The sequence below is a fragment of the Hypanus sabinus genome, chromosome 10 (genome assembly GCF_030144855.1).
Source record: "Hypanus sabinus isolate sHypSab1 chromosome 10, sHypSab1.hap1, whole genome shotgun sequence".
In the NCBI taxonomy this organism is placed as follows: domain Eukaryota; kingdom Metazoa; phylum Chordata; class Chondrichthyes; order Myliobatiformes; family Dasyatidae; genus Hypanus; species Hypanus sabinus.
Genome location: NC_082715.1, coordinates 36,963,152 through 37,090,901, shown reverse-complemented (window position 1 = coordinate 37,090,901; position 127,750 = coordinate 36,963,152). Strand labels below are relative to the sequence as shown.

The 127,750-nt window shown below is 39.0% G+C and overlaps 2 protein-coding genes and 1 non-coding gene across 5 annotated transcripts in view; 2 read left to right on the top strand and 1 right to left on the bottom strand.

Moving 5' to 3' along the window:
- Positions 1-7,165: 7,165 nt before the first annotated feature.
- cad (carbamoyl-phosphate synthetase 2, aspartate transcarbamylase, and dihydroorotase) lies at positions 7,166-114,176 on the bottom strand. Of its 2 annotated transcripts, XM_059981680.1 has the most exons (44): positions 113,827-114,176; positions 106,814-106,953; positions 105,873-106,002; positions 103,599-103,741; positions 101,942-102,083; positions 99,763-99,934; positions 96,168-96,353; positions 90,774-90,886; positions 90,203-90,357; positions 89,751-89,882; positions 82,320-82,553; positions 81,825-82,046; positions 81,522-81,710; positions 80,880-81,004; positions 80,240-80,373; positions 79,181-79,293; positions 73,696-73,940; positions 72,918-73,164; positions 72,312-72,410; positions 70,257-70,481; positions 69,909-70,091; positions 68,459-68,677; positions 59,720-59,887; positions 58,711-58,893; positions 51,405-51,509; positions 46,253-46,498; positions 46,066-46,147; positions 45,715-45,881; positions 44,654-44,818; positions 43,834-43,965; positions 41,865-42,066; positions 36,770-36,960; positions 35,211-35,351; positions 27,701-27,796; positions 25,550-25,703; positions 24,871-24,918; positions 24,108-24,268; positions 23,400-23,474; positions 21,209-21,421; positions 17,294-17,419; positions 12,732-12,887; positions 12,415-12,516; positions 11,045-11,139; positions 7,166-8,702 (listed from the first exon to the last, which is right to left on the bottom strand). In XM_059981680.1, exons 1-44 carry the CDS (start codon positions 113,930-113,932, stop codon positions 8,600-8,602), a joined length of 6,765 nt encoding a protein of 2,254 aa, XP_059837663.1. In that variant the 5' UTR covers positions 113,933-114,176; the 3' UTR covers positions 7,166-8,599. The 2 variants fall into 2 exon arrangements, with proteins under 2 accessions (XP_059837663.1, XP_059837664.1); XM_059981681.1 differs by lacking the exon at positions 24,871-24,918.
- A 12,328-nt stretch (positions 114,177-126,504) lies between these two features.
- Positions 126,505-126,576, top strand: trnaa-ugc (transfer RNA alanine (anticodon UGC)). Its single transcript has one exon. It is a non-coding gene; the product is annotated as a tRNA-Ala (tRNA).
- A 268-nt stretch (positions 126,577-126,844) lies between these two features.
- The window catches only part of ift172 (intraflagellar transport 172), a 180,867-nt gene continuing 179,961 nt past the window's right edge, over positions 126,845-127,750 (top strand). For both annotated transcript variants that reach the window (XM_059981671.1, XM_059981669.1), the window contains exon 1: positions 126,845-127,088. In XM_059981671.1, coding sequence (XP_059837654.1) covers positions 127,050-127,088 — 39 coding nt within the window. In that variant the 5' untranslated portion in view covers positions 126,845-127,049. The remainder of the gene's footprint in view (positions 127,089-127,750) is intronic.

Sequence of the window (127,750 nt, the reverse complement as noted above, 5' to 3'; positions counted from 1 at the left end):
GTTCCACCACCATCAATTACCTATCTATACAAACAAGAGAAAATTTGTTATTTCAGATTTATTTTACTGAATCTTCCTGCAAAAAAATCAACTTAGTCTTCTTCTAGGTAGCAGAGTTCATATGTTTGGAAGGCATTGCAGTACATTTTAGAAATGGCACACCCTGCAGTCAATGGTGGAACTGGAAAGAATGAATATACAGAGTGGGGAAAATCAGAGGAGTTGCCTTGTCCTGTGATGCGAGTGAGGTGTGAAGGTCTCTGCCAGTCAGAGTTGACTATGTACTGCATCCTAGCTATCCAAATGCACAAGCCTGGGCGGTATGATATGGAGAGCAAGACCCCACTCCCCATGCATCTGATGAAACCAAAGGAACAGCAGTGTCACGGGAGTTGTCAGTCAGCATTGAACTCAATGTAGGACTGCCTTAGAGACTCCAGCTCTAAATTTTTCCCTTGGGGTTTACTCCCAGATCCTTCCCCATGAGTTGATATAGCTGCAAGGCAATGGAGGTTGGAGATCAAAGTTTTCATTCTCTTAGATGACCTGCCAACTATGGCTGCCAAGCCCCATCTGCCCGAAGGAACTGGTATTAAGGTGCTGTACGGTGTTGAGACCTTAGATGTTGGAGCTATGGTCATCCTAGCAGGCAGACTATTCCTTTGTACTATGATTTGTACCTTGTATATGATGGACTAGCCTTTGGATACTAAGTGGATAGGTTGACACGGGACAGACAACCCCAGATTCTATCTTGAGCTGAAATTATTGCATCTTTGGTGCAGCTGAGTCTTTGGCCGTTATCATTGCACCAAGCCATTGCTGGTGGAGATCATGATTATCTGGCACTCTTATACTGTGAATGCCACTTCATCAGCCCACGAAAGAACATTGTCCCAGTCTTGCTGCACCCAGGTATGGACAGTTTCAGTTGCTGATAACTAAACGTCAGGTAACCATCATGTAAGCCAGGTTAACTAAACCCAAAAATGTAATGTTAGAAAGCTCCACCTGTGAAGGGATGTAAAAGAAAATTTGGAAAAAAAATGTTATGCAAGAACGAGGTATGGTTGACACAGGGTGAACAAGGAGAGAAACACAGCAACAATTAGAAGCTGAAGACATGATCTGCTAAGAATGGAATTAGTATCTTTACCCTACTAACTTGAAAACCTCAGGGTGAAACCCCCTAGAGGGGAGACAACAGCAGTCAGATTTATTGAAGCTATGGCTATAATATGCAGCAGCTATAACGAGACAGTATTGGCAGAGACCAGTGTCCAAAATCTCTACAGTGTAGTCAGGAATCAGTTCTGTAAAATCATACCAAGGCATTTGGACAAGTTTTTTTGTACAAGTCTGTGAATTGCCTTGGCATGGATGATAAACTATTTCAATCCAATGAACTAAGAAAAGAAATGGCGAGCTACTCAAGATTCGATGAACCAGCATGGGAATGGAAGGTGTAATGATGCAAAGGAATTAATATGGTTGTATGTACAAGTTTATTTTCATCTGAAGAATCAGAATTTGATTTTCGGCAAGAACTGATTATTTTTGCAAAGACTTCCGTAAGTTACTTAATGAGATTTACTTTGTTTAAAAGTTTTGATGTTAGAGAATTGTGAAGGGAGTTAAACTGTTTATATACAATTTCTGAATTTGAATTTAAACTTGTAGATGTACTGTCTGGAACTGAAAATGAGGTTAACTATAATATTTAAGAATTTGGTTTTCTATCTAGGGATAAGCAAACAATTTAATCTGTAAACTTTTAAATAGGGAATAACTCTAGATCTAATTAGTTAGATTAGAGTAATAAAGGAATCTCACTGATTCTAATTAAAAAGGAATTTAACCGTCATTCTGTCCATTATCTCTGATGACCAAACAGGCTTTATTAAAAACCGTTTCCCTGTTTCCCTTTTTTTAACATTCGGCGTCTATTTAATATCTTATACTCACCTCCAACTGGGATTCCTGAATGTGTTATTTCCCTCGATGCGGAGAAAGCATTTGATCGTATAGAGTGGAACTACCTTTTTGCAGTTTTAGAAAAATTTGACCTTGGCCAAAGTTTCATCTCTTGGATCCAATTGCTGTACCTGTGTCCTACTGCCTCTGTTTTAACCAATTTTCAGAAATCCCAAGTATTTAATCTCAAACATGGCACCCGCCAGGGATGCCCCTTAAGTCCCTTTCTCTTTGATTTAGCTATGGGACCTCTGACGATAGCATTTCGAAACTGCCCTGAATTGACTGGGATTTGGAGAGGGGGTGTTGAGCATAAAGTTTCTCTCTATGCTGATGACTTATTACTCTTTCTTTCAAATCTGTCTACATCCTTACCTCTAATGTTTTCACTTCTTGACCAGTTTAGCCAGATCTCTGGCTATAAACTTAATTTACATATGAATGAACCTCCCAATTAATAAAGAAGCACAAGAACTAACATTTCATGATCTCCCTTTTAAAGTAGTCCATAATCAATTTACTTATCTTGGAATTACAGTCACAAGGAAGTTTAAAGATCTCTTTTGTGAAAACTGCCAATCTTTCATATGCTATAAAACAGAGTCTGGTACAATGGTCACCTCTATCTATGTCTTTGGTAGGTCGTATTAATGTTGTTAAAATGTATGTTCTCCCCAAATTTTTATACCTATTTCAAACTATCCCAATTTTTATTCCTAAATCTTTTTTTGATTCCTTAGACTATTATTTTGTCATATCTGTGGCAGAATAAGCGCTCTAGAATTAATAAAATCCATCTCCAAAAATCTAAAAAAGAGGGTGGCATGGCTTTACCTAACTTTCATTTATATTATTGGGCAGCTAATATACATTGTGTTACCTTCTGGTCTTTCTTCCATGGCCAACCCGAGTGTCCTAACTGGGTGGCGATGGAGCTGAGCTCCACTAAAGAATTATCTATCTCTGCACTTCTTGGCTCTGCACTCCCTAGTAGTCTGCCCAGATCAATAGCTAATCCTCTTCTTAGACACACTTTGCGTATATGGGCTCAGATCAGGAAATGCTATGGTTTCTAGGGGTTTTCCGTTTCCAGCCCTATTGCTCATAATCACCTTTTTTTACCTACTACATACGATTCAGCATTCCAGGTTTGGTATAGGAAGGGCATTGGACATTTTGAAGATCTTTTCATTGATAATTGCTTCGCTTCTTTTCAGCAGCTCTCTGTTAAGTTCAATCTGCCCAATGCTCATTTTTTCAGATATCTCCAAATCCGACACTTTATTGCTCCTTCAATTCCTAACTTTCCTGAAATGCCTGCGAAAAATGCTATGGACCTATTTCTTTCCATGAATCCACTAGGTAAAGGCTTAATATCAATCATCCGAGATAAACTAGCAGCCTTACGACGGGCCCCCATGGATAAAATCAAAATGGCCTGGGAGCAGGATTTAAATATCTCCTTATCTGAGGAGAGCTGGGATTCAGTTCTCAAATCGGTTAACTCAACCTCTCTTTGTGCTCGCCACTGCCTTTTACAGTTTAAGATTGTTCATAGAGCCCATTTGTCTAAATCTAAACTATCTCGATTCTACCCTAGCGTTAGTCCGCTCTGTGATAAATGCAAGAGGGGCGTGGCCTCTCTCATCCATATGTACTGGTTCTGTCCTAGCTTGGAGAAATTCTGGAAAGATGTCTTCACTACGTTATCGTGTATTCTGAATCAGCACCTAGAACCAAACCCCTTATTTGCTCTGTTTTGGGGCGAGACAGATTTATGTCTGGGTCCGACCAAATGCCGAATATTATCCTTTGCCTCTCTCCTGGCTAGACGCTTGATCCTCTCAGATGGAGAGATGTTGCCCCACCCACTCATGCTCAATGGCTTAACGACATCATGGCCTGTTTGGACCTCGAAAAAATTCATTATTCAGTTTTCAATTCGGATCTAAAGTTCCATAAGGTCTGGGGACCTTTTATCGAGTACTTTCATAACCTTCCTCTTGACTAGGGTTTTTTTTTCTTTTCGGTCCCTTGCTTTCAGCTTTTTTTTCTGGTAGAAGGCATTATTACCCTCCATTGCTGAGTGTATTCACAGTCTGGGAGTTTGGCTGTCCTGACTTATACTCTCTATATTGTGTTGTGGTTGGTCTGGAGTTGCTGTTGTTTTTTTCTTGTGTTGTGGGGCTTGGGGAGGAACACTAAGCTTACTTGTCTTTAATTCAGGTGCTTTTTTTTGCTAAATTCTTTTCCTTTGTAGCATATTGTTATTGTATGCTTAATTTTGCACTGTTTTAATGTTCCTCATTGGGATTTGGAGTTTTTAATTTGTAAAATGTTTTGAAAAACTAATAAAAAAAATTTAAAAAAAAGGAATTTGTTGTGGTTTTATATCTAAGATGTGGAACCTAAACAGAATGTTGGAATTTTGAATTGTTCTTGCTCACTCAAATATTTTGTACATTTTTTTCTTATAAACAACCCTTATTTCCAGAAGTGTGTAGTTTCTATTCACTGCCTCCTTCCAATACCTAGAATCTTCTGATGGCCTACTAGCGCTTAGTATAATTTGATTTTCACAAAGAGCGTGGCGACTAGTCACACATAATAAGACCGATGCTAGACAGGTGTTACAATCAGCACAAAACACCTCTGCTGAATTTACAGAGAAAGGATGGTTTTTGATTAAACAGTGAAGGTGGTGGAGCCACAGGATTTCCTGTGATGTCCTCGGCTCAGTTGACAGCTTTCTGACAAGCACAAGCATTCTTCTTTATGCAAGTACGACTCAAAAGTGGAGCACCTCAAACAAGAGTTGACCTTAGTATCAAATATAATCACACTCTGCTCACCTCTGATCAACATTCAACCCTGATGAGGGTTGTAGCCATGTGATCATCAAAAGGATCAAAAGCAATGTGGCTAATGATGTGGGACTCAAGGTAGTTGACAACCCAATAATTTCTCGAATGCTTAAAAAAACCCCCACTATTTTCTTACAGCTTCCCATTGCCACTTCCTCAGCACCTTGCCATTGACAAGGGAACCCAATTAGAAACATTGCAGGCTATGCCCAATGTATCTTTGGGTTATGTTGGCTGTTAATGCAAACACTACAATTCACTGTTTTGATGTGCATGTGATAAATAAATGACACTCAATCTGTGCCTTACTAAATGTCTTTAGAGCCAAACTATAGTGGGGGCCACATTAGGAATTCAAGTCAGCAGCAAACACTTGCACATTAGAACTTGTTCTTTTCAGATTCTCATTATTATTGAGGTATGTATACATTATACAGCCTTGAGATCTGTCTCCTTACAGGCAGCCACAAAGAAACCCAAAAGAACTCATGTAAAAAACTGTCAAACGCCCATCGCACAGAGAGAGCAAAAAAAAAAATCCAAATCGTGCAAGCAATAAAAAGTAAGCAAATAGCTTCAGAACTGAAGTTTTATGAAAGACATGGAGCCAGGCATCACAGCAGCTGGAGAAGGCCTTAGCCTCGGTTCAGCATGGGGCTGAATAAACGTCAGGGAGCAGCAAGCAGAACTGGCCCTTGCTCCTGGTCCCAAATCCCTGACCTTTTCCTTCTCGCCCGGCACTTAAAATGTCAGACCGCAATGGGGACTGATCCCTACCACCACATACCCAGCCTTTCCAATTCAGCCCAGTGCTCAAGTTGATAAGAGATCGGGACTTTCGTCATTCTCAACCCTGCCTCTGCTTGCCTCTCCAGTTAGCATTGATTATTAATAAAGTGTTTAGTAGTTTTGTTTTTGCCAAGTAGATGCTCAGCATTTTAAACTGGATTCTGCTTGTACTACTAAATGCTTGTAGCCTTTTTAAAAAAAAAGCTACAAAACACACTAAACCAGATTATAAACACAAGGGATTGTGCAGGTGTTGGAAATCCAGAGTAAACCGGACTGGAGTGTGAAACATTCTAAAAGCCAAAGGGTACATAGCTTCATTTTAAAAAAAAGATTGAAAACATCAATCCTCAGATGGTGCAGAACTATTCAATAAATTTTAAACAAAGCAAACTGACTACTAGTCAGACCAGTTTGCTATAGATGCAAAAGCCGTACTAGATCCACATTCATGGGCCGGTGACTCAGATTTCTCTTTTAATTGTTATTGTTCCCCCTCATTCTCCCTTTGTTCCTTAGGTTTAAGGCTACGTCCACACTAGACTGGATAATTTTGAAAACGCCGGTTTCGGGTAAAAACGATAGGTGTCCACACCAAGCGTTTTTGAAAATACCTCCATCCACATTAAAACGGGTATTTGGGTGAATCTCCACCTACTGGGCATGCGCAGGACACATCTACAGAAAACAAGTAACATGTCTGGTGTCGATTCTTGCGGTGAAAGTGCACGTTTTGCAGTTACAGACTAGAAAAACTTTAAAGGAAATTGCCAAACAACGGATAGCTGTTGGTTCTTGCACAGGACTTAAAACAAGTATTGAAGTGTATGGAGGCAACTGATGGAGTTCACAGACAATATGACCTGGCTGATGACGAACATTGAAAAACTAACTTTGTTGCATTAATAAAGCATCTTGTTAAATGTATAAACATGTCTGCATCAGTGTTATCTTGTATTTCCATACAATGTTACAGTAAACTGTTACACATCTACTGTCAGAGAAGTACTTGCATAAATTGGTAAACCACCTTCATACAAGCAAGGACAGAAAACAGTGCAAAGTGAGTATACTTATTTATTCAGTAAGTTATGGGTCAAAGTATTTGGTGAGTACATTTCTAACTCTTCTGGCTTTAGTCTCGTTGCCGTCTGTTCTGAAATTGTTGGGTTGTGTGGGGGGTTGCATTCAAGAAAACAATGAAATGCTGCGCTGCTGCCACCATCCGTTCCAGCACATCATGACAGCATTTCTAGAAATCGCCGGTCACCCCGTCCACACTATGCACAATCGGCATTTTTAAATTTACACAGTCTGGAGGGCGTTTTCGAAAAGCTCCTTCTTCGGGGAAGGAAAACACTGATTCAGTGTGGATGGAGGGTGAAAACAAAGAGGAAAAGCTTCAGTTAGATTTTTCCTGTCTCGTGTGGATGTAGCCTAAGTCCCAGTTTTCTGAAGGTGGGAAAAACTACCTTGAAGAAAGAAAGCCCTTAGTTTGAAGAGATTTCCAGAAAACTTAAATCAAACTGGACACTAGATTTAGTACAATAAACTTTATTGGAGACAATTCAGTTAAAAAAATAAGCTGTTAACAATTATCAGAATGTTTTCTGCGAATAAAACGTTCACAACAGATAGCAAAAAAAGGTAATCCTACAAAAAAAATGTTTTCTTTTAAAAGCAAGTCCCGCAATCAATAACAATTGGCTACATAATGTTTCAGCAGATTAACATTTTATACGTCCAGATGATCTTTTCAGATAGAATGTCAATAAAACCATGAATTTGTCTCAAGTAAATCAGTCAGTTGTATTTCTACTGGTGGAAGAGTCATGTTTTTTTAAAACCATGAATCTGTAGGTTTGTAACTGACCGATTTACCTGAAACAAAACTCTTGTTATTGGTCTAGCAGCCACGTTATTACAGTAAGATGCTGCACTTTAAAGTTTATCAGAAGATGCAGTTAGCTGCCAAACCATCCTGTTTCCAGTTAATACAAGACAGTAGTATTGTAAATTAATTTACACATTCCCAGCTTATTAATAGATTAAGAAATAGTTATGTAGTTGTATGAGAGTAGTAATATGAATCAGTGTTTCTTGGGTAACTTTGCAGTACATTAAAACTCAAAAGCAAATCTGAAGTTTCAAGCTTCACAAGGTAAAGTAATTGTGCTTTGTAACCATATTGTGAATATAGGCATTTTTGCAGGTCGACAATTAAGTAATCTCCAGAACTGGTCTCCATTTTAAATAAGGGAGATCTTCATAAAGGATATTTTTCTTGGTTTGACAGCTTTAAACTCAGCGACCTTAAAAGTACAGTACAACATGGTGTATATACCATATTCCAATTTGTTTTATCTTTCACCAAGTACAACCAGGTACATTACTCCAATAAAGTAACAGAAAAATGATACAAGTTTACAATCTTGAATATTTACAGTCATAAATAGCAAGTTCACTACATTAGCTTTACTGTCAAGCAGTTTTGTTTTAATTTTAAACAGCTGCAATTTTAAGGATGTGTGTAACATTAAAAGCCAGTTGCTTTGATATATGGAGAATGCTCTAAAAAAAAGACCCAAAGTATCCACTACCTTAGGGACTACAGCACTTGTGCCTCTGCAAGTCACAAAATTTCACATTTTTGGAGAAGTGAAAATTACCCTAGCCCACTAAACAATAGCAGCAGTAAAACAGAATACTTGAAACCATATAAATTTGTCTCAGTGGACTTTTTTTCCCAGGAAGTCAGATACATAGGTAAAAATGCTGAGTTACTATAAGGCAGCAAATCCATGGTTTGAAATTCGTCCTGTACGTTTGGACATTTCAAGTCGATAGCCAAGAGCTCAAAAATAACATTTGACCTATGGTCACCCAGGAAACATCGCATCTTATAATCAATACGCTTTTGGTTTTTCTCTTATACATAACCTTTTCCTTGCTATCTCAGTTGGTCGACGGTTTCAAAATTTGCCAAGAACTGTTGCAAGTAGAGCCATCCTTACATACATGCCATTTTCAGCCTGACGGAAGTAAGCTGCCCGTGGGTCAGAATCAACTTCCACACTGAAAGAAGCACAGCGACATTACACATCTTAACAAAAATTATGAATATATGCACATTTATTTATTGTTTAAAAAAAAGAACAAGTTTAAATCCCACTCTTCTCATGTCTGTGTCAATCTGATCGAGAAGGATCAACAAAGGGCAAAGGAGAAATTCCTTCCAATGCAATAGAGGTATCATTATCAACTAGTGCTATCTTATACTATTTTTTAAAAGAAAAAATGGAAACTTATGTGGATTAAACTTAGACAGTTGGTATTTGCAATGTACAATACCGCACTCCCAAATTTACCCTTATCAAATGCAATTGTTTTTCTAACAGAAGTGATCTAGAAAAAAAAAACTATACTGAAATTTGGATGCAAAACCAAACAGCGTTTGTATATGTTAATATGCTAAATGAAATTAAAAACTACAGATCATGGAAATACGAAACAAAACAAAATGCTGAAAGTACTCAGCAAATCAGACAAAATTGGAAAAGAAAAGCAAATTCAATGTTTCAGGTCAAAGATACTTCAGAACTGGAAACAAGTAGTAAAAAGTGATCAGGAAAGTGTAAAGAGAGATTGATAGGACAGTAAATCTGAGAAAGATTGAGCTACCAAGCAAAGTTTTATTTTTGCTTCTTCAAGACAATAAATACCAAGCAATTTGTTAGCCATTCTCAGTAATTATTAGGTTGAAAACCTCTTGCATCTCGTGTTGGAAAGTTTAGCAGGGTGTTCAGTTTGCCTAACCACTCGTCCCATCACAAAACTGGTTTAGTTCCAGGTATAATCCCAGGAACAAGTTAAATCTTTGTCACATCAGCCCAGGAGCTTCTGAAATACATTTCCTTTGCTATTTTTGTCTTCACATTCAATTAGTTCCCAGAGCACACACACTTCTCCCTCTGCTTTAGTCAGTTCTTCAATTTTCTCTGTTATTTCTCTGTTCCACTTACCCACTGTGCTGAGTCTCTGCATCCACATTTAATCAGGAACCTATGATTTTCTCTAGGTTATTTCCAACCTCCAATTTCCTTGATCTAACTTCCATTACAGCTTTGCCCCTCTGTTCCCCCAGTCCTCCATAAAACTCATGTTTGACCTCATTCTCTCATTTTTCAAATCCATGTCCATACTCATGCCCAATCAGGTTTTTGGCTTTGTACAGGACAAAAACAAACAAATCTGATGATAGCAGACTACAGCACATTATCCTCACTCATTTCCTGTACTAACCAACCCATCACATCATCTTCCTCAAATGCCTTTCTCATCCATGCCCCAACATGGACAGAATAAATCCCACCTGTGATAAAATTATGGAGAGATGGAATAAGTTATTGTCTGTCTCAAGGTAACTAAGAAGTATCACGGATCAGGAGATTAAGGCATGTCATTTAGGGACTAAGTACATCACTGTTCTTTCACATACTGTGTTTTAATTCAGCAGTGCAAGAAGATGATATTCACTACTTTGACACAGTAATCTATTTTATTTTTGCTCTATGACTAATATACACCTTCCAATTAAATTAAATTTAGTCCAATTTTATTTGGGGGGGAGGGGGCAGTAGAGATTCTTATCTTCAAAATTCATCATTCCTTCACTGAATGTACAGTCTCAACACAACATCTAATGTGATATCAGCTTCCACATATGTAGCAGAGTCTTGCTTCTTTTAATAGCCCAATACTTCCACCATCCAATCCTGCTCTTGTTTAAGATGCTGGATAATAAATGTAGTTCATGAGCAGAGAGAAGCAATGAAATATTGGTAGCTTGGGTTGGCTATTTGGACGGTTGGTTGGTCACCAAGCTTGGCAAAACATCTGCAGACATTTCAGCTGCAATCAAGAAGCCATCATTAGTGTGCAATTGAGGGTGTTGATATCCATTTGGACACCGGAGGAGACCACAAGTCAACATTCTGCGGAGACAACACCCTCAACTGCACACTGACAGCTTCTCAATCGGAGCCGAAGCATTTGCTAAATTTCTACCAAGTTTGGCAACCAATCAAATTTCCAAGTAATGAAGTATGTTCAGATGGATGTTTTAAGCACACCTTTGGTTTCTGACTCTTTATGTGAGAGATGTGGATAGAACAGTAGTGCAGGGGAAAAGTTAGAAATGACAGATCCTGAGTGGCTCTGCAGGGTACCCTACTCCATGATGCATGCATCAGTTACATTAACATACAAAAGATTATACAATTATTTTACCATGGAAATACTGACAAATTCCAATGTGACTCAATGTTACCAAAAATTACATAATAACTTTGATTTGAGAGCAGATGGTCAATATAACCACACATAAACACACAAATAAAATTATTGCAAGGTCTTACCTAATTTCATTCACTCGCGGCAGAGGATGCATAACTACCATCTTTTTCTTGGCTCTGGTCATAATGTGAGGAGTGAGGATAAATTGTCCAAAACACTAGAAAAGAAATTAATTTACAAATAACTAAAATCATTTAGAGGTAAAAGAATCTGAGTATATTTAATTAAAGATTGCTGTGGACAATCATAGCAATTTAATGCTAGAGAAAAACACTTCAACTGAAAGTGATTTTTAAAATAAATGCTCAAGAAATCTGATTCTGTATAATAAAAACATAACCTTTATGAATTATTAGAAATAAGATTCTAAATTGCAGAATATCAAGTATTTAAATAATTACCAAGTGTTACTTTAACACCCTCACTTTTTAACAATCATTGTTTAATCTTAGGTGATATAAGGAACAACATTATTGACTCATTAGCTCGGAGTGCTGTTGATATGAATAAAAAAAACCCAAAGCTTAACCAATTTAATTGTCTTTGCTTAAATGCAGCAAATGGGGGCCCTGGGTGAGATTAGGCTCAGGTTTGGCTGAAGTACCTTCTTTAAATCAGAAGGTTGCCAACAGCATTTTGATACTCACAAAATGAGGCAATGAATTTAGGTAAAGTAGCAATACAATATCTTTACGGGTATAAGAAAAATTGACAAGTAATCTGTTGTTTAAGGATCACTGATTTCTGTGGACAGTTAATCAAATCTTACAAAGAGACAATGTTTTAATTAACAGTGTAGAAAATAGTTTTTTAAAAAAATCAATTTCTGCTCTCCAATTGTGCAGAATTGTGCACCTAGCTCATCTGGTTCTGTTTTCCATGCTCCTTTCAAATTCCTTGGGGCCTCTTTCTTGTGATCTCTTAAACTCACTGGGGCCCTTTGCCTATTGCCTACCTCTGGGGAAAGTATTTTTCAAATCATTATTGAAAATTGTTTTCAGGCCTGGAAGGTAAATGGCTTACTGCCTAGTTTCCCATCCCTAGCCAGAAATGTTCTGCAGGCTTCTTGGGACAATCACAAAGTGACTTCAGGTTCTCATGTGTACTCATTCAGCTGTGATTACTGAAGTTAGTTCCTTAGTAATAAAGCGCTGCACCTTGTAACCAAAAACAAAAAAAAACACAGTAAAAGAAAAAAATCAACAGAATTACATAGAACAGTGAGAAAAGTCACAAACACATCAAGGAATATTGCAATGGGAAAGTTATTATATTTCTATAGAAGATAACTGAAACATACATCTTAAATCCAAAATACTTAAATTGATTCAAATAAGCCTAAATGTAATAGTCAACTTAATTTTTAGAACTTTAAACAAAGGGGCATTGCTGGACAGAGTCCTGATTTCATTTAGTACACATTTTTCATTACCGCTTCGTATTCTTCTTCGGAGGCAAATCTTTCTTTCTGAATCCTAGTCATGTATAATACATCAGTGTCTGGTAGGGCCTCTTCCAAACTGTCAAATTCCTCCTGTACATACAAACAGGTGTTATATGCAAAAAGATGTTAAGAAAACAACAAAAATTGCTGATCTGTCGAAGAATATAGAAGTATCACAGTATTCTACATCTGTAAACAAACAGCATAACTCCCATTTCCTCAAACACGCCTATATTATGAATTTGCAGGTTTTGCAATGTTTATAGTAATTATCTTCAAATTAAGTGCAGATTACTTGTGCTCACCTGCTTAATTCCTCTGGATTCAAGAAAATGAACAATATTTTGGGGCATCCGGAGATTTTTGGGAGTAACATATCGGAGATTCACGCGATATAATGTGAGAAGGTAGGCTAGAGAATGTACGGTCCGTCCATGCTTCAGGTCTCCAACCATTGTAATCTACAGATATATTACAATGACAATTGGTGAAAACTTAGTTTAACCATACTTGGCATAAGCAGAAATATACAACATACATACAAGATCTGGTACGTGACGATGACTGGCACTGTGTATTATATATTGAAAATAACTCAATTCCAGTAACTATCACAAATCTAGTTGTGAAGAGCCAGAGATGCTTTGAAGTTAGAGATAGGCTAGACAAGTACTATATTACACCAGGGATTTTGATCAATTTAACTGAGAAATTTTGTGAATCACATGCTTCTTTTTTTCACAATAGAACCCAAAAAACATGGAGAATTGTAAAGCATGAAAAGCTGAAAATTCAAGAACTGAAATGTTAGGCAGTTCAAAAGTATTCATCCCCGTTTTCTCAGTACTTAGTTGAACCACCCCCCGTGTAGCTATTACAGCCAGTGGTCAGTGGTGGAAAAAGCTGTCCTGGAGCCTGTTGGTCCTGGTTTTTATGCTGCAGTACCGTTTCCCAGATGGTAGTGGCTGGATCAATTTGTGGTTGGGGTGACTTGGGTCCCCAATGATCCTTCGGACTCTTTTTACATACCTGTCTCTGTAAATGTCCTGAATAGTGGGAAGATCACATCTACAGATGTGCTGGGCTGTCTGTGGCTCTCTGCAGAGACCTGCAATTGAGGGAGGTACAGTTCTCACACCAGGCAGTGAGGCAGCCAGACAGGATGCTCTCAATTGTGCCCCTGTAGAAAGTTCTTCGGATTTTGGGACCTGTACCAAACTCCTTCAACTGTCTGAGGTGAAGGAGGTGCTGTTGTGTTTTTTTCACCACACAGACAGTATGTACAGACCACATGAGATCCTCAGTGATGTGTATGCCGAGGAACTAAAAGCTGTTCTCCCTCTCAACCCCTGATCCATTGATGTTAATAGGGGTTAGCCTATCTCCAGTCCTCCTGTAATCCACAACCAGCTCCTTTGTTTTAGCGACATTGAGGGAGAGGTTGTTTCCTTGACACCACTGTGAAAGGGTGATGACTTCCTCTCTGTAACTGCCTTGTTATTATTTGAGATTATGCCAATCAATGTAGTGTCGTCAGCAAATTTAATTAGCAGATTGGAGCTGTGCGTGGTGAGACAATCATGAATATACAGAGAATAAAGGAGGGGGCTTAGGACACAGCCCTGAGGGGCACCTGTGTTGAGGGTCAGGTGAGGGAGCCCACTCTTAGCAGCTGCCGCTGATCTGACAGGAAGTCCAAGATCCAGCTACACAAGGCAGGGTCAAGGCCAAGGTCTCAGAACTTCTGTCAAGCCTGGATGGAATTATGGTGTTGAATGCTGAAATGTAGTCCAAGAACAGTATTCTCACATAAGCGTCTTTCTTTTCCAGATGTGTAAGGACGGTGTGTAGAGCTGTGGCAATTATGTCCTCTGTTGATCAGTTGTGAACTGTAGGGGGTCCAGTGTGGGTGGTAGCATGCTGCAGATGTAGTCCTTAACCAACCTCTCAAAGCATTTGGTTATTATTGAGGTGAGTGTGACTGGATCGCGTCGTTCAGACATGTTACCTTGGACTTTTCAGGTACAGGAACAATGGTGGATGTTTTGAAGCAAGAGGGCACTCTACACTGGGAGACGGAGAGATTAAAAATGTCTGTAACCACACCTGCCAGTTGTGCCGCATACACCCTGAGTACCCGCCCTGAAGCCATGAACTTCATCTCTTCTTGTAGCCACCAACTTCTGCAGCTCACTCAGCTCTCCTCCAAATGCCATTCTTCTCTGGGGTGGTCTGACTGAGGCAATGTGGCTGTGGTTTCATTCCCCCCAACCCTCCACTTTCTCATGTTCGACTGCACTGAGCCCTGAGGTATTTTCAGTGTCTCTGAGATGTGCCCCTGTATAAGACTCTGCCTTAGGTTTGTGCTTCTCCATTATCATTTCCCCTGACGTGCCTTGAATGTTCTTCTGTCTTCATTTTGGTCTAATCTGTTGCTAAGCTAAAGGACCTTACAGAGAAAGGGAGTATCTATTCCTATGTATTCATTGAAAACAATGGTCCTATTTTTTTTTACATCAACAAATATTGATTAACATTACACATCAACAAATAGCTCCTGGAGGAAAGTTAGTATAGTAATTACAAAGGGAAGGGGTGAATACTTCTTTAGCCTTTCAATTTTGATTTTTAATTTTTTAGTAAATTGTTGACAGGTCTTCTATTTCTTTTAATATGATTTGACATGATGAACGTTAGCTCAAAAAATCCTACTTAAATATTCTACATTTAGAAAATGAGACACTTAAAATGCGAAAATAACTGTGGGGGCTGAATACTTTTTCCAAGGCATTGTATATGACAAATGGACTACAACGTGGGGAAAATGGGCAAAACATACACTTTGGTAAAAAAGAAAAACAATATTTTGTTTGACAGTCACAGGGTTCCAGGTATCCTTGTACACGAATCTAAAGTATTATGCAGTTACCGCATAATAATTAGGAAATATGCTGTAATTAGGAAGGCAAATAGTACACTGACTTTTTTTTTTGCAAAATTAAGTCAGTGCAAGAGTAAATGCATCGTAAAGCAACTACCTATAACCCAAGTGACACTGCACCTGGAAAAGTGCACACAGGTTTGACTTTCACACCAAGGATAAAAGGCAATGTTTACCAGACTGATTCCTAGAATAAGGGAAAATTAAAAAGAATGAGCTGTGAATCAATGCCCAAACCTTACAGGGTTTCAGATGATAGATGGAAGAACAATAATGATTTTTCTGGCTTGTCAAGAACCAGGGTTCAGTATTCCTAAGGAGTCAGCATTCTTAGAGATGAGAAGAAATTTCTTCACTGAAAGGAGATGAATCTTTAGAATTCTCTATCCAAAAACACTACAAAGTCTCTATTGCTAAGCACAAACACAACAAGAGTTACTAGGCTTTTGGCTAGCAAGGGAAAAACCACATTGAAGTAACAGATCAGCCACAATCTTTGCTGATTGGCAGAGCTGACTTGAGGATCTGATTGTTAAGAGTCCTGCTTCTATTTATGTTCAAATTTGCAATAGTAATAGTAAGACCCAATGTTCAAACCTCTACTTAAGCCATCATAAATAGTATGCAATTATGAATCAAATACAGGAATTCGGGACTCACTGGATTTAAGGGGGTTCACGTTTGTAAATTTAGTGAAATCCACTGGTTATTATACTACAGCATCATTTACTATAAAACTAAAGGATTCCTGTGCTGTGAGGTTTTGACACTAAATCTGCTCACAGTAATTCTGCTTTAATCCACACATCCTGCAGTAAGCAACAACTGAATATGGAATACAAGGAAATCAGATAAATTGACATGAATTACAGGTCATTTGCAAAGGTTTTGACAGAAAACATCAAAAATGGTCAGATGGTCAAAGCATCAGGCTACTCGGCCCGTCTAGACCATGCCAAACCATTTAAACTGCCTAGTCCTATCGACCTGCACCAGGATCATAGTCCTTCGTACTTCTGCCATCCACCTACCTATCTAAATTTCTCTTAAGTGTTAAAATTGAGTTTGCATGCACCACTTGCACTGGCAACTCATTCCGCGCTCTCACCAATCTCTGAGTGAATTTCCCCCTCACGTTCCCTTTAAACTTTTCACCTTTCACCCCTAACCCATAGCCCAACCTCAGTGGAAAAAGCCTGCTTGCATTAATTTTGTACCCCTCCATCAAACCTCCTCTGAATCTTATACATTTTAGGGAATGAAGTCCTAGCCTATTCAATCTTTCCTTATAAACTCAGGTCCTCCAGACCCAGCAATATCTTTGTAAATTTGCAATACTCCACAAGATGTAACTGTAAGAAGATAATTTCTAAAATTGTGCTTTTTAGGTACATTTAAATATTGTAAAATAAAAAGAATTTTAGAATGTCTATATTATGTTACAAAGTTGAGCATTCTTTAATGAGACTGGCAGCTTAGATAATAATAGCTGAGTGCCAGAGATCCAATTTCGACTATTGTAAACTACTGCAGTTACCATTGGAAAATTGCCAGAAAAACAACTGCTTTGAAGACCATTTTCACTAAGGTCCATGATGACCACAAACAGCAGGGTGACATCTTAGATCGGTAGCAAATCAATAAAAAGAGGTTTTTTGTTACAAAAATACAGCAAGAATGACTTGAAAAGTTAACTTCCCTTCTCCACGTCGTTATTGCCTTACCTGCTGAATATTTCCATTGAGTTCTCACTTATAAATAGTTAATTCTTAATGTAGATTTAGTATTTTTGAAGATTAGGGTGGAAATGGTACAAACTGAAGCAGAGCCAATGTATCAGATTAAAAACAATAGTTTGCTCAGAGCATGCAGCATACCATGCTGAAAAATTATTATAGAAACCAACTAAAAGAATATCCATCTCACCGTCATTCCATTGACAGTCCCCAGCTCCTCACGAATAGTGAAAATATCAAGCAGAGCCTGAGTTGGATGCTCACCCACTCCATCTCCAGCATTAATAATAGGCTTTCGGCAATTTTTAGCAGCAAGCTGAAAAATAAAGTAACTGGATTCAAGTTTTTCAGTATTGGACTTCCAACTTGAAGCTAAATACATGTATAATCATAACAACATAAAACTAATGTAATATGAATTAACAGACCAGCTTACTATAACCAAGAATATTGTTTAAAGTTTCTTCAAATGGAAGTTAAAAGAATCTGCTTCAAACCTTTTTATTAGAAAATTTTTAAATTGGTAGCAAAGCCCAAAACAATTTTTATTTTGTAACATAGAAATTAAAATCTTAAGCAGCCCCTTCAATTCTCACTTAACAATCATGATTGTAAGTTTTCACTAAAACTGCTGGCAACTAGCTATTAAGATCAGCTTTTCAATAGTGCAGATTCCACTGTATAAATAGGGTGACACAGATGTAGTAGTTCAACAAAATTGAACACAAGTTTTGTTTTCTACTAGGATGACAATGATACTACAAGTGATGGTGTATAAAATGGTAAATTGGTTTATTATTGCCACACGCACTGAAGTACAGTTTAAAAAAAACTTTGATTTGCATGCCAACCATTTCATTGCATCAGTGCTTCAAAGTGGTACAATTGAAAGTCAGTATCAAAATGTAGTACAATAGACACAGAGGAAGTGTAATGTAGACATACAATACGGTGCATGGCCATGAGGTTCAGAGTCCATTCATTGTACAAGAGGTCTGTTTATTAGTCTTATAACAGCAGGATAAAAGCTCGCCTTGAGCATGGTATGTGGTTTCAGGCTTTTGTATCTTCTGCCCAATGAGAGAGACTATTCAGGGTGGGACAGGTCTTCGATTATTTTGGCTGCTTTAATCAAGGCAATAGGAAATGTAGGCCACGTCCATGGAGGGAAGCTGGTTTCAATGATGTGCTGAACTGTATCCACGCTCTGTAGTTTCTTACATTCTTGGCAGAGCAGTTACCACACTAAGCCACGATGCTTTCTACGTACAAAGTTGGACCATGACAGGAACTTCAGGCAATTAAATCTCTCTACCTCAATACCATTGATGAAACCAGGAGCATGTGCACTGTCCCCCTTTCCCTAAAGTCCCTGACCTTTTATTTTGTTTTCCTGACATTGAGAGAAAGGTTGTTGTCATGACAGCACATCACTAGCTCTTCCTGTACTCACTCATCATCTGAAATTCAGCTCACTAGGGTGGTGTCATCTGCAAAGCTGTAATGAAGCCAGGGCAGAATGTAGCCACATAGTCACCAGTCTATGTGGAGCAAAGTAAGAGCTGAAGAAACTTAATCTGGGGTACAACACAACCACCACCAGTCTCATTCATCTCTCAAGTTAGCTGAGAAAAGAACATTTTCTTATGCTAAATGCCTGATATTTATCTTAAAAAATTATAAATATAGAACAATCTGCAAACATTAGGGTTAGAGATGTTTTCTCAAACATGGAAAATAGCATTTCCAGATTAAGGCATTGTTCTGCAGCAGCTTACTGCACACAAACAGTTAGTGTGATAGCATAATATAAACTGAGTGCATTCAAAGAATCCAATCTGACTTAACATTTCAGACACAAAACCATTTACTTCTCTACTGAATCATCCCTCCTCAACTTTAGTATTACCAAATTCACGAAAGAATGTTATTCAGGCATCAACTAATATAACACATTCATAGTTCTGAAAGATCCTTGCTGGATTGCTGCAAGACAGTACTTTTTCCTTCAAATTCCTCAGACCACTGGAGACATTTCTGTTTGGTGCCACTCAACCTGCACAGAAACTCATCACCCGATCGGTTGGCTCCTTATGAACTTCAACACCCAATGAGGTTTTCACTTTGACACACAACTAACCAACCTACGTGAACTCAGATCAAACAGCACACCCCTTTGGCAGGGGGAAGTCCAACAACCTTGTCAGACAAAGTGAAGACTAACAGAGGTTGGTGTATAGTGGAGGGGAAACCAACTTAAGACTAGTAATATAGTAAATGCCTTATCTACTCTAGACTAGCTAATAAAACCTTACGCTAGTGTTGAACATTGGCAGTACAGTTTGAAGATACTGATTTGTTAAAAAAAAAATTGGAACTCAATAGAACTTGTAATTAGCAGCTTGTTTGAAAGCTCATGGTTAACCTCTGTGTAGCCATTGGGCCAAAGTTTGTTCAACATACTTCTCTTTATAGTACAAGCAGCTCCCTCCTCCCCCACGTCCAGCCTACCCCGTGACTGATGTAACCTTTTGCTGTTCTCTCTGGTGAGATGTCTTGGCCTCACTGCCACAGGCATCCAAGTGCAGCAGCCTATGACCCTCAAGATGAGCTTCCAAAAGGACTTTGAAACTATGTGATGAAATCTTAAGTTTTATTCATTATGGACTATGCCTTTAAGAAGCATGTCTGTAAGGGGGAGAGGGAGGGGGAGGGGGAAAGGGAGAGATGATGTACATGATCATTACATGATGTACAGCTGGTGTTTAGCAGAATATTTAAATGAGCATCACTGCTTGGTTCGCGGGACACATGAAGGCCGGTTGCGGAAATTGCCACTGAACTTTTAAGTACCCACAAAGGGTGGGCCTGAGGATCGATTAAGAGGAATTGATCCATGACTATTAATTAGTGCGTGTAAGGGCGACCCTGTGGAATCTACCCATGTGTCTAACCCTTGCCTGGGTTGGTAGGTTATCACTTGAAGACGGCGCTTTTAAATTGGTCACATTTGGTTGACTTGGAAGATCTGGAGGACATCGAGGATTGACGACACCTGTTTATTCAGATTATGAGTATCTCTCTCTCACTTCAATTCTGTGCATCTGAATTGAACTTTTCTTACATACCATCTTACGCCTGCATCATTTACCACCTAATCATGAAGTGTATATATTTACACCTATATATGCATAACACTGTTAACTCTTGATTTACCTGGTTTATTTTACTACATTACGTAGTTATTAATAAAATAGTGTTTTGTTAACAGCAAAACCAGATTCCAGGTGTGTTCTATTGCTGCTGAAACTTTTACAGGGTTGTGTGTGTGAGACAAATGTCACTGTCATTTTAAAACAATTAAAAGAGTTAAATCATTTGAAAACTGTAACATGTGAACAATACATTGATTTAAGCATTTAATTTATAAAATAATTGAAAGCATTAAGGCAGTAAAACTTTTTTTTAAAAGGAAGAAATAGTCTTTCAGTCAAGAATGGTGAATCCATTCAAGTGAAAGGGTTCACAATAACATGCATCAACCAGAAGCTTAAAGGTATCCAGCCAAGTACAAAGTTTATCCAGCCTCTCAGCTCAGTACGCTCGGCCTGGACTTGTTAACCAGCATTTGATCTTTAGTGCCTTTCTGTTTTGCAATACCAGAGGTGAGGATTATGCTGTCCAGAGTGCTCTTGCTACTCAACAATCCACTACATGATGCAGTCCATTGTTCAAATGATAGTTAAAATGGATTTTTTCCTAATGACACAACTTTAATTTGGAATGTCTTAATAAATTGATTAAAAATGACTACAAGGGACAAACTTAACCTTCATTACATTAATTATTGCTGCTAAATGCAATAAGCAGACATTTCCAAAACAAATCTGTATTTTGTATATTTTAAAAGCATCAGAAGTATCAAAAGCAATAAAATTGCATCATTTGTTAAAAACAAAGCAATGCTTGTTTCTATACATCTGTTCAAACATATAAATTGTTGACAAACGGACAACTTAAGGGGTATATTTCAACACCATAAATTCTCTGACAGTGAAACTCAGTTAAACAATGCAGTAATATTCTGTACCTAAATGACTCATACCTCAACTGCACCCGGTTCAGGATGGCGAAGAACAACCACATCCACATAGCAACTCATTGTATGTACCGTGTCTAAGAGAGACTCCCCTTTCTGCACAGATGAAGTTGCTTCAGAAAAATGAACGACAGAACCACCAAGCCGTTGCATAGCAGCTGCAAAGGAGCTACTAGTTCTTGTGCTGACCTCGTAAAACATGGACGCCATAACCTTACCCTGTTGGGAGTCAAAGGACAGATTCAGTATGCCTGCTTTTGACGTTTTTACACCTCGAGGCGGTTCTTCATGCTGTATTATGACCATTGTAATTTACATAGTTGATGTGAGCATGAATAGTGCAGCTTTTCATTATTTTCATTTTACAATCACCTCTGGAAGACGTACCAGTCTCCCGCAGTATTGCTGTCACACTAAAAAGAGTCTTGGTGAAATGTGTAAACAGAACCAAGATACAATTTGAAACGCCCGTCTACTTTTTTTTAAACATTAACTCCAGATTCATCATTTATTGTGAGATCAGGAGGGCTGGCAAGCATTCACTGCCTGTTTTCCCTTGAAGTTGTATTTGATGGCCTTCACTTGGCATTTTTATGGTGTATATTATTTACCACTCAGACCACCACTGGATCACTGAATTGGTCTTTATTCCTTCATTTGTAGACAAGCAGAACTGAATATTGTACAGTAATCAGTGAATATCAAGCAACCTCATTAATGAAGCAACTATAGTTTGTTGTGCTGAGGAAGATGCCCCAGGGAACTTCACCAATCGCAATCATCTTCCTTGAGTCAGAAATGCCACCAGCCTTTCCAATATTTACCCCTTGATGCCACTGACTTCAGTTTTACCAACATTTCTTGATGTCCAACCCTGTCAAAGCTGCCTTGATAAAGGGAAGTTACTCGAACCTTACCTCTAGAATTCAGCTCTTTGGCCCATGTCTGGACCAAGGTTATGGTGAAGTCTAGAACAGATTAGTCCCAATGTGACCAAAATAAAACTCCTGTTTTCAGGTAATTATCACCTGACACCACTGTCAACAACTTCCATGATTTTGCTGATGTTAAGACAGTAGACATGGGACCATTATCAGCTGGATTGGATCTGTCATGCAGTTTGTGAATAGGATACAATGTGGTCAATTCTCCATTCCTTTCAGATGGATGTCAGTGTTGTGACTGTACTGCAAGGTCTTCAGTATAACAGCCACAACGTTGTCTGGTCCTACAGCTTTGGCTCTAGCCAATAAAATCAGCCTTTTGTTGCTATGACTTGGAATTAATCAAATTGGCTGAAGAGCAGCTTCTATGATTGTAGAGATCTCAAAGAGCAGCACAACTACATCATCTACTTGGGACTTGAGCCCAATCTTCAAAATTTACATTCTAGGTCCCACCATCATTGAGGAAGAGGATGTTCTAGGGTTCTTCCTTCAATTGAAGGAATGGAATACAGAAGTTGGCAAGTCATCATACATGACACTGGTGACCATACCTGTAGCACCACATACAGTACACTCACATACAGGATATACTGGCCCTTGAATCATTGTGAAGGTAGTTCCCTTTGTTCACTCCTAGGATGAAGGGGTTGTTTTCTAAGAAAAGATTGAGTAGATTGGTTCCCCAAACTCTAAATGAGTGACAATTTTTTTGAAAAGTATGAGGGCTTCTTAAAATTAGTGGGATGAGGACATTTCCCTTGGTGGGAGAACTTAGAATGAGAAGGCAGACTCTCAGGATAAGGCTCAACACACGAAAACCAAGCTGAGGTGGTTCTATGACTCATCTAGTCATAAAGTATACTTGAGGGAGATATTGAAAGATTTCAAGAATACAAGCAAATCAAGGACAATGATCTGAATGAAAGGGGAAATCACATGGTTATTTCTACCCACTTACTTTATGATTAAATACTGGGCTATTCAGAACACTTGTTTGCTCTATAATTCTGCATAGACCAAAAATAAAGATATATACTGAATTGTTTAATAAATTAGCCAATGTTAAATTACAAGTTATCCAATGCAAATGTCATATTTTGGGGTAGAACTTAGACAAGAAATGTATCGTTATGTTATTTTCAAGACACTAGAGATTTATCAATACTTTATCTGAACAATATCATAAGTATTGAAGTTGGATGAATTAAGTTTCTAGGATAATTATAAATCAAATATCATATTAGACAAACCTTTAGAATATCCAGGCTACGATCTTTCTGCACTGTTAAACGCAGGTTATGAGCAACATTGAACAAATGTGACAACTGCAAAAGAGAACAGAAATTCAATATCTACAAGTAAACTCAGACTTCTACATACACAAAAATTAACAGTGACACTTTTATCAGGACTCCGACTGCAACTTTCCATACAGTTGCAACCTTTGCATGTCTTTATAATGAGATCAAAATGTTCTTACTGGCCTCAGGGCTAGCCTCTTTTGGATATTTCCAGCTCACTTAGTAAATACAATGTCATGATATTCTGTCTATATGCTGGTGCTTAGTCTTTGAAAACAGAGTGTTAAATAATTTTTAGTCTGTATTCTTTAAATTTACCCTTGGAATATTAACTGTGATTTGTTTTTTTGTAAATATTTAAGCAGTTGTCAAGTATTCCAAGTTATCAACAAATTGACAATGTCCAGAATTTTCCAACTCGTGGGAGAGATCAAAGTCCCAGTGTTGTAAGAAACACAGATGCAAACCAGAATTTTTTCAGGCACTGTGCCTTAACACTAGACAACCATTATCAGCCAGCTATCAAGCCTTTCATCTCATTTTAAACTGGTGCGCATCAGCATCCACTTCATGATACACCCGAAATGCACACCAGGGCAGAAACTACACATCTTCAAAACTACAAATTAAAGTACATTAATAAAAGAAAATTATCACCTGGTCTTTCGTAAACTGTCTAACTGACAGAACATGCTGTCCAACAAAAGAATGTAAAAGAGGAGAATATGGATGAGGGACAGCTTGTGCTGCAAGATTCTGTGGTGACAGAAGCCTCGAGACTGGAGGAGGATAAACATAACCATCCTGGCTCATGGTATCTTTCAACAAAAGAAAAACAAATAGAAGTTCAGAATTATTTGAAATGACAGACTTTCTGCTATTATGCAAGTATTCAGCATATGATGAAAAATGATGCATGTTCAAATCAACCAGCAAATTTGTATGGCGAGGTTCATAATCGAGTGCTTTAACAACCTTCAACTATACAATCAAAGCCTATGCTATTACGAATGTCACTGTACAAACCAGCACTTGTACTTGCACAGTAATTATAAGCCTCCACATTAAATCTCAATTTGCACACTAAGCAGCCCAAATCTTTTATCAGTATTAACAAAATGACCCAAATACAGTATAATTAACTGAACTATATACATCTCAGTAGGCACAATTCTGTAAGGCTTCAATGCTATGCAGTACAGTGAGTGACATGCAAACATCTGAATACCAAAACAGGCACACAAGCAGCACATTCAATACAATTCCACAAAATGCTTGCAAATCTACAATACCTGCAAAGCAACAAAACATTTTTTTCCAAAGGAAAATGATGGGATTATCTGTAGTCAGAATAATCATTTTAAGCAACTGCAAGCATTGCAGATTATTGAAATTTTACACCTGAAACTGCAATTCACACCTTGTTCGATGAATTTCTTGACAGTTTTTTCCTTGAATTCCCCTTCAGCTGTTCAAATCAGAGCAAGCAGAATCAGCGAGAAGTCATTAACTGAATCAAACAATCCTGATTAAAAAGATAAGCACGCTCTGCAATTTATAAACATTTCTCCATTTGATGATCAGCGGAATGGACGGCAGATCTTTCTTTGCAAGCATCTACATGATCCATAATTAACATCAGATTTTTAAGAAAAGTTTAAACCTCCTTTACGAAAGGCATTAAATAATGAGATAATTAAGATGATGAAATCTTTTCAAAGAGACTCATAGCCAAGATGGTTATACCAAAAGCACTAAAAACAAAGGTGTTAATGTTGTTAATGTGCACATTGCAATTAAGCCAGAAGGAGTAACCGGGCAGGTACAATAGTATACTTGGATAGGTGCGTGGAGAGGCAGGGCTTGGAGAGATTTGGCCAAATTCAGGGAAATTGGGACTAGTTGGGCAGGCACTGTGCTTCGCATGGACTAATTGAATTCTACCTTACTATTTTTTGAGCTACTTATTTACCTAGGGGCTGTATCAATACTGTGTCGCTTGATCACTCTAAAAATCAGGCCATCTAATAACGTTACAGGTCAATACATATACAAATTATGTTACACATGAATGAAGGAAGAAATACAAAGAACACTACCATTTAACAGTCCAGGATCAGAAGAGCGGTGGATTCTTGGGGGCAGATGGAACCTAGCATCCACAGCAGGGCCACTACTTGCCAGTCTACGTGGGCTTGCTGGCCTGGTTCGGATTGTTTCAGTCTGAGCAGAATGTTTTGAATGTTCTGGAGTCTTAAGAGAAAAGTTAATTTACTTTCAGCAGATTATGTTACAGGTAATTACCCAAGTTTGTATGACAAGGAAAATGAAAAACCTTAATTAGCACTTATGAAAACCTTTGGAATACTCTTTGTATGCCTGCTGTAAATTAAAAAAAGAGTAATAAAAGCCATGTTGAAGACTTCAATGCAATATTGAGGGGATGCTACTTTAACACTTGCTTTCAAAGGAGATACTCAAAAAAAAGCCATCCATCATATTATGGAACAAGAGATAGTTGATTCATTAGATTGTGCCTATTCACAGCAGAATAATCCCATTGGCCCCATTTTGCTCTGAAGTCATTTAACTTATTCCTTCTTTCATACCTATCAAATCTTATCCACCTACACATGAAGTAATTAACAGTAACTAATTCGCCCACAAGTACATCTTCGGGATATCGAAGGAAACTGGTGTACTGTCCGAAATAGTGACAACATGCAAACTCCACAGATGCTTGTGCTCGGCAGCATCTATAACAGAAGGAAGCTCTGGTATTCTAACAACACATACAAAATGCTGGAGGAACTCAGCACGTCAGGCAGCATCTATAGACAGGAATAAACAGTCAACACCATCGACTGCTCATTCCCCTCCATAGATGCTGCTTGACTTGCTGAGTTCCTCTAGCATTTTATGTGTGTTGCCCAAGCTTTCCAGCATCTGAAAAATCTCTTGAATTTCTGGTATTCTGGTATTTCTCCTAGCTTCCTTCAATTGAAACTCATGAGCACTTCACTTTCTTCCAATCTTGGTGGCATTTTTTTAAAAAAACCCAAACCTCACACCCAAAACTTGTTCCAATTTTCAAATCAGAAGACTGCCTCTTTTCCTTCTCCAGCACAGAATAACCCTTTGGCCTCAGGTGATGGCAGCCGCAATTTACCGAGTTCACAGCCATTCATCTGACTGTGTTACCTTAAGTGGCGCCTCTACAATGACAAAAGTAAAAGTTTGACAACATCGAAGCTATCTTTAACAAGTTCCGACACCCCTAATACCACCCATTGCCACTTTCTCTGTTGCCTCTAGAAGAAATCTACTCATTTGTCAGATGGCAATTTGAATACACTGTCTTTCTTATGGACAGAATTTAAATCCTCTAAATTACAGAGAATCCAATTAATACTGCACAGAAACAGTTCCCCATAACTACTGCAAAGGTAATTAGAGTATTTGAGTGACAAGAAATAAATCAATGTAAAATATCCCTCATACAAAACCCAGACATTCTGTATACTCGTGAACACTTCGGTTGAATGAAGCTTCAGAAAAGACTGAAAGGAAAACCACTTCAGTTTCCTCAAGGTTAAAAGTTATTTCATCATAATTGCTTGGGTAAACTTGGTATGTTAGTTCCAGAAATTTTAACCCTAGTAGACATATCTATGCTTAAAATGATGAAGTGAGAAATAAACTAAGATAACATGAACATGAACTGTGCAAGGACAAGGTTCACTGTCACCAAATTTCCCTTACTGGCCAATGTCATGAGTACAAAGTTAGTGCAACTGTTGAAGTGGCGAAATCATTTTCTCACTAACAATGGGAAAAACCTTCACAATTACCCAGGAGTATGCTTGACTTCCCACTTATTGGGAAGTTATTTCCCAGATCTTTATTGAACAAACACGAACACACACTATTTTTATTTCTGGATAGGATCAGAACATGGGCAAATTGGGAAGCAAGATGTTCACCAGCACTGACTGGCCCAAGAAAACAACTTGCTTTTCCTCATGTGTTCTTCTGACTAATCCACTGACATAACACTGAAAAATGAAATCAAACTATTTAGGGCAACTTCACACTTCCATCTCATTTAAATTCTTGCCATTAACTGTGTTAACTGATATCTGTCAGCTGGAAATGGGCTAAAACATGAGATCTGAAGCTGCTGCATTGTTCAATTTAAACCATTATTTCTTTTTGAATCAGAATAGTCTGTGGTGGAATTGAAACCTTACCTTTACTGCACTAGGTGGTGGTGGTGGTTGTGGTGGCAATGAGACACCCATTGGCCAGGCCCTCACATCCTGTCCATAGCCTGGGGGAACCAGCACCTGTAATCACAGGTTACAATCCAGTACATTTCCATATAGTGGATTAGTTGTTTCAAAGCTCAGCAGTGCCAAACACAGAAATAACGACAAAACAATGATTAATACCATCTCAAAACAGTTATCTGAAAGGAAACCGCAGAAACATTACAGCAATCAGGAAGACTTCATTTAATTTTAATGCTCTTTAATTGTTTTTAATATACAGTGCAAGTGGAGGAAAAACTTCAAAGCATCTCTTTATTTGAGAAAATAAATGTGTTGCTGATGCCATCCAGAGTCAATCAGGAGAGAACAGCCAAATCAGTGTCTACAGCTTCAGAGAAGGAAAGAGCAACTGCAAAACAATCAGTGCATAAAGGGCACAGAGAAAATACAAACTAAGAGCCACAGAAGCATGGTTGCAAGCAGACCAAAACTAGGAAATAAATATTTCCTGATACTCAACTTTAAGTAAAACAGAAATGGAAAAGAAAGTGAATAGTCCTGGTAATTCAAATATGGATTAAAGCAGTGGACAGAAAAGATTTTGGTTCAGGAAAATCTAGTAGTATCAGCAGATTTGGGTGAAAATACAGAACACGAGGGAACATTGTACAAGGAGTTTTCGTCGAATGAGGGTAGTGTATATCCAGGAAATAAGAGGTGCATTACATCAGCAGAATCCTTAAGGTTGCTCTAGCGAGGGGTGGTAATTGGGGGTAAGCTCCCACCACCTATTAAATGCTCCCAATGGCATGCGCCTCAAAAGGCCTCTGACAGCCAAGTCCAGCTCCTGGCTTTCACACGTGGCTTAGCTACTATGCCCGGTGGAACAGTTTTTACTGACAGAAGGGCAAAGGTGGGTTACTGCTTTGGGTAGATGGGGCTAGTCAGCCGTGGTCTGGAAGGAAAATGCTGATCTCAAACCTCTGCTGCCCTGCAGCTATAATTACTCATGGGGGAGGCTTCGGGAGTAGACCCCAAGGGAAAAATCCGGAGTAGGAGTCCCTAGAACAGTCCTACGTTGAGGTCAATGCTGACTGGCAACTCCTGTGATACTCTGCTACCAAACTGTATCGGTCTCTGCTGTTCCTTTGAGTTCATCAGATGCGTGGAGAGGGGGAGCTTGCTACATGGGGAACAGCTTGCTCTCCATATCATACTGTCCAGACTTGCGTATCTAGGCAGCTAGGATGCAATATCCATGGTCAACTCTGACCAATGGAAGCCTCAGCTCAACTCATAAGCAGAAATTTGTTTCTCTGGTGGTAATATAGTGAAGACAGAATAATTACCACAAGTTACAAAAATAAGGTTTGGAAATAATGAACAATGAGGTAGTGTTCATGGACCTTTCAGACATCTTTTAGCGGAGGGGAAAAAGTTTTTGGGGCTTTTGTACCTGCTCCCTGATGGTTGTAACACAGAGGAGGGAAGGTCCTTCATACAAAAGAATGAAGGATTATTTTGTCGATTGTCTACAAATTTGTTTTTAAAAATCATTTTGCTGAGATGCTAATGATGGAACAACCTACAGTACTGTTCAAAAGACTTAGGCACATGCAAGACATTCTGTAATGCAAAAACGCTTTCAAAAAGAAAGGTTTCTACATATCAAAAGTTACTAAAAAGAGCTGTAAACAGAGAGAGAAAAAAAACGAATCAAGATATTTGGTGCAACAATCATTTGCCTTTAAAACTGCCTTGGTTCTCTTAGGTACACTGTCATGCAGTTTTATAAGAAAATCCAAACATCTTGGAGAACTTGCCACAGTTCTGCAGATTCTGGCCGTCTCTCCAAGTCACCCCAGACAGCCTTGATCAGAACTTTGTAGTGGCCATACCACCTGTTGGAGAACTCCTTGCTCTTCTTTTCACTGAAGATAGTTCTTTATGACCTTGGCAATGTGCTCAGCATCATTGTTTTGCTGCAGAATGAAGGTGGGACCGATCAGATGCCTCACTGATGGTACTGCGTGATGAGATGAGAATCTACTTGTACTTCTCAGCTTTGAGGATTCATTCCATTCATTCTGACCAGATCACCATTCATTCTAACCATTCCATTTGCAAAAATGCAGCCACAAACCTGCAAGGAACTTCCACTGTTGGCTGCAGACACTCATCCATGTAGTACTCTCCAGCTCTTCTGACAAACTGCCTCCTGTTTGAGCCAAAAATTTCAAGTTTTGATTCATCGGTCCAGAGCATTTGCTGCCATTGTTCAGCATCCCAGTCTCTGTGTTTTTGTGCACAGTTGAGTCGCTTGGCTTTGTTTCCATTCAGAGGAATGGCATTTTAGTAGCAACTCTTCCATGAAGACCACTTCTGACAAGACACCTTCAGACTGTAGAGAGGTCAGTGGTTTCTGTGTGTTCAGAACCAATTGCAATGCTGGACTTCTTCCGATTTTGAAGGGAAGTCAGTTTGATGTATTTTCCATGTCCAACTACTGTATTTCTAGTCCCCAGCCATGCTCATTTCTTTCAGCTTCTTCAGAAGAGGTTGGACAGCACATCTTGAAAACTACTGCTTGGGAGGGATCTTGCTGATCTTGAATGACCACCTTGAGTTTTGTTGCTATGCCCACTCTTGTAATGGTGTAAGAATTGATGATTTGAAGGTTAAACTATCACATCTGCCACACTCCCACCTTTTAGTTTGGCTGTCCTTCACCCAGTTTGATTCTTTCTACAACCGTTTCTATTTCAGTTAATCAGTTTTGTTTATTCAACTCCTTATGTCACTGGTCAAAAGCACCTGTTTGTTACCTTTGTTTAATTATGCAGTGGGTTAAATACCCACAAAGTAAACAAGTTTTTATTTGAAAAGTAGTCTATTAATTAATATATTACTTTCTTTAATGAAATACAAAAATTCCTATATGACATTTAATTCTTTTGGAAAATGAATGTTTCAAGATCTAATATCTGCTCTTTTCTACTGACACACTAATAAAGAAGGGAGAAAAATTCTAAAACACAAATTTATATAAAAAAAAAATCTGGAGTGCCAGACTTTTGCACAGCCCTGTAGTTTAGTTCAAGTACTGTATAATTTAAAAAAAGGGTATTGGTAGGTATGGACTCCTTAGGGAGCAGATAAGTGGATGAAATTTGCATAAAATGTGATTTTCTTCAATCTGAATCAGGTCTTAAATCAGAACTATGATATCCTACATGATATATTTCAGTGCCTCTATTAGGTACCACCTAAACCGAATGAAGTGTCTATTGAGTGTCCATTCTTCATTTTGCCCTGCTGTAGTCCATCCACTTCAAGGAGATGACGTGTTGTGCATTCAGAGATGCTCTTCAGCACACCACTGTTGTAATGTGTGCTTATCTAAGATACTGTCACATTTTAGTCAGCTTAAAGCAGACTGGCAATTGTCCTCTGGTCTCTCACATTAACAAGGTGTTTTTGCCCACAGAACCATTGCTCACTGGATGGATGTATGTTTGTTTTCACACCATTCTCTGTAAATTCCAGATCCCAGATCAGTAATTTTGAGATACTGGCACCAACGACTATTCCACAGTCAACGTCACTCAGAACACATTTCTTGCCCACTCTGATGTTTAGTTTCAACAACTGAACTTCTTGACCATGTCTGCATACCTACGTGCATCAAGTTGCTGCCAGGTGATTGGCTGATTATATATTTGCATTGATGAGTACATAATAAAGTGTATATGATTTAAAATGTAAGCTAATCTTATATCTTAATTGTTGACTACAAAAGCTCAGTGTTCAACACCAATATCCCTTCAGTACAAATTGAGCTTCAAAACCTGGGCCTCTGTACCTCCCTCTGCAACGGGATCAGGAGACCACTGTCAGTGTGGATTGGAAATAACATCTCCTTGCTGGCAATCAACACAGGTGCACCCCAAAAATGGGTGCTTGGCCCACCGCTCTACCCTCTACAATCTATGGCTAGGCCAAACTCAAATGTTATCTATAAATCTGCTGATGACACAACTATTGTTGGCAGAATCTCAGATGGTAATGGGGAGGCATATAGGAGTGAGATCGATTGGGTGCTTGAGTGGTGTTGCAAGAACTTGCACTCAACACTAGTAAGAACAAGGAATTGAGTGTGGACTTCAGGAAAGGGAAGTCAGGAGAAAAGACACCAGTCTTTGTTGAGGAGCCAGGAGTGGAAAGAGTGAGCCAGTTTTACGTTCCACGGCCACAACATCTCTGAGGATCTGTCCCGGGCCCGACGTATGGATGCAATCACCAGAAGACATGCCAGCTTCATTAGGAGTTTGAGGAGATTTGGTACATCAAAGACTCTAGTAGATTTCTACAAACGTATAGTGGACAGCATATTGACTGGCTGCATCACCACCTAGTATGGAGGCTCCAATGGACAGGACTGACAGTAAAAACTACTTGTAGACTTAGTCAGCTCCGTCATGGGCACTAGCCACCCCACCATCAAGGTCGTCTTCAAAAGTACTGCAGGGATATCTTCAGCAAAGACTTGATGAAGACATCAAGAACAATATACCAGTTTATCTATGGTACAAATCTGGGTAACAACATGGGCTCAAGGTGCAGACAGGCTTTGTGGAAATTTATAAAGGGTAAATGTATGGGCAGGGATTTGGAAGACGGAATACCAATACAGGAAAAAAAATATCCCAGTTTGGTCAAAAAAAATAACAATGATGGACAAGTTAAAGGAGAGAGCTTGAAAGGTTTGGTTTCTGAAGGAACATTATGTCCTTGCACACAAATCACTGAAGGTTTGTACAGATTCATTTAGAAAGGCTAGTGGCACACAGACACTTCTGAAATAGGATTTGAGTACATGTAGAGATAACATTCTCCAATTAGATAGGACAACATGTAGAGTATTGTGTATAGAAAAGGCCCACAACAAGATGGAGTACAATCAAGATTTAGATTTGTGAAAAATATGTTTGACATAAAGAGAAGAAATTCAGCAGATTGAGCCAATAATTGAGTTTTGATCTTATTTAAACATACAAAATGGTTGAAGACTTCGACAAGGTGCAGAGATGTTTCCTCCTACTGGAAAATGATACTAAGTCTCAAGGAATCAGCCATTCACGACAGATTTAAAAAAAAAATTTCATCCAGACTGTGGTGAATCATTGGAATTATCCAACTAAGAGAGCTGGCCAAAAGAGATTGTTGATACCAGCAGTACAATAATTTCTTGGAGATCCTCTTTTGAATCTTTTTAAAGAAGCTTTTATGACCAACATATATCAGTAAAGAGTTTGACTGATTACTTATTTTAAAATCCTAAATTTATTAATGTGAGCCTCTCAATAAAATTAAGCAATTCTTCATAAAAATCCTACTGGAAACAAGCCTAATAAAGGAGTTTCTGACAGAGGAATGCAAATATAGGCATTTATGGTTTACGAAAAGTTTGGTTCTGGAGAATTTCTGGGTGGAGAAAAGACACATGGAATTTACTCCCAAACTTTTGGAGGTCTTTTCAGGGTAGGACATACACCAGGAACACTAGTGTCCAAGAGAGTACTGAGGAACTGAGGGACCTTTGGTCCACAGATACTCAAAGGTGAACAGACTTGCAGGTAAGGTAGTGAAAATGTACAGCATGCTGCCACAAAATACAAGAACACAGAGGTCATGGGACAACTTTATAAAAGATTGATGTTCTGGGTGTAGTTCAGGTCCCCAGGGCATAATTATACTGGATAGCGTGCAGTGGACATTCACAAAGATGATCCCTGGAAAGGAAAACTTCGATAATGAGGAGGAATTGGACTGGATATTCCTGAGGGGAGGAAGCTACGGAACCACCCCCACCCCCAATGATATACAAGATTATGAAGGACACAGAGTGGATTGTGAAAATGTAACTTTCACAAAAAGAAAATACTATAATCAAGAAGGCATAAGTTTACATGAAGTAAAAAGTTCAACGGGCAAGAAGTAATTTCCCCTCCAGTAAAGGGAAGTTGCAGTCTATAAGACATGTAAATTGGATTAATATGATGTGTCAGCGTGGACTAAAGAGCCTGTTTCTGTATTGTCCGACTTCTGGTTCCTCAAAGACACTGAATCAGGTTACATTCTTCTCATAGCAATCCATCTGCCAGCAATGGCTGACTGGTCTAGCACTAAAACCAGATGGCTATGAGATATTGCACAGTGACCAGTGTTACATCCCAACATCAACCATATCCCTGTGGAGTCCTAATGAACAAAAAGAGTACAGATTGATGACTGAAGCATATAGTGCATTGGGCAAAATGGTATTTCTAATATATAATTGAACCACAAAACATGACTGTCAAGATAGGTGGATTCCATGGACTTATGTGTTCTAAGCAGAAGTCATTCGGTGAACTATCTGAAATATGCCAATCAATGGAATGTGCAGCTCAGTGAGTACAAAACTGGCATTTCCCCAAAGTTTGTTGCAAAACTGGATCTAAATAGTTTAAGTTTATGAAGAAGCCACGCAGCTGTTGAGTACATTTCTTATCAGTTATAATTTAAATGAATACCATTGTTAACTTGCTATTTACTTTTCAAACAGGTTGAAAAATGCTCAAGGCCAATGTGTAATAGTGATGCATGAAGATCACTATCAGAGATAAAATAACGTTCCAGCACCAACACAGAAAGACTTAATAATAGTTTTGCGTGTCAAAGGTTGGAAACATCTCCACACTCGATTCAAAGCAGCATGGAAGACAGAAAAATCATATTTACAAAAACAAATATTTACACCAGAAATTGCAAATGGAATTCATCCATACAAACAGTACGAGGAAGCTCAGTACATTGGTCGTGTAACGGCAGCCGAAAACTTCCAAATACAAAATCCTGGAAATGAACAATGAGATACATTGCCAATTTACACAAATTTTCAATCTCCTGTACAGAAGAGCAATAACAGACCAAACCCAGTCAAGCAACATTGTCACCGGTAGCATTCTGCATGTCAAAGTAAATCTAACCACGAAGACATATACTGGTTAAAAAAAAAAGCCTTCCCTAAACTGCAAGATTTTTAAATTGTAACTGAATTGTAAGCAAAACTGCAGATTTTTTTTAAAAAGTAAAATTTGCTTCTATTAAATATTAGCAAGTAGAAACATTTCAGGGCCAATGGGAATAACATAAATCCCAAAGACTACATTTTTAAAAATCATTCCAGAAAATTGCTCTTGTTACAGTGAAATTCACTGTTTCAGTTCAGGGATGTGAATTGCTTGGTTTGCAAATTCTGCTGTAAGAGCTGAATTTGGGATTTGGAGAACAGGCAAACGGAGATCCCTGGGAGTGGCCCAGTTGATAACCAGTGACAGCCCGGCTGTGGCAGAGGCTGGATATTACCAAATTTGCTATTTCAACAACCTTGCAATTTAGGTAGGACCTCGATAAAACTGAAAACACTGCAGAGCTCAGGCGTTACCTGTCCATCAATGTAGGCCACTTCACCTCTCAGTACAACTCTGCTGACTCTTCCCTTCACTTTCTTTCCTTCAAATGGTGTCCATTTAGACTTTGTGAACTGCATGTGTGCTGGAATAATCCATTCTTGCTCCAGATCAACCTAAAAGTACCATAACACCGACTCAATTTTATTTCAATGACAGTAGAATACCAACATATTTAGAAACACATTTCAGATAGGATGAAAACTTCATATAATTATATACTCCTCTATAATGAACAAATCTTAGAATATTAGATCTGCTGTTTGGTCATTCGTTTTAAAAATGACAAGAGTCCCATTAATTTGTAATATTAATCCACATTCTCTTGCAGAAACATTGTGTTCCATTTTCTCAGGGTCCTAGACACACACTCCAACTACATGTGGCCACTGTTCCCCTGACAATGTTTCTGCCTCAAAGCATTTTGAAGGTAATCCACAGTAGATGGATGTTAGCAAAAAAGTGCCACCCTGACCAATCTGGTAGCTGGTATTGTTGTTGCCACAATCCCAGTTTCAATCCTGCCTACCAATAGGGATTTTGTATGTACTCTCGGTGATTGTGTGGGTCAGGGGAATTGAAACATACAACAGAAAATAGATTAAAGGGAATAGAACAGATGGGTATGCTCTGAAAAGCAAAAAGGTCTTCACGTGTTCTATGAAAATATGGGCTTGGCACTGTGCCTAAAAAGTTTACTTCTGTACCTGGAGCCAGACTTTCAATGAGATTTCCCACTTATCCATCACAACCCCTGGTTTAAATAAGAGTGAACTGCATACATAATAGCCTTCTCTCTTCAACAGGATAGTCTGACTATGCATTGTTTATCACCCCCACCCCCCCCAACAGTGACAAGAGAAAGATGAAGGCGAGATGGAGGAATGTGGGACAGGGAAACTCACTGATAACGCTACATCAATCTCGACTCTGCTCTGTGATATCTAGGCTGCTCTGTTTTAAATTCTCCAGCCCATCTTCTGAAACTGTCAACTGTCTATGTGCTCTCTACATCAACTGTTTCTATGCATATGGTTCTTTTTACACCTTCTACTTATGCCATGGTATTAACATTAAGCCAATTAACCAATAGTACCATTACTAACCAATACATGGGGATGGTGTGAGCATAATCAAGGATTACATGTATATCAGGAGAATTGCATCAATTAGTTAATCTAACAAGACACAAACTTTCCTCATAGAGCCAACCAATTAGATATTTTACTTCTATTAGGGCTTAAAAATCAGATAAATAGGATACTTTCTAATATTACAAACTTGCCAATATTCAAAAGAAAGAGGATAAAAGATTGAGTGACTTGAATGATCATGTCACATACACCAAAAAAATTAAATTCTGCAAATCATAAACACAAGTTATAGTCAAGAAATGCCAGAGGAACTCAGCACATCAGGCAGCATCTATGGAGGGGAATTAAGAGTCAATGTTTCACCCGGAGTTCCTCCAGCATTTGAGAGTGTTGTTTATTTTGCAATATGGTTTCAGACAAACTTCTCAAGACTCCTTTACCTCAACATAAGTGTTTTCTTGAACTGGCAATGAAAAGATTTTCCGGGGATTTTCATACAGCCTTTTAATTAGATCATCAATGGTGAGTCTTCCCTCACTGATGGCTGTGAGGAGTAGTGGCAACATGGTCTCTAAACCAGGGTAACCTGGTGGTGGCGTGTCACTATTCTTCTCTTCAACAGAATGCGGAGCTAAAGTAAAGAAGATAAAATCATTAATGAACACTTATCAAGAACACAATTACTCTGTCCAGATGAATCTGTAGAACGTTACTACAAATTAGGTTAGCATGTATTACTTTGTGGGCATCACTGAGTCTTGGCTGAAAGAAGATCATAGTTGGGAGCTTAACAGCCAAAGACACGTGTTGTATCGAAAGGACAGGCAAGAAGGCATAGAGGGCGAGGTGGTTTTTTTGTTTAAAAAAAAATGAAATCAAATCCTGAGAACAAGGTGACATAGAATCAGACGATGTAGAGTACTCATGGGGAGAGTTAAGAAACTGCAAGGGTAAGAAGACCATGATAGGAGTGCTATTCAGACCACTGAACAGAAGCTGGGATGTGAGATATAAATTATGAGATAGATAGAAAAGGCATGTCAAAAGGGCAAGGTCATGGGGGGGGGGTTCAATATCCAGATAGATTACAAAAATCAAGTAGATGCTGGATCCCAAGAGAAGGAATTTGTAGAACGCCTATGAGAAAGCATTTCAGAGCAGCTTATAGTTGAGCTCACTGGGGAAAAGGCAATTCTAAATTGGATGTGGTGTAATGAACCAGAGTTGATTAGATAACTTAAGATCAAAGAAGCCTTAGGAGACAGTGATCAGAATATAATAGAATATGGGAGGGAGAAGGTGAACTCAGATGTACAGTATTACAGTGGAGTAAAGGGAATTACAGAGGCATGAGAGAGAAGTTGACCAAAGTTGATTGGAAGGGGATGCTAGGAGGGATGACAGTAGAACAGCAATAGCTGGTGTTTCTGGAGGCAAGTTGGAAGGCGCATCCCAAAGACAAAGTATTCTAAAGGGAGGATAAGGTAACCATGGCTGACAAGAGAAGTCAAAGGCAACATAAAAGGAAAAGACAGGATATATTATCTAGCAAAAATTAGTGGGGAGGTAGAGAATTGGGGAGCTTTTAAAAACCAACAGAAGGCAACTAAAAGGAGAGAAAAGATGAAATTAGGAGGAGTAAGCTAGTCAATAATAAGAGGATCCCAAAAGTTATAAAGGGTAAAAGAGAGGCAAGAGTGGATATCGGACTGCTGGGAATGATTCTGGAGAGATAGTAAATTGCATAGAAACTCAATAAGGATTTTGCATCAGTCTTCAATGTGTAAGACGGTAGCATTCCACCAGAAATTGGAAGTGCTTGGAAAGTTGAAAGGGCTGAAGGCAGATAAGCCACCTAGACCAGATGGACCACAGGGTTCTAAAAGAGGCGGCTAAAGAGATTGTTCAGACATTAGCAATGATCTTTCAGGAATCACTACATCTGGAATGGTTCTGGGGGACTGGAAAAGTACAAATGTCACTCCAAGAAGGGAGGGAGGCAGAACAAAGGAAATTATAGGCCTGTTAACCTGACTTTGGTTGGAAAGATAGTGGAGTCTATTATTAAGGATGAGGATTTGGGATACTTGGAAGCATATGATAAAAAAGGCCAAAGGATGGTTTCCTTCAGGGTACATCTTGCCTGATAAATCTGTTGGAATTCTCTGTGGAAATAACTGGCATTATAGACACAGGAGTCCGTGGATGCTTGGATTTTCAGAGGGCTTTGACAAGGTGTTACATGCAAGGCTGCTTCGCAAGAGCCCACGGGATACAGGAATGATACTAGCATGGATAGAAGACTAGCTGGCTGGCAGGAGGCAAAGAATGGGAATAAAGGGGGCTTTTTCTGAATGGCTGCTGGTGACTAGTGGTGTTCTAAAGGGTTCAGTATTGGGAACACTTCTTATTAATGATATGGATAACAGAATTGATGGCTTTGTGGCCAAGTTTGTGGATGATATGGAGATAGGTGGTGAGACAGGTAGTGTTGAGTAAGCAGGGAGACTGCAGAAAGTCGCAAATTGGGAGAATGGGCAAAGTAGCAGCAAATGGAATACGGTGCAGGGAAGTGTATGCCATCTACTTTGGTAGAAGGAATAAAGGCACAGACCATTTTCTAAATGGGGAGAAAATTCAAAAGTCAGGGATGCAAAAGGACTTGGGTGTTTCGTGCAGATTTCCCAAAGATTTACTTGTAGGTTGAGTTGGTGGTAAGGAGAGCAAATGTAATGTTAGCATTCATTTTGAGAGGAATACAATGTAGGGGCAAGGTTGTTATTCTGAGTCTTTACAATGCAGGGGTGAAGCCTTACTCAGGAGTATTATGAGCAGTTTTGGGGCCCCTTACCTATGAAAAGATGTAACGGCATTGTGTAATAACCCAGATCTTATTAGGGAGCTTAATGAAAAGGAACAGTTAGGAGACAGTGATCATAATATGATTGAGTTCCCACTGCAATTTGAGAGAGGGAGAAACACAAGTCACATGTATCAGTATCACAGTGGAATAAAAGGAAATTAAAGAAGCATGAGGGAAGAGCTTGCCCCGGTGTATTGGAGGAGGATACTGCCAGGGATGACAGCAGAGCAGAGATGGTTGAAGTTTCTGGGAATAGTTCACAAAGCACTGGATAGATATGTTTCATAGAAAAAGTTTTCAAATGGCAGGGCTAGGCAACCATGGCTAACAAAAGGAAGTTAAAGACTGCCTAAAAGCCAAGGAAAGGACATAAAAGATAGCAAGAATGAGTGAGAATTTGATATGATTGGGAAGCTTCTAAAATCCAACAAAAGGCAGCTAATAGAGCTAAACAAGGGGAAAAGATAAAATATGTGGGCAAACTAGCCTCTAATATAAAGCAGGATACCAAGTTTTTCCTCAGTTATATAAAGAACAAAAGGGAGAAGAGAGTTGATATTGGACCACCAGAAAATGATGCTGGTGAGGTAGCAATGGGGGACAAAGAAATGACAGATGAACTTAACTGATACTTTGTATCCATCTTCACTGTTGAAGACACTAGCAGTGTGCTAGAGGTCCGTGAGTGCCAAGGAGCAGGAGTGAGTGCCATTGCTATTACAAAGGAAAAAGTGAAAGGCAAACTGAAAGGTCTTGAGGTAGACATAGTCCAGACAGACTTCGTCCCAGAGCTCTGAGAGTTTGCTGAAGAGATAGCAGATGGACTGGTTATTATCCTTCAAGAATCACTCGATTCTGGCATGGTTCTGGAGGACTGGAAAATTGTAAATGTCACTTCACTCTTTAGGAAGGAAGGTAAAAGAAAGGAAATTATAGGCCAGTTAGTCTAACCGCAGTGGTTGGGAAATGTTGGAGTCCATTATTAAAGATGATAATGATAAAATAAGTCAATGTCAGCATGGTTTCTGTAAAGGGAAATCTTGCCTGACAAATCTGTTAAGAGTTCTACGAGGAAGGTAGACAAAGAAGAGGCAGTGGATGTCATTTACTTGGATTTTCAGAAGGCATTTGATAAGATGCCACACATGAGGCTGCTTAACAAGATAAAATCCTACGGCGTTACAGAAAAGATACCGGCATGGATAGGGGAATGGCTGACAGGGAGCTAGTGGGAATAAAAGTGGCGTTTTCAGGTTGACTGCCAGTGATGTTCCTCTGGGGCCAGTATTAGAACTGCTACCTTTCACATTGTTTCCCAATGATTTGGATAATGGAATTGATGGCTTTGTGGCAAAGTTTGCAGATGATACAAAGATAGGTGGAGGCGGAGGTAGTGCTGAGGAAGAAATGTGATTGCAGCAGGACTTGGAAAAAATATGCAAAAAAGTGGCAGATGGAATAATGTTGGGAAATATATAATACATTTTGGTAAAAGGAACAATATTGTGGATTATTATCTAAATGGGGAGAAGGTTCAAATATCAGAGGTTCAGAGAGACATAGGAATCCTTGTGCAAGACTCGCAGAATCTCATTGAAACGTATCGAATATTGAAAGGCCTAGACAGAGCTGGTGTGGAGAGGTTGTTTCCAATAGTGGGTGAGTCTAGGACCAAAGGGTACAGCCTCAGATTAGAGGGACACCCATTTGGAACAAAGATGAGGAGTAATTTCTTTAGCCAGAGGGTAACTAACCTGTGGAATTAATTTCCACAGTCAGCTGTGGAGGCCTAGTCATCAAGTATATTTAAAGCAGAGGTTCAATCCCAAAGAAGGGTCACGTCCTGAAATGCTGACTGTTTATTCATTTCCATTAATGTTGCCTGAACGGCCGTATTCTTCCAGCAGTTTGCGCATGTTGCTTTGGATTTCCAGAATCTGAAGAATTTCTTATGTTTAAAGGTTGATAGATTCTTGATTGGTCAGTGTCAAAGGTTACAGGGAGAATGCAAGAGAATGGTGTTGAGAGGGAGGGTGGGTTGGCCATGATGGAATGGCAGAGCAGACTCCACGGGCCTAATTCTGCTCCAATGCCTTATGGTCTTACTGCCACAGGATGTTCATCAAAACGTTGTTTATAAAAGGTAGCAACTATGACAATCCTCTATTCAAATGCCTTTACAGCAAATGCAGTTAACAAATACAAATGATCACAGCACCACCATCAATTAAAGAACTATACATCAAAGAGCGGTATGTTGGCTAATATGAAGTCAAATTTAAGCTTTTGCTCCAATTAAATGATTGTTAGTGAGGATGTTTTTAGTTCTTCAACAGGAAAACAAAATTACTAATGCAATTTTATTATGCTCTGGGGAAAAGCAGTTTCATGCAAAATAAAAAGATATGGCAGCAAAAATACTTCTCATCTCATTTACTACATACTGCCTGCCAGGTGTGTGGTTACTTGCTGTCGCTTGAACCCATTCTGGACAGCTACACCCACAGGGATCTTGAGACTGGAATTACAGCAAATAAAACTGTTGGTTGCAGATTAAAAAGATGTATCACATCACTAAGGCAAACAAAATATTGAAGATTTTTCTAAAAGAATCCCTTACTGCTTCACAAATTATAAAAATAAAAGCAGAGCTTGCTGATTTAATTACGTACCATGATCAGTCGCAAAACAGTCAATTACATCCATATTTTCCCAGAGAGCTTTGACGTCCTCTTTAGTGCCAAGCATTGGTCTAACCTGGCCTTTGCCATGGCCAATACTTCCAAGGTCTTCTTCACTCAAGAAAAGATGGTGAGGAGCTACTTCACAGGTTACCTGTACACCTTTCTGCTTTGCAGCTCGTATAATCTGGATCTGGTGGAGGTAACAAAATGGCACTTAACTAAGTCCAATAAACGCATTCTCATTGCTTCAGTCATTTTTAGGTTTAGAGATAACACAAGTATATTTGACCGGAAATTCAAGGGGAAAAAAAATCTATAACATCAAATCAATTGAATAGAAATATTCAGGATTCATCTTTTCAATAAATATCCAGAATAGCTACATGAATGGGTTGAGGGCTGAATGGTCGACTGCTGTACACACGTTCCCAATTGTAAAAATCAGTGTACTTCCTTCACCTTTTTCCAATGTCAAATATCCAATAATGATATTACAAAATTCCGTATCGCACTTGTCTCAATTACACCATGGCAAAAATTTGATTTCAATTTTGATGCACTATTTCTCATACACAAAGTAGTTAATTTAGCAGTATGAAATCAATAAGCTTTTGCTGCAATTAAGTAACAATTTTTAGTGAAGACATTTTAGTCCTTTAACAGAAAAACAAAAGTAAATACTAATCCCAAACCAGCAACAGAATGTCTATAAATTTTAAGGTCCCATTGAAAGCCAATCTTCTACGTCACTTTAAAAGCATGGGAGTAGCACTCACTTGTGCTACTGTAAAAAAAAAACACACACAAAATTCAAGCATTTGCAGCTTACACAAATGACCAATTTTCATTACTCTTTCATTTCTCGAAATTTGCTGATGACACTACACTGATTGGCCTAATCTCAGATAATAATGAGGCAGCCTACAGAAAGGAAGTCATCACCCTGACACAGTGGTGTCAAGAAAACAACCTCTCCCTCAATGCTGCAAAATCAAAGGAGCTGGTTGTGAACTACAGGAGGAATGGAGACAGGCTAACCCCTATTGACATCATTTGATCTGGGGTTAAGAGGCATACAGCATCACCGAGGATCTCATGTGGTCTGCACATACCGGCTGTGTGATGATAAAGGCACAACAGCACCTCTTTCACCTCAGACGGTTGGTTTGGTATGGTCTCCCCAAATTCTAAGAACTTTCTATAGGGGCATGATTAAGAGCATCCTGACTGGCTGCATCATTACCTGATCTGGGAACTGTATTTCCCTCAATCACAGGACATACAGCCCAGCACATCTGTAGATGTTAACTTCCCACTATTCAGGACATTTACAAAGAAAGGTGTATAAAAAGGGCCAGAAAGAAACCTGAGTCACCCCAACCACAAACTGTTCCAGCTGCTATCCAGGAAATGGTACCACAGCATAAAAGCCAAGAACTACAGGCTCCGGGACAGCTTCTTCCTCCAGGCCATTAGACTGCTTAATTCATGTTGACACAACTGTTATATTGACTATCCTGTTGTACATAATATTTATTGTAAATTCCTATAATTGCACATTTGAACAGAGACATAACGTAAAGATTTTTACTCATTTATATGAATAATGTAAGTAATAAAGTCAATTCAATTCAAAAAGGGGCTCTTGGATAAGCACATGGATGAAAGAAAAATGGTGGGACATGTGAGAGGGAAGAGTTAGATTGATCTTTAGGTTGAAAGGTTGGTACAGCATTGAGGGTCTTTTCTGTGCTCTTCTGTTCTATAAAACTGAAAGACACTTCACTATGCTTATTTTGCAAATAGTGAGATTTGGCTTTGATATAAATAATAAGATAAATTTTACCTCAAACTATGAAATTTCAAATTACTCATTTTTTATAAAAACTTTAAAATATATAGGATTTGAAAATGTATGGCTTATTTGACACAAGTACAGTTAGACAAGTTTGCTTACCTCCTCCTTCCGAGCTACGTGGCAGATGTGAACAGGTCGCTGATATAACTGAGCAACCATTAAAATAGCTGCTACAGTCTGTCTTTCTGCATGTACAACTATAGGCAAATGCTTCGGCCACTTCTCAAAATGCTGAAAATGACAAGTAATTGTAGTTAAAGTTCATAATTAGGCAACAAAAATATGTTAGCCAAGATACTTGCTATTTTCATAAACATGGACAGACTGAGAAATTTCATTTGAAATGTGCTTTAATTATACCCCAAACCCCTAATCTAAATAGAATAAAAGCAAACTGTTGGGCTTATTCTGAAGTATCTTATAAACTCAGAGCTGCTTGAAACATTCATCTCACAAGACTCTTTTTGCAAAGTGGAAATGCAAGAAAATTTGATAGATGACACCAATTGCGTGCATCTTTAAAAAAAAAGCACAATGAATGCTCGGGCAAGATAGAGACAATCTGAAGACAATTGGAAATTTCATAATATGATAAAAAGTTTGAATGCCATGAAGATTATGACATGACACCGAACAACTTAAAAATTCCAGGAACAATAGTGAATAATTAGCGCCTAAATAGAGAATAAAATTACTGCACTATACTATTTAAACAACAAAGCACCTTCCCCCAATTACTGTACAACATTATTAAATAATAATAATGCTCCTGAGCCAAGCTTTACATATGAAGTCGGTGTATCTTCCAAAATTCCAACGCTTAATTTGAAATTGGGACTTCTCCTTTACACTAAACCATAAAAGAAAGTGAACAACAGAATCTATTTCTTGTAATACTGGGAAAAAAAATCTACTATACCTCCATCCATAAGGATACATTATCCATTTTGAGTGTTGAAAAAGTGTCATTTAAGTACATCTTCAACCCAGCAGCTGAATTGCTTATCAATGGTAAAGCATCGGCATTGTCTAAAGATGCTCCCAGATACAATGCAAAGTCACACCGAGCACCAGCAGTTGCTAACTGGAAGGAAAATTTTGTCATTTAAAACCAGTTATCCATGATCTACAGCATTTACATTAGCAAAAGAGTAATCTAATTTTTTTTTAGTCCACACCTCACTAGACTAAATACATAATTTTTGCCAAAAAAGGACAGCAGATTTAATAATTCTTCTTCTATCATGTCGAACTAATATCATTAAAAAATTGCACAATTTGCTCAAGGTACGCAGAAGAAAACATTTGGCCAATAATTTGACAACGTACCATTAAAACACCATAATCAGAAAATCGTGGCTATCCCTTGAAGATGAGAATGATAGTCTTCATTCTGTTGATCTATCACAGAGCTAAGACGCCTGTGCGTTATTTGTTTAACATGTACTTGATGTTGCACTCCAAGAAGCACACGATACTTCACAAATCAACCATCTGATTCCACTGACATGGAAACCAGATGATTGGAGCTGATGAATTTGTTGCAGCCTTCATCCGCCTTCACAGCCGTTGTTCGAAGTAACTTCATCTGCCTGTTCCACCGTTGAGGTCTTGGTTGGATCGTTCTTTGTCAGGGACCTCACCCGCCATGGGTGACCCTACCAGGAGCATAGCTCCAGACGGCATTGCTCTCGGGATCTCAGGACCACACAAGCTTCTCCACCACGACAAGGTGACAATCCACAGAGAAGCTTGTGCAGTCCTGAGATCCCAAGAGCAATGCTGTCTGAAGCTATGCTCCTGGTAGTGTCACCCATGGTGGTAAGGTCGAGGGTGAGCTCCCTGACAAAGAACGATCCAACTGGAAAATATGGCAGTTTTTAATATCCGCAATATTTCCCCTTAAATGTGATTGTATACAAAAAAATAAACATAACCTACACTAAAAACATTTTTTTTAAATCAAGGTATTAATTTTACCTTCTGTACAAGTGCAAATGAGGTCTGATCTGTGACTGGAGGGTTTGTGTTAGGCATAGCACACACCATGGTAATACCTCCTGCCAAAGCTGCAGCAGTGCCAGAAGCAAAGTCCTCTTTGTGTGTTCCACCCGGCTCCCGGAGGTGTACGTGGACATCAATCAGACCTTAAAGTGCAAAGCACACCGGCAACAGATAAAGCTTACATTTAAACTCTTGCTGTATGCATGTTTTTACACTTCTCCAAAATTTACTCCAGATATGCATTACTAGCCAAAATTAGAAACTCTTTAGGCACTTTACCCAAAAGTTCTAACCCCATTTAAAAAGCAGAGTAGTGGTTGCCATTACCTGGTAAGCGAATTAATTTGAGAGATGTCATGGAATCTACGTGAGTCTTCACTGGAGGATTAGTCCCGACCAGTCGCAAAGCCTAGAGCAAGAAGATACATTTTAAACAGCTTGTGCTTCCCCTTTAACAAAGCTGAAAGAATACAAAAAGAATTGCACTTCCACAAATCACACTCTAAGAACTTGCCTCAACAAACAGTTTAGTGCACTTGATGTCAGTAATTAACGGAACAGAACAATCTATGGCTAATCGTCTGGTACGGTAGCCCTTCGTAACAAATGAAGAAAGACGTCTTCCTCCAGAGTTCCTCATGGAGAGATTTATAACCAAGTCAAAGTGATTTTCTTCCAAGTAGTCTACAATACTTCTTTGCCTCTCTTTCAAAGGACAACCATTATCACAATCTTCAAATGGCCAATCCACCGCCTTAATCTGCAAAAAAAAACATCAATTACTCCCATAAAATCTTCAAGCACTGATAAATTAATAAAGGAGAATCTTAACATTAGGACCAGAATCAGGAAGACTTTCCTCTACTGGTTGCAAGTAATTCAAGACCATACATTGAGTCTGCTCCTGTCTATTTCCCTCTCAGTCCCAATCTCCTGCCTTCTCCCCATATTCTTCATGCCCTAATAAAGAATCAATCAATTTCCACCTTAAATATACCCAACTAACTTGGCCTCCACAGCCACCTATGGCAACAAATTCCAGAGTCACCGCCCTCTGGCTAAAGATCACCTGTCTCTAAGGTATCACGCCCTGAATTAAGAAAATTGGGGAAAATAATGCTGCACTGTAAGTGGGAATACTACTCAACAAGATAAAAAAAAACTATAAAATTTCACAGAAATATACAGTTTTCTGGCAATTTAACATGCAAGGTTCTTAAAATTTTAATGTCTGGTTGTATAAAAACTAATGTCCTAATACAAGTTTTATTTTATATTAAAATAAACCACCCAGAACCAGGGTACACAGGTCAGAGAAAAAAGACAAATTACGCCACATTTGTCTATGTTGCCAGTTTTAATAATATCAGCTGCTCATAGTTACCCCAAAAGTGGTTATTACATGCCAAGTTTTCAATTTTCAGGGTGAATTTTATTTGAGTAATTAATGCATTTCATTACAAGAGAACCATAACCTTGTCATTGGGTTTGGAAAGTTGTGTGCCTCAATGACCCAGAGAACAACGTTGGCTAGAGTTCGGGCTTTATACTTGGTAGGGTCAAAGGGTAGAGACTAAGAGTAGTCTACCGTGTGAGGGTTCAGCTCAAGGCTAACAGCCCTAACTGGTAAAACACAATTATTGCAAAAACAGCAATGAAGAATCCTCCTACATCGGAATGGCCATGGACTGAGAAGGAAGACCTTCATTACTGCCCGAAATGCCAGCTGCGTAACGGATGGCAAGTAATTTCAAATATTATGCAAATGTTCCCTGTGGCCGTTCCCATCAACAATAAGTATACCGTTTTGGATACTGTCGGTGGGGATGACCTACCAGGAACAAGTTGCAGTGGTCCTGTCTCTGGCACTGAGGTTGGACCCTCGACTAGGAAGGGGAGGAGGGAAGAGAAGAGAGCGGTAGTGATAGAGGATTCTATAGTCAGGGAGGCAGATAGGAGATTTTGTGGGGAAGATCGGGAGTCTCGAATGGTATGTTGCCTCCCTGGTGCTGGGGTCTGGGACATCTCAGATCGGGAGCAGGTTATTCTTGAGAGGGAGGACAAGAACCCAGATGTTGTGGTCCATGTAGGGACCAACGACGTGGGTAGGATGAATGAGGGGGTAATGCGTAGTGAGTTCAGGGAGTTAGGTGCAAAGCTGAAGGGCAGGACCTCCAGGATAACAATCTCAGGATTGCTACCTGTGCCACGTGCGAGTGATGCAAGGAACAGAAGAATTATACAGATTAATACGTGGCTGAGAGGATGGTGCAGGAGGGAGGGCTTCAGGTTTTTAGATAATTGGGCTTTGTTCCAGGGAAGGTGGTGGGATCTGTTCCGACGGGACGGTTTACACCTGAACTGGAGCGGTACTAACATTCTTGCAGGAAAGTTTGCTAGTGCTTCTCGGGGGGGGCGTTTAAACTAAATTTGCAGGGGGCAGGGATCCAGAATGCGAGAGAGGATAGCGAGATGCAGAATAAAGGACAGGTGGGGACTACACGGTTCCGGAATATTAAGTGTGTAGTAGAGAAAGGTGAGGCGGAACAAGTGATAAGGAGGACACATGTACAGAGGGATGGTCTGACGGAACATGGAGTTAACTGTGCTGAAAGAATAAGTAAATTTAGAAAGGACAACAAAATTCAAGGGGCATATAGCCCGAAGGGATTTCAGGGAGCTGGGTTAAGCACAATAGGCAGCGATTTAAACAGAGAGAGGAGAAATGGGCTAAAAATTCTATATCTGAATGCACGAAGTGTCAGAAATAAGGCGGATGAACTTGAAGCTCAGGCGCGAATGGGTAACTATGATGTTGTTGCGATAACGGAGACATGGCTGCAGGGAGATCAGACCTGGGAAATTAATGTACAAGGGTATACATGCTATCGTAGGGACAGAAATGTGGGCAGAGGGGGTGGGGTGGCCCTGTTGGTGAGGAATGAGATTCAGTCCTTTGCAAGGGGGGGACATAGGATCAGGAGAAGTGGAGTCTGTGTGGATAGAACTGAGGAACAGTAAGGGCAAAAAGACCCTAATGGGTGTTGTCTACAGGCCCCCAGACAGTAGCATGGATATTGGGTGCAAGTTGAATAGGGAGTTAACATTGGCATGTGGCAAAAGTAATGTCGCAGTAGTTATGGGGGATTTCAACATGCAGGTGAACTGGGAGAATCTGCTGGACCCCAGGATAGGGAATTTGCAGAGTGCCTACGGGATGCATTCTTGGAACAGCTTGTACGAGAGCCGACCAGGGACAAGGCTATTCGGGATTTAGTCTTGTGTAATGAACAGGATTTGATAAGCGATCTTGAAGTAAAGGAGCCATTAGGAGGTAGTGACCATAATATGATAAGTTTTTATCTGCAATTTGAGAAAGATAAGGGCAGATTGGAGGTGTCAGTGTTGCAGTTGAACAAAGGAGACTATGGAGCCATGAGGGAGGAGCTGGCCGAAGTTAACTGGACGGATATCCTAGCAGAAAAGACAGTGGAACAGCAATGGCAGGTATTCTTGGGAATAATGCACAAGGTGCAAAATCAGTTCATCCCCCAGAGAAGGAAGGATTCAAAGGGGGGAAAGGGGCCACAGTGGTTGACAAAGTAAGTCAGAGATTGCATAGCATTTAAAAAAAAAGGAAGTATGACAGAGCTAAGGTGAGTGGGAGGACAGATGATTGGGAAATTTTTAAGGAACAACAGAACTTAACTAAAAGGCAATATGGGGAGAAAAAACGAGGTACGAATGCAAGCTAGCCAGGAATATAAAGGAGGATAGCAAAAGCATTTTTTAGGTATGTGAAGAGAAAGAAGATAGTTAAGAACAATGTTGGGCCCTTGAAGAATGAATTGGGTGAAATTGTTATGGGAAACAGAGAAATGGCAGTAGAATTTAATAAGTACTTTAGAACTGTCGTCACTAGGGAAGACACAAGCAATCTATCGGATGTATGGATGGGCCAAGGACATGGGGTAATAGAGGAAATTAGGAAGGAAACGGTGATGAGTAGACTGATGGGACTGAAAGCTGACAAATCCCCAGGTCCAGATGGTCTGCATCCTAGGGTACTAAAGGAGGTGGCCCTGGAAATTGCGGATTCAGGATCAGTTCCTGAGGATTGGAGAATAGCTCATGTTATCCCACTTTTTGAGAAAGGAGGGAGGGAGGGAGAAAACAGAGAATTATCGTCCTTTCAGCCTAACATCAGTAGTGGGGAAGATGCTAGAGTCCATTATTAAAGATGAAATAGTGGCATATCTAGATAGCAGTGATAGGATAGGGCCGAGCCAGCATGGATTTACCAAGGACAAATCATGCTTGACTAATCTGTTGGAGTTTTTTGAGGATGTAACCAGGAAGTTAAAGGGAGATCCAGTGGATGTAGTGTACCTCGGTTTTCAGAAGGCATTTGATAAGGTTCCACATAGGAGATTGGTGGGTAAAATCAGAGCTCATGGCATTGGGGAGGGAAGATATTGACATGGATAGAAAACTGGTTGGCAGATAGAAAGCAAAGGGTAACGGTGAATGGGTGTTTCTTGGAATGGTAGGTGGTGACTAGTGGGGTGCCACAAGGCTCGGTATTGGGACCACAGCTGTTTACGATTTAGATGAAGGCATTGAGAATAACATCAGCAAGTTTGCTGATGATACTAAGCTGGGTGGCAGTGTGACATGTGATGAGGATGTTAGGAGAATTCAGGGTGACTTGGATAGGCTGAGTGAGTGGGCAGATACTTGGCAGATAACGTTTAATGTTAATAAGTGTGAGGTTATCCACTTTGGGAGTAAGAACAGGAAGGCAGATTATTATCTGAACAGTGTAGAGTTAGGTAAGGGAGAAATACAAAGAGATCTCGGAGTCCTTGTTCATCAGTCACTGAAGGTGAATGAACAAGTGCAGCAGGCAGTGAAGAAGGCTAATGGAATGTTGGCCTTTATTACAAAGGGAATTGAGTACAACAGCAAGGAAATCCTCTTGCTTTTGTACAGAGCCCTAGTGAGACCACACCTGGAGTACTGTGTACAGTTTTGGTCTCCAGGGTTAAGGAAGGACATCCTGGCTGTAGAGGAAGTGCAGCGTAGATTCATGAGGTTAATTCCTGGGATGTCCGGACTGTCTTACGCAGAGAGGTTAGAGAAACTGGGCTCATACACGCTGGAATTAAGGAGATTGAGAGGGGATCTGATTGCAACATATAAGATTATTAAGGGATTGGACAAGATAGAGGCAGGAAATATGTTCCAGCTGCTGGGAGAGTCCAGTACCAGAGGGCATGGTTTGAGAATAAGGGGTAGGTCATTTAGGACAGAGTTAAGGAAAAACTTCTTCTCCCAGAGAGTTGTGGGGGTCTGGAATGCACTGCCTCGGAAGGCAGTGGAGGCCACTTCTCTGGATGCTTTCAAGAAGGAGCTAGGTAGCTATCTTATGGATAGGGGAATCAAGAGATATGGGGACAAGGCAGGAACCGGGTATTGATAGTAGATGATCAGCCATGATCTCAGAATGGCAGTGCAGGCTCGAAGGGCCGAATGGTCTACTTCTGCACCTATTGTCTATAGACTATTGTCTATTAACCAGAGATACAGTCATGTTTTCTGCACAGATGTAGTGGACATTTTCTCTCTCTCACTCTCAAACACATGGAGGTGCACACAATCCTTACCTTAATGCCATGCTCGGTATAAAAATCTGCTGTGCCCAGACTTGCATACAGGCTGTACCCAAGTTGTTCTAAAGACTGGACCGTACTTAGTAGTTCACTCTTATTCTACAGTTCGGAAAAAAAAACACCATCAAATCTTCAAATTACAGATTCTATAAATTTCAGCTCAATTTACAAGCCAGCCTCAACACAAAGTAGTTGGAATAATTAGATTTAAAACTACAGACATTAGAAAGGCTAATTATCAAAAAAAGCTTAAATGAAAAATAAAATGAGACAAGTGTTTATTATAGAGATAAATACATCCCTCAAAAATTGTACAAATACCAATAAACTTTCATAACCACAGGATGTCAAAATGGTCTTGGGAAATATCACTGTGTGATTATATAGGAACATGCAGTGCAAACTTGTCTCTCACAAATAGATACGAGATAATTAACTTGATAACGAGATAATTGATGACACAGGAAGCTCCTGGTGCTGGAATCTGGAGCAAAACTCAGCTGACCAAAGTGAGTAAAACAATGGATATTTTGCGTCAAATTCCTGCATCAGAACTGGTGAGATGGTGATCTTAGCTGAAGGACTGATATCTGCCTGTTTCCCTTACAAGGTGTGCCCATTGCAAAGGGAATAAATATTGCAGTACCCCAACCTTTTGACATGCCAGCCTAGAGAATGTGATCAGAACAGAGCACCAGCCAACTGTCCAACTCACTGCAGAATACTACCACTCACTCCAGGTCACGGACCTCTCGGTTAATAAGGGTCCATAGCATAAAAATTTGCAAACCCTTGCTCCAGGTTGAACATTTTCTCAATATCAAAGTTATCTATGTCTGCTGTTCCATATATCCTCATTATCAAAAGCGAGAAAACTTACAAAACAACGACTGGCACCTGAGATTCATTTCAGTAATGTACAGTAAAACTCCTGTAAACCAGCATGTTCAAGAGTCAGGTGGTGTTGAACTTTCAAATTCTGATTTTATTTCGTTACTACTCTAAAACAAAATTTAGTTTCACTTCTGTAATTTATAAAAGATTAATTATTATTATTATAATACAGTAGAATAATAAATTTTGCAATTATCCCAGTAAATATGGGAACAATAATTCCAGCAAGGAGGCAAGCAGCACAGGAACCATCACCAGATGCTGAAGCCTTAGTATTTCTTTTACTTTTAATTGATTTTTTTAATGCATTTTCTACAACACTACAAACAAAAAAAAACCCCAAAAACAAAGTAGAAAATTAGTACAGTGCAAGATAAACATACAATAGTAATATAATACAAAATAAGATAACTGAGAAAGCACCCAAGTTGAAGTCATGTAAAGCAAGTGTCCTCCCCAAGCCCCACAACAAAAAAAAACTCCAGACCAACCAAAATGTAGAAAATATAAATCAGAACATTCAAACCCCCAAAACTGTAAATACACTTGAAAACAGAAGATAATGCCTACTACAAAAAAAGAGCTGAAAGCAAGGGACTGAAAAAAAACTTAATTAAGAGGAAAATTATGAAAATACTCAATAAAAGGTCCCCAGACCTTATGAAACATTATATCCGAATTAAGAATTGAATAATGGATTTTTTTCAGTCTATAACAGGACATGATATCGTTAAGCCATTGAGCATGCGTGGGTGGGGCAACATCTCTCCATCTAAGGAGGATTAGACGTCTAGCATTTTTCTAGTCAGGAGAGAAGCAAAAGATAATATTCGACATTTAGTCAAACTCAAGCGTATATCTGTCTCACCGAAGAAATCAAACAGAGCAATTAAAGGGTTAGTTTCTAAGTGGCGATTCAGAATACAGGATAAGGTTATAAAAACATCCTTCCAAAATTTCTCTAAGCTAGGACAGGTCCAGTACATATGAATAACAGAGGCCTTGCCACTTTTGCATTTATCACAAAGAGGACTAATATTAGGATAAAATTGAGATAATTCAGATTTGGACATATGGCCCTGTAAACAATCTTAAACTGTAAAAGACAGTGGCAAGCACAGAGAGTTGAATTAACCGATTTGAGAATCGAGTCCCAAACCTCATCAGATAAAGGGATATTTAAGTCACGCTCCCAAGCCATTCTGATTTTATCCACAGGGGCACGCCGTAAGGATACTAATTTATCACGAATAAAGGATATTAAGCCTTTACCCAGTGGATTAATAGAAAGAAAGAAATCCATAGCATTTTTCTTGGGCATTTCAGGGAAGCTGGGAATTAAAGGATTGATAAAGTGTCTGATTTGGAGATATCTAAAGAAATGGGCATCAGGCAGATTGAACTTAGCAGAGAGCTGTTGAAAGGATGTGAAGCGATTATCGATAAAAAGATCTTCAAAATGCCTAATGCCCTTTCTATACCAATCATAGAATGTTGAATCATACATAGTAAGTAGAAAAAGATGATTACGTAAGATAGGACTAGAAAGGGAAAAACCATAAAAACCATAAAATTTCCTAAACTGGGCCCATATTCACAAAGTATGTCTAACAAGAGGATTAACAATTAGTCTAGACAAACTACTAGGGAGTGCAGAACCAGGAAGTGCAGAAATTGATAGATCTTTAGTGGAATTCAGCTCCATTGCTACCCAATTAGGGCACTCAGATTGGTTATGAAAAAAGACCAAAAGATAGTGCAACGAATGTTAGCTGCCCAGTAGTACAGACGAAAATTAGGTAAGGCCACGCCATCCTCTTTTTTAGATTTTTGAAGATAAACTTTATTGATTCTAGAACGCTTATTCTTTCACAGATAGGACAAAATAATAGAGTCTAAGGAATCAAAAGAGGTTTTAGAAATAAAAATTGGGATAGATTGAAATAAATATAAAAATTTAGGGAGAACATACATTTTAATAACATTAATACGACCTACCAAGGACATAGATAGAGGTGACCAGTGTGACAGACTCTGTTTTGTAGTGTATAAAAGATTGGCAAAATTTTCACGAAAAAGATCTTTAAACTTCCTTGTAACTGTAATACCAAGGTAAGTAAATTGATTATGAACTACTTTAAAGAGGAGGTCACGAAATGCTAATACTTGTGCTTCTTTATTAATTGGGAAAAGTTCACTCCTATGTAAATTAAGTTTATAGCCAGAAAACTGGCTAAATTGATCAAGAAGTGAAAACATTGGAGGTAAGGATGTGGACAGATTTGAAAGAAAAAGTAATAGATCATCAGCATAAAGAGAAACTTTATGCTCAACACCCCCCCTCCAAATCCCGGTCAATTCAGGACAGCTTCGGAATGCTATCGCCAGAGGTTCTACAGCCAAATCAAAAAGAAAGGGACTTAAAGGGCATCCTTGACGGGTGCCACGTTTAAGGTTAAATAACTGGGATTGCTGAGAATTAGTCAAAACAGAGGCGGTAGGACATAGAGACAGCAATTTGATCCAAGAGATAAAACTTTGACCAAGGTCAAATTTTTCTAAAACCCCAAAGAGGTAGTTCCACTCTATACGATCAAATGCGTTTTCCGCATTGAGAGAAATAACGCTTTCAGGAATCCCAGTTGAAGGTGAATATAAAATATTAAATAAACACCGTATGTTTAAAAAAAGGAAGACGGTTTTTAATAAAACCAGTTGGATCATCAGAAATAATAGAGGGTATAACAGTTTCTAATCTATGAGCCAAGACTTTGGCCAAGATTTTAACATCAACATTAAGCAAAGAGATGGCCTGTATGAGGAACACTCTGTTGGATCTTTACCCTTTTTTAATAAAAGAATAATACATGCCTCATTAAATGAGGGTGGCAATTTACCATAGTTAAACGTGTCAGATAGTACTGAGAGTAACTGAGGTGAAAGAAATGAAGAGAATGATTTATAAAATTCTACGGGGAACCCATCAGGTCCAGGAGATTAGCCTGAAGACAGTGCAGAAATTTCAAAAGATATTTCTTCTAATGATATAGGCTCATTAAGTTTTGCTTTAAAATCAGATGAAAGCGAAGGGATATTCAGAGTATTTAAAAAAAAGATCAACAGAAATATTCTCATTCAGAGATTCAGAGGAATAAAGCCAAGAGTAAAAATTTTTAAATACGTCATTGATTTCTGACGTATTCGATGTAATATCCCCGTTCTCCTTCCAGATCTTTGTGCTAAGTTGTTTAGTTTTAGAACGCCTCAACAGATTAACTAGAAATTTAATAGATTTGTCACCGTGAATATAAAAGCTACTCTTACTTTCAAGAAGTTGACGTTCAACAGGTTGAGTAGAGAGAAGGTCAAATTTAGTTTGAAGTTCTACACGCTTCTTACATAATTCAGGGTTATTAGTTTGAGCATATAATTGATCTAATTCTTTAATCTGATTAATTAGGTCTAATCGATCTATACGGGACTTTCTATTAAAATTTGCTGTATATGAGATTATTTGACCCCTCAAATATGCTTTCATGGCATCCCAGACAATCTGGGATGACATTTCAGATGACGTATCAGTGTTTAAAGAAAAGTTATCTGATCCTTAATAAATTTTAGAAAATCATCGTCCGATAATAAAGTCAGGTTAAAACGCCAATGTTTATTCCTCTGAGGGAGACCAGGAAAATTTAGAGACAAAGTAATTGGGGCATGATCAGAAATCAGTATACTCTGATGGACAAGAATTTACAAGAATGGACAAATGAAATAAGTTGATTATCAATTAAAAAATAGTCAATTCTAGTAAAGGTATGGTGAACACGTGAAAAAAAGGAATAATCTCTCTCAGTAGGATGAAGGAAACGCCATATATCAGAGATACCATAGTTAGAAAGAAAAGAGTGGATAGCTAAAGCAGATTTAGTAGGTGATCTAGTAACAGGGGACGATCAATCCAAATTTGGATCTAACCAGCAATTAAAGTCGCCACCCAATATAAGAGAATATGAATTTAAATCTGTTAATGAGGAGAAAAAATGTTCAAAAAAATTAACATTGTCAGAATTGGGAGCATACAGGTTTGCCAGCACAACTTTAGTATTATATAATTTACCACAAACAATAATAAAACGGCCATTTGTGTCAGATATCTTACTATGGAGATCAAAAGGAATATCTGAGTTAATAAGGATGGAAACCCCTCCTAGCTTTGGCCAGGAAGGATGAATGAAAATGCTGACCCACCCACTTTGACATAAGCCGAGAATTATCAAAACTACGAATATGAGTTTCTTGAAGGAAAGCAATGTCAGCTTTGAGTTGCTTAATATGGGAGAAGACCTTCCTTCTTTTAACAGGATGATTCAATCCCTTTACATTCCGGCTCACAAATTTCAGTGTATTAACCATTATCAATTGTTAATACATAAACGGTAGTAGACATATATAAAATCAAACACTGCAATAACAGTCTGGGAGCAAAAATATAAACATAAATCAGTAAAATCAGGACAGAAACATGTCCTGAATAACAAGGGAAAACAGAAAAAATAAATAGTGTTGGAACTGGAGAACCCACCCCACTCTCACAAACCAAAACTAGATGGCTACCCAAAAAAGCAGCTAGCTCTACAAAAAAAATGTTACCCCAAAAATAACTTCCAGTTCCGTATCATTGACATAGGCTCCGTATATATAATATAGCAAATACTAACTGATTTATGCACTGGAGAGCAAAATTACAAATAGGAACAACTTCGTCAGAAAAAATATAAAACTTAATACAAAAAAAATCCAAAAAAAACTAACCTACCCGCGAGAAACTATGAAAAGTTGAAAGAGAAAGATAAAAGGGGGAAATTATAAATTTAAAGAGAGTACATATCAGCCGTTTTAAAAAAAAGGCAAATCTTATACCATAAATCAACAGGGAGGCCTTCAATACGAAACTCTAAGCCTTCGAAACAAATTAAGACCAATTGTAGTTCTCTATAGTTAAGTTATTCAGAAGTAGAGTAAATTACACAAGTAAAAACTAAAGTCCGCAGGGAAACATTAAATTTAGATCATCTATTTAAGAAAATCGTACCAAGTCCAGGGAGAGACTAACTGGAACCCTTAGCATCTCAGTAGTTAATGTCTGAGTTATTCAAGTAGAGTCTGAGTTCGCAAAAAAAACTTTAATTCAAGAAGTACTTATCAGCCATTTTAGAAAATCAAACCAGGTCCAAAGAAGTCAAGATGGCTGGAAGATTTCCAACAAACAACTCAGCCTCCTTCACTGATTTAAACCACTTATATTCTCCAGTAGTAAGCGTAATTCGAAGATCGGCAGGGTTACGAAGAGAAGGTTTGAATCTACGATTAAAGAGCTCTTTCATTACGCCTTTGAACTCAGCACGCATACTCAGAACCTGGGGGGGGCATAATCTTCCACCATACGAATGGTATTATTTTGGAAGGTCAGAGTACCTCTTTGGCGTGCTTCCATAATCAAACGGTTTTTCACCTGATATCGACGGAAACACAGGATAATTGGCCGTGGTCTAGAACCCAAAATAGCACGAGGGACATAAATCCTGTGACCCTTTCTAGCTCAGGTGGAGTCGGGAGAAATTCTTTCCTGAAAACCTCACAGAGAAAAGAAGAGAAAAATTCAACGGAAGAACCCTTTTCGGTGGCCTCCGGCAAACCGAGAATTTGCAGATTGCAGTGCCTGCTCTGATTTTCGAGATCCGCCATTTTAGAAGTAAGTTTACTGTTTTGCTCCATTAGGTTGGAGCAGAGAGTTTCTAGATGTTGAACACGGCGTTCTAAATCTTCAGAGGTTAGGTCGATGCGAGATAGCTGTTCAGCATGGTCGTCCACTCTGGCGTTAATCAGATCCAATTTTGACTCCAGCTGACTGTTCGGCACGGACTAGGAGGGCCGAGATGGCCTGTTTCTGTGGTGTGGTGTTATATGGTTATATGACTGATAGAAGCTCTAAATTCAGTCTTGATATCCGTTAAGAGTATCTTGTTGATGCTGTTCCAGGATAGAGAGAATCTCGGCCGACAGAGCCACGTGAATTTCTTTTTTCCCAAGTTTAGTACTTCTTGTAGCTATTATAAGGTGTATTTGCAGGCAGATAAAAGAAAGCAAATAAAATAACGAACTAAGGTTTAAAAAGGGAGACACATAGTGCGAAGATAAGTATAACAGAGCAAAAGTCTGAAGCAACTAAACAATCGCCATCTTACCAGAAGTCAGTATTTCTGAAGTTAGATAGCAGATTATCAGTGTTAAATACCGCTTTTTCCACCCCACCCCCAACCAAAGAAATGCCTGTCATTTTTAAGACCAAGGAAAATTTTAACATCGGCAGTACATTTGCCAAAAAACACTTCTAAGCCATACTTACTTTGTAGCTGCCGATGGAAAGCAAAATATTCTTTTTTGGTATTTTAAAGCCCGTGCTCAACATGGCCTTGAGATAAGCTTCATAACGATTTTCTCCAAAGCAAGCCACTTCTCCAGTGCTTGTCATTTCCACCCCCAATACCACATCTGCCCCAGCTAGGCGAGAAAATGAAAACTGGGGCACCTGCAAATGAGATCACACAGAGCAAAATCAGACTTCACCACTTCAAGTTTAACAGATCATCAAAAAATATTACATATTCTCAAGAACAAATATGTTTTCAAAAAGCTACCTTAATAAATGGCCTTTCTTAATTTTACTCACTTTGTATTCATTTAATGAAAGTTGTGCCTACTTCGGCAGCAGAAATCATGTCACCTTTCATTAAATCTGTCATCAACCTACACTTTCAAGCTGCTTTTCTGTCCACAGTTGCTACCAGATTTACTGAATATGCTTAGCACCTTGTTTTTATTTCAGGATTATCTGAAGTCAACCTTTTCCCTTTGTTTAGATCAAATCGGGGCTTTCCATCAGCATCTTTACAACAAATGCTTCTTCATTACAACCTAGCAATCTTGGTTTCAAAGGCCAAGCCTTCACAATGTGTCCCCATAATTTCTTCTGCTGATCCGTGGTGTGCGTTATTTTTTTAAATATCCAGCAACATTTCAAGCTTGGCCTGCCAATGAACCAGTGTTTCAGTTTACATGATTTCTGTATTATTACTAAAAGCAATTGTACCTCATAATTTACACAATTTGGTGTCGCCAAGTTTGTTATTTTTTTTTTAAATCACTGCTTAAAAGTAATTTGTTAAATACTACATAGTGCAGAAGTTTTTCCAATGTAAATTTACCATCTAAACAAAGCTACTCTTCTTGAAATCAAATGTCATATAACAAACATTTTAATATTTTGTTCAAGGGAATTGCCAGACTGCTCTGAAAGGCAATCAGCAGAGGAATATTTCTACTTTCCAATTCACTTGTCATTAACAGGGGTTTACCTTTACTCCTACAATCCCTGAACCACTCATTAGTCCTACAGGCTCAACTTCTTCACCCATGATGACTTGTGTTGCCAAAGCTATTATATCCACTCCAAGCGTCTTTGACACAAACGGGAAGGAACGTGAAACTCTCACGTTACATTCTATGACCTTGAGCTGATCATCCTGCAGAGGGGATAAACAAAATAGAATAGATAAGTAATCAGCAATGACATATGCATGTGCATGCCCCAGTGCTACAGTAATAGAGTGGTGAAGAGTCTATTCATGACCCCAAAGACACTCTTCCGGAGCAACGTTACTGTTCCACCCAGTGGTTCTTCTCCATGACGTGTTTTTTTTAAAATTCAAGTTGCCCTTGAAAGCTGCATTCAAATAGATTATGCTCAGAAACTCAGATGTGGAGTCAGCTGGAGACGCTCATGGAGTGAGTACCGTTTTGGATTCGCTCCATAACTTTTACTTTTTTTAACCTTTGATCACCCTTATTCAGCGTATTTTTACCTATACCGAAAGTTTCTTTATTCTTTTTTTTTGGATTTACTGCTAAGCGTTTGTTGTGAACTTTTGATGATATGCAAACAGAAATGTCTCTCAGGTCTAAGGGACGGGATCCCGGACGTAATCCGAACGGTAACGGAAAAAAGCAGGCTCCGACTCAACAAACACCATTAACTTTTGAATTGTTTATGGAGGTTTTGCATCAAAAATTTGCTGAACTACAACAATTTTTTAAAGAAGATATAAAGGCTTTTCAAGAGTACATGGTTAAGACGGATTTAGTAATTAAACAGCAACAAACTCTTATTGCGTCTCTGCAAGAAGAAGCTCGGAAGCGAGATTTGACTATTGGAAAACTGCAACAGGATTTAATTTCGACCATTAAGCTGATGGAAGCCCTTAAAGCCAAGAGTGACGATTTTGAGAATCGCTCCAGAAGACAGAACGTACGTATACTTGGTCTTCCAGACGGCATAGAAAAAGATGACTCTTCGAAATATTTTGCTCAACTTTTAAAAGAAGCGTTTCCGACAATTTTCCCGAATAACCCTCCTTTATTGGATCGGGCACATAGAATTCGGCGTCGATCACCGAGTGTTACAGACAAACCTTCGGTGATAATTGTCCGGTTCCATTATGTACATGACAAAGAACTAGTTATAAGAGCAGCTCGTCGACTAGGAATGATTAAAATCAAAGATTTTTCCTTCCGTCTGATCGAAGATTTTAGTTCAGATCTTTTAAAAAGAAGGCTTCTTTTTAAACCGTTGATGGCTGAATGTTATGAGAAAAATCTGAAACCTGCGCTTCTATACCCTGCGAAGCTTCAAATTTCTCCGTCGAATGCTCCACGACAAATTTTCCTTTCAACTTCAGAAGCGAGAAAATATCTGGAGGAGAACTTCCCTACTGCTACAGACACCAGTCTTTAATAAATGAATGATTCTGATCGTATAAGATGGTTCTCAATCTCTTAAACCAGAATTATAATCTGGTTATTGGTGTAGGTTCATCCTACACTTTATACTCAAGTTAAAGTGTGTTTGCGTCATGTTAATTGTTTTTGCCTTATACACTTTAATCATTTAACTACATACTTGTCTATTAACTTTGTTCCTTCGAAGGTATATTTTTAATTCTTTGAAGGTAAATTTTTCCTTGATTAAGATGGTGGTTTTTTGGAAAAGATTTTTGGTTTTGCTTAAGATGGCATTATGTTTATATTTTTCGTGTTTCTTCTAGACAAGGCATCGCTTATCTTAGCTTAAATATTTTTTGTTTTGTCTGGGCCAGAGCCCGAGTTATAATTGTTTTTAGTGATTATATTTTTATTCTTTTTACAACTAACTATACTTAGAAATATGGTTTTTATGATAGCGATTTTATTTTTATAGTCGGGGTGATTCTTTTATATATATCCTTTTTATATGGAGTGTTCTTCAGCTGACATGGGGGTAGGATTAGTCTTACTTTTTCTCTTTTTAAGTCATATTTTGGCTTTTTCTCTTTTTCTCGGGGGGTGGGGGGATGGTCTGTTTTCTAATTCTATGTTTTTTGTACCAGTTTGTGTTAGTTTTTTTATTCGGGCTGTTTTTGAACTTCAAATATGTCTGTGTTGTCGTCACTTCCGGGTCTTCTCACTACTTTTGTTCCTCTTCCGGGTGCATGAGTTTATAAGTTGGTTAACCCTTTCTATACCAAAGGGTTGATTATAGAATTATGGCTCAGACCATTAATTTTGTGTCTTGGAATACTAATGGTTTAAATCATCCAATTAAACGAAAGAAGATTTTCAAAGTATTCCAAAGACTTAATGCTCATATCATTTTTGTACAAGAAACTCATGTGAGGAGGGAGGACAAATTTCGTTTTTTTAGATTTTGGCGGGGTCAACAGTATCATGCAAATTCGAATGCTAAAGTAAAAGGAGTTTCAATTTTTATTGACTCCTCTATTTCATTTGTTCAACATGATATTTTTTCGGATCCGAATGGCAGATTTTTGTTAATTACGGGTTTACTTTGTAATAAAAAGGTTGCTTTGGTTAATGTTTATGCTCCAAATGTGGATTGTCCTGACTTTTTTAAGTCTTTATTTACTTCTTTACCCAATCTAAACGAATATAAGTTAATAATGGGTGGTGACTTTAATTGTTGTTTAAATCCTCTGATGGATAAATCTTTATCTATTCAGACTTTACCTAATAAGTCGGCCACTTGTATTAACTCCTTTTTGACTGACAATGGAGTTTTTGATGTTTGGAGATTTCGGCATTCTAATGACAAAGAGTTTTCTTTTTTCTCAGATGTTCATCACTCTTATTCAAGAATTGATTATTTTTTTGTAGACTCTTGTTTTATTCCATTGGTAATCCGTTGTAACTATGATATTATAGCTATCTCTGATCACGCTCTGTTATTACTTTCTATGAAATTTACGGATACAGCTTTTAATGCTAGACAATGGCGATTTGACTCTACCTTGTTGCAAGACTCTGACTTTATTAAATTTATGGAGGAGCAGATCGACTTCTTCTTCTCAACTAATTCTACGGATGATATTTCCTACGGAACACTTTGGGACACTTTTAAAGCTTATATACGTGGACAGATTATTTCTTATTCTGTTGGTTTGAGGAAACGTATCAAGATGGAAACTCTTTCATTGGTTGATAAAATTAAAGAGATTGATAAGAAATATTCGATTGCTCCTAGTAAGGAGCTTTACAAACAAAGGGTTGAACTTCAAATGGAACATAGTTTATTACTTACATCCTCGATTGAAAATCAATTAATGAAAACTAAATCTGATTTTTATATACATAGTGATAAATCTGGTAAACTGTTAGCTAGTCAATTGAAGAATGCTCTGGTTAAATGTCAAATCACTAAGATTGGTCAGCAGAATGGGAATCTGACAGTTAATCATGATGAGATAAATAAGGCATTTCAAGATTTCTATACCTCCCTGTATCAATCTGAATTTCCTCAAGATTATAATACCATGTCTGATTTTCTGGGGAAATTAAATTTTCCAAGGTTATCATCTGATGATCTTTTGATATTGGATACTCCTATTACGGATGTAGAAATTAAAGGGGCTATTTCCTCAATGAATTCTGGGAAAGCACCGGGTCCAGATGGTTATACAGTTGAATTTTTTAAATTTTTTTCCGCTACTCTTTCCCCTTGGTTAGGTAAGGTTTTTGAGGAGGCCATTAGATTAGGGAATTTGCCACAATCTTTTTATGGAGCTTCCATTTCTCTAATATTGAAGAAAGATAAAGACCCTACTAATTGTGCTTCTTATAGACCTATATCTTTATTGAATGTAGACTCCAAGATTTTTTCTAAGTTACTGGCATCTAGATTGGAGAAGGTATTACCCAAAATTATTTCAGATGATCAAACTGGCTTTATTAAAAATCGTTATTCTTTTTTTAACATTAGGAGATTGTTGAATATTGTTTATACTCCCTCACATGATACTTCAGAATGCGTGATTTCATTAGATGCGGAGAAAGCATTTGACAGAGTTGAATGGCCTTACTTATTTAATGTGTTGGAGAAGTTTAATTTTAGTCCGATATTTATATCATGGATTAAATTGATTTATCATACTCCAGTAGCCTCAGTGTTTACCAATAATCAAAGATCTCCCTTTTTTCGCCTATTTCGGGGCACTAGACAGGGATGTCCTCTTAGTCCATTACTATTTAACATTGCCTTAGAACCTTTGGCAATTGCCATCAGACAATCACAGGATATTTTGGGTATTAATCGTGGGACAGATATTCATAAGTTATCTTTGTATGCAGATGATTTATTACTATTCATTTCTAACCCGGAGAAATCCATTCCAGCAGTTTTATCATTATTGGCTCAATTTAGTGAGTTTTCTGGGTATAAGTTAAATCTTAATAAAAGTGAATTGTTTCCATTAAATAAACGGGTCCCAATTTATGGAAATTTACCCTTTAAATTAGTTAATGACTCTTTTACTTATTTAGGGATCAAAATCACAAAGAACCATAAAGATTTGTTTGGATTTAATTTTTTACCCTTAATTGATCAGATTAAAGGTTTGTTTACTAGGTGGTCACCTTTGTCTCTATCTCTAATAGGCAGGATTAATGCTATTAAGATGGTTATTTTACCTAAGTTTTTATATATTTTTCAAGCGATACCAATTTTTATCCCGAAATCTTTTTTTACTAATGTTGACTCTAAGATTTCTTCATATATATGGCAGAATAAAAATCCCAGGTTAGGTAAAACATATTTACAGAAGACAAAAAGGGAAGGCGGGTTAGCATTACCTAATTTCAGATTTTACTATTGGGCAGCTAATATTAGATATTTGTTATGCTGGTTGAAAGATGGGGGTGGATCTTTTGGCCCTTGTTGGGTGAGTTTAGAAACTAAATCGGTATCAGCTTATGCTTTGGGTTCTATTTTAGGGACTTCTCTCCCTTTTGCTCTTTCTAAATTGCCGAAACGAATTGACAACCCGATAGTTAAACATACATTGCGTATATGGTTTCAATTTCGGAGATTTTTTGGGTTGACTCAATTCGTTTTAAATAGTCCTATTGTATCTAATTGTTTTTTTCACCCTTCCATTATAGATCAAGCTTATTCAGCTTGGAAAACTAAGGGATTACTAAGATTTTCTGATTTATTTTTAGATAATTGTTTCATGTCTTTTGAACAATTATCCAACAGATATAACTTGCCGAGATTTCATTTTTTTAGATATTTACAGATTAGACATTTTTTAAGTTCTGTACTCTCTACGTTTCCAAATTTTGTGCCTTCAGATACTTTGGAGAGTTTATTTGAATTAGACCCTTTTCAAAAAGGGCTTATTTCAAAACTTTATAATATAATTATGAAGATACGTTCAGAGCCCCTTTATAAGACTAAACAGGATTGGGAAAGAGAGCTTAGTTTTAGTATTTCTAGTGAGAATTGGGATAGAATTCTTCAATTAGTTAATACATCATCGTTATGTGCCAAACATTCACTAATACAATTTAAGGTTGTACATAGGGCCCATATGTCCAAGGATAAATTAGCTCATTTTTACTCTCATATAAGTCCTATTTGTGATAGATGTCATTCTGAAATTGCGTCTTTAACTCACATGTTTTGGTCGTGTTCATTTTTGGAGAAATATTGGAAAGATATTTTTGATATTATATCTGCGGTTTTGAATATTGATTTACAACCTCATCCTATTACTGCAATTTTTGGTTTACCAATGTTAGATTCACAGCATTTATCTTCTTCAGCCCGTCGAATGATTGCATTTCTAACTTTGATGGCTAGAAGATCTATATTGTTGAATTGGAAAGAAATTGATCCGCCCACTGTATTTAATTGGTTCTCTCAAACTATGTTATGTTTAAATTTAGAAAAAATTAGAAGTGGTACTTTTGAGACTTCTATTAAATTTGAAAAGTTATGGAGACCATTTATTCAACATTTTCATATGATGTAATATGACCCTTTGCCAAGTACATTTGATTTCCCAGCTTTTAGCTTATGTATTTTGAGAGGACCGGAAGTGACGGCATTGATGAATACTTATTTTTGTGAGATATTATAAACAGCCCACTTTTTTTTCCCTTCTCTTTTGTTTGTTTTTTTTTATATTACTTATTAGCTATAGTTATTAGATTAGATTAGTTAGTTCTGCATTAAATAAATTTTTTTTTGTTTTTTTTTCTTTCTTTTTTCTGTTTTTTTTATATTATACATTATGAAATATTTAGATTTACTACGTCCATACATATATCTTATGGCTTATGTCTTGGTAAACTCATTTATATTGTAACTATTATGTATGTTTTTTTTCATATGTAATGGAATGTGTATGTTGGTAATTTCTTTATCAATATATCATCTGTATTCTGTCCATATTATTAATATTAATAAAAGGATTTAGAAGGAAGGAAGGAAAAAAAAACTCAGATGCATCAGGATCCTGCCTGGATTAAAGTGCACATGCTACAAGAGGCTGAACAAATTTGGGTTGTTTTCTTTGAAATGGCAGGGACTGAGGAGCAGTCTGAGTAACACCTATAATATTATCAGAGGCATAGATAACAGTAGTTAAGCAGCATCTTTTTCTCCTCCCAGGATCAAAATGTCTAATACTGGAGAGCAAGCATTTAAGGTGAGAGGTGGCAAGTTCTGAAGAGATGTGTGGGGCAAGTTTTATTCTTTCCCTTTTATACAGAGAATGGTGAGTGCCTGGAATGCACTGCCTGGGGTAATGCAGGAAGATTATGATAAAGTCTTTCAAAAGGCCCTTAGATAGGCACAGGAATATGCAGAGAATGGAGGGATAAGGACTGTGCAGACAGAAGGGATTGGTTTAGTTTGGATTTGAATTGCTAGCTTAAGTAATTTGGCACAACCTTGTGGGCTGAAGCACTTCTCTGTGCTACTTTCTATGGTCTATCTATCCATAACTTTTATATGATCATAAAATGATCAAGATTAAAAACTTCAATGCTCTAATGTCAAATTATGTAATACAGGCTCAATTACAGGACTGATACCAGAAAACTGAAACTGTAGGCCAAGACATGGTTAACCTTGAAAATGCTCTAGGCTTGATGCTGTGACAGGTGAAGGAGACCACATGAAAGACCAATCATGCTGAGTTATTTCAGTGCCATCTCTCAAACAGCAACTTTTATCAATAAGGGGCAATCATTATAAGATACGCAGGAGCACAGTCAGTCATCAGCAAGCTCCATTCCAAGCTGATATATTGCTATTTTAAGATGGCGTGGTGTGCAGTGTTCCATCATTGTCTTCATGCCTCCACTCAGGAACTCCTTACCCAATAGCACAGTAGGAATACCTTCACTGAAAGACTGCAGTGGCTTAAGAGGGCATCTCTCCATCACATACATACATAAGAACATAAGAGATAGGAGCAGGAGTAGGCCAATCGGCCCCTCAAGCCTGCTCCGCCATTCAACAAGATCATGGCTGATCCAATCTTAACTCTAGTTATCACCGAATCCCACAAGGCAACAGTGCCAACCAACAGGGCACCGTGCCGCCCATTTTATTTTATTATTCATCCTACCAAACCCATGTGATCACCCGGGGGGAAAAAAAACGATTTGCCAATTGAAGAGAAAAAGTCTGGAAAATTCCTCTCCGACCCATCCAGGCTATCGAAAACTGGCCCAGATGATCACATGGCTGACCTAAACCTAGCCTCATGTCCACTTACCTGCTCGCTCACTGTATCCCCAATGCCATTTTTATCACCTTCTCAAAGACAAGTAGAGATGGGAAATAAATACAGGTTTTGGAAGCTACACACAGATCACAAAAAATATTTCACCATCTTTTCATGATTTATTTCTATAATCTCCTATGAACTTGTGCAAGCTTGTTTATTGGTTTCACTCACAAACTTCTATGTTTTGCTTTTCTGGAAGTGATTTGTCAGTTCTTATAAGCAATTTCTATAGGAAAGCTATTTTCTGATCATGAATCCAAATGACTCACTGCTGCGGTAAGGACCTCCAAGGAAAGGGAAGGTTAGGAAGAGAGGGAGAAAGAAAAGTGAACCTGGAATCTTGGTTTAGTTGGAAACCAAACTTAAAAAGTAATGCACCTGAGAACTACTACAAAGGAAACTCAAAAGTTAAATTTTACATTTGACCACTGATGCAATATTTTCACATTACACAAGTAAGCACAATGTGTTTTAGAAAACTAAAGTGACAGGGTGGTGCACTAACCAAAAATATTTGCCCAACACTAGCCTAATCTTATTGCAAATTACCTTTGCAGTGATCAGTGGTTTCTGTGGTGCTCCGAGGGTGGTCAAATCGGCTGGTGTGAATAATGTTAGAAAAATTAAACTGATGCAGCACAGACCATTTCTGCAAAATTGGGATTGAAGCTCACTGAAGACACTTTATGGTATCCAGAAAGCACATGTCACAGAGTGCTCAAAGTGAACAACATATCCTAAAGTGCAAGTTGCCATGTAAAATATTGAATGCAATTAACCCAGCATTTCCAGCAGAGATGTCTTCCACATTGACAAAAAAAAACACTTCTGCTTTTGTGATTTAAGTTCAATACCTTCAGGAGTCACTTATATTCAATTACATCAGAAAATAATAGGATTAAGGATACTTGGGTTTTATATTTAATTCAAACTATTCCATAAAAGTTAATTAAATGAGGATCTAACCTTTGCAATGAGCTGAAGATTGAAAGGTCCAGTGGCTTGTAGCTCCTGTCCAATTGCACAAACAATGGCTTTGATTCGTTCCATTGTCTTCTGATTTAGGTCCTGTGGTGGAGTTACCAGTGTAGCATCGCCAGAGTGGACCCCTGCGTTTTCAACATGCTCTGAAATAGCTACTGCTATCACCACTCCATCACAGGCCACTGCATCCACATCAATCTCCTGTATCAGACACAAATATGCATCTTGATTATAATAAATATCTGCACGACTCTTCCAAACTCTGCTTCAAATGATTACAACTTTACTGTGCCATGCCAGTTCACCACTGCTAAGTACATACCAAACAATAATGAAACTGAGACAAGAGACTGTAGATGCTAGAATCTGGAGCAAACAAACTGCTGGATGAACTCAACAAGTTAAGGAGTATTTGACCATCACTCTACCCCACCCACACGGGTTCTACCCATCAACCTACCAGCCTGCTGCACCCTTCCTTTTCATTTCTAATGCACTGGCTTCCTTCCTTTTACACTTAAGTCCTGATGCAGGGTTTTAACCCAAAAAGTCACAAATCGTGACCTGCTGAGTTCTTCCAACAAATTTTTACAATTGAAATTGAATTTAATTAGGCAATAAAGAACCAGCTACATTAATACATTACGACAGATGAAACTAATTCCTGCGATTCACCCCACTAACGTAGCTTAAGGCTTTAGTTAGCTTCAGTTATTTATCATTTATTTAGAGATACAGCGGGGAACAGACCCTTTCAGCCCAGTGAGCTCAGCAACCTACCTATACAACCCTAGCCTAACCACACGACAACTTATAACCTACTAACTGGTACATCTTTGGAAAGTGGGAGGAAACCGGAGCACCTGGAGGATGAGAATGTATAAACTCCTCACAGACAGCACCGGAGCTGAACTCTGACCTCCGACGCCTCCAGCTGTAATAGCACTGCGCAAATGCGGTTATTGGCTTTCACAATATTTCCAAAATGAAGGCTTTCAAGTCAGAAATCAGATACAGTTCAGAACTAATGAACTGGGACAGTTGACAGGTGTAGATGAACATACATTTTCAAAACAGATTCCTGGAATCATCAGCAAATGTGAGCACTGATACTCTTCGAATGGAAATCACACCCTTTTAAAATAAAAGATTTCTATAAATGTATTTCTGTTGAATTCATAAAAGGGATATCGTTACATGTACAAGATCTCTTGTTAAACAATAAATATAATCTAAAAAACAGGATACTTGATTAATTATTCTGATTCATTGTTTTCATTCACTATTCCAAGCAGAATTCTTCTCTAAGCTAGGGAGGTATTCTGCTTCACGTACAATGCATGAAAGCAATAAATTAGGATAATCACAAAGTACCAGCAACACATTTGAGGTGCAAAGTAATTCAGAATCACAAAAAGAACGGCTTGTTAACCTTGGCCTCCTGAATGAATTTGGAAATGACAACAGGGTGTTCCTTCGAAACAGCGACTGCACTGCTGAGGAACTTCTCTAGGTCGCTGTCAGAATAAGCAACGTTCATAGCAACCCCGCTCAGCACGTAAGACGGGCGGATGAGACACGGATAGCCGACTTTTGTGCAAAACTCCTTGGAGGACTACAGAAAGAGAAGAGACATCTTAAGTTTTGCAAATCAATTTTATAGGTTAGAAGACAAGACGACAACTTAGAACGCCTCAAATGCTTATGTCAATAGTGAAGTGAACTAACTTGTACACTTTATATGGATCAACTGCTTGCAAGCACAGAATTGCATACACACCTCTGTATCTGACAGTTCCTTCCACCGTGGCTGGCTAATACCAATTGTATCCAGCATTCGGGAGAATTTGAAGCGATTTTCAGCGGTATCAATGGATTCTGGTGATGTACCCAAGATTCGGCATTGCTGACGATGAAGATCCATTGCAATATTGTTTGGCAACTGCCCACCCATTGACAAGATGATACCCTCTGGATTTTCCAGTTCATAAATATCCATCACTACCTGAAAAAAAAATGCAGTCAGACAAGTATTTCAGCACAGGTGAAGCTTAATAAATATTGTGTCCACCACCACCATCCCTAACCACCCCCCCAATACAAGTTGAACAGACTCTTGACAAAGTATTGTCAAAACCCTTTGCATGAATGGCCCGATTAAGAAATTGATAACATGATGTCTAACACAAAACAATCGACTTGACCTTTCTGAGACAGGGCATGCTGTTAACTGTCATGGTTAAAGCCTGAAAAATTGGCCATCTACTAAACAAATGTTGGAAAAAGAATCAGAATTTAAGAAAACCTGAGAATGGTAACAGGGTTCCAGATACAGAAATATAAAAGTATCAATTTTTATTCAGTTGTGGACAAACAAGCAACTGCATGAGCTGAACCACTTCTTAATGTTATAGTGCACCATTTCATTTTGAACCAGGTTAATTCTGGAATGACAATGTTCCCTTAACCCCTAAGGGAAAACTCAATATGAAATGCGATTTAATTAAAACCACAAAATGTTTTGCCTGTAAACACGAGTCTTCATATCTAAAACTGCAGCAGGTTAAGAATACATTTTATTGCATAGCATTGGTCAATCCTGTGATTAGTAGCTTCGATTTTCAATTGCCAGCATGGTATATATAGTCCATATCCTGACCTGAAGCCATGCATGCAATGAAATGACATCACTCAAGTTAACGTGGGCCAAGATGTTTGTTCTGAATGGCTCAGCGCCTCAGCACACGATGTATCCGAGACTGTAGGATTGCAGAAGGTTCAAAAAGGGGCATTCAAGTTCAAGCAGCAATGTACAGGTCCCCCCACATCTTACAAATACCTTCTTCAGTACAACCCGCACATGAGAACGAGTGTTTGACAGACCTGCAGGATGGATATGCCAGTTCCTGCAGGGCTGGGGCCATCTTCTGCCAGTGGGGAATCTGACCGGTGACCTGTCTAGGTAACAAACAGTCCACAGAATTGGAACTCTGACCTAATCTGGGGAGGACCTGTACTTAGTGTTACAGAGAATCATATCCTCCATTTCAGCTCATAATAAATGCATCTCTTTGTGATTGGAATAACATCTGCACTTTGTGTACAGCAGACCAGATGGAAGAATGCGGTGGAAAAACGATTTCTATCACAGAAATGAGGAATTATATGCAGAATTAAAAGGCCTAAAACCTAACTGACTCACTGGCAGCTTGGCAAGTCGTACTGTGAAAATAATGTATGAATAAAGAAGTGTTTGTTCCATGAGAAGCTTCTTGGTCTACCCTTCTCAAAATATGTGATAACAATGTATATCAACAGCTCCAAGCAGTATTCTGGTCTCACTTGGCTGCAGATTTTCTCATGCTTGGTGAGCAGGGATTCTTGTGTTGCCAACTGAGAATGCAAACTCGTTAATAAACAGTATGTACTTTTTAAGTAAACTGTGTTTGACAGTTATTTCCTGGGGCTGAACCTAAAGGCCTCTGGTAGAGAGGCAGATCAACAGAAATTGCTCCACATCATTTGTCGTAAAAAGACTGGCAAGTTTACAGTATAAAATCTGAATATTGGCTTTCTAAAAAAAACCACAAGACCAGGAATGATTTAAAGTTATAGAAGTTATGTCAGCCCATTTTATACACATTACAGTAAGTACTATGACAAAAAGCTCAAACTCAAATATGGACTATTGAAATCAACTGAAGCATCTCAAAAAGGAATAATTTTTAGCATTAATTTCTTAAATGAATATATTCTCTGCCTGCACAATTATAAATGTAACAATGGGAACAAAATCTGAATCATAGGATGTACACCACTTTGAAAAGAAACTTACTTCAAAAGAAATTTCATCAAAGTAAAGCCGATCACACATATCATAATCTGTACTGACTGTTTCTGGGTTGTAATTCACCATTATTGTCTTGTAACCCATCTGTATGAGGGATAAAAAAAAACATTACTTAAGGGCATTTCATTTTCAAGAATGCGGAAATCCACTGAAATGCTTAATCAAGTAATGAAATCTGTTCTTATAGTTCAGTTGATTCTACAAATTTAAACATTAGAAATTAAAAGTTACCTATTAATTTATTACACATAAAGGAATATATCAACAGCTAGTTTATCCCCCCATACTCATGGAAGAGTTGATATGAATTGTATGTTCATTCTTCAACATTATTCTAATTACGTGGGGGAAGCAAACTGATGGCAGGAAAGTTGATCTGTCAGCTAATACACAAACTGAAAATCCCATGTCCTTCCCTGCTACTCTTACGAAGGAGAATTTCCTAATCTTTAAAATGAAGCAACTACCAAAATGTGGTACTGAGTAGAGCACTTACCGCACCCTATCCTGTAACATTTTAAACCCAAGCTACATTTTTCATTTAGTCCCTTTAACATATTACTTGCCAATAAAGCAGCTTTGAAGGCTGACCTTGCGTAATTGCTTGATACATCCAACAGCACACCAATCGAACTCGACACTGCTTCCTATCCTGTATACGCCAGAACCAATCACCATCACATGCGATTTGGTAAAGTCGAGGTCATGTTCTTCGCCATTGTACGTCAAATAGAGATAGTTGGTTTGAGCAGGCCACTCCGCTGCTACGGTATCAATCTGCTTCACCACAGGAAAGATTTGCCATTCCTGTCTCAATCGTCTCACTGCCAGCTCAGTACTAAGGAGAGACAATCAAAGCATTTTACAGCCATTACAGTGAAGACACAGATCTTAAACATGTCATTACTCAAGGAGAAAGAAGAGGCTGAAAAAAAAATTTTCACCTCCCTAATCTTTCAGCAAAAATAAGTTAATAAGCCAATCTGACTATTGGGTTCTGATTTTTCTTTAAAACCAGTGGCTTTATTAGACAATATCTGCCAATCTACATTATAATTAAATTTTAAGCCAAAAGCAATCTTCAGGTCTTTGAGTATAGACCGAGCTAGTGAACAGCACACTCAAAAAGTCATCATTCAAACAATGCAAGTACAGCTTGCCTCAATTTTCCCCTCATCACTACTGGAAAAACTTACTACACTGCATAGAACACGATTACTTTGGAATTTTGAGAGAATGGACAGAAGGTCAAGGTGACTTGCCTATTACTAAAATTGATGTGTGATTAAGACCACATTTAAACAATTACAACTTTAATCCAGGGGTTTATAAACATTATAAAATCAATGCAAATTGTTTAGTTCCTGACCTCTGAATGGCCATTGCAATCTGCTTGTCAGAGAAACCAAGGCGTTTAGCTTTCAGAAGAATAGGACGAGGCATTTCATCCTTTGTGTACAACTCAAGCTTCTTTGAGTATTCCACAATGTTTTTCATTTTATGAAGAAACCACTTGTCAATTCTAGTCAACTCATAGAGACGATTAATTGTATAACCTGCCCTCAATGCTGCAGCCAGGACAAAAATTCTTTTATCCGTTGGAGTTTCAAGATCCTAGGGGCAAAATCATCAAATAGGCAAGTATTAATCAGAATTTAAGACAATGTACAAGAAGATTATTTTGAATGTTGGACCACTTAAAAGAATAAGTACATATCAAAGTAAAAGCTTAAACACCCCAAGGATAATATAAACACAAAAGATTCTGTGGATGCTGGAAATCTTGAGCAACTGGCACAAAATGCTGGAGGAACTCAGCAAACGGGAGTATTGTAGGAGAGGAGTAAATTGTTGACATTTCAGGCCGAGACCCTACATTAGGTCCTCAATATTTATTTGTTTCTTTCTTTTTGATTTGCAGTTTGTCGTCTTTTGTACTCTGAACACCTAAGTTAGTGTGGTCTTCTATTGATTCTAATATGGTTATTATTCTATTATGGATGAATTGAGTATGCCCACAAGAGAATCTCAGGGTTGTACATGGTGACATTTACATGTATGCTGATAATAAATTTACTTTGAACTTTACCCTATTTTCTATTAGTTAGCCAATCTTCTCATCATGTTGACTTCCTCTCTGTGCCCTGTGGTGCATCGGGTAGCAACCTTACCGTTTCTTTAGCATTTGTCTACTTTTTTAATATAGGAGGCTGAGTTGCTAGTTCAACGCTCAACCCAGCACAGATAGAAAGTGTACAAGGAGCCGGTTGGTTTCGAACCCAGGACCACGGTGCAGATGCCACTACAGCACCAGCCAGCCCCTCCTGGTAACGTACCTCTCTATCTATTCTCAATACATTCAGTATTTTAATAAGTCTGTCAAACATTTTCTTCCCATGAGAATCATGTAATAGTATTTTTTAAAATTATTTTCTAGCTAACGTCTTCCTAATAACAGATACTGACTGGCCAATCCATTTTGTCTCACTCTTTACTTGAATCAGTGCATTTGATCTGTGATTTTTTTCTGGGACCTTGGTAGAATAAGAAGAATTTTGGAAGAAGAGAACCAATGCATTTGTTAACTCCACAAGTCGTTTATATTAAGACCATAGTTAGCAAGCTAATTTAGACTCCAGAACTTCTTTCAATGGTCTTCATAGTGTTGTTTTTCTCAAGTTTTTCTTTACTTTGACACTAATTATTAATTTCAGGAGCTCTGGGAGAATAATCATAATATAGAATTTTACATTTGGAAAGTACAATCAGGAAGCAGTGCTGGAATCTCATCTGTTTACAGTATATATTAGTAATTAAACATAGAAACAGAAAACAGGGCAGGAGTAGGCCATTCGGCCCTTCAAGCCTGCACCACCATTCAGTATGATCATGGCTGATCATCCAACTCAGAACCCTGTACCTGCTTTCTCTCCATACCCCCTGATCCCTTTAGCCACAAGGGCCATATCTAACTTCCTCTTAAATATAGCCAATGAACCAGCCTCAATTTTTTCCTGTGGCAGAGAATTCCACAGATTCACCACTCTCTATGTGAAGAAGTTTTTCCTCATCTCGGTCCTAAAAGGCTTCCCCTTTATCCTTAAACTGTGACCCCTCATTCTGGACTTCCCCAACATCGGAAACAATCTTCCTGAATCTAGCCTGTCCAATCCCTTTAGAATTTTATACATTTCAATAAGATATTTTATACGTTTCAATAAGATTATTGAAAACTATTATATAAAATTAAGACGAATGGACTGAGGGCATTCCAACTAATGGCAGGTAACAAGGTTACATCGGGCAAAAAAGTTTGCAGAGAAATACAGATAGCTTAAACAACTGGGTGAAAATTTTAAACAAAAGAGATTCTACAGATGCTAGAAATCCAGAGCAACACACATACTCACAAAATGCTAAAGGAACTCAGCAGGTCAGACACCTTCTATGAAAATGAACAAACAGATGACCTTTCGGGCCGAGACGCTTCTCAAGACTTGAAGGGAAGGGGAGAAGATGCCGGAATAAAAAGATGAGGGGAGGGGAAAGAGGACAAACTAGAAAGTGATAGGCGAAGTCAGGTGGTAAAGGACTGTTGAGGAAGGAATCTGACAGGAGGGAGTGGACCATGGAAGAAAGGGAAGGAGAAAGGGCACCAGAGACAGGGGCTAGGCAGATGAGAAGTGGTAGAGGCCAAGAACTGAAGAGGGAAAGACGGGAGAAAGAGAAAAAACATTACCAGAAGGAGAAATCAATGTTCTTGCCATCAAGTTGGAGGCTACCCCGACTGAATAGTAGATGTTGCTCCTCCACCCTGAGGGTGGCCTCATCGTGGCAGAAGAGGTGGCCACGGACCAACATATTGAAATGGAAACAGGAATTGGAATGGAAATAGTTGAACACTGAAATTCCACTTTTTGTGGATGGACTGGAAATGCTAGACAAAGCAGAAGCCCAACTTATGTTGGGTCTCACCAACGTAGTGATGGCCACATCAGGAACACCAGATACAATAGATGACCCCAACAGATCGCCGGTGAAATGTTGCCTCACGTGGAAGGACAGTTGGGGCCCTGAACGGAGGTGAGGGAGATGGTGAATGGGCAGATGTAGCATCTCTTTCGCTTACAGTGTTATGCGCCAGGAGAGAGATTAGTGGGATGGGACAAATGGACAAGGGATCACAAAGAGAATGGTCCTGTGGAAAGTGGGGAGTGGGGGGTGGGTGGGAGTGTTTTGTGGTAGGATCCCATTGAAGATGGCAGATGTTGCGGAGAATATGTTGGATGCAGAGGCCCAAGGGGTAGCAGGTGAGGATGAGAGGAAATCCATCTGTCAAGGCAGCAGGATGGTGAGTGAGCACGGATGTCTGGGAAATGGAGGAGATACGAGGAGGGTGAGGGTTAGGGTAGCATCAATGGTGGAAGAAGGGAAATCCCATTCTTTGAAGAGGAGGACATCCTGGAAAGGAAAGCCTCACCTGGAAACAGATGTGGAGACAACGAGGCCCTGAGAAAAGGGAGTAGCAGTTTTACAGCAGAAAGGGTGGGAAGAAGCATAATCAGGATAGCTGTGGGAATAGGTAGGATTATAAAAAATGTCCATCAACAGAGATGGAGAGACACGACAGAGGGACAGGGTGTGAGAAATGGACCAAGTGAAATTAAGGGCAGGGAGAAGTTGGCGGCAAAGTTGATGAAAGTAACGAGCCCAGTGTAGGTGCATGAAGCAGCACCGATGCAGTCATCAATGTGGCGCAGGAAGACAGACTGTTCCACATGGCCAATGAAAAGACACTCATAGCGGGGGGGCTACACAGGTGCCAACAGCTACCCCTCGAGCTTGGAGGAAGAGAAGTGGGAAGAGCTAAAGGAAAAATTGTTGAGGGGGAGGACCAGTTCTGCCAGGTGGAGGAGGGTGGTGATGGAGGGGAAATGGTTGGATCTTTTGTTGAAAAAGAAGCAGAGAGCTTTAAGGTCTTCTTGATGGGAGACAGAAGTATATAGGGACTGGGCACCCACAGTGAAAATGAGGCGGTTAGGGCCAAGAAAATGAAACTTGTTAAGGTGATTGAGGGTACATGAAGTGTCACAGATGTAGGTGAGAAGGGACTGAACCAAGGGGGAAACAATATGCAGACACTAGTTCATTGAGGCAGGAGCAGAGACAATGGGCCCACGCAGACAGTCAAGTTTATGGGTAGGATGTGGAAATGAGCAGTGCAAGGTAAGGGCAAATATTTGAAAAGTTAAGCTCAATGGGAAATAATGTGGGATAACCCATTCAGGTAGAAAGGAGAGAAAAACAGAATATTTACATGCAGGAAGTACATAGGGAACTGGATATTCTCAAACAAAATACAGGAAGATAGCAGGCACATAAAGCAAATCATTAGGGATGCAACTAGAACGTTAATCTTCAATGGCCCAGAACAACAACAATGAGAATGGACCAGACTGAGCAGCAATATGTGCAGCATTTCTAAGGGGAATCTTTGCACTCACCATTGAGTCCAGTAGTAGATAGAACTTGGCTGAGAGAATTGATATAAAATTGACAGAATTTTGGCAACATCATACATTTGAAGAGGGACATTATTAAAGGGGCAAGTTCAGGTTAATTATTTCTCTTTGTTTTACTGTATTCTTAATTAATTTACAATATACTGAAGATATGCCAAATGTCTTTTTCTGCAGCAAGCTCAGTGCAAAGTGAATTAGCTAAAAATGACCATTTATGTTCCCCTCCCTCTGATTTTCCAATACTTCCAGGATACCTTTAGCCTTTTATTAACCATGAAGATAGAAATGTGCGTTTGGAACCTCTGGCATTACATTTCCTTCTTTTAATTCCCAAATCCACTTTTCCCCTCTATACCTTCAAAAGCTTTTAATAAACGTAAGTTTCATTCATTAATGTCAAAGTTTCTTCCTCAATCTAGAAAATAATACATTATGATTACTATTCCTCAGAGGATCCTTTAAGATCATTAATTCTATCTCATTACGAGATCAGATCCAAAAAGGCTCATTTTTAGTTCTACAATGCATTGCTCAAAACTACCTTTGGCAATTTTGTTTGCCAAATTTACAGCAAATCCTTAATCATCGGGAGGCTTGTGTAAAAATAAAAGCTGAATGCAAGCATTGTTCTAATATTACTTTGATGTGCCAAACTATACATGAGCTAGATTTACTGAGGTTCCTGTCATGAGTTTGGAAAAAAACTAACACACCTCCATTTGTAATGAGTATGGATTGCAATGCCTACCTTGAAAATGCAATGGCAACCAACTCCTGCCAAAAGAGATGTTCATTCTAGGTTCCCAATAAAGTTCAAGCTCGGCTTGTTTTTTTGTGATTACAATTACCAAATCTTTCTCCCCATCCAGATATGCATCAGCATTAATTTTGATATACAACTTTAACATAATTAATAGAGCCAAATCTCAACTTAATTTCTATCAGAAGGACATCAACTGATAAACAATAACTATCAGAAAGTTAGGAATAAAATCTTTGTGATAAATTATGAGTTAATTACAGGCTATCCCAAGGTAACAAATGGATTTCATCTTTACAGATAACCTGAAATCGTTCAATGTGATAACACACTATTGTAATGCATGGTATATAAAACAGATAAAAACAATTACTGCCAGAGGACAGAATAACAAACAGCTGCCATCCGTAGGAGCCATTGAATGCATGCACAGAAATATTGAATTGAATAATATTATGGAAACTTGTTGTATGCAATGGCACCTATAAGATGGGCATTTGTAACCGGGGACAGCCTGTAATGATTAGGGTTTTTATCTGGAGGAGGCCGAAATGAAATAGCTTCTGACATACTTCATCAGAAGCCAGCTTCAAAGTATGATCAAACCCAACACAGTTTTCGTCCACCATTCTCAGTGCTTTCTGGAAAGCTTCTTCAAAATTACGACCAATGGCCATCACCTCACCTGTTTTGAAACAAGATTGTGCAGGTGAGATTCTCAGTTTAGAAGGTTCTGAAGACTGAACTGATATTTATTTTCACTGTTTTCTGCTCTTAGTCCTTTAGTTAAGAAGGCAACTCAGTGCTGCGGGCTGTGACTCATGGCTCCAGCAACATAAGATTCAATCCGGACCTCCACTGTTGTCCATATATCATTTACACCTTTTCCTCCCGTGCTCAAACATTATAGATTTAACATGTTAACTGATTTCTTTGAGGCTGATTTCAGTGCAATTGATAGGAAAATCTTTTGGGAGATTGTGGGCACAAGAGGGTAGGTTGCAGGGAATTTACTGTGGGAAGGGGATTGATGCCACTGCTCTGAGAGTTGGCAATGTCACAATGTATCAAATGACTTCCTCCACTGTCATAAAGAAATCTGAAATATGGATTCCCTTACACAAGTGGAAAAGAGTTCTTATCAAAACACTCCAACAAATATACTTAAATACCTATGTAAATACTAAAATCTTTCCATGAACTAAATTATTGATTTTTAGCCCACCTGGCCACCTTGCATCCAGAGAACCAAAAGGTCAACTTGCTCTAAGTGGCCCTTGTTAACTGCTATCAGATTAAGTTTTTTTAAAACTTTAGTTCTTTCAGCAAAGGGAGATTTTCTTAATCCAAGCTGTACTAAAAAAATCTAACTAAATTCTCATTTTCAGACTTTCAATCAAAGATTGTATCACACTGCAGCTCCTTATACCCAGAATTATAATATTAATGGCTAATGGAAATAGCAGCTTTTATGCAGTTGATGATTGGCAACTAGGTAAAGTTTACCAGTCTTTGTTTTGCTGCATTCTGCTTTCACAGCAACCACAGTTTAGGAGATAAAATAATTTTTAGCCTACCCAAGTCCAAAAACCTGATTATGACAACTGCAATTAGCTCGAAACAATACTTACCAACACTTTTCATGGAGCTTCCAATTTTTGTGCTTACACGCAAGAACTTGCTGAGATCCCACCGGGGTACCTTCACAACACAATAATCCAGACTAGGCTCAAAGTTTGCAGTTGTAGAATTTGTCACAGAATTTCTGCACCAAGTGTACAAAAAGGTGGAGTTCAGCAAAGTAATGCAAATGACCTTCTTCTAAGTTTAAATTGATTCTACAAAATTTATTCACTGTGCCACATATCTCCATATTAATAAAGAGGCACGTATGATTATTTCAACTCAACAACCTAGACAACATTGAACCACCATGACATTTGTTTTTGCTAGAGTCCTTTATCATCATTCCTAATACTGTGACAAACATTAAATAAAGCATGTTGAAACCTCTCTCCCTATGCACTTATTACAAATGCACACTTTTTCCAATCCAGTTATTTTACCAGACTCAGAGAATGAAAAACAGAGTTCAAAGTTGAAGAAAATTGATTTTCACTAATTCCTGAATGCACTTTATCTCAAGTGCTCATGACATGCTAGCCAGACACATTCCATAGACATTTAACAGAGGTGAAAGTACTATTGAGCAATATTGCTCGTGATCTAAACTGATGGCTTACATATTTTTGCTGTTAAAGACAGAATTACCTTAGGACAGGCAAAGGAATTCCAAGACCAAGTTTGGCTGCAACATAAGCTAAGGGATAACCAGTTGCCTTACTGGCCAAAGCAGAGCTTCTAGAAAGACGAGCATTCACTTCAATGATAAAATACTGGAAAACAAAGGAGGATGCTGTATTATGTGTAAGAGAGATCAACTTCAATGGAATGCACAAATCAACAACAAAAGCCAACTCCAGCATACTAATAAATTTGAGTACATGCATTATCTCAATATCTGCCTAATACTAAAAAAGAAATAGAATTTAGGAAGAAATGCATAATCATTCTAATTTTACAGTTGGAAGACCATTTCGCCTAAATAATAAACATCATAGCCTGTAAACTTTATATTCTTCTATTTACAAAAGAAACTCCTTTATAATCAACATAGGCAACTACTCTAAAATTGAAAAGGAACATACCAGGCCAGCTCTGCTCCTTAACTTTGGATGAATAAAAATATCTACTTGTAACAAAATAATCCCATGCTGCTGTCAGTTTAATTTGAAAGAAAAGGATGCTACAATCAATTCCCAAAACTGTATAAAATCTACTAACAATTTTCTGCAGGTTTACACTTCCTTCACTGTTCCTGTACAGACCAACATAATACACAAACTCAGATACCTGTTCAGATTCAGGGCTAAGCGCATACTGAATATTACACTCTCCCACAATGCCCAAGTGTCGTATCACTTTTATTGCAGCTGTCCTCAGCATGTTATATTCCTTGTCATTTAGAGTCTGACTTGGTGCAACAACAATCGACTCGCCTGTGTGAATTCCTAGTGGATCCACATTTTCCATGTTGCAGACCTGCAGCGGTACAGAATGCACAACTTGTGTAAATCCCCACTAAAAGAGCTCCAAGATAAACAAAAAGGTTCGACTAAGTGAAGGGACCAAAGTGATTTGCTTGGCCAGACTTACTGTGATACAATTATCATAAGCATCCCTGACGACTTCGTATTCGATTTCCTTCCAGCCTTTCAGAGACTTGTCAATCAGAATCTGAGATGTGTGTGCAAATGCCTGTGTCACTAAGGTCACCAACTCCTCTTTGTTCTGAGCGAATCCTGAGCCCAGTCCACCCAGAGCAAAGGCAGCCCGCACCAAAACAGGGTAACCCAAGCGTTCTGCTGCAGCTTGAGCCTAAACAGAGAAGTTAAACTATATAATCCAATAGACAGAAACCTATTAGGCAAATTATAGTATAATGTCACATTCATTTATAACAATCCCCACAAGTTCAAAGCAACTAGTAAAAAGTTAAAAGCAGTATTAAATGATACATTACAAATTGCCTCTACTGAAGACTTCAGATAAAAAAATGTTACTGAGACACTTTTCCAGGTACATACACACTCACTGTAACAAACTCATCACAATGGTTAAAGTTAAACTATTAGGAAATCAGAGCTTTACCTGGTCTAATGAGAAAGCAGCTTCGCTAGGTACAACGTATTCATTAATTTCTGCCATCTTCTCCACGAAGATTTTCCTATCTTCTGTCATCTCAATAGAAGCAACTGGAGTCCCCAAAACCCTGACGTTGTACTTTTCCAAAACTCCCCTTTTCTGAAGCTCGATGCCACAGTTTAATGCTGTCTGTCCACCAAATGTTAGGAGGATTCCATCTGGTCGTTCATTCATTATGACCTGAATATGAAATGTAAAAATGTTCTAAATACAAGATAACTGAAATTGAGTACAAAAAAAAAGCACTCAGACGATGACATTAATGCTCAACACAAATGTTATACAAGTTACCAATTAACTCGCCAATGTTCAATCCATCCACAGGATGGGAAGTCATTAGCTAAAAGTACAGAAAACAAATGAAAATCAGAAAGGAAGAAATCAGCAGCAAGGAGCAAAGCTAAAGAGAATTTGTTTGATTTACTCTGAATGTTTTCTTTGTTTTGAAAGAGGGATGAGTGCGAAAAGTATGCCTTACTTTAAAAATGATTTTTTAATTCCATATTAATACGGATGTAGATATTTGATAGCTCCCATGCTATTGTGATTGACTGCCAATGTCAAACCACTCAAAATTATTCAATTTCAATAGCAAGTAAGTAGATTCTCAATGCAGAATACATGGACCATGCTAAAAGAAACAGGGACGCAGACAATTGGTAAATCCAGTCCAGTGGAAGACTCACCTCAAAGCAGATTCCATCTGATGTCTGTTTAATATAGCACATATCCCAACTATTACCTATATCCTTACTCTCCTTGTAGCTTCCTAATCTATGCATCCATGTACTCACGTAACAAGTGATAATCCCAGGCACAAACTGTCCAGTATAAATCGGCACTAAATATCAGTACAATCGAGGTCTCAAGATGGCGCTTATGGAGTGAGACTGTTTTAGGCTTCGTTCCAATCCTTTTACTTTTTTCTACCTACAAGCACCCCCTAATTGACCTGTTTATACCTATTCTAAAGGGGTTCATACTTATGAAATTTTTTTCAACTGTTTGAATCATTTTCAACTCGTTAAAATGTCTAAACCACGAGAACCTAAGGAACTGAAACAGACGAAAGAACCGCTAACTTGGGAAGCAATTACGAAACTTATAGACGAGAGACTTGAAAAACTGGAGTAGAAATTAACCTCAATAAATTTCTACACTCAATAAAATTTTAAAGACAGTCAATGCAAAACTTCAATCACTTACACTGGATTCACAATCACAAGAAGCAAGAATTTTAGTTCTTGAAGATGCCGCTTGCCAGAGAGATTGCAAAATTGAAACTCTGCAACAACAGCAAGCTTCAACTTCTCAACTGCTGGATCGTTATAAATCTAAAATCACTGATCTTGAAAACCGGTCTCGAAGACAAAATCTCCGGATAATCGGGCTTCAGGAAAATTTTGAGAACGGTGATCTGACTGTATTTTTCTCTAAATTTTTAATGGACGTCTTCGGCTCAGAAGTACTGGATACCCTTCCAATAATCAACCGTGCATCAAAGAACATCTGATTCGGGCTGCCCGGAAAAAGGGTGTGATCAGCTTCCAAAATTTCAAATTTCGTATTCTGGAAGACTATAGTCCCGAAGTTTTAAGGGCAAGAATGGCTTTTAAATCGGTTATGTCGGGAATTCATCAGAAAGGCTACAAGCAAGCGCTGTTACTTCCAGCACAATTGAGAGTTACTCTCAAAGATGGGACTTATCGGCTGTTCAAATCTCCAGCGGATGCTCAAAGATTCCTTGAAGAATAGTACTTTTTTTTTAACTACGAGTTGACTAATGTATTGTAATTTTACTACTTGTATTAAATTTTCTTTTCTTCATACTAATAATTAGTCTATAGATTTGGATCTTTTATAATTTGATGATTTTTATGTGATGGCTAACAGTGTATTTCTTACACACGGTAAAGGTCCGTTTTTTTTGGTTTATCCTGAGTTCGTTCTTTTTATATTATTATTGTTAGTTTTGAAAGTAACTCATTAGGTTTTTCTTTTAAGTTCATATACACTTTTTTAATATTTTTAACGCTTAAATATTAAGGTTTTTTAAAATAAAAAACTTTACTAAGATGTCATTTCTTTTCCCCAAAAGACCTTAGTGCTTGGATACGTCACATCCGTTTGGATGTGTCTGAATAAGTTTAGGGACTTTCTTTTAAAATATTAATACAATATTATCCATTTATGGGTTTTAACGTTTTTGTTTTTTTTTCTTTTAATCCTTTTGCATTATATATATAAATGTACAATGTCCTGTGTATGTTACTCAAAATGGCCTCTTTGGTTTGTTACAAGTAGGAATGCTTCTTTGTCGGATAAGTGTTTCTCTCGCCGTTGTTTCACTTTAGAATGGCTGATATGGTAATTGTATTCATTTGTTAATCAATGGGGAATGTTATTGTGTCTTGTGATGCTGGGAACTTGGGGGAGGGGTTTTCGCGGGTTTTTTGGTGGGAGGAGAGTGCGGGAGGAAGATGCCGAGGAAGGTGGACGTGCGCTGCACTGCTCGGAAGACCCCCGGGCGTGGTCCTCGGTGCGAAGACGTGGAGGTCGGAGGCAAGCGACGAGGGGTCGAATGGTTCGTTGATTGAGCTCCAACAAGTGCACTAAACAGACTGAACTTTGATAAGTTGGCGCCTTTTGTTTTTTTCCTTGTGTGTGTGTGTGTGTGTATATATATATATATATATATATATATTGTATTGCCTACTACTCTTAATTTTAGTAAACTCTTTAAAGTGTATGTCATAACGGTATTTGTTGTGGGTTTGATACTGTTGGCGGGCGCGAGGCATTAACTCGATTCTCACAGCACCTGCGTGTACGGGAGGTGGGTTGGTGAGTGGCTGGATCTCCTTTCTCCCCTAGACATATACCAGCCTGTTGGGTAAGTGTTACATAAAACACTCATTTTATAGTTTAATCTTTGTTATACTAACCCTTTCTTAAAATATGGGTGGTTTGTATCTGTTTTTTTTTAACTTTTTTGTTTGAGTTGCCATCTTGAGACATGGGGGTAAAATTAGTATTAGATTGCCTGCTTGCCTCTTTTTGGCTTTTTTCCTGGGGTTTTGAGGGTGGAGGGAGGGGGGATCCTTCTTATTGCTTGCTTCACGCTTAGTTTTACTTCATGGGCTGACTCAAAACTACAAAAATGGTTGCAGTGTCATAACTTCCGGCTCCTCCTTGAACTTACTTCCCTCTTCCGGATTCATGAGTTCATCTTTTTTTTAAAACCTTATGTGTTAATTGTGATAAATATTGGCAATATGGATAAGATTATTAATTTTGTTTCTTGGAATACTAATGGTTTAAATCATCCGATCAAAAGGAAAAAAATATTCAAAGTATTCCACAGAATTAATGCAAATGTTATCTTTGTACAAGAGACTCATGTAAGGAAGGTGGATAGCCAACGTTTTTTTAGGTTTTGGAAAGACCAACAGTATCACTCGAATTCCCATGCCAAAGTAAGAGGCGTTTCCATTTTTATAGATTCTTCAACCTCTTTTTATACACTATGAAACAATTTCGGACCCACAAGGTAGATTTTTGCTTATTAATGGTTTACTTTTTAATCATAAAGTTGTTTTAGTTAATGTTTATGCTCTAAACACTGATTGTCCTGAATTTTTTAAGCGTCTATTTACATCCTTTCCTAATTTGAATCAGTACGTGCTGATAATGGGTGGGGATTTTAACTGCTGCTTAAATCCTTCGATGGATAGATCTAAGCCCACCCAAGCTCTTCCAAATAAATCGGCCCTCTTATTAATTCCTTTATGGTTGATTCTGGAATTTCCGAAATTTGGCGTTTTTTTACACTCCAGTGACAAAGAATTTTCATACTTTTCTCATGTTTATCATAATTATTCAAGAATTGACTACTTCTTTATTGATCATCGTTTACTTACAGATGTTATTGATTGTAAATATGATGCCATTACCATTTCTGATCATGTACCTTTGAAGCTATCTGTTAAGACAATGGATTCATCTTCTAATGCTAAATCTTGGAGGTTCAACTCTATTTTATTGCAAGACTGAGACCTTCTTAATTTTATTAAACAACAAATTGATTTGTTTTTTTCAACAAATTCTACAGAAGAGATCTCTAGTGGAACATTATGGGACACTTTTAAAGCATTTATTCGTGGACAGATTATTTCATACTTTGCTGGAGTTAGGAAACGAACTGATTCGGAAATATTAACATTGGTTGATAAAATTAAAGCAATTGATAAGATTTATTCAGTGACCCCCAGCAAAGAACTTTATAAAGAAAGAGTTGAACTTCAAATGGAGCATAGTTCGTTATTATCCTCTTCGATTGAAAATCAGTTAATTAAATCTAGAACCCAGTTTTATGTACATGGAGATAAATCTGGCAAATTATTGGCTAATCAATTGAAAACTGCTTCGGTTAAACGACAAATTACTAAGATTCGTAAACGAGATGGCACTTTGACAATTGATCATAAAGAGATAAATAAAGCCTTTCAAGATTTTTATAATTCTTTATATCAAGCAGAATTTATTGAGGATTCTTCTATAATGGATGAATATTTAAGAAAATTGAATATCCTGAAATTAACAACAGAAGATAGTGTACTTCTAGATGCACCTATTACGGAAACCAAAATAAAAGAAGCTATTTTTTCAATGAATTCAGGTAAAGCCCCTGGTCTGGATGGTTATACTGCAGAATTTTTTTGAATCCTTTTCCTGTACACTCTCTCCTTGGCTCTGTAAAATTTTTAAAGATGTGTTAACTGTAGGTAAATTGCCACAATCTTTTTATGATGCCTCTATTTCTTTAATTCCTAAGAAAGATAAAGACCCCACTGAATGTACATCCTACCGGCCTATATCCTTGCTGAATATGGACTCTAAGATTTTTAGTAAAATTTTGGCCATTAGATTAGAAAATATATTACCTCGAATTATCTCTGAAGATCAGACTGGATTTATTAAAAATCGTTATTCATCTTTTAATATCAGAAAATTAATTAATATTATTGATACTCCTTCATCCAAAATACCAGAATGTGTCATTTCCTTAGATGCTGAAAAAGTGTTTGATAGAGTTGAATGGCCATATTTATTTAATCCGTTGCTGCATTTTAATTTTAGTTCAAAATTTATATCATGGATAAATTAATATATTATAAACCTTTGGCTTCGGTTTTTACCAATAATCAAAGATCTCCTTTTTTTCAGCTATTCCAAGGTACGAGGCAAGGCTGTCCTTCAAGTCCTTTACTATTTGACATTGTTTTGGAACCTTTAGCTATTGCCATTCGTGAATCACCTAATATTTTGGGTATTACCAGTGGGGAAGGGGAAGGGAAGTTATCATTATATGCTGATGATTTGTTACTATACATATCTGACCCTGAGAGATCTATTCCTGCTATATCGTCCTTGCTTGCTCAGTTTAGTAGCTTTTCTGGTTACAAACTGAATTTTAATAAGAGTGAATTATTTCCATTAAAAATGCAAGTTCCAATTTATAAACACTTACCATTTAAAGTTGTCACAGATCATTTTACTTATTTGGGTATTAAAATTACCAAGGAACATAAGGATTTATTTAAAGTTAATTTTTTACCTTTAATTGACCAAATTAAGCAACTTGTTACCAGGTGGTCCCCATTATCTTTGTCATTGGTTGGTCGAATTAATGCCATTAAGATGATAGTGTTCCCCAAAATTTTATACTTAATCCAAGCATTACCAATTTTTATTCCTAAATCTTTTTTTGATATTATTGACTCTAAAATATCCTCGAATGTGTGGCAGAATAAAAATCCTAGACTAAGTAAAAATATTTACAGAAGCCGAAGAAGGAAGGTAGCAACCTGAGATTTTACTACTGGGCAGTTAATATTCGATATTTAATATTTTGGACACAAGAATCGATTATAGCATCTTGCCCACAATGGGTAAATTTGGAATGTAAATCTGTACAAGACTTCTCATTGTTTTCAATTTTAGGATTTTCACTTCCTTTTTCTTTATCTAAATCGAATAAACAAATAACTAATCCTTTAGTTAAACAAACATTGCGAATATGGTTTCAATTTCGTAAATTTTTTGGTTTGAATAAGTTTATCTTATCAAGCCCTATTATATCTAACTTTTTTTTCAGCCCTCTTTTATGGATCAAGCCTTTGTATTATGGAAAACAAAAGGTATAACATGTTTTCATGATCTATTTTTAGATAATAGTTTTATGTCCTTTGAACAGCTGTCTAATAAATATAATTTACCTAAAACTCATTTTTTTTTTAGATATTTGCAAGTTAGAAGTTTCTTGAATAATATGTTACAGTCTTTTCCGAAATTATAACCAATGGACATTACGGAAAAAATTTTAGCTCTGAATCCTTGCCAGAAGGGTTTAGTAGCCACCATTTATAATATGATCATGAAAATACAGCCAGAAGTATCAGAAAAAATTAAGAAGGAATGGGAAAAAGAACTTCATTGTCTTATATTCACTGAGCAGTGGGAGAAAATTTTTACAATTAGTCAATTCTTCTTCTGCCCTAATACAATTTAGGGTTGTATATAGGGCTCACATGTCCAAGGATAAACTTGTTCGATTTTATTCTAATGTTAATCCAACCTGTGACAGATGTCATTCTGAAGTTGCTTCATTGACCCACGTTTTGGTCTTGCCCTAGTTTGCAAAATTATTGGGAAGATATTTTCGGTATTATTTCAACAGTTCTGAATATCAGATTGCAACCGCATCCTATTACTGCAATTTTTGGTTTACCAATGGTGGATAATAGTTGTTTATCCCCCTCAGCCCGACGGATGATTGCATTTGTTACATTAATGGCTAGAAGATATATCCTACTGAACTGGAAAGAAATTAATCCTCCAACTATATTTCACTGTTTTTCTCAAACTATCTCTTGTTTGAGCTTAGAAAAAATTAGAAGTGTTGCCTTTGATCCTTCAGTTAAATTTGAACAAACTTGGAGACCATTTATTCAACATTTTCATATGAGTTAAACTGACTTTTCCTAAACCCTGCTTCTATTATCCTTAATTATCTGGATGGAGGTACGGAGTTATTGACGCTACTGTGTATATTTGACAAAACGCAATGGCCCATGTTGGTTAGGTTTTTTTTTACTTTTCTTTTTTGGGGACTTTTTTTTAAAAACTCCTTTTTTCGTAATTACTATGAGTTTGGGAGGTTATTATTTATGGATTATCATCTATTTGAATGTATACTTAACCCATTAATTATGTACTCTCAAACTCTCCGTATTCATGTTTCATTTATGTTTGTTTAAAATTAATAAAAAGATTTTTTTAAAGTATCAGTACAATCGTTTTGAAATAAGCCATTACCTGTGTAACATATTCTGGGGTAATCGGTAGAAAATAGACTTTGTCTGCAAGTCCTTTGGACGTCTGAACAGTCGCAATATTTGGATTGATAAGCACGGACTGAACATTCTCTTCTTTCAGAGCTTTAATTGCCTGAAATAAACCACAACTTAGATACACAAAACAGACTGGGAAAATTGAAGCATCTACTTTGAGACAATAAATCTTAAGCCAAAAAGGCAAATATTGTATTTAAGCCAAAACCCAACTTAATATTTTATTGTAGCATGGTCAACTTCCTTGAAATTTCATATGAATCCTTGTGACTACCGAAGAATTAAAGAATGTAAAGAAAGGCATCATATTCTGCAGACATTTAATGTGGCTGTCCCAACACATTTTAATTTAGTGCAATCCTTTTTCAAATTAAACCATTACAAGAATGTCTTCAAGTTCATTTTACTTCAACTCACCTGAGAACCCGAGTAATCAAACTCCCCTGCCTGACCAATAGACAGCCCACCTGATCCAAGGATAAGGACCTTGCGAGGTCGCAGCCTTCCAGATGGAGGGATGCTTTGCTCAGTTCCATTTTTGAAAGTATAATGGGAAGTAATACGTTCTTTAACTGGAAAAAAAAGGGCAGAGTTTTTTTGCAATTGATACATTGATTTTGAGTGATTAGTTAAGAGATGCAATTAAATATAGCAGCTTCAATACAAAACTAGCTTTGGATTAAACTTTGATGTGGCTGTACACAACTGTTTTGATATGTGGGGAAAAGTAAACAGTGATGTTCCCTGTGTACTTAGACGACCACATAAAATTATATGTCAAAGTAATCACAAAGCTCAGTTTACTCTATCACAAACCATAAAGAAGTGAAATCCCTGCTGCATAAAGTACATTCTCATGATACAAGCAAGTACAAATGATTTGCAATTTGACCAGCGTTAACCTATTATTTAGTGGTTAAGGAAACACTGATTCTGAATCCACTGCAATGTATTCAGTGCCCTCAGCTGCCTGAATCAAGTTACTCACCAGTTACATCTAAATTAATGCCCATCTTTGTGTCACGCACACATTCCAAAAAGATATCGAACAGATCCACCAGGTCTGTTGGTCCAGCCATATGCTCTGGGTGAAACTGGATGCTGAAAGCAGGAAGTAATTTACATTATTAACAAATGCCAAGGCATTTTTGTTTCTTTATCTATTGCATACAACATTAAAAGATTTGCAAGATACTCTGAGCAAGAAGTATGAGCATTTACAGAAAAGTGAAATTGGGAAGAAGTTAACTTTTCCAAAAAGGAAGTTAGTTAAAAGTGCGAGTACCATCATCAGATTACCAAGCACAACTGAATGAGTAATACTGTGCTTTGGATCAGGTAGTATGTTACAGCAAAGAATGCATTATCAATGAACCAGTTCTATCTCTAACGCTGACTACATTACGCCATTAAACTGTCCCATACAATTCTAGAGCTCTTGAAAGGTACGTTCCTGCTTCTTCCATCAAGTTTGATTTCTTTTACTCAAATTCTGTGCATTTTGAGAATATAAATATAATTTCTAAGGTAAGGACATGTTCAGCACGATTTGTGGGCCAAAGGACCTGTATTGTGCTGTAGGTTTTCTATAAACTCAATGCAAGAAGCAAAGTTCTACCAATGTACATTGCAACAAGTTTTGATAGCTTTCCAACTTCCACAGCACTCTGTATGCGCCAATGCATGGACTTGAAGTTCTCAACACCACTCCAATGATCCTCCTCTACTCTGGGTTGCTACGGCCAAGATTTCCAGGAGTCAGTGGGGAAATTCAGTTTCTTCAAAAAGACTGAGCACATCCTTACATCTTTTCTTCTGTGCCAAGTAATCTCTCCCTCCTGCAGCTCAGAATCAGGCATCAGGTATCCCAATGGATTGAATGCAATGAAAAATTGAGCCTCAAAGCTCAGGAAATTGGTTTGTGAGAAAACACTGATGCTGGCATTGAACATGGTATTGGTGGCACTTTTCTATTGCCTGTTGAACATCTCAAAAAGGTGCAGGACATAATTAACACAGATATCAATTTCATAATTGCCTTCTCTGAGAGGAGGTCGCGTTTTCTAGAGCATTACTGAGAGCTGTTGAAAGTCAGAATGGTAGAGTGGAACAAGATTGACAGTGGATCCTTTACTTCCAGATGTTGAGTGCAAGGATTATCTCTTGGTATGCTTCAGGAACCAATAATATCTTGGCACTTGACCTCGGAGCAGAGATGAACACCAGTGGTCAAGCTGTAGCAATGCAAACAGAACTTAGTTTGGGTGTCTTTAGTTCTGATGTGTGGTTGCTGTAGATTCAAAGGTTTCCTATCAATTCTGAAGATTAGCTCCAAGTAAGGTGCAATACTGTGGTGAAGAACATTGAGGAAAATGTCATGGTATTAATGCAGTCAGTCTTCAACAAGCTTGGAGATGTAAACCCATTAGTTATCATTGTGACTTACAGGCCAAAGTAAGTTTCTGTGGGCAACCAAAATCAATATTATTCAGAGGTTTAGTAAGGCTCAAAAAAGACTACATTTGGTGCCTGATGTTACTCTCCACAATTTTCTTGGAGCTGTCACACCAGGGAGATCACAACCACAGTCCCTGGAAATGTGCTGAATCCGTGCTGAATCGGGGATTAGCAATTGCTTCAGAAGAACAATGATGATGACTTTAGCTGTAGCAAACAGTGACCCATCTATGACTACCACAGACAGATGCCTCCTTTATTAAAGGTGAATACTATTGCAACATCTCTAAGGTCCCCTGAAGCAATCCCCTTTTCTGAGACAGAGACGAAGATGATGAGATTAAAGATTCCTGAAGCTCTTCACCGATGAGTTTTAGGACGTCAACAGGTACAGGTGCTTTGTTATTTGTCAGCTGAGATCTAGCCTTCTCAAACTTCATCAGTCAGGAACAGCAACAAGACTAGTTGGAATAGCCTGTTATGGAGCCCAGGCACTCACAGCAAAGTGTTGTAGATAACGGGCTCTTTAAAATAATTCTTCGAACAGGTGTTGTCTACACATCACTGAAGTTGCCGTCCCGTTTTGTACAATGGCATGGCATGTGTACTTCTTACACAGTGAAAGGCAGGAACACCTGGGTGTTGGCAAACACTCCAACATGTACATAGTCCCTGAAAGTGGTGCCATGGTTAAACAGTGATGTGGAGAAGGTAGATGGCATACTTGCTGTCATAGGTTGGCACATTGATTACAAGATTTAGGATGTCATGTTACAGTTGTACGAGACATTGATGAGACTACACCTTAATATTGAGTGCAGTTCTGGTCAACATACTATAAAATGAAGGTGATTCAGCTAGAGCTAGTGGAAAAGAGATTCACAAGATGTTTGTATGACGGAGCACTTGAATCATGAGCACTGGGTCTCTTTATCCTGGAGTGAAGGAGGTCAAGGGGTGACCCAACAAAGGGGAGGCAGGGGTCACGGAGAGGGGGTGGTAAAGGTGGATACAATTACAATGTTTAGAAGACCTTTGAACAGGTTCATGATCTAAAGGGTTATGCCCAAAATGCAGTCAAATGGGATGAACTCCAACTAGCACATTGGTTGGTATAGCAATTTAACCAAAGAGCCCATTTCTGTGCTTATAACTATGAATTTATCAAAGAACTGAAAAGCCAAAAAGCGTTCAGCAGCTCCTTATCAGAAGGCAAAGGATTAACATTTTAGCTCAAGGAACTTCCATCGGAATTGGTAATGCATGCAGAATATATTTTATGCATTTTTAAACTATTCAACCAGCACTGTCAGGTGATGTTACTTAAAGGCACTTAAGATTTTTAAAAAATTTTGTACTGCTAAAAAAAAGCTTTATTTGACATCTATTAAAACATTCAAATCTTCAATCACAATTCCTATTTTAGGCAAAGGAATTCAACATAACTTCATATTTTTAACAAGTATTCAACAATCGGACCAGATGAACTGCACCCTAGGGTTCTAAAAGAGATAGTGTTAGAAATTGTGGTGGCATTAGAAATTATCTTTCAAAAATCATTGGACTCTGGCATAGTGCCAGATGACTGGAAAATTGTAAATGTCACTCCACTCTTTAGGAAAGGAGGAAGGCAGCAGAAAGGAAATTATAGACCAGTTAGCCTGACCTCAGTGATTGGGAAGATGTTGGAGTCAATTGTTAAGGATGAGGTGATGGAGTATTTGGTGACACAGGACAAGATAGGACAAAGTCAGCATGGTTTCCATCAGGGAAAATCCTACCTGATGAACCTGCTGGAATTCTTTGAGGAGATTACAAGTGCGATAGATAAAGGGGATGCAGTGAATGTTGTATATTTAGACTTTCTGGAGGCCCTTGACAAGGTGCCACACGAAGCTGCTTACCAATCTAAGAGCCTACGGTATTACAGGAAAGTTACTAACGTGGTTAGAGCATTGGCTGTTTGGTAGGAGGCAGCAAGCAGGAATAAAAGGATCCTTTTCTGGTTGGCTTCCAGTGACTGGTGGTATTCCGCAGGGGTCGGTGTTGGGACCACTTCTTTATGCTGTTTATAAATGATTTGAGTTTGAATAGATGGCTTTGTTGCCAAGTTTGCAGATGATACAAAGATTGGTGGAGGGGCAGGTAGTGTTGAGGAAACAGGTAGGATGCAGAAGGATTTAGACAGATTAGGAGAATGGGCAAGAAAGTGGCAAATGAAATACAATGTTCGAAAATGCATGTTCGTGCACTTTGGTAGCAGAAATAAATGTGCAGACTATTTCCTAAATAAGGAGAAAAATCCAAAAATGTGAGACGCATAGGGACTTAGGAGTCTTTGTGCAGAACACCCTAAAGGTTAACTTGCAGGTTGAGTCGATGGTGAGGAAGGCAAATGCCATGTTCGCATTCATTTCAAGAGGTCTAGAATACTAGAACAGGATGTGCTCTAAGGCACCAGTGAGGCCTCACCTCGAGTACTGTAAACAATTTTGGACCCCTCATCTTAGAAAAGATGTGCTGGCATTGGAGCAGGTACAGAGGATGTTCACAAGGATGATTCCAGGAACGAAAGGGTTATCATACGAGGAACGTTTGATGGCTCTGGGTCTGTACTCGCTGGAATTCAGAAGTTTGGGGGAGGGGGGGGGAATCTCATTGAAACCTTTCAAATGTTGAAAGGCCTAGACAGTGTAAATGTGGAAAGGACGTTTCCCACGGTGGGAGAGTCTAGGACAAGAGAGCACAGCATCAGGATAGAAGGGCACCCTTTCAAAACAGAAATGCCGAGATACTTCTTTAGCCGAAGGGTGGTGAATTCGTTGAACTTGTTGCCACATGCAGCTGTGGAGGCAAGGTCGCTGGGTATATAAGGTTACAGGGAGAAGGCCAGGGACTGGGGTTGAGGAGTAAAAAGGATCAGCCATGATTGATTGGAGGAGCAGACTCAATGGGCTAAATGGCCTAATTCTGCTCCCATGTCTTATGGTCCAAGGTGTCAACAAACGGTGGTTGTGATGTGTCTAGTGTGGTAGTGTAGCAGGTAGTGCTTGTCGCTCCCATTTTCAGCTTCCATCACTGGCTAGCAGTGAAAAGAAGAGCTGAATGCGCAAGTCTCTTCCTGCCAGTACATAGCCTCTCCAACAGCAAGCCTCATGTAGTTTCTATGTGGCAACACATGGACACTGAACTCCTTTTGGATTCAAGCTGAACTAGAGGACAGGGAGGAGGTCTGGCCCCTGCACTCAGAGCACACAGGCCCACTGGTGTGTGGACACACCCTGGTGCTCATTAGACAGATCCCCACTATGGGTAAATAGACCCACTGCCTTGTGGGCAGTCTTGGGAGAGACAAAGGCTACGGGAGTAAACCCAGACAGCAAATCCGGAGTGGAGCTCCTCAGGCAGTTGGACGTCACTGAACATCCTTCCGGCAGCTCCTGCAGCCAAGCTGGTGCCAAACATATTGCTTCATCAACCTTCCTTTGGACTACATTAGTGAGGCTGAGAGGGGGATCTTGACAACTGGGCATCTCGGGATGTCCATACCTTCCACCCACACTTGTGATGCTGATGACAGATGGATGCCAACCAACCAACAAGTTAATCAATTCAAGTAACTTTCACAGCATTTGGATTAGAGAATTTCAACCCATCAACACCATGAAGACCACTTTCTTCTACTTCTCTGTCAGGGCCCAGCCTGTCTGCTGCTCATATTCTTAATCATTTCTTTGGACAATAATGTCTCATCAGAACTCCTCTTCCCCGCCCCCCTCCATCCCCATGTTTAATTAGAGGATGACTCATTTGAAATTCCCTTTGAAATAGTTTGAGATAATTTACAACATCAAAAGCACAATACAAATGTCACTCTGTCAATGAAAAAGACAGATTAATTAGTGTAGTCTTTCAAAATACCCACCTGAAAATTGGTTTAGTATTATGAATGATTCCTTCATTGGATTGGTCATTAGCATTGGTGAACAGAACAGACCAATCTCCTGGAAGATGGTTTGGGTCTACAGCAAAGCCATGATTCTGGGATGTAATGAAGCAACGTTGTGTATCTTCATGAATACAAGGCTGGTTATGCCCACGATTCCCATATCTGTCACAAAGAAAAAAATGTGCATTCCAGTGTACACACAAACTCCAAGATAACAGCTCTAAGATTAAACCCAGATAACTGGAGCTGTGAGAACAAAGCACTGACTGCTGGGTCACTGAGAAAGCTGATAAAGGATTTTGTTTTGCAAAACTGTCTAACTGCATTAGCAGGGTGAGAAATTTTCAGTGTACATGTACAATGGTAAATGAATAATCAAAACAATGCTGAAGAAACCGGTTTTTCACAAGTGTCAAATCCCCAAAACACCAATTCTGTGGGAAAGCTGCAAGAATGATAAACTCTTTTATCAGATTATGTAAACATTCTTACAAATACCAGACAAATTACAATAAACAGCACCGTAAGCCAAACCTTTTCTTTTTGCACGATGCCAGTCAACTCAAATTCACTGTACACTAAAATGAAAATATGTCTGTGGAAATCATCAGCATAATTCATAATTAAAACCACATTTCAAGGCTGATAGGAAGGATGTTCTAAAATTTCTTAGAAGAGTCCAGACAGCTACAACTTCCTATTATCCACAAACACAATTCCAACAAAACAGCACGAGTCAAGGCTGTACTGGCGTTATTCTTAACTGGGAGTTAAACCAGGACAATTACCAGCCTGTTCCAGCAGTGTGGGACTATTAGTAGTTACCAGCAGAACTCAGGCTTCTATTTCTTATCACTATGTGCCTTTGAGGCAATGTAATGAATTTTCTTGAAAGGCACTGTTTGCTGATTGACTTTTTTTTAATGCAGCATGTAGCTGTTTTGTAGCCGAATCTTAACAGACTGGCAAAGTCTCATCTCAAAAGAAACAGAGAACCACGTTACTCACAAAACATCACACAAAAGCAAAATGTACTCTTGTCAATTCTGCAATATTTAATTTGAGTGGTTTACATTTATCGCTACAATTTGAACAAATGGGTTAATATGAGGATTACCCATATGGAAGCCAAATTAAATTAACAGAATATATAACTGTGAAAAATATAGATAATATATTTCGGTAGCCTCACTGTTAGCATAACACTATTACAGTGCCAGTGACACGGGATCAATTCCTGCCACTGTCTGCGGGGAGTTTATACGTTCTCCCTGTGACCGCATGGGCTTCCTCTGGGTGTTCCATTTTCCTCCCACATTCCCAAGGCACACAGGTCAACTGGACACAGAGGTAAAATTGGGTGGCACGGAGGACTCATTGGGCCAGAAGAGCATGTTACCATGCTGAATCTCTAAATAAAATAAAGATGCTCAATCTGTCAGGAAAAAACATTAAAAGTTGCAGATAAAATAATCTTTTGGCCAGAACTGGAATTATGACATTCATGTGGGAACAAAAACCTACGTTGCTGTGTATACTTGGACTCCACATACAGCGCCTTTCTTGTTCTTACTGAACAGAGTCATGCTTTAAGTATCTATAAACATGCACAATGCACATCTTTAGCTACCTTCAATAACAATACATCTTTTCTCACTTTGTACTAACTTGAATATACATTCACCAGCCTTGACAGCTCCCAGGTACTTTGCACAATGCTTTATTGAATTTACACTTTGAGTCACTTTTCTTTCCAATCATTAAGATAAACAGTAAATATTGAGTTATGCAGGAGGTCAGAAAGAAGCTGCAAAGTCAATTAGGATTTCAAGTGAATGACCTGTCATTAAGACTGGAAAAGTTTCTTACTGACTAAAGTTTTAAACACCTATCAAAACGAGGAAGGAAGAATGGAAAGGTAGCAAAATCAAATCACAAAAGGGGTGATAGTCCAAGGTAAAACAGGATGGTAATCAAACAAGTCGGAAGCAATTATGGGCAAGTATTGCCTAATGAAGAGATGTTTGTCAAGCTTACCAGTGGTTAGGGTCCATATGTCCAAGGATAAATTAGCTCATTTTTACTCTTATATAAATCCTATCTGTGATAGATGTCAATCTGAAATCGCATCTTTAACTCATATGTTTTGGTCATGTTCGTTTTTGAAAAAATATTGGAAAGATATTTTTGATATTATTTCTGCGGTTTTGAATATTGATTTACAACCTCATCCTATTACCGCAATTTTTGGTTTACCAATGATGGACTCACTGCTTTTATCTTCTTCCGCCCGTTGAATGATTGCATTTCTAACTCTGATGGCTAGAAGATCTATATTGTTGAATTGGAAGGAAATTAACCCTCCCACTGTACTTAATTGGTTCTCTCAAACTATGTTATGTTTAAATTTAGAAAAAATTAGAAGTGGTGTTTTTGATACTTCTATTAAATTTGAAAAGTTATGGAGACCATTTATTCAACATTTTCATATGATGTAATATGACCCCGTTCCAAGTTCATTTGACTTTCCAGCTTTTACCTTATGTATGTTGAGAGGACCAGAAGTGACGGCATTGATGATTATTTATTCTTGTGAGATATTATAAACAGCCCTTTTTCTCTTTTCCCAATGTTTCTTTTTTTTCTTGCTTCTTTTTTCTTCTTTATTAGTCATTAGATTAGTAGATTAGCTAATTTTGCATTATATATATATTTTTTTTCTTTCTTTTTTTCTGTTTTTTTTTATATCATATATTATGAAATATTTAGACTTACCATGTTCATACATATACTGTATGGTTTATGTCTTGGTAAACTCATTTATACTGTAACTATTGTTTGTCTTTTTTCATCTGTAATGGAATTTGTATGTTTGTAATTTCTTTTTTTTATTTATATATCATTTGTATTTTGTCCTTATTATTAATAATAATAAAGAGATTTAGAAAGAAAGAAAGTAAGAAAGAAAGAAAGAAAGTAAAAGCTTACCAGTGGTTCAATGGAAGAGCGCGAAAGGCCAAGGGCAGTAGGTTAACAGAGGTACAGAAAGAATTGAAAATTATGAACGCTAGAAGTTTGGGAATTCGGAACAGGGATACAAAACGAATCAAGATGATCTGCTGATCAATAAGCCAACCAACATCTGGTCTCCTTGGTGCAGGAATTCCTTGGTGAACAGTGAATACTGAAGTGAAAACAACAAATTGGTAGTATACTTGGAATATTTAGGGCTCCAGATATTGAAAAAGCAGATGTATTACTTCTACACGTGAAGCAGAGCACTAGAGAAAGATTGCTCAAGGCAGTGGGATATTCCACATGTACTTGCTGCTGGTTAAGAATGGGACCCTTGCCTCTAAATCCCCGCTCATTGCAAAGTTAACAGACAATAGTTAGTCCACAGGGAATCAGCCAATTCAATGTAGGTTAGGAATCAAAGCTGGGCTTTATTGACTGCTGATTCAGACAGCATCTTCACTAGCATGGTCATTGAGGAAGGTACACATAATTTATACACCCCCACAAAATACCAAAAAGGCGCAAACACAAGTCTAATTTGCAGCCTACTCACTTCATCTTGTAAACTTTGGCTCCAACTGCCAATGAAAGGATCTGATGTCCCATACAAATTCCAAATAAAGGCTTAGGATTTTCTTCAGAAATGATCTTCCTCACATTGCTAATTGTCTGTCGACAATACTCTGGATCTCCTGGTCCATTGCTGATAAATAACCCATCAAATTCTGAAATAGAAAAATAATTACTAATGTACACTTCCAACAATTATCCCTTTCCAAAACAGGGAATATGGACGTAGCAATGGCTAATTATATATCAAGCTCTTGCGCTTCTTTTTTTTAAAAAATCAGCAATCATCAATATTTGGTTTGGAACTTTACTTTGAACTTTCATGTAATTGTGAAAAGAATAAATACATGTACACAGGGGAAAAAAGATCCCATTCAGCTAAGAACACTGCAGATTTTCTCGCTGATAAAAAAAAATTTTGCAAGCTTCCAAGTTAAAGGGAGTCAAAATTCCCAGCATAAGTGATGAAAACCCATTTCAAACTGGTAATTAGATTTCCAGTGTATAAATGCTTAAAAGTGTTTTCAAAATTGCAACAAGATCGGACTGTCCTGTTGAGGCAGGGAAATGATGGTAGGGTGAAGAACTCATGGCTCAAAAGAGAGGTGGAACATTTAGTCAAGAGGAAAAAAAAGTATATATAAGGTTTAGGAAGCAAAGATCAGGTAGGGCCCTGGGAGTTATAAGTTAGCCAGAAAGGAGCTTAAATGACTGAAGACATCTAGAAGGGGACATGAGGAGGCCTTGGCAAGTAGGATGGAGGAAAACCCCAAAGCACTCTACACATGCGTGAAGAACAGAAGGATGACTAGAGTGAGGATGCGACTGATCAAATCTTTTAAAAAAAGGAAACTTGTGTCTGGGGTCAGAAAGGTAGGGAAGGCCCTTAACGAATACATTGCTTCAGTATTCACCAGTAAGAGGGACCTTGGCAAATGCGAAACCAGTGTAGGACAGCCTAATGTGTTGGAACATGTTGAGGTTAAGAAAGTGGAAGTGCTGGAACTTCTGGGAAACATTCAGATATACAGTTCCCTGGGGCAGGACGAGATATGCCCAGGTTACCACTGGAAGGGAAGAGATTGCTGCACCTTGGCAATGATCATTGCATCCCCATTTGCCACAGGAGTGGTACCAGAAGATCTGAGGATGGCAGATGTTATTTCTTTGCTCAAGAAATTATAATCCTGGGGAATTACAGACCTGTGAGCCTTGTGCCAGTGGTGGGCAAATTATTAGAGAGGATTCTCAAAGAAAGGATTTACAAGTAAATTGAGAAGCATAGTCTGATCAGGGATAGTCAGCATAGGCAGATCAGGCTGACTGAATTATTTGAGCGAAACGACAAAACAATTTGATGAAGTGTATATCGATTTTGGTGAGGTGATCGACAAGTTCCCCTTGATAGGCTTACTCAGAAAGTCAAAGCACGTCATCCATGGAAACTTGGCTGTGTGGACTTAGAATAGGCTTGCCCACAGAGGGCAGAAGGTGAGAGATGGAGTGTGTTCTGCCTGCAGGTCTGTGTCTAGTGGAGCTCCTCAGGGATCCGTTCTGGGACTCCTGCTTATTGTGATTTTTATAAATGACATATGAGGAAGTGGAAGGGAGGGCTAGTAGGTCAACAGATGACATGGTTTGATGGCATTATGGATGGTGCAGAAGGTTGCTGTAGGTTACAATGGCACTTTGACAGAATGCAGAGCTGGGTTGAGAAGCAGTAGATGAAGTTCAAACAGGAAAAGTGTGAAGTGATCAATGAGGGAAGGCAGGGAGACTTCCAGACCACATTTTATGAATTAATGTAAAAAACCAAGAGTTCACAAACTGTTCCTTACAACTGCATAGTGGAAGGGGATGTTAAAGGCTTTTTTTTTTTAACTACACACAAGGTGGTGAGTGCATGGAACCTACTCCTGGGGTGGTGGTACAGGCAGATACATAGGAGCATTTAAGAGACTCTTAGATAGGCACGTGGTTGAAAGGAAAATGGAGAGTATGTGGGAGGGAAGGGTTAGATTGATCTTGAGAGTAGATAAAAGGTTGATGCAACTTCATAAGCTTAAAGGCTTGAACTGTGCTATACAGTTCTGTGTTCTACTAGAATATCATTTCCTGTTGCAACCAAATTTTAAAATGCTTAATTCTCGACTTATCCTCACCGTTACTCTTCAAAGGATAATCCCACGGTACTACAGTTACAGAAGCTCCTCTCTTACACAAGCATCTGATCTGGTTATACTTCATCCCACAGTCCACAGCCAAGATTTTCACACTTCCAGAGGGATTGTATACCTTGGGTTCCTGAAAGTGAAACAAAGAAAAGTGAATTTATAAATCCCCTTTGCTAGACACAATATGTTTATTCACATTTCTTTTAACTACACAACTTTAACAAAATTGTACAAATATTTCATCTTTCGGCGATGTATCTTGCTAATTTTTCATTTCATACATGCACATAAATAAATTTATGGAATAGAGTAGAAATCTACAAGTATTAATGAATGAATGATACATGGGGGACAGTTAAAAATAAAAGCAAAACTTTTATCTTGTACACTGACCTCATGTTTTCAGATTTTTGTTTCAAAAAGAGGCAGACCCGTTAGTTGTATTATGATCAAAAAACAGGGCAAAAATCCAAAGTCACATACACACTCCTAGCAGCAGATATCATAAAAACTACTTAATCTATTATTTTTCCTATCACCATTTCTCCTCAGACTCCCCCTCACCATGCTCCTGAAAATCAGTTTCTAACCACTGAGGCACATGCAACCCTCACAAGTTGAACAGTGTGTAGGGATATCCCCAGTAGCATCAATCCTAGAGAATTCCACAACATAAGAAACCATGGCAGCTTTCCATACCACAATCGAGTCAGTCCCAATTCCCTTGCTCGATCCCCTTTGTGCATGCAACATCCTTACAAATTAATTGCCCAGCTAATCAATAATCTCGCTGCGGATTTCAGGAAGGTGGTACAAGAGCCTCAGGGCTTACATCACCAGGTTTAGGAACAGCTACTACCTCTCAACCTTCAGACTCTGGAACCAAAGGGGATAATTTCACTCAACTTCATTTGCACCCAACACTGAAATGTTCCCACAACCTGTAAACTTACTTTCAAGGATCTCATGTTCTCCGTATTTATTTATTATTATTATTTATTTCCCTTCGGTATTTGCAGTTTGTTGTCTTTTGCACACATTGGTTGCTTGTCCACCATGTTGGACAAGCATGTTGTCCACCATGTTGTCCACCATGCTTGTCCACCATGTTGTCCACCATGTTCTTTGATTCTATTATGGCTCTTGGATTTACTGAGTATGCCCACAAGAAAATGAATTTCAGAGTTGTACTGTATATGGTGAAACGTGAAAATTTATTCAAATAAGTTAAATTCCTCCCGCCCTCATTTGGTGCATCGGGGGGGGGGGGGCAACTTTTCGGGATCTCTCACCCCAAAACCCAGATCCGGATGCCACTACACCACCAGTGCAGATAATTCAAATAAGCAGCCAATCAATAAAGTTAAAAGCAGCAAGTGAGTGCATGCAATATGATGCTGGATAGCCTCAGCAGGTTAGGCAGCATTTTTGGAGGAAGGATCAGAAGTAATATTTGCTGAGTTGATGAATGAAAGAACACATGTGAATCAAGCTGCAAATAATTTAGTACGTGATAATAAACAATTAAATAAGATTAGTTTCCTCACTTGATCACTTTTGTAAAGCAGCAACAGGGAAGATGGAACTAGTATAACAGATAAAAATAATAATGTGCATATCTAGGAGTCACACTTCTGACATTTACCTTGATGGAAACTTCCTTCACCAGATTTAGTTTGTCTGGATCATGAAAAGGAAGAGTATTTGGATCTATCCCATTTATCACAATCTTCCCTAACATTGTGCCTTTTTCCCGAATCTTCTTTGTGAGGCGTCTTGTATCAATTCCTGCAAATTCAACAATGTAATATTGTTAGTTTAGTAGTGCCTTACAGGCTAATGTGTGGGTACATCTCTATTGTCATAGAATTAGTTAGTGCTGGCCTTTTTCAAACAAGCCTTCTACGAGCACTAATATGTTGAGGATACGTGATCACATTACTGAATTCATCTTCAGCAACATTCTTTGCCAAAAAACTACAAAACATCACTGCCTCACAGCATCTAATTGGTGGAAGTATTTGTTTTAAAACCATACCAATGTAAAAGTATCAGGCCAAGGTTGATGCCTGCACTTGGCAATTCCGAAAAGGAACCACCAGTATTCAGCTGATCCTTTGTTGGTCCCAGACTTTCATAGATCTGCTTTAAGTCTGGGACAATTTCCTGTCAAATGGCAAAAATTCTGTCACTGTGCTCCTTCATACATCTCTGCATGTAATCCAATGGCAGAGCAAGTCTTGCAGAAATTTCCTCATACTACAATAGGGAATCTCCACCACTCTGATCCACACCAGTCAGTCCTAGGCATTAGAAGCTTCCAAGTTTGGATAGTAAGTTAATTATTTGACTTTAATTTAATTTCTACATGTTCTGTGCCTTTAATTAAACTGATTTTTAGGAAATTTTAGAACTTATTCATATTCAATATAATTTTTTACAATATTTGAAAGTTTAAGAAGTTTTAAAAGCCTCATAAGCTTAGGTGCAACACAAAGTTCTACCCACAGCTTTGCCCAGTGAAGTACTATCAGTATGGGACCTCAGCACATCAGCTGTGGCTACACTTTACCATCTGATCTCCACAAGAGCAAACCCAGTCTTTCACATTGATGCGACACATTGTGTGGGGTGACTGTGCACCAAAATGTAAGCTCAGGGAGCTATCATCCTTTTCCTACTGTAGCTCCCATGATCAGCATGAACATTTTGATGTGCTTGTCAACAGCTGCTGACCAGTCAAAAGACCAGAAAAAAAAAAATTTGGATTGTTACACAAGTTAATCGATCACAGCAAATTGACTACAGCTGCAAAGTCATTACAGGATGAGCCTTTAACAGTTTAGGTATAATATGCTCCACTTGAATATTTCTGTTTTGCAAATTGAGAAATCCATTTCAAATGCCATGAGATACAGAGTACAGATCACAAAGGTTGAAAAAGAAACAAGGTGAATCAAAGATTGAAAAAGATAACAAAGTTACAGCAGCAATAAACAAATAAATCCTTGTGCACCTTAACAACTCATAACTAAACCAGAAAAAATTCCAGTTAGTATAACTTAAGACTGCATCAGAAACATGCAAACTCTAGGATACTGGTGACCTGCATTTCACTAACATGATATTCAGTTAAAATGCAGTGGACTATGAATTACAGCACTTAATACTATATACATTTATCTAAACATAATTGTGTAAGAAGGAAAACTAGTTAACTGAATTCAAACAAGTTTTAATTCAAGATGATAGATAATCTTCCAGCCGGATTTTAATTCATATACAGTACTGGCAGACAACCTTAAGATGCAGTGGCTACAATCAATTATTGTAGCACACCCTCTCAGCACAGACAAAGGGAACCAGATACAAGCGAAGTCACACCAGCAACAGATCTGGTGGCAAAGGTTTCTGATTTGGTCCCAAAATCCTTACTTGGATGGAGGGGAAGTTTGGAAAGAGAAGAAATGTTCCAGTCAGTTGTACATGGGTATACTTCGTGGACCTATCCTTGTCAAGTTGCCTCATCAATAATGTAATGAGGCATTATGTCAGTGATAGTGCTGTTCTCGAACGCTGTCTCATCAGCCTTGAGTTGTTCCCTCTACGTTATACACCCAGTTAACTCAGCCCAAGTCAGCTCTTTAACAATGTTAAAGTTTTTTCACAATGCTAACAACCTCTTCCTTCAGTGATGCATTCTGGTTCGGTACAGCAGCTGCTTTAGCCCCAAACTTTGAGAATCTGTTTTCTCCTCAAGCTCTTTCACCCCTGCCAGTTCCTCCCTGTACACAAACCACTCAGCATCTAATTCCTATCCTCCCTCTGTCCACAACCATCCCACTCTTCTCGCTCCTCTTCCATCTTAGTTTAATTCTTCCTACAATTCAGAAATTGCTTACAGAGATCCCATACGCACCCTCTAATGCAGGAATTCCTTGGTCTTTCAACCACTGGCCCAACGAGTGGACTGAACTCCAGTGACTTGGGTTTTCTGAATGTTCGCCGATCACCAGTGCTGCAGCATAAATTTTGGATGATTCAAACCACTATGAAAATAAAACATGAATTAAACCGTGAATACTGTTTAAATAATTAGACAAAGGGACAAAGTATTAAAATATTGAAAAGAGAATGCAATAAAAAAAAATTAAAATACAAACCTGTTTTCCCAACACTTTACCACGAATTTCAACATCACATAAAAGAACAGGTCAATGAGAATTAAATAAAGGGACCATTCTCTTTACATCTTTTCCTTCAAATCACCAATGAAGAGCTTAAGCAATAGATGCAAAAGAAAAGCCTACTAGATGAATACACTATGATATGCAATGAAAATTACTATACTTTTTCTGGATAAGACAGAGAAATGTTTCTGGAAACTTCTTCTGGACAGACTTAATTTCATGGTCAGAAGTAATGTGGACGATTTAGTTAGTAATACGGCGCAGAGTAAGCCCTTCCAGTCCTTTGAACCACGCTGCCCCTGTAACGCCTGACAAACTCAATTTAACCCCAACCTAACCACGGGACAATTTACAATGACCAATTAACCTACCCGGTATGTCCTTGGACCGCCTGAGAAAAACCACGCATTCCACGGGGTGGACATAGAGACTCCTTACAGAACAGCACCAGAATTGAATTCTGGAACACCCCGATAATAGCGTTGCACTAACCAATATGCTACTGTGATGCCCAAGTTGAGAATTTACTACCAGCCCCATCTCTAATCTTGTGAAAGAAAAACAGATTATTATATCCAATATTCAAACTGAGTGAGTTGGCTTTAGACCAGTATTTACTAACACATTTTAAGCATCAGTATAAAAAAAAAGTCCATTCCACGTCATGTACCTTACTGAGCTGATGTTCATCACCTTCATCCTTTGGTACACCATAGTTCCCAATTAGCGGATAGGTAAGGACAAGTATTTGGGAATAATATGATGGATCCGTCAGGGCCTCAGGGTAACCCACCATTCCAGTCTGGAAAACTTAAAAGAAAATACATTGATGTAAATATAAACAGTTGATTTTTTTTTGTTCCAGGCACATTCAGATTTTATTCAAGTCTGCACCAATCTACAGCTCTACAATCGACAAATTTAACGTTTGCAAGAAAACTTCTCACAACAACTTTTTAAAAGACCAACAGACGGAAAATACTGAAAATAATTTCCCACTCAAGAAAACATACTGACGACCCGAGTTTAACAAAGCACCAGGGCAAAGCAATCAGAATGCAAAACATGCATGTTCTTTTATAAGACATTGCAAATATGAAATACTGCTGCCACTCCCATAGATACCATCTCAAAGTAGTTTTAACTTTCTGAGACCAGGAAGTTTATAGAGAAAGATTTCAATTAAAATCTAGATTAATATGCTTGCAGGCACCACAAGAACTGGCTGGTGAGAAAGGTTGTCCCAAGGATAGGGCAGGACTACAGATCATCAGTTAGGAATTTGAGCAGAGATACAGTAAATGAAGTTCAATCAGAACTGGTGTTCTGTTTGGGGAGATCAAACACAAGAGGGAATAATACAGTAAGTGGCAGACGACTTTGGAGCAGTGATCTTGGTATACAGGTCCATAACTTCCAGAAAGTGGAGAAATGTCTTAGGCAATCTAAAAGAATGCCTATTTGCAGAGATGAAGGGAGCGTTAAGAACAAAGGGAATGCTTGTGATGAGGTGGATACAAACAGTATACTATTGACTCAGTGTCCACTATATCAGGATGTTGGTTGTAAATCATTACTCTATTACCCATTCTATTTTTTTCAGTCAGAACTCCACACAGTACAACACTCCTTTCAGCATTGTCCCATTTATTTATTTATTTTATAATCACCCAATATCTGATCTACCATTAAAGAGCAGAACTGGTAACTGCACACACAAGGTGATGGAGTAACTCAGCAGGAGATGAGTAGATAGCCGACATTTCGGGCCAAGACCCTTCATCAGGACTGGAGAAGTTGCCAGTATAAGGTGGGGGAGGACAAATAGTAGGTGAAGTAGGAAACTGGGAGGTGATAGGTGGAAAAGGTAAAGGACTGGAGATGGAGGAACCTGATGAGAGAGTGAATGATAGGAGAAAGGGAAGGAGGAGGAGTACCAGAGGGAGATGATAGGCAGGTGATCAAAAGAACTGAGAGATCAGAATGGGGAATTGAAAAAGAGGGAAGGGGAGGGGGAAAAAAATTACAAGTTGTAGAAATCAATGTTCATGCCAGCTGGTTGAAGGCTACCTGGACAGAATTTGAGGAGCTGATCCTCCAACCTGAGAGTAGCCTCATCTTGGCAGAAGAGGAGGCCACGGACTGACATTGCAGAATGGGGATAGGAATTAAAATGGGGGGCCACCCCACCAAGAATCCAGCTTTCGGTAGATGGAACAGAAACGCTCAATACAACGGTCCCACCAATTTACGTTGGGTCTCACCAGTGCAGAGGAGCCCACACTGGGAGCACCAGCGACAACAGAAAACTCCAACAGATTCACAGGTAAAGCACTGCCTCACCTGGTAGGACTGCCTGGGACCCTGAATGAGATGAGGGAGGAGGTGATTGGGCAGGTGCAGCACTTTTGCTGCTTGCAGGAATGTGTGCCAGGAGGGAGATTAGAGGGGAGGGACGAACAGAGAGAGTGATCCCTGCGGAAAGCAGGGTGGGGGAGGAGTTACGATGCGTTTGATGGTGCGCTCCGTTGAAGATGTTAGAAACTGCAGAGAATGATGCGTTGGATACGGGGGCTCGGAGTATAAAGTGAGGACAAGAGGAACTCTATCACTGTTAAGGTAGCAGAAAGATGGAGTGAGTGCAGATGTCTGGGTAATGGAGGAGATTCGGTGAAGGCAGCATCAACGGTGGGCGAAGAGAAACCCTGCCCTTTGACGAGGACACAGAAGAAAACAGCACCGGAACAGGCCATTCGGCCCAAGATGCTGTGTCAAACCCGCTAAGTAAATCAAAAGTGCCAAAGCACTAATCCCTCCCACCTATACAATCTATCTGTCCATCTTCCTTGTATCCATGAGCCTATCTAAACATCTCTTGAAAGCCTCTAATGTATTTGCCTCTACCACCACACCAGGCATCACATTCCAAGCATCCACCATTCTGAGTAAAAAAAAACTTTACCTCTCACATCCTCCTTGAAGGTACACCCTTCCCCCCACCTTCAACGCATGTCCTCTGGTATTAGACATTTCAACCCCAGGAAAATGATACTCCCTGTCCACTCTATCTATGGCTTTCATAATCTTATAAACCTCTCTCAGATCTCCCCTCAGTCTCTGGCGCTCCAGAGAAAACAACCCAAGCTTATCCAACCTCTCATGATGGCACATGCCCTCTAAACCAGGCAGCATCCTGGTAAACCTCTTCTGAACCCTCTCCAAAACCTCAACAGGCAACCAGAACTGTATGCAATACTTCAGACGTGGCCTAACCAGGCTTTATAAAGTTGCAAAATAACCTCTTGACTTTTGAACTCAATGCCACAACTAATAACAGCCTTCTTAACACATCAACCTGTGTAACCACTTTCAAGGAGCTATGAACTTGAATCCCAGGATCCTTCTGCTCAACACTGTTAAGGATTTTGGCCTTAAGAGAGTGCCATCGCCTTGCATTTGCCTTACCAAGGTGCAACACCTCACGTTTCTCAGGGTTGAACTCCATCTACCATTTCTCTGCCCATACCTGCAATTGATTTGTATCATGCTGTATTAGTTGCCAGTCTTCTACACTGTCCACAACTCCACCGATCTTGGCATAATCAGCAAACTTACTCCCAACATTTTAAGCCAGGTCATTACAAACAGCACAGATCCACGAGGAACATTATTAAATACAGACTTCTAGCTCAACTAAGTCCCTTCAACAACTACCTTATGTCCTCTATGCACAAGCCATTTCTGAATCCAAACAGCCAAGTCACCATGAACCTCATGCCTGAATCTTTTGGATTCACCTCCCACGAGGGAATCTGTCTAACACCTTACCAAAATCCTTGTACACAACACCCACTGCCCTACCCTCATCAATCTTTTTCATCACCTGGTCAAAAAGTCAATCAAATTGACAAAACACAACCTGACCTGCAAAAAGCCATGCTGGCTCTCTCTAATTAGGCCAGGGGTTCCAAATGCTCATACATCCTATCCCTAAGAATTTTCTCCAGCAACCTCGCTGCAAGTGACATGAGACTCATCAGTGACGCATCCTCATATGCTTTATTCGGTCCTAAGTTCCAAAGCTTTACATAGAAACATACAAAATAGGTGCAGGAGCAGGCCATTCAGCCCTTCGAACCTGCTGCCATTCAGTATGATCATGGCTGATCATCCAACTCAGAACCCTGTACCTGCTTTCATACCCCCGATCCCTTTGGCCACAAGGGCCATATCTAACTCCCTCTTACATACTTTTTCTTTTTGACTAAATTCATCACCTCTTTGGATATCCACTGTTCTATTATCTTTCCATCCCTGTCCTTCCTTCCAACAGGAACATACCTTTCCTGTATTCTGTGCAATTGATCTTCAAATACCCTCTACGTCTGATGTGGACGTGCCAGAAAACAAAGGTGGTCCTGAATCTTCTTAGTTCCTGCCTAATGCCCTCGTAAATTGCCCCACTCCAATTTAAAACTCTCCTGCAAGAACCATATCTATCCTTATTTCTAGTTGTCCTGAAAGGTAAGGAGTTGAGGTCACTGTTCCCCAACTGAAAGGTCAGTCACCAGGCCGGGCTGGTTGCCCACCAACATTGGACTGTCCACATATAGATTTAAGAAGCCTTCCTAAATGCACTAAGAAATTCTGCTCCATCTAAGCCCCTTTCACTAAGGTGGTCCCAGTTTCTATTAGGGAAGTTGAAATCCCCCATAACAACCGCCATATTATTGTTAAACATTAACAATGTTCTTCAATGTCTCGGTGGCTTTGGCGGGGGGGGGGGGGGGGGAATCTGCAGTGCAATCTCATCAATGTGATTGCACCCTTCCTATTCCTGAGTTCTACCCAAACTGACCCCTCTATTACATCTCCCATGAGTGCAACTGTGATATTGTCCCTGATTAGTGGGCAGAAATTAAGCAACCACCTTTATATTCACCCTATGTAATAATTTTTACCACCATTTGAGAGAATAACTGGGTGCAGTACCTATTCTTTTAACGTTGGTACTTTGCTGCCCTGCTGCACTTTATAATTTAGAATTTTCTTCACCACCTCCTTTGCAATTGAGGACTTTTCTCTTGCCCAGTTCTGTAAAATAACTAATGATATCAATGTATGATCTGCACTCTGCCAAAGGACATGCCCAACAAGACAGTTGAGTGCATAGTTTGGCAGAGGATGTGCTCATTTGGCAGTTTGATCTGGATTTTTATGCAGTACTGACAAATCAACAAAGGCACGATGCTATCCCAAATACTCCAGTTTGATTGGTCACAGGATCGGAATTCTGTTGAGGCATTGGGAATGTCACTTGGTCCAAGGAATCTTTGGGAACATCTCTGAATCATTTCTTCAGTCCACCAAGTAATTTCTTGCATAAGTAGAATTTAGTATGGGTGGGTGTTTTTCAAAAGTTCGGTGTTATGGAAAGTAGCCTACCAATCATATTCTGGATATCACCCTGTTTGCAAATACTGCAAAATATCTATACTAACGGGAGGTCAGACACTGCAATCCCTTCTTATAAATAGTATTTTTTGCCAAGCTCAAAGTTTTTTAAGCAACTAATCAAGACATTTTTGATCATGGCATCAGAAGCATACAATCAGTACCAGCAAATAATTTTAATATTTCAACTTCTTACCACTATTCCTATACACTGCTTCAGTGCATTAAGGCACCTAATTTTCTTCAGGAATGGTAGGAATTGGAAAGACCATCCAACAGGAGAAATGGCTTTTGGCCCACTATCAACTTCACATTGTAATTCTGAATATTGATTACTGCTTTTCACTGGCCCTGAAGTGGTTCGGTACAAAATTTGGAGAGGAAACAATTTTTTAAAAATCAAATTGTTGCAAAAATGCAAAGTGTTTCATTGCTTCATCCTTTGAACTGGTGAAGCCATGCAAGCACAAGTTCACTTACATGGAAAAATGATTCATCATCCCAATGCTAACAAAACATTTTTTAAGATGCTACTACAATTTTAATTAAAAACCTGTTTCTTGAGATTTGAGAGTCAGTGGCAATGATGTTTGTCTTGAATTGCCCTGGAGCAGAAGTTGCTGCCCCCAACCAAGCAAATCCTCCCAGAATGCTGTTTGGTAGCTCCAGCATTTAATCCAAACAGTGAAGAACCATTTTCAAACCAGAATAAGGGTGGAAAGCTTGAAATTCAAAAGTAAAGTGGGAATTCCTATCACAGATCACATATGAAGTTAAGATTATCTTAGTGCACAATTCACAATTCCATATAAGATGCAAACTTGCCAAGATCAGATCAGTTTACTTTCCTCTCCAGTAATTAGGATCTCAAAACTAAGACTTGTCTGTTAGAAGTAAATGCATGGTAACACACAAAAAGTGCTAGAGGAACTCAGCCGGCCAGGCAGCATAATACCACAAGATATAGGAGCAGAAGTAGGCCATTCAGCGCATTGAGTCTGCCCGCCATTCAATCTTGGGCTGATCCAATTCTTCCAGTCATTCCCACTCCCCTGATTTCACCCCATGCCCTTTGATGCCCTGGCTAATCAAGAACCTATCTCTGCCTTAAATACACCGAATGACTTGGCCTCCGCAGCCGCTTGTGGTAACAAATTCCACAGATGTACCACCGTCTGATTGAAGTAATTTTTCCGCATCTCAGTTCTAAAAGGACATCCTGCAATCCTTAAGTCGTACGCTCTTGTCCGAGACTCCCCTACCATGGGATATATAACTTTTCCATATCTAATCTGTTCAAGCCTTTTAACATTTGGAATGTTTCTATGAGATCCCCCCTCATTCTCCTGAACTCCAGGGAATACAGACAGACGTTCCTCATACAGTAATCTTTTCATTCCTGTAATCACTCTCGCAATGCATCTACGGCAGAGCAGAGAGTCTACATTTCAGGTCTAGACCCTTTCTCAGGACGACATATCTCTATTCTTCCAGCAGTTATGTACAGACGAGCATTAGAATCCCCTACAAAAACACTTCAGTTTTCAACAATTTAGCTCCACTCCACTCCATTTCCCATTCTTTGCACAGAAAGGTCAAAGCTCAAAGGAGAATCAAACTATTAACTAGAAAGCTACAATCTCATCATCTGTCCCTTGGTTGAAATTGTTTATGTGTTTGCGCTTTACTGACGTAATTAGGCTTCTGGGGGTGAAAGAAAAATGCTTTTACTCGCTGATGCACAAATGAGGTGTATAAAGGCGTAATAAAATCAAGTATTTACAGCTGCACACGAGGTCTTTTCCAATATAGCAACAACGCAGTACTAAAAGAAGCAAAATGCATCAGGCAGCATCTAAGGAAAGTCGATGTTTCGGGCCGAGACCCTACAGGCCTTCCCAACCCTTTTTTTAATGTCATGGACGAATATCATTAAGCAAGGGTCCGTGGACCCCAGGCTGGGACCCCTGCTTCTTCAAGATCCTCTCTCCCTGTTCATTATTTTAGCCTCAATGTATTTAATTGACTGACAAATCACAGTTGGAAGACTGAAAACTCTTCTAAGGCGAAGCTAAGTCTGAAATCCCCACTACACGAGATTTCATTAAAATCCTGCCGCTTAACCTGGTACTGTACAAGTCCGTTCTGCAGCACCGACTCATCTCCACGTTGTTATAGCGAGTATGCAGGGAGTAAAAGCGGCGTTCTCTCAACTCCGACTGAACTTACCCACTTCGCCAGAGACGCCGGTATTTGCGCCGAAAAGCCTGCCTTCAAATGAAGAGCCGTCTTCCAAATGAAGCCGGGCCATTTCTTCAACAAGCTCGCCTGGCATCTCCCACAGCGCGGTGTGCAACTTTCTTCCTGCCGCTTGCGCTGGGCCCGCCACGTGAATCCCAAATACAACAGACGCTTCTGCCGGGGACAAAAGACCGCTCCGAATCAAACCCGCCGCTCCCCAACAACCCGCGATCTTAGTGCAATGAACTGCAGCACCCTCTAAAACCGAGTGTGCCAAATTGACCTGCTCCCATCCACGCCGAACGAAAGCACGGCGCCACAGAAGCTCCCTAACCCGCTGCCGCTTAGCAAAGGAAATGACGTGTCGCTTTATCACCTCTCTGGACGAATATCCATTGAGAGCATCGTAACAGTGATTGGGATTGATCTGAACGAGCTGTTATATGATTACAACGTTATAGGCATCTTTTATATTGAAGGAGGAATTTAATTTTTCTGGCGATTTACTTGGGCGAAGCTCAGCAGTATGGTGCAGTGTAATTATTCTTGACAGCCATACTCAAGACATCAGAAGGATCTGCAACGAGGTTTGACAGGGAGGGTGAAACTTGATATTTACATTGAGACATATTTTCCTCAACTGCAAAGAAATATTCGAAACAGTTTAACATAAAGGAAGGGAAGCAGGCCTGTCAGCCCATCCAGCCGACTCCTCTCAAGATCGTGGCTGAGCCTTCTCTTCCATTCACAAGACCACGGCTGATCTTCTACCTCAACACCATTTTCCTGCTCTGTCTCCGTTTCAAGAAAAGTCTTTTGACACAAGATTTCAAACTACCCAATTGCCAAATAGTAACCACATCACATAACTTTTCTCGGGCTTCCAGCTGAGTACAGGCATTGATTTTAACAGACGTTTCAATGACAAACTCTGCCATCTTCATCAGGAATGATGCAAAGGCACATCTAGTCGAGTGGTATATGTACTCAATTCCCATTGTCTAGTCTAGAACTATGTGTCCAGTTCAGACGTTTCTGGTTGGTGTTCATAGAATTCTGAGAATTTTAAAATTCAATGTCCAAAGGTACATATATGTCACCATGTACAACCCTGAGATTCACTTTCTTGCGGGCATACCAATAAGTCCATAATAGAATAATAACAATAACATATATATATATATATATTAGGCATCATGAGACCATGGATTTGCGCCTTGGAAGGTTTCCAGGGCGCAGGCCTGGGCAGGGTTGTATGGGAGACCAGCAGTTGCCCAAGCTGCAAGCCTTCCCCTCTCCACACCACCGATGTTGTCCAAGGGAAGGGCACTAGGACCCAAGCAGCTTGGCACCGGTGTCACCACAGAGCAATGTGTTGTTAAGTGCCTTGCTCATGGACACAAACATGCTGCCTCAGCTGAGGCTTGTACCAGTGACCTTCAGGTTACTAGTCCGATGCCTTGTCCACTAGGACACGCGCCAACACTATAACCATAACAGAATCAATGAAAGACTGCACCAACTTGGGTGATCAACCGAATGTGCAAAAGACAATAAACTGTGCAAACACAAAAAGAAAAAAAAATATAATAAATAAATAAGCAATAAATGTCAAGACCATGAGATGAAGATTCTCTGAAAGTGAGTCCATGGGTTGTGGGAATGTTTCAGTGATGGATCAAGTGGAGTTGAATTAAGTTGTCTCCTTTGGTTCAAAAGCCTGATGGTTGAGGAGTAGTAACTGTTCCTGAACCTGGTAGTGTGAGTCCTGAGGCTCCCATACCTTCTTGCTGATGGCAGCAGCGAGAAGAGAGCATGACCTGGATGGTGGGGTCCTTGATGATGGATGCTGCTTTCCTGTGACAACGTACTCAATGGAGGGAGGGCTTTACCTATAATGGACTGGGCTGTATCCACTACCTTTTGTAGGATTTTCCGTTCAAGATCTATAGAAGTTTGTCAAAGTTTTAGATGTCATGCTGAATCCTCGCAAACTCCTCAGGGAATAGAAGTGCTGCCGTGTTTTCTTTATAATTGCACTTACGTGCTGGGCCCAGGACAGGTCCTCCAAAATAATACTGATGAATTTAAAGTTGCTATCCTCAAATAATAATAATTAATAATAATTTTAAACCAAGAAAGGGCCCCCTATCATCATCATCATTTCATCCCTCAATGTTCCTCCCTTTGGCTTTTACTCCTTCTTTCCAGTTTGTTCTGTTCCTGCCCTTGACGTTAAGGGCTTGAGCAATGCATGTCATATTTCCTAATGATACACAGTAGAAAAGGACTATTTGGTATATCAGATCTATCACATCCACCTTCAACTCCATTCTCTCACTTATTTCCTGTCACCTATTAATTCACACATGCCCATTTATACCCTCCCAAATCTCCCAGCCACCAATAAACACAGGGGTAATTTACAGTAGCCAATTAACTTACCCACTACCTTGACTTTAGTGTGTGGGAGATGACCAAAGCACCCAGGGAAACCTACACAGTCAAAGCAAAATGTGCAAACTCCACACAGCATCAGAGTCAAATGTGGATCACTGGAACCATAAGACAGCTAGGGGTGTGGAGGGCTATGGTCCCAGTGTAAGTTGTTGGGAGTAGGCAGTTTTCATGGATTTGGCAAGGACTAGAAGGGCCAGAGGACCAGTTTCTGAACCGTACTTCCCTATGACCCTATGACAGCTGGGCTACAAGCAGTCCCGCTTCCAACAGATGATGCAAACCACAGTGAAGAAGATGTCCTCTTTAAGTTATTTTGGAGAGCTCTTCTAGATGAGACCGTAGTGCAGATTGTTATTTCAGAAATCCTATGTTTTCCATTATATTTCTGGCATTTGTATGGCTCAAATTTTAACAGTGCTCTGCTTTCCTTTATGGATCCTCAGTATGCAGTAGGTAAGTTTCAGTCTTGAACTGCCACCCAGCAAACAGCCATCTATTGATCTGAGATGGAGGCAGACAAATTCCTACCACAGCATAAAGGAATCATGAATGCCATGAGTTGAGTTTCTGGATATGAATGGGGAGTGTGGGGAGTGAAATAACTTGATATTCTGGTAAAGATCTGTGTGGTTATGTGCAGTTTGGAATACAATATTGGTGTATTTTATCTCCCCTATACAATGGATATGTTGTTAATCTTGTTAACACCCTGTCCCATGTTGTCTGCTTCTCGACAATGGAAAGAAAGCAGATAAGTTTTACTCTACTTGAAAAGAGAACTTTGGTCACATCTCTATCATGTGCAGCAATAAGAAAACATCACAGATGTCTTCAGGTCCTACCTGGATAAAAATTAAGACCGATTTCAGACTTGGCCCCAGCTACAAGACTGCTGCTCTGCCTATAGCACGACCAGCTCCTTTGAACCCCTTCCTTCAAAAGCTTTTTTGCTAGGAAAGGTATTCATAAGATTCTCAGAAGACTGGCAGAAAATGCTGCCTAGGCCTAAGCCATATAGTTTTAGGGCTGCTTTCTCCTTCTCCTCCAGCAAATGTGCTGCATGGTCTGCTGACCACATCTAATTTTTCCATGCTTAATGCATAATGCTTCACTGCTTCCACATCAGCAAGACCTGTTTCTCACCATGCCATTGGAAGCAAGAGTCTCTCAGCCTTAAGGCAAACCATGACCATGACTGAGTGAGATCCCTGCAAAACCAGGATCTCGGGAGCTGATGGTAGAGATGAAGTGAACTTGGTGAGTATTGTTTACCAAAAATATAAGCCAACAACTTAAAGGTATTTGGGGTAAAAAAAAATTACTTGAAGACAAAAGGTGGCTCTAATATACTTTCCAATTTCTCTCCTCCCAGATGATTAACATAAAAGTGTCAGCATCATATCTTATTAATAGTGTTTCACATTGGGTGGGGATAGGTATGAAGCCACTGCCTACTCAAGAAGACATACAATAAATGTCACTGAGTACATAACCTTTGAAGCAAAGGAAGCAATGCCGAAAACACGCGCAAAAGGCAGTAACATGGAATCAGCTGGGGAATTCAGTGGCTCGAGTGACAGCTGTGGGCAGAGAGGAATTGTGGGCATATCAGGTTGAAACCCTGGTTCTGGGGCTCCTCCACTAGACTAGTTGTTCCTTCAGATTCCAGCATCTGCAGTCTCTCGTGTTCCCCACGCGCACACAGGTCTGTCTTCAGGTGTAAGGATTCAATCCAAGCAGGGTGCACATCAAGCATGATACTATATTGATTCCCAAAAGATGATTCTGGGCAGCGGAGAGGATTATCATGCTGAGGTTCACTCCAGTACATTGTGAGACACATAGCTAACTAATTTTCCAGAGCTCTGCCCACTCACGACCTATCTATATATTTTGTCCAGTGCTATCTGTGTGAAGCTTGCATGTTCCCTTTGTGACTTTATGGGTTTCATTCAATGCTCTAGTTTCCTCCTACATCACAACAACATATAGGTTGGTTGGTTAAAAGGTCACTGTAAATTTCCCTTTGTGTGTAAGTGAATGATAGAATCTGGTGGGGGGGGGGTGCGGAGTTAATGGGAAAGAGGGGAGAATAAAATGGAATTAGGATGAGTGTAAATGGGTGCTTCATGGTCAGTGCTACTTTACAGGGCTAAAAGGTCTCTTTCTGTCCTGTATGACCCTGTGTTTCCATCTTTCATTATAGCTTCTCTTATTGTCGCTATAACAGATGTTAAACTATGTGGCCTGTCATTTCCTCCATTCCTTTTTTGAATAAAGATGTTACAAATGCATTTTCCAATCCTTTTCTGATTCTCAAGAATGTCTATCCTGCCACATCTTTAAAGACCCCAGGTTGAAATCACTAGGGCCCAAAGACTTGTTTGGCTGCAGATCCAACAATTGACTTGTTCTTCATTACTTCCAATGTACCTGAAAAGAGTTGGCTATTCAAATGTCTGTGAAGCTGTTTAACTTGATCTTCTTTGTGGTGGCGTGCTGGGGAGGCAGCATTAAGAAGAGGGACGCCTCACGTCTTAATAAGCTGGTATGGAAGGTGGGCTCTGTTGTGGGCACAGAACTGGAGAGTATGACATCGGTGGCAGAGCGGAGAGCGCTGAGTAGACTACGGTCAATCATGGAAAACCCTGAACATCCTCTGCACAGCACCATCCAGAGACAGAGAAGCAGCTTCAGCGGCAGGTTGCTGTCAATGCAATGCTCCTCAGACAGGATGAAGAGATCATTACTCCCCAACGCCATTCGGCTCTACAATTCAACCACCAGGGGCAAGACATGTTAAGTGCTGGGGTTAGGACTGAGCTTAAGTTACCACTCGATGCACTTTAGTAAACTATTTAAGAACTTTTTAAAAGATATTTATTAATGCTTTTTGGGAGGGTGATTTTAGATGCATATCATATTTATACTGAGTTAAATACTGTATGTAATTAATAATAAGTGTATGGGACACTGGAAAAATGTTGAATTTCCCCTTGGGAATGATAGATCCCCTTTAGATCTATCTATCTATCTTAAATATGCATATGCTTTTTAATGTTGTGTCAAACAATATTGTTTGTTTTGGCACATAGTTTTAATGCATTGGTTGTTTCTAACTTGACATGCTATGATCCGCAGGGTATAAAGATGCAAAATAGCTCCTCAGAAATCAGAGACATTGTGCAGATATATTTTGATGACGGCTTTCTTTTGAACAACAAAGCAATAGGAGTAATCTCTGGACAGATATGAGATAATTGTTCTGATAAGAAATCAAACAATGTGTGGCAATATTTGGCTTGAGCAAGTTTGCTGCCCAGCCAAAAGTGTTGATGGTGAAATACCTTACTTTTATAAAACTAATGAACCTCTGAAGCAAAGGGAGCTAAGAGAAATATAACATTTATCTTTTGACAGGTAATCTTTACCAAAGATTAGATTAGAAATCCAGTCAACATTTGTATTAATTACATATTAAACCAAAATATATTAAAAAGAAGGCTCAGAGGTGAAGGATATACTGACATCGCAACATAATACAACTAATTTGGCAGGTGGATGGGAACTGGAATGATAGGGCTGAGGGTAAGGTTGTTGGTTTATAAGAGGCTGTGTGTAGTGAGACTGTGGGGAAGAACAGGTAGACGATAGGACAAAATTGCACTCAGTGGAATGAGTTGTAAAGGAGGGAGAAAATCAAAAAGGTGATAGACACAGGACTGAAGGTGTTATATTTGAATGCATATTGTATATTCAATAAGGTAGATGATTTTGTAGAGATTAGTAGGTATGATATTGTGGGTATCACTGAATCGTGGCTGAAAGAAGATAATAGTTGGGAGCTTAACATCCAAGGATACCATCAAAAGGAAAGGCAGGTAGGAAGGTGGTTCTTTTGGTAAAAAAAAAATGAGATCAAATCCTTAGAAAGAGGTGACATGGGATTGGAAGATGTAGAATCCTTGAAGCAGAGTTCAGAACTGCAGGAGTTAAAAGAACCTGATGGGCGTTATATACAGGCCTCTGAACAGTAACCAGGATGTGGGGTACAAATTATTATGGGAGATAGAAAAGGCATGTCAAGAGAGCAATGTTACGATAGTCATGGGGGATTTAAAAATGTAGGCAGATTGGGAAAATTAGGTTGGTGCTGGATTCCAAGACAGAGAACTTGTAGAATGCATACGAGGTGGCTTTTTAGAGCAGCCTGTGGCTGACTTCACTAGCAAATCAGCTACTTTGGATTACGTGTTGTGTTTGATTAGGGAGCTTTAGGTAAAGGAACCTTCAAGAGACAGTGATCAAAATATGATAGAATTCAACCTACAATTTGAGAGAGAAACTGAAATCAGATATATCAGTATTACAGAGGAGTAAAGGGAAATACAATGGAATGAGGGAGGAGCTGGCCAAAGTTGATTGGAAGGTGACATTAGCAGAGATGATGATAGAACAGCAATGGTTGCAGTTTCTGGGAGTAATTCAGAGGGCACAGGATATGTACTTCACAAATAACAAGAAGTATTCTAAAGGCAGGATGACAGAATCGTGGCTGACAAAGGAAGTAAAAGCCAACATAAAAGCAAAAGAGAGGGCATATAATAAATCAAAGTGGGAAGGTAGAGGATTAGGAAACTTTTAAAAACCAAGAGAAGGCAACTGAAAAAGCCATAAGGGGGAAATCTAGCCAATGATACAAAAGAGGATACCGAAGGTTTTCCAGAAATATAAAGAGTAAAAGAGAGGTGAGAGTAAATGTTGGAATGCTGGAAAATGATGCTGGATTGGAGAGGTAGTAATGGGGGACAAGGAAATGGTAGATGACCTGAATAAGTATTTTGCAACAGCCTTCACTGTAGAAGATACTAGCAGAATGCCGAAAGTTCAAGAGTGTCAGGGGGCAAAAATGAATGCAGTTGCTATTACTAGGAAGAAGGTGCTTGGGAAGCTGAAAAATCTGTGAGTAGATAAATCACCTGGAATGGATGGACTATACCTCAGATGAAAGAGGTGGCTGAAGAGATTGGTGAGACATTAGTAATGATCTTTCAAGAATTAATAGCTTCTGGTATGGTTTCGGAAGACAGGAATATCACAAATGTTACTCCATTCTTCAAGAAGGGAGGGAAGCAGAAGAAAGGAAATTATAGGCCAGTTAGCCTAGTCTTAGTGGTTGGCAAGATATTGAATCAATTACTAAGGATGTGGTTTTGTGGTACTTGGAGGCACATGATAAAATAGGCCATAGTGAGCAGTTTCCTTGAGGAAAAATCTTGCCTGACATATCTGTTGGAATTCTTTGAGGAAATTACAAGCAGGTTGGACAAGGAAGAATCAGAGGATGTGGTATATTTTGATTTTCAGAAGGTCATTGGCAAGGTGCTGCATGAGGCTGCTTAACAAGCTAAGAGCCCATGGTATTATTTGAAAGATACTAGCATGGTAAGAGCATTGGCTGATTGACAGGAGACAAAGAGTAAGAATAGAGGGAGCCTTTTCTGTTTGGCTGTAGGTAACTAGTGGTGTTCTGCAGGAGTCGATGTTGGGACTACTTCTTTTTACGTTGTATGTCAATGGTTTGTCATGATCCAGGATAGTCTGCTTACCAAAAGAGGATGTTGTCTAAATGTTACGATTTCATATCCCCTGTGTCTTGGAAACATATAGTTGTGATCATTATAGTATAATAATTAGGGGGCTAGAGTGGAGGAGCCATGTATCTATTCTCAATCTACTTTGTGTTGTGGATTTTTTATGTTAGTCATGAATAGAGGTGTGCTGAAGGCGAAGGGAGTAAGTTGCATATTCTTGCTTATTTCATGGCAATTTATAGCTTGGGACTGGCAGAAGTTGTATTTTTTCCTAACATTGAATAATGCTTAGCTGACACTTGGGTATGCTTAAGTTTAATCACTTCAGGATTGTGTGGTTGCTAATTGTAATTATACAAGTGTCTAAGAAGAATAATGTGGGCAGCTTTCATGACTATCGCCCAGTAGCACTCACATCAACAGTGATGAAATGCTTTGAGAGGTTGGTAATGACTAGACTGAACTCCAGCCTCAGCAAGGACCTGGACCCATTGCAATTTGCCTATCGCCACAATAGGTCAATGGTAGACACAATGTCAATGGCTCTTCACATGGCTTTAGTCTACCTGGACAACACAATCACCTATGTCAGGATGCTGTTCATTGACTACAGCTCAGCGTTTAGTACCATCATTTCCACAATCTTGACTGAGAAGTTGCAGAACCTGGGCCTCCATACCTCCCTCTGCAATCAGATCCTCGACTTCCTAATTGGAAGACTACAGTCTGTGTGGATTGGCGATAACATATCCTCCTCGCTGACGATCAACACTGGCGCACCTCAGGAGTGTGTGCTTAGCCCACTGCTCTACTCTCTGTATACGCATGACTGTGTGGCTAGGCTTTGCTCAAATACCATCTTCAAATTTGCTGATGATACAACCATTGTTGGTAGGATTTCAGGTGGTGACAAGAGGGCATACTGGAGTGAGATATGCCAACTAATGAAATGGTGCCGCAGCAACAACCTGGCACTCAATGTCAGTAAGATGAAAGAGCTGATTGTGGACTTCAGGAAGGGTAAGACAAAGGAACACATACCAATCTTCATAGAGGGATCAGAAGTGGAGAGAGTGAGCAGCTTCAAGTTCCTGGGTGTCAAGATCTCTGAGGATCTAACCTGGTCCCAACATATCAATGTAATCATAAAGAAGGCAAGACAGCAGCTAAACTTTATTAGGAGTTTTAAGAGATTTGGCATATCAACAAATACACTCTAAATTTTCTATAGTTGTACCATGGAGAGCATTCTGACAGGCTGTATCACTGTCTGGTATGGAGGGGCTATTTTGCAAAGGATCGAAAGAAGCTGCAGAAGGTTGTAAATCTAGTCAGCTCCATCTTGGGCACTAGCCTACAAAGTACCCTGGACATCTTCAGGAAACGGTGTCTCAGAAAGGCAGCATCTGTTATTAAAGACCTCCAGCACCCAGGGCATGCCCTTTTCTTACTGTTACCATCAGGTAAGATGTACAGAAGCCTGAAGGCACACACTCAGTGACACAGGAACAGCTTCTTCCCCTTTGCCATCTGATTCCTAAAGGGACATTGAACCCTTGGACACTACTTCACTTTTTTTTAATATACAGTATTTATGTTTTTGCGCATTAAAAAAAATCTATTCAATATACGTGATTGACTTACTTGTTTATTTATTATCTTTTATTTTATTATTTCCCCCCTCTCTCTCTGCTAGATTATGTATTTCATTGAAGTGCTGCAGCTAAGTTAACAAATTTCACATCACATGCCAGTGATAATAAACCTGATTTAGATTCTGATTCTGATAATAAAGGATTTGATTCTTTGAACAGTCATTCTATTGGAGCAGAGAGCGTGTCATGCAAGCATAACAACTCCATTGTGGCCGCAGGGTAGAGGCAACTGTTTTGTTTTTGGTTTGGTATTGCTGCTACATACACTTTCCCTCAATCAATCAAAGCCCATGTTGGTGAACTAATGATGGTGATGAATTTCATTGTTGGTATCTGCTGTTGCCATGAAATGGCTGTCAAGTTAATGTCAGGTTACCCAAAGCCCAGCAGTGTGTAGATGATGCTTGTGTTTGCTGATGCTCAGAAGCTGAGCTCCAAGTTATCCTGGACACTGACGCATATCGATAGATCTGCCTTCCACTCAACATCTGTATTGCATGCATCCTCTGTCACTAATCCCAGATAGTAAAGGTTCACAGCAAGGTGAAATCAGACACAGAAAAGTAACCCACACTCCTTGTTTTAATAATGTTGTTGTAGCTTCATGTCACAAAGTTAACTGTTGAAAATTGTAATAAGGAAATTATAACATTATAAAAACATGGGAACGTGAGGCATAAGTAGGCCATTTAATAAGAACATGATTCATCTTTTACCTCAGTGCTACTTTACTGCATGTTCCTTGATACCTTAATGTCTAAATATCTAAGAATTTCGTGAACAGACCTCGTGCTAAGTTTCCATAGACTTCTGGGTAATACATTCCAAAGATCAGGGGTCACCAACCTTTTTTTGCAATGCGGACCGGTTTAATATTGACAATATTCTTGCAGACCAGCCGACGGTGGGGGGGGGGGGGGCGGGTGTTAATCACGACTGGAATATAGGTGATAAGTCAACTATAAGTCACTTAGAAGTGGCTAATACACTCAATTTCTTTTCTAAAAGGGTTTATCTAATGAATTTAATATTAAACATACAGTGTGTATTTTCCTCGCATGGATATAGTGATAAGTCAATTATAACTCACTTATAAATCAATAGCATTATAATATTTTAAGTAACGTTTGGATGTTAAACACACAGCGCACATTTTCCTGGTATGAACATATAAAATCATTGCAACACACCAGTGAGAGGACAAGGTAAGGGCCAGATATCCCCATACCGGGGCCGTGCTCAGTCACAGTCCGGAGAAAGCAACCGACCGAGTGACGAGTGTGACAGGGCGCATGCCCACCCCCCCTTGTAGGATCTATCGGCCGACAAAAGTTTGGCTTGAGGGATGACTTTTGGTAGATTGCAGCGAGGTAACTGCTCTGCTACTTACGAAACCCTGAGCACGAATTAGGTCATCTGCGAATATTTTAGCACCGGGTTCCCCACGAACATTCAGTGTGCTAAACAGGTTTAGAGGCAGTGCCCATCTGTCCATGCTCCAGGCCAGTAGCAACGGGAACTTCTCGCCGGCCGGTTACCTGAGGCCAGCCAGTGATCCCTGGCACGAGGGTATCACTGTGTTTAGGTGACTGATGACTTTGTGTGGGGAATAACCTCGCTTGCGTTCAAGCTCAACAGTGGGCGTGACAGGGAATGAGGAAAGATGCAGCTGACTCATATCGTTTCCTTGTGGCCCGGTAGCATATGCTTTGTGGCCCGGTGGTTGGGGACCACTGCCAAAGATAACCTACTTTCTGTATTAATAATATTTTTCTTATCTCTTTCCTGAATGACTGATCCCTTATTTTGAGACTATGTCCACACCTTATAGACACTGTAGGAGGGAGGAGGGGAGGGGAGGAGGAAGGGGAGAGAGAGAGAGAGAGAGAGAGAGAGAGAGAGAGAGAGAGGAGAAAAATAAAATGCTGGAGGAATTCATGAGTGAAGCAGGATCTGTGGAGGGAAGTGGATCTACATGACCTGCTGCATTTCTTCATCAGCCTCTGCTTACAGAACAAGCCTGCCACCCCAGAGATCAATCTGCTGAAGCTGCTGCAGGCTCTGTATTGAAAGTTTATCTTTTCTTTAAGTAGGGACACCAGAGCTGTACACAGTATTATAGATTTGATCGCATAAAGTTTTTCATATATTAGGAACAAGGTGTCTCTTCTCTTGTAATCAAGTGCTTTGAGAATGAAGACCAGCTTTTTAAACTGCCTCCTGTGCCCACAAGGTAATTTTCATTGTTATCGAGATACCAGGACTGTGGCATGGCAGCCTCTATCACTGATCCCTGTGGCACCGCACTTATCACAAATTTAACACCAATGTATTTGATACCGACAAACATGATCTGAATCACCATAGTCGTAAAAATAATCAAGTTTCGGCAATAGCTGGATTTTACAATTGCAAAATTCTTACATCGAATTCCATTTCCCAAGGTTGGAAGGCTAATTTTAAGCTTTTATTTCAGTAATAGATTTCTAAACCGGGTTTCTGTAATATAAGTATTGACTCTATAAAATTTCTGTTGTAGTATAAAATCATTTGCCTTCTGGTGGACTTGTGCATCACCTTGGTGGATCCCAAAGGAAAATCTTTATCAATGTCTTTGACTTTTTTTTCCAGCGGTTTTCTTCCCACCTGAAAAAATATACTTAATTGTTTCTATAAATTTGAATTTCTGCTTAGTAGTCAGAATTTTAAGCTGAAATTCAGATGAACAACATTCCGTTGGAACCTTGAGAAATGTAAACTAAATTGCAGTATTTAAAGGGAACAAAGAAATATCCGAGTGAACGTGGATTAATTTTCTAAAAGTGGCGCGTCAATCTGAGAGGGTGAGGACGCAAAGATGATGAGAATATGCGTAATTAAACAGAACTGTTGTAAACCAATGGAACAATGAATCGGACGGATATGGAGGAGACATGAGCGAAACCGCATGCAGCAGTGGGGATGTAGCTCAGTGGTAGAGCGCATGCTTTGCATGTATGAGGCCCCGGGTTCAATCCCCGGCATCTCCACAATTTTACATCGTTCTCCAAAATAGTCAAATTGCCGTCTTTCCCTGTAAACGAGCTCTTATCGAACCCAAACGATATAAATATGGGAAAGAAACGGAAACGTCTGCAAATGCAGAATCCTTTTCCTCTTCCAAGATGTGCTAAATTCTCCGGTTTTGTCTTCATGTATTTTCCTTCAACGAACCGGGACCCCCCCCCCCCCCCCACTGAATATAAATATATAAATGAAGCGCTTTCCTGCCTTGACGCAGCTCTCTAAACTTGCTTCAGCGGAGGCGGCGTCCCTTCGCAGGCCGGTTACGCGGCGCCAGATGGAGGAAATGGGAGGGAATTGTCCGCCCGGGCAACCGAGAGCAAATGGGATGGAGGCTCGTAACTAAGGGCAACGGAGAACGAATGGGACGGGAGCTCGTAACTAGGGCAACGGCGGCTAGCGGCTCCGCGACGAGGAGGAAGCAAAGTGAGATCGCAGAATGCAGCTGAAGCACCTGAAAACCCTGTTGACGCCGCAGGTACAGTGGGGTGGGGGGCGTTGCGTGGAGCGGGGCTGGGATCAGCCTGGAGGAGCAGGCCGCATGGAGATATCTGGGCCTACATTATGACTTGGGGCCGACGTTTCTTTTCTGCTCTGCATTCTAGCTTTGACTGTAGCCCCTCGGGTCGTCGCAAATAACTTTATAGTAACGGTGCAGCCTGTTGTAATGTAGTCAGATGCAAGATCTGCACCCGACTCGATCTTTCTGTAATCAGAGTTGCACCAGTTCTGTTCGAGAGAAATGAGCACCGTTGTAGTGATGTTCATATCAAAGTGTCAACTCAGTAATAACATTCATACCATAAAATTCCGCTTCTGTTCTTCTATGCAACCGATCCCTCCGTATTTATTCTGGAACTCCAGTCTCTGAACCCCAGTAGTTTTACAGTTGATGCAAGACCAACCATCTTGAATTTCTTTAGCTTCGCTCACTGGACATTAATCGCATTTGTAAGTGTAAAAAAAAGGAAAAAACATTGGAACATGAAATTTAATAGCAGAACATGAAAGGGTGGTGTCATATAGACCTTAAATATATTAGTTATTTTGAAAATAATCAGATGTTTTGGGCGATGAGGATGAGAGAATTTTGATTTTATTCAGTAGATTGTTTTGTTTTCAGAATTTAGCTCTTTATCG

Coding starts and splice junctions, on each gene's coding strand:
- cad (XM_059981680.1), bottom strand. CDS start 113,932: ATGCCAGGCGAGCTTGTTGAAGAAATGGCCCGGCTTCATTTGGAAGAC. Junction 79,294..80,239: donor AAGCTCCATGAAAAGTGTTG/GTAAGTATTGTT, acceptor GTTTCAAAACAG/GTGAGGTGATGGCCATTGGT. Junction 11,140..12,414: donor CCGAAGAAGAATACGAAGCG/GTAATGAAAAAT, acceptor TTTCTTTTCTAG/TGTTTTGGACAATTTATCCT.